Source organism: Lemur catta, chromosome 2 (genome assembly GCF_020740605.2).
Source record: "Lemur catta isolate mLemCat1 chromosome 2, mLemCat1.pri, whole genome shotgun sequence".
Taxonomy (NCBI): domain Eukaryota; kingdom Metazoa; phylum Chordata; class Mammalia; order Primates; family Lemuridae; genus Lemur; species Lemur catta.
Genome location: NC_059129.1, coordinates 140,556,302 through 140,698,931, shown reverse-complemented (window position 1 = coordinate 140,698,931; position 142,630 = coordinate 140,556,302). Strand labels below are relative to the sequence as shown.

Below are 142,630 nucleotides of genomic sequence, written 5' to 3'. Positions count from 1 at the left end.
GGGGTGGGAAGGGTTCACATGCATGTGTTCATACTTGGTAAATTTGTAGCATGGGACTTCATGACATTCACAGCATCAGCAGCTCAATATGAGAACAAATGGCTGATAAACACAGCCGTAGATGTTTTATGATATCTATGCTTTAGGAAGCAAGTAGATGTCTGAAGCCTTATAGCTTATTACAGGAGGATTCCAAGTTAAAGTATTATACTCTACCTGGATTTAAGACCCATTACAAAGCCACAGTAGTTAAGACAGCGTGGATTTGGCAAAAGAATAGACAAAGACATTAATGAAATAGAATAAGGAGAATAGTGACAGACCTACACATACGTGACCAAATCGTTCTCAAAAAGGATGACAAAGCAATTCAATGAGGAAAGCAAAGTCTTTCTATGTGAACATTCACACAGGAAAAAAAGAACTGCAGCTGCTACCTCACGCCATATGTAAAAGTTTGGCTGAGATGGCTCATAGCTCCAAATACAAAAGATAAAATTACAGAGCTTCTAGGGAGTGTATAAGAGAATATATTGCTGACCTTGAGATAAGCAAAGATTTCTTAGGACCACAGAAAGCACTAACTGTAAAAAAAAAAAAAACCCAATCAATAAAATAAACTTGATCAAAATTAAAACCTACTGCTCATTAAAGACACAATTAAAATTTCTAAGCAAGACACAGACTCAGAAAATTTTTGCAACACATATATCAGACAAAGGCTTGTATGCAGAATGTATAAAGACTTTCTATAACTTTAAAAAAAAACACAATCCAGTTTTTTAGAAATGAGCAAAGGTCTTGAACAAACATTTTATAAGAGAAGATATACAAAAGAAAAATAAGCTCAGGAAAAAAATCATTAATCATCAGAGCAATGTAATTAAAATTCTAATGGTGAGGCCAAGCGTGGTGGCTCACGCCTGTAATCCTAACACTCTGGGAGGCCGGGGCAGGAGGATCGCTTGAGGTCAGGAGTTCGAGACCAGCGTGAGCAAGAACGATCTCATCTCTACTAAAAATAGAAAAAAATAATAATAAAAATAAGACCCTAATGAGATACCATTTCAAACCTAGTAAAATGTGGGTACAAAAGATTGTGAACAAAAGATTGTTTACACCAAATGTTGGTGAGTATGTGGAATAATTAGAACTCTAGCATAGCTCTGGTAGGAGGGTAAACAGCACAGCCACTTTGGAAAACTGAGTGGAAGTTCCCAGGACATTAAACATACATCTACGTTATGACCCAGAAGTTTTACTTTAAGGTATTTATCCAACAGAAATTAAAACCTATATCCACAAAAAGGCTTGTGTAAGAATGTTCATAGCCATTTTATTTATAAAAACCAAAAGCTAGTTACAGCCCAGATGCCCATAAGTAGGAAACTGGATGAAAAAAACTAAAGTATATTCATACAATGAAATATTATTTGTCAATAAAAGGGAGAAAAACCTATGGATCCACATAACAACATGGATAAATCTCAAAAACATGATACTCAGTGGAAAAGGCCAGGCACGGAAGACTACACGCTGTGTGAATCTCTCTCTCTCTCTCTCTCTCTCTCTCTCTCTCTCTCTATATATATATATATATATATATATGTAAAGTTCTGGATGCAAATCTGATCATTTCTTCTTGGAATTTAAAAGATTCCAGTAAAATTTAAGATTTGTGCATTTCACTATATGTAAATTTTACCTCAATACTTCTCAGTTAAAAAAAAGTTTTATAGCTGAGCTTAGTCGTTGAAATCTTCACACATTTTTTCCTTACTGGCTAAGGAAAGTGATTTGTTAACTAAACTGCAAAATATGCATATACATACTCATGCAGAAGCACACACATATCAAATTGAAGTGCCTTCTTTACAAACTATGAGAAGAAATAAAATTCTAGGTTTATTTTCCCAGCAATTTCAAATTATGTGCTAAAATTTCATGCTGTTTCCTGGCCTCCAATTTTTTCCCTCCACACTGCCCCACACCCAAATTATGGCTAAAGTAGCTTGTGTTATCTGCTGCAAGTCTTTTTGGGGAATAAGATGGGTCAAAAAATTAATTCAAATAAGAGATTTGGTATCAGCCTAAAGCATCATAGCATTATGGTACTTTAAACCAACTAAACCCCACCACACTTTCCAAAACTGCTCCTGGATTTTGCTGGCCCATTTATATTTCCACTGGGGAGGGTCTCAAATAAATACGTTTAACTAATAGGAGAGCTCATGCAAATTGGTAAGAAAAAAACCAGTAAGACCTCAAATATAAATATAGATAAAGGAGGTGGAAAATATTGAACCTCATTCTTAGCCAAAGAAATGCACATTTTAAAAATATATTGACCTTTTACACCTACCAGCTTGGCAAACATTTAAAAATTAAAATAGTGCTTGAGAGGGTGCTATGAGGCAGGCATTCATATGTGTTGCTACCACAAATATTAATTAATAAAAATTCCTGGCAAGCAAGTTGGTCCTTCCTGGGCCATAGTGAGGTGGCCATCCATATAGACTCAGGTATTGGGGAGGTGTTGCCATTTTAATAATTGAAAGTTTCCTTCTCCTCTGAATCAGTACTTAACCTGCCACCCAGATACTTTGCCTTCTAGATTCCTACCTAGATTGTAATCATGTGCTCTTCCTTGTCCAAACATCATGAAAAAAAATCCAGTTTATGAGAAAGAATATTTTTGGAGTATTGCCTTGGGTCATGCAGTCTGTCCATTCCTCTAGCTGTTCTAAATGTTACCCGGGTTCAGCCCTGCATGCTTGGCCAGCATTGTTTTGGCCCTTTATAGAACTGTAACTTCTCAATTATCCTTGAGAGATTTACTAGTTCGGCTCAGAAAAAGACAGACACAAACGATCAAAACTGTGTTCACAGGGGTTGGCTAACACCCTTCCTGCTATACCGGCAAAGCTTCCTCTTTGCTTTGTCTGCATCTGGAGTAGCTGAGCTTCCCCGGGGCAGCAGCTTGTTTGTTTGTATTGACAGAACACTATAACCCTAATTGGGGTGTTTGTTTTTCTCTTTTCCTACTAGGAAGCCTGAAGATACATATTTGACCTGCCTTTGCAAATGTACCATATGGCTACTTACAAAAAAAAGTGTTTGAAATTACTAATTTAGTCAAAGATCAAATCTGGGCACCGTAAGTTTGTACTCATTGTCCTTTTTCTGCCAATAACCATGTTTTTTCACCTATAATGCCCGTAAGGATAGAGGGAAAAAATGTGACCTCCAAATGATAATAACTTGCATATTGGGAATACTACAAGTAGCTAACTTAAATAGCAGTGGCTCTGAATCTTTGCAGAACGGAGTCTTGTGGCTTCGCTCCTAGACACATCATGGACATACTGGTGCCCAGTGTCTTGAGGAAGTTCAATTACTTCTCTCCAGTTGAGGCTTCCAGTCAAGTGAGTGACTGGACAGTTCCGGATTTGTGCCCTCCCCAGCTCAGATGCATTCCATGTGCATTACCCCGGTGTGAAAGAGTTCTAGCAGGGAGCCACACGCTGCAATGTTGGAATTCGGGAGATTGACTGTGCCTTCTGGCCTGGGTGGGCTCCACTGTGCACTGTGGGTGGTCTGGCCAGTGAGTGCCAAGGTGCACACTCTCAAAGTCTAAGGACAAGCAGTCTAAGGATGTTAACCCCTGTGATTTGCTGTTTGAAGAGCTAAGTAGTCCCTGAGGTCAATCATCTTCCTCTGGATACAGCAGCCCCAAAGACCTCAAATAGAATTGCCATATTCTGCCACTGTGGACCAAAAATTGGCCCTCCCAGAAGTCCAAAATCATCATTTGATGCCTCTAGTACCAGTGAACATTTCTCAAGAGGAAAGACCTGTTATTTCCCACTACTCTGGAACGTGGCTCTGAAGTTCTCAGGACAGCACCTCATTTTATTCTAGCTCCACAGTAAAAGGCTGAGGCCCTCGGAAACAAAAGATCTGCTTTTCCTGTCTGTAACTCCCTGCCCCCAGACCACCCCACAGTGTCTTCCTCCGTGCACTCCCCAAGTGCCGTGGAGTTGGCTGCTCTAAGGAGCGGGACTCCCACCACGAAGCCTCAGCCAGGCCTCCTCCAGGGATATCTCCTGACCTCTGTGAGTCCAAACTTCCTCAAGCCCGTCCTCGGGGAGACTTTGAGTGGTCTGCGTCTGGGGCCTGCAGGAATGAACATCCACACCTCCGTCGCTGCAGCTCGATCCACAGTGAACCCCGAAATCATAGTTAAGGACACCCACCTGGGACCCCAGCATCTGTGCAGCCCCAGTGAGGTGTCACATGAGGACGATGTTGTCAGACCTCACCACCAAGGTGATCCATTCCAAACTCTGGAACCCAGTTTGTAAGGGCCAACCCAAGGACTAGGAAATCTAATTTGAAATAGGGCTCAAGTCTCACTCTCAGACAGACTTTGACACAGAAAAGCTTCTCTTTGGAGGATCTCTCTTCCTCTTGCATGTATTTGTTTTTACTGTGGCAAAATATACATAACATAAAATTTACCATCTTAACCATGTTAAGTGCACAGTTCAGTGCACTTAAGTATGTTCACATTGTTGTGCAACCACCATCACCATCCTTTTTACCTTCCCAAACAGAAACTCTGTACCCATTAAACAATATCTCCCTCCCCCAGCCCCAGGCAACCACCCTTCCACCTCCCTGCTTTCTGTCTCGATGACTCTGACTACGCTACGTACCTCATATACATGAAATCACACAGTATTTCTCCTTTTGTGTCTGGTTCATTTCACTTAGCATGATGTCTTCAAAGTTCATCCATGTTGTAGCATGTATCAGAATTTCCCTCCTTTTTAAGGTTGAACGATATTCCATAGTATGTATAAACCACATTCTGTTCATCCATTCATGTGTTGATGGGCACTTGGGTGATTGGAGGGCATCCCTTTACAGAGTGCTGCACTGGGGGACGTGCTTATAGATTGTTTCTCGAATTCCCTTCTTTCCATCTAGTTCTCAGGAGCCCTCCTGGAATCAATAGACTGGTAGACTTTGCTGCAAGTACACAAACAGTACTTTGCAGATACTTCCGCTGGCCCTAAACTGCACATGTGCCAAAGGCCTGTGTCACTCAGGGCTCTTAACCACAAGCAACAGAAACCAACTAAGTTAAGTGGAAAGAGGATTTATTAAAAGGATATCATCTAGCTCACAGAATCTCCAGGAGGACAAAAAAATCCAGGCTGTTAAGTTAGAATTCCAAAAACAACTGCATGAGCTAAAATTGTGCAGCATAATTAGCTCCTTCAAGATGCTGATGCTGCCTCTGCCAAGCTGCGATGACTCAGTTGCACCCCAACTACCACTGGCAGCCTGCACCAGTGTGCTGCTAACACAGTCCTGCTGCTTTGGGGCCCAGGCTTCCTGCCATCACAACCCAACCAGACAGAGCATTCTCTGTGTTCCCGCTGCTTCTTGGAAGCAGCAGCCGAGGCAAAGTCAGGACCTGACATGTCTGGTTGGCTGTGCCAAGGTCAGATGCCCATGGCACCAGGAAGGGCAGCTGGGAAAGTGGGACTCTCATATGGAAGGGAATTCCCTCAACATAGGAAGGCCTCAGACTCTGTTTGGCCAAAAGGAGAGATGAAGATCCACTCCAGGTTTTCATGACCTCTCCAGCCTCATCCCAGTCCTCATCACAGATAATAAGTGTCCCGAACTCACCAGTATTCCCTTAGCATGATGAAGTGGGGCCCCTGCCCTGAGCCCACACTCTAAAGGTCCCCAGTGGCCTCCTTCTCATGTCCTATCACCGGGTCAAAGTCCTGGGGCCCAGGTCATGTGCCTACATGCAGCCTATGGCCCTCCCCCTTTATGTCACACTCTGGGTTACATTCAGGACCCTGGTGTTTAGGGAGAAACAGCTCTGAGCCTGTTCCCAGGGCCTGTGCAGGCCCTGTCCCTGGGCCTGCCCTCCTGAGGGCAAATCAAGCTGCCCATGGGTACACCTCCAGGCTGAGGGATGGCCGAGTTGGGGCTGTTTGCAATGGTGTGCATGGGACTTGGGGGTGTTCCTAGGGGTATCCACACATGTGCAAGCGAGGCCCCCCACAGTGAGGGACAGAGCCAAAGCCAGGAAGAGAAGAGGGCTGGGCCATAGGCCAGGGGCCCGCTCCATGGCTAGATTCTGGCAGAGAACTCCAAGGAATCCAAGAATTCTAAACATGAACCTGGCTTTCCAATTGCTGCAAAAGCATATTTGTCAAAAAATAAAATACCTAACAACAAATTTAACTAAGGAGATGAAAGATCTCTACAAGGAAAACTACAATCACTGATGAAAAAAATTTAAGAGGACACAAACATATGGAAAGACATGGATTAGAAGAATTAATATTGTAAAAATGACCATACTACCAAAAATGATCTACAGATTCAATACAATCCCTGTTAGAATACCAATGACATTCTTCACAGAAATAGAAAAAACAATCCTAAAATCCTGTGGAATCACAAAAGACCTCAAATAGCCAAAGTAATCTTGAGCAAAAAGAACAAAGCTGGAGGCATCACACTACCAGACTTCAAAATATACTACAAAGCTATAGTAACCAAAACAGCATGGGAAATGTCTCCAAATAACGTCACATTAAAAAAGAAAACACTGGCTGGGCGCAGTGTAATCCTAGCACTCTGGGAGGCCAAGGCAGGTGGATTGTTTGAGGTCAGGAGTTCAAGACCAGCCTGAGCGAGAGCAAGACCCCGTCTTTACTAAAAACATAAAGAAATTAGCTGGACAACTAAAAATATATATATATAAAATTAGCCGGGCATGGTGGCGCATGCCTGTAGTCCCAGCTACTTGGGAGGCTGAGGCAGGAGGATCCCTTGAGCTTAGGAGTTTGAGGTTGCTGTGAGCTAGGCTGATGCCACGGCACTCTAGCCCAGGCAACAGAGTGAGACTCTGTCTCAAAAAAAAAAAAAGAAAAAAAGAAAACACCAAAAGTATGGTTCTGGCATAAAAGCAGACGAATGGAACAGAATAGAGAACCCAGAAATAAATTCATGTATTTACAGCCAACTGAATTTTTTAACCAAGGCACCAAGAACATTCATTGGGGAAAGAATATTCTCTTCAACAGTCTCTTCAATAAATAAATGCAGAAAAATAAAATTAGACTTCTATCTCTCACTATATATAAAACTCAACTCAAATAGATTAAAGACTTATATGTAAGACCCAAAACTATGAAGCTACTAGAAGAAAACATTGGGGGAATGCTTCAGGACATTGGCCTGAGCAAATGCTGTAAGCCCAGGCAACAAAAACAAAAATAGACAAATGGGATTATATCAAACGAAAGAGCTTCTGCAAAGGAAACAATCAACAGAGTGAAGAGACAACCTACAGAATGGAAGAAAATATTTGCAACTTATCCATCTGAAGAGCGAGTAATATCCAGAAAATACAAGGAACTCAAAACAACTGAACAGCAAAAAAACCTGAATAACCCAATTAGGAAATGGGCGAATAAGCTGAACAGACCTCTCTCAAAAGAAAACACACTAATGGCCAACTCGTATATGGAAAAATTCCTCAACATCATTAATCATTAGGGAAATGCAAATCAAAACCAAAATAAGATATTATCTGACCGCAGTTAGAATGACTACTATCAAAAAGTCAAAAGAATAAATGTTGTTAAGGATGGGGAGCAAGAGGAACTCTTATACACTGTTGGTGGGAATGTAAATTAGTGTAGCCTTTATGGAAAACAGTATGGAGGTTCCTCAAAACACTACAAGGAGAGCTACCATATGATCCAGCAACGCCGCTACTGGGTATGTATCCAAAGGAAAGGAAATCAGTATGTGGAAGAGATCTCTGCACTCCCATGTTTGCTGCAGCACCGTTCACAATGGCCAACATACGGAATCAACCTAAGTGTCCACCAGTGAACGAATGGATAAAGACACTGTGGTATATACGCAATATTATTTAGCCATAAAAAACAAAATTCTGTCATTCATGACAACATGAATGTGTTCAAAGGACATTATGTTAAGTGAAATAAGATAAATACCACGTCTTCTCACTCGTATGATATGTGGAAGTTAAAAAAGTTGATCTCCTAGAAGTGGAGACTAGAATAATGGTTATTAGAGGCTGGGAAGGGTCGGGGGAGGGAGGAATAAGTCCTGGAGCTCTATAGCACTATAGGGTTACTATAATTAACACTTTATTGTATATTTTCAAATATCTAAGAAGAGAAGGTTTTGAATGTTTGCCACACAAAGAAATGATAAACATTTGAAATGAAGTATACACTAATTATCCTAATTTGATCATTACACATTTATTCAGTATCAAAATATCACCCGGTACTCCATAAATATGTACAGTTATTATGTGTTAATTAAAAATAATAATAAAAACAAAGAAGTATATTTGTCAAGGTAAAAGATAGAACATATTTTATTAAACAGTTCAGAGGTTAGTTGTTTTTTAAATTGTTTTTCATTGTGATAAAATATACATAAAATGAAATTTACCATTTTAACCATTTTAAGAGTACAGTTCAGGGGCATTAAGTACAATTACAATGCTGTGCCACCATCACCACCATCCATTTCCAGCACTTTTTCATCATCCCAAACAGAAACTCCATAGCCGTTAAACACCAACTGCCCATCCCGCCTCCACACGGTCTGCTGCAGCCGCCGCCTCCTTTCTCTCTCCACGCCCCACTGGCAGCTTATATTGTGATATAAGAAATATGCATTTTGGTCCTGGCCGGAGCTCCTAAAATTACTCTTGTAATTTTCTAACTGATAAGAATAATAGGCGGCCAGGCTCAGGGGCTCACCCTGTAATCCCAGCACTTTGGGAGGCCGAGACTGGAGAATCACTTGAGGTCAGGTGTTCAAGACCAGCCTTGGCAACACAGCGAGACCCCATCTACAAAAAATAAGAAAAATTAGCCAGGCACAGTGGTATGTGCCTGTAGTCCCAGGTAGTAGGGAGGCTGAGGCAGGAGGATAGCTTGAGCCCAGGAGTTGGAGGTTGCAGTGAGTTATAATGATGCCACTGCACTCTAGTCTGGGGATAGAGGGAGACCCTGGCTCTTAAAAAAAAAAAAAAAAGGAGGAAGATGATAGGTGCATTATTTGGTTGGTGAAAGGAGGAGCATCTTTTGTAACTCAGAAGGAGCTCCTTGCAGCCACGCCTGAGTTTATGTTAATGAGGTGGCTTTTGGAAAGCCCTAAGGATGGGAGCTGTTTGCCTAAAAAGCCAACTGGGGCCAGGTGTGGTGGCTCATGCCTGTGATCCTAGCATGCTGGGAGGTCGAGGCAGGAGGATTGCTTGACCTCAGGAGTTCAAGAGCAGCCTGAGCAAGAGCGAGACCCTAACAGAAAAATTAGCCAGGTGTGGTGGTGTGCACCTGTAGTCCCAGCTCCTCGGGAGGCTGAGGCAGGAGGATTGCTTGAGCCCAGGAGATTGAGGCTGCTGTGAGCTAGGCTGACACCAGGGCACTCTAGTCCGGGCAACAGAGTGAGACTCTGTCTCAAAAAAAGAAAAGCCAACTGGGTGATTAGAGGGTTGGAACTTTCAGCCCCTTCCCAACCTCTGGGAGGAAAGAGGAGCTGGAGGTTGAGTTCCTCAGCAGCTGCCAATGACAGGATCAGTCATGCCTTCCTGACAAGATGGGATCAATCATGCCCTCCTAATGAGGCCTCCATAAAAAACCGAAAGAATGGAGCTCCCAGAGCTTCTGGGCTGGTGAACACACAGAGGCGCTGGAAGTTCATGCCCCTTCCCCCACGCCTGCCCCTGAGCGTTTCTTCTGTTCGCTGTTCCCGAGTAGCATCCTTCATAATAAATGGGTAAACACAAGCACAGTGCTTCCCGCGTTCTGTCAGCCATTCTAGCAAACCGTCACACCTGAGGAGCAGGGCGTGGGAACCCCCAGTCTACAGCCTGTCAGTCAGAAGTCGGCAGGGAGGCCCCGCCTTGCCGTTAGCATCTGAAGTGGGACCGCCTGGACGGTCTCACGGGACTGAGCCCTCACCTGGTGGGATCTGCCGCTAACTCCAGGTGGACAGTGTCAGAGCGGGAGTCCACTGCAGGACACCCAGCTGGTATCCACAGAGGAATGGAGAATTGGTTTGTGAAAGTTGTCAGAATCGAAACACAGGTCACTAATGCCAAAATAAATAAATAAACCTGACAAATAGAGCCAGGGAAGGCCAAGAAGACAGGGTTCCTATTCTCGTGTGCCTGGCAACAGAAACTACCACAAAAGCCTGCAAAACCACGACGCTGCACAAAGGCCATCACAACCTCACACAAGAAATACTTCTGCGAGGACATCGGCCCAGCAGTGCCTGTCCAACCTCAGACTGGCGTCACCTTGTCGTGGATCTTTGCAGCTGCCTCAGTCTGTTTAGGATTGCTGTAAGGGAACAACTGAGGCTGAGTATTCATAAGGAAGAGAGGTTAATTTGGCCCACGGTCCAGCAGGCTGTACGAGAAATGTGGCGCCAACATCTGCTTCTGGTGAGGGCTTCAGGCCGCGACCACTCGCAGTGGAAGGGGACGCAGAGCCAGCGTGTGCAGAGACCACGTGGCAAGAGCAGCAGCAGCAGAGGTGGGAGGCACCAGGCTCCTTTCAAGGAGCATCTCTGGCAGGAACTAACGGAGGATGAACCCTCTCATTACCAAGCCATTCATGAGGGATCTGCCCGCATGACCCAAACAGCTCCCGTAAGACCCACCTCCAACATGGGGGATCAAATGTCAACACGAGGTTTGGAGGGACAAACATCCAAACTATAGCAGTAGCCGAAGATAATTATTTCAAAACGATGTGTAAGCCTCCTCGTTTTTTCCTTTAAAAACCTTTGTCTTCCTTCACCTTCCTGAATATGCACCTAGTTTACTAGGGCGTGCGTATTCCCATAGCAACGCTTCATTCTTAAAGAAACATCTCTTCTTTTAAAGAGCCTCTCTCTGTTTGTTATTTATGTTGACAGGCTGGTGTCAGATGTGAAGTGTAGGGGGCAGAAGGGAGAACAGTGTTCCCATTCTGGGGCTCTCCCCCCCATCACCCCCAAATCTCTCGCTTGTCTTATAATAAACCAAACAGTCCCTGCGTGAATCCTTGAGGCTAGACCCCTTGCTACTGACAGCCCAGCCTTAGACTTGCCCGGACACCTGTCCTGCGACCGTGTCTGCAGTCAGCTGCCAAACCCCGTTACACCGCAGCCGGCAGCGACGTCCGTCCCCAGCACGGTGCCTGCAGCTCAGACACCGGAGCCTCAGCCTGGGCTGGAGAGCCGCGAAACAAGCTCTTCTGAGAACAAAAATATCAAAACACATTTCAAAAAATAGCATCCCTGCCTCACACTTGGGAAAATGGAGTTTTGCTTGACGCCACCAGCAGGCACCGAGAAGCCCCTTTGAGTTCCTTATTTTTTGCTGCCATCAAGTGGTGATTCGAGGTTTTTTCTCAGGTGGGTTTTGTATAAAAGCTGTTTCGAAGGCTGTTCAGCGACAAATCCTCAGACAAGTTTGTGGCGCTAAAACACTCTGCATTGCTAATTAAGAATAACTTCCAAAATTAACTGCTCTGGAACTCTGAGTTAAACATTGTAAACTGGCCACACACATTTATGCCCCCGCAAGACCCCACTAAGATGAAGTAAAAGAACAGGAATAATGGGAGAGGTACCATTAGCAGACAAAAATAGGAACAAAACGTGGTGACAGCTGACTCGCTCGGTGGAACAAGGGGCTGCAATCACAGGTGCGTGCAGAGGACAGGAGAGTGCCGCGGGCTGTGGGGGCAGAACTGTAAGCTGGTCCCGGATTCCTGCCCCCTGGTGTGCACACCTTGCAGAATTCCCTCCGCTGCAATGTGGTCCCTAATCAGATGACTTTGAGTTAGCAAATAGGGACCTTATCCTGGTGGGTCCAGAGGTGAGAGACAGAGCAGAGCAGACGCTCCCCTTCCCCTCCCTGCGGCCTTGGAGAAGCAAAGAACCCGTGCAGAGGCCACGTGCCAGGACGTGGAGGGCGGCCCTGGGAGCTGAGAACCGCAGCCCCCAACTGCAAGAACCCGAATTCTGCCAACAACCTGAATGAACTTGGAAAAGGACCTGGAGCCTCAGAGCAGACCCTACTCCCAGTCCCAGCCGACGCCTTGATGTCAGCTTGGTGAGCCCGGAGCCGAGGACCCAGCTGACCTGTAACTGGACTCCAGCCCCCAGAGACTGGGCGATAATAAATGTGTGCTGTTTTAAAATGCTAAATTTAGGAAGATTTGTTAGTCAACAGTACAAAACTAACACATAGGCCAATCCTGAGGACCCTCTGGGAAGAAAATAAGGAACTAGAGCCAAGAGGGACAGGACAGAGGTGATGTCATATGCAGAAAAGAACAAAGTGGCAGAAACGGGAAATAGAAAACAGAAGATTGCATCGTCAGAGGAGCAATCCCCCAGGCCCAACACCTAAACACGGTTCAAAAAAGAGAATAGAGAAGACAAAGGGCAGGAAATTGTCAAATAAATATAAATAACAGCACATTCCCTAGAACCAAAAGTCACAAGTCTCTGGACGGAATGTCCAGAACAATGAATGGAAAAGGACCACACCAAGGCACATCATCAGGAAATTTCAGGACGTCAGGGCTAAGAGGAAGATTCTGAAAGCTCCCACAGAGAAAAATCAGGTTACATAAAACATAAGAGGACTTGTAACGGCGTTGGCTTTTCAAGAACTATCCCAGGCATGGGAAACACTGCAGCCAATGCCACTTTGCTAGTGTGATATTGGACTGTTGTTATGTAGGGTGCAACCACCGGGGGAAACTGGGGAAGGTACCTGGGGCCTCTCTGCACTAATTTTGCAACTTCCTGTGAATCTGTAGGTATTTCAAAAGAAAAGTGTTATTTGTAAAGCAAACATTGAAGAAATGCTATCAGAATTCTAATGAAAAATTATTTTCAATCTAAAATTCTATACCCAGCTCTATTTATGATGATGTTTTAGCTGCAAATAATGAAAGCCACCATTTGAACTGGCTTTAAAAAATAACAGATATTTTCTTGCTATGTCAATAGGCCCAAAGACACAGCAGTCTGGGAGTGGCTGGACCAGGTTCTTTCCTTCTCTCTACTTGGGCATCTTCAGTGCCGGGCTGCTCCTGAGGGGGTCCTGGGAGAAAGAGGCAGTTCCAGGTGTCTCATCTAGACTGATAACACCCGAGAAGAGAAGCATCTCTGAGTGGCTCTCTTTTACGGTCAAGGACGTTTTCCCCAAACCCTTCTTCAGCAGACAGGCCTCAGGTTTTAGAGCCAGAGTAGAGTCATGTGATCACAGTTGAACCAACTTGTCCAGAGGGCTGGAATACACTTAGATTAATCACGCTCACTCCGGAGTTGGCCTCTCTCGAGGCACAGGCTGCAGAGGGAAGGGTGGATATCCAAATAAAATCACGATTCTGTCAGGAATGAGGCAACCACAGTGTCCGCTATACCAACAAAACTATGAGTCAAGTGTGAGGGTAGAATAAAAATACTTTCAGACTTACAAGGGCTTAGAAAGATTGCTTTCAGCTGGAAAATTCTTAAGACAGAACTACCAAATACAACATGTGGCCTCTTTTGAATCCTGATTTTGTAAAAGAAAACAAAAGGGGGAAAGTATGTAACTTAGATAATGAGGTAAATTTGAATATGGACTGGGTACTACATGATTCCAAGATTATTGTTAATTTTGTTAGGTGTGATAACAGCATTATGACTATGAAAGAAAATGTCCATTTTTTTGAGTATGTAGGGGAGAAATGACAATATGTGGGGTTTGTTTCTAAATTCTTCAACAATAACATAAAAGGGGCTGGGCCCAGTGGCTCACACCGGTAATCCTAGCACTCTGGGAGGCTGAGGCGGGAGGATCGCTTACACTCAAGAGTTGGAGACCAGCCTGAGAGTGAGACTCTGTCTCTACTGAAAAAATAGGAAAAGAAATAAGCAGTGTGTGGTGGCATGTGCCTGTAGTCCCAGCTACTCGGGAGGCTGAGGAAGGAGGATCGCTTGAGCCCAGGAGTTTGAGGATGCTGTGAGCTAAGCTGACCCTACTGCACTCTACCTGAGGTGACAGATGGAGACTCTGTCTCAAAAAAAAAAAAAAAAAGGTGGGGGGGAGGGCATAGATAAAGTAAATGTGTCAAAAATCCTGATAAATGTTGGAACTGTTCCAGCTAATAAGTGAAGGAGTGATAGAAGTAGAACGTCACCCCTTTGCAAGTCTAAGGAATTGACAGATCTTACCTAGAGTTTCCCAACCTCAGCACTATTGACAATTTGGAGCAGATAATTACATTCATGTACTACATAATGATATTTCAGCCAACGACAGACTGTGTATATGATGGTGTCCCATAAGAGTATAGTATTGTATTTCTACTGTACCTTTTCTGTGTTTAGATACACAAGTACTTACCATTGTGTCACAGTTACCTGCAGTGTTCAGTACAGTCACATGCTGTCCAGGTCTGCAGCCCAGGAGCAATAGGCTGTACCATATAGCTTGGGTGGGTAGCAAGCTGTACCATCTAGGTTTGTCTAAATACACTCTATGATGTTCACACAATGATGAAATCGCCTAATGACACATTTCTCAGAACATATCCTTGTTGTTAATTGACACATGACTGCATTTGTTGGGAGCTGGGGGGCTGTCCTGTATGTTGTAGGATATATAGCAGCATCCCGGCTTTTACCCACTGATGCCAGTAGCACACTTCCTCCCTAGTTGTGACAATCAAAAATTGTCTCCAGACATTGCCATATGCCCCCTGGGTGGGGTAGGGGTGGGGAAAAGCCACCCTTTGTTGATCTAGGTAGTAATCACCAATGGCCAACAGCATCACAGAAAGAGAGATGAGACAGTTCGATGGCTGGAAATACACATCCAAGAAATAACCTCGCCAAAATAAAATTGGACCTGAATTTATGGATTGAGGTTTGTGTTAGTCCCTTTTTCATTGTTATAAAGAAATACATGAGACTAGGTAATTTATAAAGAAAAGAGTTTTATTTGGCTCATGGGTGTGTGGACTGTACAAGGAGCATGGCTGCTTCTGGTGAGGGCTCCAGGGAGCTTCCAGGCAAGGCAGAAGGTGAAGGGTAGCAGGCGTGCCACATGGCGACAGGAGCAAGAGTGACGGAGGCTTGGGAGCTTCCACCAAGATTTCAGAGGCTGTTTGGGAATGTCTGGATGACCAGGCAGAAGCATGCCACAGGGGTGGAGCCCCTCCAGAGAGCCTCCACTAGGGCAGCTCTGGGAGAAACATGGGGTTGGAGCACCCACACGGGGTCCCCACTGTGACACTGCCTAGTGGAGCTGTGGGAAGGGGGCACAGCCCTTCAGACCCCAGAATGGTAGAGCCACTGGCAGCGTATACCCTCAGACTGGGAAAGCCACAGACGCCAGACACCAGCCCATGAGAGCAGCCAGCAAAGTCATGGAGGTGGAGCTGCCCAAGGCTTCAGGGGCCCGCCCCTCGCACCAGTGTGCCCAGGATGCAGGATGTTGAATCAAGGGAAATCGTTTTGGAGCTTTAAGATTTAATATCTCCTTTGCTGGGTTTCAGACTTGCATGGGGCCTGTTGCCCCTTTCTTGGCTAATTTTTCCCTTTTGGAACAAGAAAGTTTACTCCATGACTGTACCACCACTGTATCTTTAAGTAATAACTTGCTTTTGATCTTATAGGCTCATAAGTGGCAGGAACTTACCTTGAGTCTCAGATGAGACTTTGGACTTTTGCGTTAATGCTGGAAGGAGTTAAGAATTTGGGGGACTATTAGGGAGGGATTATCGTATTTCACAATGTGAGAAGGGCATGAGATTTGGGGGGCCAGGGGCAGAATGATATGGCTTGGATGTTTGGCCCCTCTAAATGTCATGTTGAAATTTAATCCCTAATGTTGCAGGTGGAGCTTGGCGGGAAGTGTTTGGGCCATGGGAGCAGACCCCTCATGAATGGCTTGGTGCCCTCCCTACGGTAAGGAGTGAGTTCTCACTGTGTTAGTTCACGCAAGAGCTGGTTGTTTAAAGGAGCCTGACACCTCCTCCTCCCTCTGTTGCTCCCTCTCTCGCCATGTGACATGTCTGCTCCTCCCTTCACCTCCCGCCTTGATTGAAAGAGCCCTGAAGCCCTCACCAGAAGCAGATGCCGGTGCAGTGCTTGTACAATCTGCAGAGCTGTCAGCCAAATAAACCTCTTTTTAAATAAATTACCCAGCCTCAGGTATTCCTTTATAGCAATGCAAAATGGACTAACACAAGACCGTAGAACACCAAGACAGGGGAACAGGTTAACTGCACTATGGAGACATAATCCAAAATGATCAAGTTACTTCAACAACAACAACAAAAAAAATGGCAAGAAAAAAAAAAAAGGAGGACAAAAATCAACAGATTAAAAGAGACTTAAGAGACATATCTAACCACAATTGAATTTTATTTGAATGCTGATTCAAACAAACAAGCTGTATTTTTTAAAAGCCAACATACTTATAACACCAAGTGGATATTTGATGACTTTAGAGAATACTGCTAATTTTTTCAGATGTGGCAATCATATTGTGGTTAGAGGTCTTCTTTATAAGTTTTACGTTTTAGAAATATATAACAAAATGTTTAAAGATGAAATTACGTGACATCTGGGATTTGCATTAAAATATCCACAGTTATGGGGAGTGGGCAGGAGTTTAGCTGAAACAACATTGGCCTTGTGCTGATGACTTGCAACTTGGTGCCGGCCACAGAAGAGATTATGACATCCTCTTCTCTACTTGGCATATGTTGGAAATCTCCCATAATAGAAAGTTTTTTAAAAGTCCCCTCCCTCATACCCTTTCTTTAGAAGTCCCTTGGGGGTTGGCTGTAGGAAAGAGGAAGCCACGGGATCCCTAGTGCAGCCAAGAAGGGCACGGGGAGCAGCAGGGACGCGGGTCCACAGCCAGCCGGAGCAAGGAGGTCCCGCCACCAAGGTGCTCCATGAGGAAGCGTTCCAGGAAAAAATGGGACAAATTACCTAATATATTTGAGTACTTAAAAAATATATACTGTTAGGCACATGACATACTGGATGGGAAAAAAATAAGGTTAGTGTATGGAAAAAATAAAGACAACGTATAAGAAAAAAATAAGGATAAACATGTAGAAAATGTGAAAGTGAAAAATACAAGCTAACATTTACCTCCAGTAAAAATAAGAATTTACTCAGCATAAAATAATCATAATACACCATTTTCCTTTCAGTGAAGAATATTTACATTACTATCATAAAAATGAACCTAAGTAACCACCGGCACCAGCACGTGCCACTCGGGGCCAAGTGGGCCAGCCCAGTACCATTACTGCAACCACCAGGTCCACAAGTGCCACCCAGGGGCCCAGTGGTCATCCCACCAAGGCCCCCTAACACCACTACTGGTGTCCACACATGCCACCTAAAGGACTGAGGACTTCTGGGGTCACCATCCCCAGCAAAGCGTTGCCACAGCCTCTGCTAACAACCACAGCCTACACCACTGAGGAACTTGTAGAACCCTCCGATACTGATCACAATTGAACAGATCACTGGAGACGACACTACTGTGCCCATCCAGAATCAAAGCCAAGGCACCCCACCCAACCCACACTGCGCAGCTGTTGGAAGTGGCCCACGATGGCTGAACTGGAAAAACAAAGACCCCTATTATTGGCCTTTAAGCAAAAAGTAAAACAGGAAAGATTTGCAAGCTTGGCCTATTCCACAGAACTGTTTTCCCTACTTCCCTCCTCCACCCCTGACTCTCAGATGAGGCAGATAGCTCATGAATTGAAGACAGAAAAAGGAGCGAGGGCAGGATTAGGATTTTATCTGTCGCTGGGTCCCTGGTGCTGGGCAGGGAAGGGGTGGGAGTGAGTGTGGGAACCGGTTCAGAGGAGGATGTGAGAAGCTGAAGTATGTACTGATAAGTGAACAACAGCAACAGAGAGAATGCTAGAGGAAGACTGCGAAGTTATAAAGTTATGTATGATTGCTAATGTCCTGTAGAACAATAAAACCATGGCCTTCGGGCTTGTCTTCTCCACTAGGTAAGAACTGCTTGCATTGTTATCGAGCAACAATTATTGGCCTCTTGTCAGCTCTCAAAACATGAACATCTAACTTTACAGATTGCAAAATTTGGCCTCTAATCTGTAAAAATTAATAAGCCAAATTAAATCACACAGGCTTAGAATAAAATGACCCCAGGTGAGATTGTCAGACAACATCCTGGTATGACAATGGAAGTCATACGGTTTCTTTTTACCTGACATTCACGTTTTGGATAATTTTTTCTTAACTGGTTCTGGTATGGAGTGAACCTGTGACCTGGCCGGACTTTCTGAAACTCGGGTAGTTGGCATGGCAGCCTCTCCAGGGTCCCAAGTGGGGTACAGGAGGCCAGCCAGCCCTCCACCTGCCACAGGAAATGGGGGGGAGGTGAGAGAGAGAGAATAGGAGTGAGCACCTGGGCTTGTGGGGGTCTTTCAGCCGGATAAGGGTGCCTGCAGCAGAGATCAGAGAGCCACGCCCCTGCTTCCCTTCAGGTGGGAGTGTGTGAGGACCACCCAGGTGAGTCACATCCCAAAGATGCTGGCTCAGGACCAGGACCAAGAGAAGTCCACACTGATGCCCCTCACACCAATGGTCTTTGCAACCCCCTCCCGGAGCTTAGCATCTGTCTGAGGGTTGGGGAGAAGGTGAGACCACAGAGAAATGGCCCTGAACGTGTGAGAGTTTAGCTGGTATTGCCTGGAGTATGTGTTCGGTACTGGGCGGCAAGGAGTTAAATCAAATTAAAGTAAAGGAAGTTACGGGTGCACACCTGAGCTTGTGGCCTGTGGATGCATCCTGACTGTATTTATACCCCTTGAAACAACTAGAATAAAGCTTTGCGGAGGTTCTTAGACTGAACCCGTAATGAGGTGAATTTCAGAATGTGGTTACCTGGGTCCCAACGTGGTGAGGTCCCTGGAAGCTTGGATTCCGACTCAGCGCTGCAGATTCGTAGCTCCAATTTTATAGAGCAGAACTTCGTAGGTCCCAGGGCCCTCTCTGATTAGGTCTTCAGGTAGAACTGATTAAAAGCTTAAATTAGAAACTAGTACCTCGAATGCTTTTTTTCATGCTGGGACTGTTCCAACTCCACCATCTGGCCGGTTGCGTTTCTCTCGCGCCGGCTCGCCCTGCCCATGACTCGGGGTCAGCTGAGCTGTAAGCCGCAGACGGTCTTGCTCCCTTCGCAGCCGGCCGGAGAAGAGGGACTCCACCCACGAAGTGTAAGTTCACTCACCTGCCCCACAGTTACGCTGCTTTTCTGCTCCACCCAAGAAACAGCCGCAGGGAAGAGGCCAGGATGGGGGGCCAGTGTCAGTGTCCATGGGGCCTTCAAGGTGTCCCGCCCGCGGGTCTGGCTGCGCCTAACCGTGGACCAGCCTCCCAGAGCTTTCTCTAAATCCCAGTCAAATTCCTCAACATGGACACTGAGAGCAGGGAAGTAACTAAAACAGCAGTCTCTGAACTGTTTCAATTTAAACCTTATTACTAAAAACAGGCTGAGCACTGCCTGTGCACATTTACTAATAAAAGTATGCAGGTGTGTTACATGCGCTAACACAGCATGTACATTATAAAACACGCAAGATGGGACACTCAAGTGACAAGGAAAGCAAACAAGCTTCTCCTGTTTCCTTTTCAAGCCCCACTGTAGGTCTTGGTTTTTAGCACAAGCTTCATCCACAGATCAGTAAATAGTCACCAATTTACTAAATTTTTAAGGAGCACTGAGAGGGCCTCACTTGTCCCCAACTTACCAGTCAAATGGCTGAAATTAGAAATAAATTCAGGGTGTGATTAAAGGGTGATATTACAATGGCATTTCACCAAGGCACCCAAGAATACTCAAACACATCCTTGCCCAGGGACCCGCCCCATAAGGTTGCCATGGAGACCCTCGCAGAGCAGGCCCCAAGGGCTTGGGAGAGCTCCATAGAGCCAGGCTATGCAGCGCAGAGGACCCCCCCTTGGTCAGGGCCTCCCCCAAACCAGACAGCCCCTTCGTGTGGATTAGGCAGCGGCTCCCTGCCCTCCAGAGGGATGCAGCCCACATCAGGGTGCACGGCTGGGGGAGGAGCGTGCTGGCTGGCTGGGTTTCGGGCCGAGCACCCTTCCTGCCAGGCACTGCTGAGCAGGGAACTACATGCACAGCCGTTCTCAGCAGGCCTGGCCTCGGGGACCTGGAACCAAAGCAGCCTGGGATGCTAGCTCTATTTCTGAGCCCAAAGTCCACATCGAAGTGACAGTGTGACCATGTGACCAAGGACCATTCCCATCGGTGCCAGCAGACGGACAGAGGCTCTATTAGCACAGGATGGACCCCGAGCTGTGTGTCTCTGCATGCTGTATGCTGCCCATACTCCTCGCAGAGGAAAGGAGGCCCAGGCCGCGAAGCAGAGTTTCCTAGAGACAGGCGGGGCACACAGGTTTTCTTCCCCAGAGGACAACTGCCCTTTGGTTTTCTCCCCCCGAGAGCCTCTCTTAAAACTAAACCATTCCTTGGACAATACATTAACCACGTAATAACCTGCAACGGAACCACAGCGGGACAGCAGGCGGGATGGGGATGGGTAGGGGACAAGAGAAAGGGGCCGGAAGCCACCAGGCCTGACTGTGCAGCCAACAGGGAGCGTTGACAGCAAGTCCAGCCAGCCTGGACCTCAGCCTGGGGCCTCGGGACAGTCGGTCATCTCCTCCTTGTGCCTTCCAGGGCCCCTTTCCCTAATCACAAACAAAGGAGACACGAGGGCATTGTGACAGGGAAAACAGCCCGTGTTTTCTCACACACCAAGATAGAACAATCTGGACACAATCATGGCAACCCATGCTTGGCGCAGGCCCAAAGCCTTGTCATTCTTGACCCTTTCTCTCAACTCCATATTCATTGTCAGGGCGGCACAGTGGCTCACCCAGACCAGAGCCTGTGCACCCCCTGCCATGCAGCAGCCTCCTCAGGCGGCAGCAGCCCTGGCCCGTGCCCACCCTGCGACCCGAGCCACGCTTCCAGCATCTACGTCAGGCCATGTCACTCCCCACTCCAAGCCCTCCAATGGCTCGCACCTCTGCTGGGCAGAGTCGTAATGATCATGAGCACCTTCTGCATCCTACCTGACCTGCATCTGCACGCTTGAGCCCCTGTGAGCAGGGGGCACACTCGCCCAGGCCGGCGCACCCCCAGCCCTGTGCACTCCCAGGACTGTACCACCCAGAGCTCTGCCCACACCGGGCAGGCGGCTCAGCTCCTAGTCTCCCCCAGGTCTCCGCTCAGGCCGCACCTCCTCTGGGCGCCCACCCTGAACACTCAAAGACTGGGACAGACGGCTCCTGCTCTAAGTTTCTCCATAACTAGCATTCAATCACCTAATAGGCTCTTCCGTCTTGTCTGTTGTCTGGTTTCACCACTCTACCGTGAACTTCTGCATCTGTGTGTTTTATGGCTGGAGCCCCAGCACCTGGAGCCGTGCCTGGTGCACAGCAGGTGCATTTACTGTGAAAGAGAAGACTACGCTCCAGGGGTCTTGCAGTGGTAAAACAAATGCATATTCTAGAGACAGGAACAAGTCCAAAATGACAAATTAATGGGAGAATGGATGTTTCCCTTCCTTTCCTGCTGTTTTCCACAAATATGATATTCCTTTTTTATCTTTTAAAAAAGTATAACCTCTGGCTTCCAAGAGTTCAAAGCACCCATTTGACCATGAGCACAGGTCTCAGCAGGGTCACAGGGACAGCAGCCGGGAGTGGGGGCTGGGCAGCTCCGTGGGATGGGAAAAGCAGCATCGTTACAAATTCACACACAAAACAAAACAGCCAGAGCTAAGTTGAGAACAACTTTCTTTGGGCTTGTGCTGTCCAGAGAATACTTATTTTTGGATCTCCACTTTCTCTGGTCTTTGGCAGAGCGGTGGCATTCATTGGGGCATGGAGACAAGTCTACACCATGGATGCCCTCCCACGGAGATCAAGGTCAGAGCAGCTAGTGGTGCAGGAGAGAGTCCCCTGCGACCCCACATCCACAGCAGCTAAGCCCCGGGGCTCCCCTCCGCAGTCCCTTTCCCAGAAGTGCTCTTGACGTAGGCAAACGTTACTATCCCATACTCCTCTGTAGGAAAACAGGATAAAGGCAAACGATAGCAAGAGTTGGGACACTGGGGAGAGAAGAATGAGGGACCTCTGTGTGTGTGTGTGTGTGTGTGTGTGTGTGTGTGTGTATGTGCGCGCACACGATTCCGAGTGCTGAAATCAAGCACCATGGCAGAGCTTTAGGAGCAGCGTCCCAGAAGACTGTCCACGGCCATGCTGGGCCACGGCAACGGCCCTGGTGTCATTGTCTGCAAGGTCTGCATGCAGCTCAGCCTGCCTCAGCCTCTGCTTCCTAGGCAAGGATAACAGCACTTACCTGAGAAGTATAAGGCAGGAACAATACTTGATAGGATTGCAAGGAGGACTAACCTCTGCAGGGGCTTTGTAAATGTGTTCCTGGAGAATGCAGTGGACAGAATAATGGTTCCCCAAAATGCCCACTTCCTAATCCCAGAACTCAATCTATGGTATTAATATCTTTGTTACAGCAGCCTGAGCTAAGAGAATACTTGAAGAATGATGTAAAGCGGAAGTTTAGCTAATTTTAAGATCATCTTAAGACTGCTATTTCTAGTCACAATCTTTCTCATACTAAAAATCTCACGGAAATAGTTTAAACTACAAAGAAACAAGAATCAAAATTCTAAGAGCAAGTCACATTACTTCTAAATGATCAGGACCCAAGGGCCAGCAGACCCTGGGCTGGGGCGATTTGGGGGCCACCATTCCTCCCTTCCTTCTGCAGAAGCGGAACCACGACTCCACGGCATCTTTCAGTTCTTTCACCTGAGCAGCAAAGCACTCAAACCCCTTTCTAAAAGTACAGCACTGAGGTTCCAGCCCCAGGAAACGCTGGCTTATGAGGACACTGAGAATCCCTGCCATTTCCAAGGCCAGAGCTCCAGTGCCCGCCTGTGCCACACGGCCCTAAGAGTTTTAGTAGGGGCAGGTGAGAGGCGGTCAGAGGCAGGATGAGCCCCTGACACCTGACAGGTGCAGCACGACGATGACAACCCAGACCCTAGAGATGTCAATTGAGCTGCATCTCCGTGTGAATGGAGTGAGGCAGGCAGAGGCAAGAGGAAGAAAAGCTGTGAGCCCAAAGGCAGGACCCCAGTCCGAGGTCAGGGACTTGGGATCTGGTACAGAATCCACAGAAGGGCTGTGGGCAGGAGAGAGACGGCTAGACCCGCCTCCCAGACCCGCTTACGTCTGTGAGGCCAGGGGGCCAGGGGGTGCGGGGGGGCTGGTGGGGGGACAGGCAGACAGGGCTCCCCCCGGCCCCGGCGGTGCTGGTGCTGTCCCAGACGGTGCTGGTGCTGTCCCCGGCGGTGCGGAGGAGGGGACGGGGAGGAGGGCTGGGTGGGGGCGGAAGTGCAGGTGGGTGCTGGCGACAGGCAGGGCAGAGTCTGGGGCTGGAGGCTCCCACTGCAGCGATGGTCACTGCCTTCGTCCAGCGAGGCGGTTGGGGAGGAAAGACATTCCGGCCGGCCGGGCGGAGTTTGGTGCGTGGGTGGGCTGGGACTCAGGAGAGGCCTTAGCTGGAGAACAAACTTGAGTCGCACCAGCCCAGAGCTGAGAGCGCCGAGACCTTGAACGTGACGGTGCAGGCCCACCCACGGGGGAGGCCGAGGGAAACCCAGGCGGCCGCTGGGCGCGCAGAGCAGGGCGGCGCCGAGGGGAGGGGAGGCGGAAGACTGGCTGGCTTCTCCACTTGCTTTGGTTTTATTCACTTAGAACTGTGGGAAGTACAGGGACACAAGAGCTGGGCGAGCTGGGGGCGGGATGTCTGGGGAGCGCGGCGGGGAGGCGCCGGGGGCAGGAGCAGGCCGAGCCCTTTGGCATTTGGGCGCGCACAGACCCACACGCCAAGGTGAACTTGACCGGAACCGGTTCTGTCCCGGAGCGCCTCAGACGGCGCAGCCCCACGTCACCGTCCCTGGGGCGGCCCCACAGCCCGGGTCACTGCACACGCAGGACCCGCCCGCAGCGCCGTGCGCCCGCTAGGACGTGCAGCAGGTGCCCGATAAAGACGTGCTGAGCGGAGAGGTCTTCGAACAAGGTCTCCGATTTGCCGGGCATCTGCCCCAGGGCAGCACCACGGGAAGCCCTCCCAGGGGCTGTTCCTCCCCCGGAGGCCAGGACTGTCCCTCACGCAGAACCGTGTTCACTTTGCAGCTGGCCTTACTTCCTGCGGGGCTTACCCAGACGGGATCAGGCCCAGAACCCACAAAAGAGAATTCTCAGCTTATTCAAAGCTACATTCAGCAAAATAAAACCAAACCAAACAGCCCCACGCTCGCCCACAATGCTGTGTGAGCAGATGAGTACAACACCCACTGCCGCCCGAGACCCCAGTGTGGTTCATGGGATCTGGAGCTGCCCTGGGTCTCGTGGGGGTCCCTGTGTCCCTCACCCCTCAGGACAGGCATGTGACATCTGGAAAAACAGCTCTGAAACTCTGTCTGGACAGCTGCCACCACGAATGCTTCTGTTTTTCCTAGAGAAAAGATGTCTCCCAAACTGAATTTAAGTAGGCTTTGCAGAAACCTCAGGGAAGCTCACGGTCGACTGAGCAAAGAGCCCAGTCAAGTTCAGACCCTTGCAGAGAAAAGCTACTGAGAAAGCTGAGTTCAGTGTAGACAGCTGCAGAAGAAACAGAATCCGATCATACCCTGGTGCTACGGGTAACTTTGTTTCTAAAATGAGCATTTTATGGCTTACAATATACTTATCAAAAACATCGCCAGTGCACATGACACTCCCTCTTCCCAGAGGCACTTCTTTCCTTTATTAAGCCAAAGGCCATTTCTCAAGCCTGAATCAATGATTTGTTCATGAGACACTCTGAAGCATTTACTTAAATCCCTGGAGGTGGTGACGGCTCACTAGCAGTTTATATTAATAGAAAGAAAAGTTCTGGCCACACACGCAGGTACCATAGCCCAGGATTTCTTTATCATTGATAGTGTTTACACAATTTCACATTCAAAACATAGAATTTCCAGTAAGGACCATAGAGATCCATCGGCAAACAGAATATGAGTTACAAACAGAACCCAGGACACTGTCCCAGGGGGGTGGACGAGGGGACGGCTGCAGGAGGCCTCGCTGCCCTCACGGGCCGGATCTTCCCAGGATGAAGGCGAGGAGGGCCCAGGTGGTAACTATGCCACAGACTCTGCAAGACAATGACAGTGGTCAGGCAGCCAGGGTCACCTGTGAACCCGGCAGGTGTAGAAGCAACTAACACAGGTTCGTGCTGCTTTTTTCCCCGACTTTGTTCACTCAAGTGTTATTTCTTTCGATCATTCTCCTGGTGCCAATACTGAACTTCTGCCTGTCGAGGCTAGACTGGCTCTGGGGTATAAATCAGAGGTTGACAGAAGAAAATAGGGTTGCCCAGGAATGAAACATTTTTCTTCAACAATGCCATTTTCTAATTGACATGGCACCTAACCAGCAAGCCAAATCCTCATAAAGCTAAACTGAGAACTCCATGTTTCCAGTTGCTCAGGCCAAGAACCCTGGACTCACACTTGACTCCACTCCAGTCTGTCGCTGATGCCACCCTCACTGCCACGGGGTGGGCCATGCTGTGCCCTGGCTGGTGTACCTGCCTCCCGACTGCTCTCCCTGCCCTGTCTCCTCTACAGTCCATCTCAACGCAGAAGAGAGCGATGCTTTGAAAACACTAGTCGGAGCATGTCCCTCCCCCCTGCTAAAACCTCCAGCAACCCAACTGCTCCTGAGAGTGAAACCCACAGTCCTCACCTGTGTGCCCGCCCACCTTAGGCAGGACCCGCTCCTTCTCTCGCCTCGTCCCCTCCTTGTTGGTTCTGCTCACAGTGGCCGTCTCACTGGCCCCTGACAGGCCAGGCACCTCCTGACTCCAGGGCTCAGCCCTGCTGCCCCCCTGCCTGAACACTGTCCCCCAGACGGCCTTTCCAGGCTCACAGAGTCGTTAATGGGCCCCCATCATCTCCTTTAAACTGTGACCTCCCCTGGCCCCAACCCCCCCTTCTCTTGTTTTTAGTGACCACTTGTCACCTGATATACTATATGGTCCACTTGTTTACTATGTGTTTGTCATTTGTTACCTCCCATTAGCACATGAGCTTCATAAGAGCAGGGATTTTTGTTTTATTCACTGATGAATCCCTAGAACCTACAAGGGCACCCAGCACAGCAGGTGCTCAGTAAATACGTGTTGAATGTCACTGAACAGCATCCGGTTCACCAGGCCCGATAGACACCAGCAGACCCCGCACGAGCAGAAGAGCCTTCAGCCTGGTCACTTACTGTAACAGGCAGTTGATGTTTGGGGAGTGTTTCCAGTACCGATACAGGGAGACCTGCAGGGTCGGGTGGCGCCTGTATTCCTTCAGGATATTCCGCGCGCTGCCAAGAGAAGTTTGCTCGGGTCAGCCACGCGACGTGGTCACACCCACTGCGCAGTGAGGCTCGATGCGGGTGGAGCGCAGAGATGAGGCAAACTCGGGGGGAGAGGGGCGGGAGCCAAGGCACCTACTCCTTGAACTTATTGGTCAAGAGCAGGAACTGGCTTCGCGTGAGGCGCCTGACGTCGAACTTGCAGAGATTCTGAAACTCACGGTAGACTTGCTGCTCGTTGACCCCAGGCCACTTTCTGACACTGAGGATGAGGATGGGAGGTCGGATACTGGGATAATCTGGACCAGAAAAATTCTAGAAGACATGAAGAACAAAAGAGACTTTCCACAATTCTTACTGACATCTTATCCAATTTGAAAATCCTAAAAGAAACTAGGAAAGCCTCTTTTTGGGGCTGGGAGGGAGGAGAACAGGAACAAGTCCGTGTTGGTTTTGGCAAAAACACACAAGAGGAAGTAAGAAACCTAGCGGGGTGTGAACACCCTCTTCGACTCTCATCTTGGTTGCTGTTGGAATCATTCTCACACATCCCAGAGAACACCAGGCTGCTTCCCACGTAAGCTTCCGAGTAGGGTAAAGGAGCAAAATGAAATCCACTCACGATTTTAGGGACCCCAGCTCGGATAAGATTCACTTGGTTCACGTAAGGGGCCAGCACGTCAAGGTACTGAGGAAAGGTGGACTCTGGTATGGGATCGATGCTACATGGACAGAGAAAACCCCAAAGCATTCAGGCACACGGAAGTTTATTCACATGTCCTTGGTCATAACTAAGGATCTGGTGACAGAACAGGGGAAGGACACGTCCTCACACAACTCTCCCACCCACCCCTCACAAGTCTCGGGGCTCGTGTTGGTGTGCTCCCCTCAGATGGCCAACTCTGAAGAGCTTTCTCTGTGGCCCAAGCAAAAGCAGAGCTTCCACACGGTCACCACCTGCTGGTGACAGTTTGGTGAAGATCCCTCTGCTGACAGATGTTAGCAATAGGCTCAGAGAACTAGTGAGATGCCACTGCACAGAGGAAGCTCCACTCCATCATCCCTTGATGGGGCACTGCCCTTCATTCCAAAAGGACGACCCCCATCCCGCAGCCTCGCCCTATACGAGCCCCACCCCTGTCCAGGGACTACACACACCTGACTGCAGGCCCTGGGAAGCTACGGAACTTCTCTAAACCAAAGAAGGTTTTTAGGTCATGAGAATTAAAGGTAACAGAGGATATGAGATTCAGGGGCCCAGGGCACCGAGGTGCTCCGCTGGGTTAGCACCTTCACTGTCCCGAACACGGGTACCTGCCAGTGGGCACTTAAATGCTGTCAAGCCACAGGAAAGAGACACGCTGGAAGATTTCTTAAGTTATATACTTATATTTATAATAGCTATTGCTAAGATGGGCAAATACAGCAATACCCAAGTTAACGGTGTTTAATGTTTCTAAACCATTCTCAGAGAGCACATTACAGTTTTGCTTCACTCTTTCACCTGGCCTGCTAAATCCTGTTTAACAAATGTACCCATCAAGGACGGTGCTATAGAATGCATACTTCAGGCATGTTTCTGGTGCCTGTGTGCCCAGTGCAGCAGGCATCAAGGAAGGTGTCATGAGGAAATGCATTTAAGATTCTATCTGGCGCCAGGCACGGGGGCTCACGCCTGTAATCCCAGCACTCTGGGAGGCCAAGGCAGGAGGATGGCTTGAGGTCAAGAGTTTGAGACCAGCCTGAGCAACAATAAGACCCCATCTCTACTAAAAATAGAAGAATTAGCCGGGCATGGTGGTGTGCACCTGTAGTCCCAGCTATAGGGAGGCTGAGGCAGGAGGATCGCTTGAGCCATTGACCTGGATGCTCTATCCTACTTCACTGTTGTTTATGTGGTTATGAGACTACGAGTAGAAAATAGACCAAACACACCAGGCTGGGAAGAACTGAGGAAGGTATCAGAACCTAAGCCTAACCCCACTGTCTTAGTCTCCTGACATATGTAAATTCACCCAATGCCAAGACAGGGGGCAAGAGGGCCAGGACTCCCACCCCCCAAGGCAAGAGGTGGGGGAGGTCAGAAAGGGCTGCTCCTACAGGGGAAGGCCATCTGTCTGCACCCACCATGGTGGCCACTGCCCAGTCAGGGATGAGACAGCTGCACCAGTGACATTCTATGTTCTCCCTTTGGTAGGGCCCTGGGACTGGGAGGTCTTGGCTTATAGCAAGGGCTCGATAAGTCCTGACCAGTGATCGACCAACAGGATGAAAGGAAAGAACACTTACCCATGCACCTTCTCTAGGAGCAAGTGTGCCACTTTCAAAAGAACTGGGGGGGAAAAAAAGCTAGAAATGTAATAGACCTTGCCGAAATATGCAAGCTTATGCTTTATTTCCGTTACGTGCAACCTATCTGGAAACACATGGAGAATCTCGGGAGGGCAGGGGCTTACCACCAACAAAAAAGAGTTTCCTTTAAGAAAACAGCAACTCTTACCTGATCCGCAAAGGAAGGCATCATATGCAGCCTCGTGGGGGTACTTTGTCTCGACTGAAGCGTTTTTCCCCAAGTGGAGAGTATCAAGCAGTCATTAGAAACGCAGCCTGGGAAAGGAAGCACCCCCGGTGCCAGCCCCACCCCCGTGGCAGCTCAGATGGCCTCCAACTGTCCCACTCACACACCATCTTCACCGTGGTTCTCCCCTCGGTGAGGAAACCGAGAGCTCAGAGCTGCCTGGCAGACCAACCAGCACAGCAAGGAGGAAAGGGACAGCCCCAGGGCCCGGGATGCACCCCAGACGCACTTGTCCTGGGCAGCAGTTATATGAGGGAAAAACCTGCACAAACCTCCCCTCCCCTGCCAAGTGGAGGCCAGGGCCAGGGACCAGCCCCAGCCGTGCACTCCGTGCTCTGCCACCTGTGCCAGGAGCCTGGGCTCACGGAAACGTACCATATTTTTCACAATCATGTGAGTGCATAATCTCTGGTCCAGAATTCTTGGTGGGATTCAAGTTACTATTAGAGAAGAAAAATGAGATAAAGAACAATTCACTGAAAATAATCCCTTCTTGCTCTACCCTCAGTCCCTTAAATTAACATAATTTAAAAATACACGGAATGAGGATATATGTGTAAGAGGCACAAATCTGGACACGGGCAGATGAGGTCCTGGTGGCTCCAGCGGGAACACGCTGGGCATTCAAAACCCCAAGATAAGCAAGATGTCACCTCTGCCCTCCAGAGCCCGCTGTCTAGTGGCCTGGGTGATAAATGCAGAGACTTAAGCTCGCATCCTGTAAACGCAACACCTGAGGCGTGAACAGCACACCCAGGTCCTGCAGGCAGGGGGAAGGCTGGCTTCCTGAAGCAGGGGAACCGCAGGAACCGACTCAGTTGAAGCGACGGGGTGACCTCAGGCATTTCGAGCAGAGACAGGGAGGGAAGCCAGGTCTTGTGAGAAGTGTGGCTGGAGCCCCATGTGGAGGGCAGGGCTGCCGGCCAGGAGCCCCTGCGGTAGTGGAGGCCTCAGGAGCCACGGGAAGACTTTGGCCAGAAAAACAGCCCAGTGGAATTCACATTTTAAGTCATCACTCAGGGGCAGTGTGGGGAAGGGAGAGAGACAGGCCACCACGACAGGACACCAGGAAGGGGCTGCTGCCACGCTGGAATGAACTATAAAGGCTGAACACAGGCAATAATCCCGAGAACTTGAAGAGAGGGAGAGATTTTAAAGAGTAAAATCAACAGGACTCAACTAGATAGACGCCATAAACTCAGCTCCGGGACCACCTCCCGGTCACGGTCCGGGACTCGGCTGAATGGTGGTGGCTCCTAACAAGGAAACCTTTATTTTACCCATTTTCCAACAGATCTTTTAGAGCCTCATGTGTTTAACCTCTCTAACCCCCGATTTTCTCACTTGTAAAGCAAGCAAGATAATTGTGCCCCTGCCACAGAACGACTGTTAGGATTGGGAGAGGGGTCAACGATGGCCACCGACATTTAACGGGGCACAGTCCCAAGTCCTGCCACACGGATGAATGTGTTTAATCCTCACAAAAACCTTGTGAGTTGCACATTATTATTGTCTCATTTCAAAGATGGTGAAACTGAGGCACAGACAGATTAATTCTCTTAAGGTTACTCACAAAGCCCGTGAGTAGCAAAGCTGGGACTTAAACCCAGGGAGCCTCGAATCAGAGCCTGTGCATTTAAAACAAAAGAAAGCCAGGCCCCGGTGTTATGCCTGGCCCCGCAAAGACGTTACAGACTTTCCAGGCACTAGAGTGGGTGTGAGGGACAAAGATGAACGTCAAGTTGAAAATGCCTGCGATCACGTAGGGTAGAAGACCGAAAAGACAGCTGGTAAACGCGGCGTCCTAGCGCTGCAGAGCTCTGGACTGGGCTGCACACAGCAGTGGCAGCTAAAGCCCAGGTGTGGATGAGGCCACCCGGGACATGGTGACGAGCAAGACGGGGGCTGAGGAGGGACCCTGCATAGAAAACTTGAAACGAGCAGAGGAACAAGAACCACAAGGGAGGGATTAAAAACCACACACACGAGAAATGAGAGAAATCCAGAAGGCCCGACACAGGACAAGGGAGGAGACAGAGGCCGAGGCTGTGAACGTGAGCAGGCCTGCGCCTACGCGCCACGCCCCATTCACACGCCTGTTCGGAGGCCACACAACTGGGTGGCGCTGGGAGGGCAACGCGTGAAGGGGACCAAGTCCAGACTGCAGCAGGCAGCAGAGGGAGGCCTCCAAGGAGACCTGCTGCAAAGAGAAGAACAAACTCAGCGGCAGAGGAGAGTTAAAGAGGGGTGTGGGCTTGTTAAGTGAGAGGAACAAAAGGGGACAGTAACTGCAAGACTGTTGGGGGCTGAGAGATTTCCTGCCTCTGGCTTCTTACTTTCTTCTTGGAAATGGGGGCCAAGAGCACCATCTGAGAAAGGAGGTGAAGCAGCCTGAGGAGCCGGAGGAGACCTCAGGGCCCAAATGAACGGGGAGGGCCCCTAGCGGGCCCCGCAGCCCTGGTGAACGCACGGGAGGCGGCTGCGGCTACAGACCACGCTCCAGAAGCGGCTCCAGGAAACACTTCCTTACCTGTTCAGGACTTCATACACTTCTGAAAGGTTGGAAACCCTTGGGAAATTCAGTTCCTACAATTATGGAAAACACGTCAGGGAGAGTAAAACATCTGTGCTTTCGTTTATTCCGTGCTTCAGGTGTTAGCAAATGGCCATTAAAATGACCTGAAAATGCTAACTCCAACCTCCTCTTTCTCTTCAGAGACAGTGTAACTATCCTTATTCCTTAACGACAATGTCAGGGCACTTCATACCCTTGGGGTTTCCTAGAGGGGCTCCCGATAACTCAGGCTAGGGAAAAAACACTGCACCCAAACCCACACACAGCGTCTCCCTTAGAGGACATGTGTTCGAGGGATGCTATGAACAGGAATCCAAGGCACTAGGACAGGAGCCAAGGACACACAAAGAAATAGGCGTTCTAAGGACGAGAGGGCCGTGGGGGCAACACCAGGTTACTAAATCCCAAGTGTTCCTAGAAGCTAGAAACTCGTGAGGTACAGACAATAAGAGCCTGTCTGGGCAGAGATGTGCCAAGTCACCCATACCCTCTTCTGGCTCCCTTCTTGAGTAATTGCTCTAAGTGACTGCCTGAGGCTCTACAGCATTGATCTATTCTCCTTTCTCCCTTCCTGAGTTTAATTTCTAAGCAGCACTTAGACCAGTTGGGTTCTTCCCTTCTCCATGTGGAGGGAATAGCCCAGACTATAAAACAGAACCTCCTGGGAAGCTCTAGAAATACATGTGCCCTGCTCTGGACCAGAGCAGATGCTGCCAGTGGGGCCCGGCTGTCAGTATTTGGCTTCCTGAGTGATTCTAGCATGCTGTCAGGGTTGGGAACCCACGACCTCAGTAAAGAGGTTTAAGATTTTTGAACAGGGGATCCTCCCTACCCTGGTGTTCTTTATGCACCTTGCAAATACTGATGAGGTATGTATTAAGCTCTGAAATAAGTTGTTCTTTTGTATGATCTAAATAAGCATATGAGCTATATACAAATGAAAACATGGGACTTGAATGAGAGAAAAAAAGATATATAAGCTAATACAATGACCCAAAATACAGAAGGAAACTGATACTGGTTTTTAAAAGAGAAAAGGGTTCAATAATTGGGGGGAAAAAAAAAAACACCACCACAAGAGAAAGCTAAGTGCTACTGGTATAGACAAAGCAGTCCTTAACCCAAAGCAACTCCATTCAATACCTTCCAGATATCCTTTGTCACGTTCTTGGTGTCAATGATAACAGGAAATAGGCTGTGGATGTTCTGCTTAAATTGATCGTAGCTTTCTGAGGGGAAAGACACAAATAGTCAAACGTTAGTTGATTCGTAGAAATGAAAAGGAACATTCTCTAACCAACACTGATCGGTAGAGCAAACTAAAACAAAATAGGAATTGAAAACAGATCCCAGCCATTAAGGAATCCTAAGCTCAAACCAACCTGCCATCACCACCTTTAATAGTAAAGGCCAAATGGTTTTCCATTAAATTCGGGATGCTTTCTGTTGCCAACATTAGTTAATCTAGTTTTTGAAGCTCTAGCCAAGGGGCTAAGAATGGAGGTAGCACTGGCAAGGCAGGCACGAAGTCATTTGTAAATGACTATGCAGAGAAAAATGCAAGAAAAAAAAATCAACTAAATTATTATAAGAGGAAAGTACCCTAACAAAACAAATTTTAAAAAGAACTATTAGTTGGTGAATTTACTAAAGTCATATCTGCATATAGTTTAAAGCGGTTTATTACAAAACACATACACTCTCTGGAAAAAAAAAAATCTGCAATCCTCTTCCCACTATCCTTCCATTTCCTACTCTCCAAAGGCAACTATTTTCCATTCTTTTCCTTTTGGTATCTATTCCCAGATCTAGCATGTGCATGCAGCGGTTTTAGGCACTTCACTGAGGACCTCCTGCCAGCTGGGTCCACCTCCACCATCACACACACTGCCAGCATCACAGCCATGCCCACGCCATCCACAAGAGGGCTCTGTGGCGTAACAAGGACTTTTCCTTTTGTTCTCCCATCAATTATTTTGTTTTGCTGTTGTTTTGGGGTTTTTTTGGTAAATATGATTAGTTTTAACCCAATGCTCTCCCTCAAACTCAGGTGTTCTATCATTTCATGGGGAAAATCGCTCTTAAAACTTTACCTCTTTTATTCTAGACTAGTGATCTCTGTACATTTATTAATTCATTTAGTCTCACCGCTCTGATACTGGTACTATTATCCCCATCTTATGGGTGAGGTGGGGTAATGTCACTTGCTGGAGACGGCACACACAGGGCGGGGAGACGAGCAAGCCACCTGGCTCGAGTGCTGGCTTTAACCACTATGCTGCACCTCTGTGTGTCCAACAGCTGAATCAGCCATGAAAAGCAGGGTGCAGCCATAACATGGTATCATACAACATTAAAACGGCATTTATTAGGTTATTAATGACATAAAATAATGCTTTGGGTAAGTAAAAAAAAGCCAAACATAAACATTAAAATATATAGTGTGATCAAATATGTAAAAACTTAAAAAAAAAAAAAAAGCAAAAACCATTACAAGTATAGCTCAAAGGTGATTTTCTCTTTCATACATTTCTGATTATGCCAAGTTTTATAAAATGAGCCTGAACAACTTCAATGGAGGGGGATGGGTGTCCATCCAAGTTTGTTCCTCTGCCTTGGCAAAGTGTCCTGGTCTTCTATTCCAGGAAGATGGAAGCAAACACAGATCTGAGTACCTGCCTCTGCCTGACCCCTCCAGAGATCTGCCGATGCTAGGGAGGAACGTGCATCTTAGGGGCTACCTCAGGGGCATGTTTCTGGACCAATCCTTTCACCACATGGCATATCAAGATGAGAGGAAGGAGGACAACAGGTGTGCCCCTACCTGGGAGAGGTCTGTAGAACTTCTCGTGGAGATGCAACAGATCCATCATCATATTATGTCCCACTAAGGGCTACTTGGAGTAAATCAACAGGTGAGGGAAGTGAAATTTTGAAAAATAAAGACAGACACCATACACTAGTAGTTTCTTGCAAAGGATGTAGCTTTAGAACCCACTACAATTCTGGTCAACTGGATAATTCCATCCTCACCCTCATTCTACCCCCATGAAAGGTAGCTCAACTGCTTAAATGCAAAATAAAAAAGAAAGAAGCAAGTAGGAGGAACTTAAGGCACAATCCACTTTGGGAATCTAAACTGAAGCAGACACATGCAGCTCCCCACCCCACCCCCAAGTAATTTTAGGTCAATTAGTATTGAAATTCCTTTGTTACTGAGGACGACAAAGAAACAGTACTATTTCCTATTGACAGTCGTTCGCAGATTAATCTATCATGATTTGGTGAAAGCAAGGTTAGATCCACCAAGCCAGTTATAAATGAGAAATCACTTATCTTAAGGAATCTAATTTTGTCATTGAAGGATCTATGACCAGAAATACAAAATACTGCCTTTAGGCCAAGAAAAGAAATATTTTTTCCTACCTTCTGGGCTTTCACCAGCATTTGGAAAAACACAGAAAAACCCTTCGCAGAGAGAAGAATCTTATCCCTCCAGCAGCTTGCTCTGTCACAAGAGGTGTTCTCAAGATACCAGCGATGCTGTTTGCTCACTTTCTTCACTATCACCTGGAATGAAAAGTATTGTAAGCTATAGTCTTGTTTAAAAAAAAAAAGAAAAAGAAAAAAAGAAAAGAGTAGAGGCAAGTTCCTTAAATCCTGGGTTACTGGGAACAAAGCTTAACGAACCAGCTCTTCATCTCAAAACAAAAGGGGGGAGAAAAGAGTGCAAGGGAGAAAGTCTTTCAAAGAGGCCAGATTTGGGAGAATGAGAGAAATAATAGAGCCACTGATGCCCCATTCTCAGGTGAGAACTCACCCCTTGCTCGTTCAGCACGGTCCAGATGTTGGGGAGGGCCTGCCTCAGCACCAGCTCGACCTCGAAGGCCTGGAACCCTGCAGCAAGGAAACACAAGGCACACGCAGACCTGGAAGGGCACTGCACTTCCCTCAACAGAAGCTAAGGGGTAGACAGGGCAATTGGAAAGACAGCTCTCAGGGGTGCGCAAGCCTGGGAGCCAGCAGCAGGGCACGGCCTGCTTTGACGTGACTTAAGGCAGAACTCCAGGTTTTTGATCTCAGAGCCATTCTTACATTGGGGATGCCAACGAGTTTGTTTATGTGAGTTACAGCTATTAATATTAACCCTATTGGAAATTAAAACTCAAAGCTTAAAAAACTTGAGTTTCTTTTAAACAAAAAACCCATTATACATTAACAGAAGTAACACTTATAAAAAAATAACTATTTTCCAGAACAAAAATAGTTAGTGAGAAGAGAGATATTGTTCCATATTTCTGCAAATCTCTTTAACATCTGGCTAGAACTTTATGTCTGCATCTGCATTCCATCTGTTGCGATATGTTGTAATCGCTGAAATATATGAACAAGGTCCAGCCTCAAACAGATGTGTAGGTGGAAAAGGGAACAGAATTACTAGCCCTATCAAGTGACTTTGGATATTCTTCTTTTATACTGCACCAAAATTCAACAAGCTGTAGTTTCTTAAAGATGAGCTGTAATGTGGAATTTGATACCATGTTAATGAACTATGTATTGTTACCTTAAAATTCACTGGCCTTTTACTTTGAATTTGTTTTATCCATGACTTTGTAACATCATGCATTGGTTATTTGGAAAACACTGGTTTGCAGTTATGCAGATTTTCCAAATGCTCACACATTTCATTACACAATGTGTCAACAAGGCATCTGAGAACATGAGCACTGATTTCAAACAGGTCTCGGTACTGGAAGCTGTCAAGCTTACGGTAGCAGATGCAAGTTCTCCAAAATTCCAGTTTTTGATTGAAAGCTTTATCACTAGCAAATACTGTGAGTTATTTTCCTTGAAGTGACAGGCTTACTTCTTTCATTTGAGAAAATGATTGCAAAATACCCAAGTCTAAATTAACCAGTCAGTTTTTTCCAGAAGAAATGACATTTCATAAATTAAAAAAAAGCAGCTAATTCAGCTCTCAACTCAAGAAACTGCACAAGTGCTTTTGCTCAACACAGCCACTGTATTTTGGTATGCAGCAGTGTTTTATGCGCACTTATTTTCTGCATACTTATTGACATAATATTAAAAAGATGAGCAACCAAAGGTTGAGATTTAATAAAACTAAGAATAATACTTCTTCACCAAGGAAGTTCTTAAGTCAAGCTGGCCTTTTTTGAACTGAGAGCGGGTGGTAGCAAATACAGTGACTACCACCAGCTCAGTTTGGTGCTCCTGCCTTAATTTGTGCCGAGGTGCCAGCAGGTTTGCCCACCATTGCTTTGGCACCAGTGCAGATGGCACAATGACAACAGCAGTGACAGCTGAGTGATACTCTGAAAATAATTTTGACCTTGTGGACCCCTTAGGAAGGGTCTCAGACTCCGAGGATCCACAGACCAGGCTCTGAGAACTGCTAAACTACGGCACGTTCATCATGGTTCTACACTGCACTGTCGGGGGAAAAAACTCAGATTAACAAAAGTCAATAAAATAGGAGTATATAGGGCACTTAAGCTCATGCCATCAAAAGGCTCATGAATGTAACTTGACCTCCTTGGCCTTGAAATTCAAAGTAGGTTGAAAAGTCCTCAACTTTTGGATTCAGGTCAGAGTTTTATTTAACCACAAGACCACGTATCTACTGCACAAATGCTGCATCAGATTCAGTCATGACGCATTTGGGACGAGGATCCATGGGAAAGAGAGGGTGGCACATGACAGTGACCTGTCCCAATGCTCCCCGGTTGGGAGGAGCAGCCTCCTGCCTACCAGCGATACCCGGAAGAGTCATCCATTCTCCTTCCTCAGCCAGGTCCAGCCACCGCGTCACTTCATCAATTACCACCTTGATTTGGTCTTTATCTAGAGAGCTAAAAGACGGGCACATAAAAGTGGAAATGTTGGAGGAAGCCACACCAGAACCCTAAGACAATGTTAACACGAGTGGTTTCTGAGGCTCCTGGTTTTACTACTGCGATCTCATGGAGAAGATGCACCAAAGACCCATTTATCCTCCTAGTCTTTTTATGCAATAGGATGCCAAACAGTTGGCCTACGTTCTTCGTAGGCTCATGGGAATACATTCTATCCCTTTCTTTGTCTCTGGGATACGTAGAGGAGGAGATACTGGTATCTAACCAATACTAAGCATTACTATCAGAACCTGCTTCTTTATTCAGTGCTCAGAGGTGACAGAGAACTACCTGGGGGAATAAGGAAAAGACAGGGACTTTGATAAACACATTCTCCTGTGTTAGAGATAAGAATATAATGTTATTTTGAGATAAGACCTTCTCCAACATTTGAAAATAACAGAAGGTTAAAAATCCAAATTTCATTTTTCCCTATCATAAGCTACATTTTTATATGAAAACCAGCACCAAGAATACAAAAAAAAAACCCCAACCCAAAAACCCCTCCAACATTACCTAAGATAATTATTTAGACCAGATAATCAATCACCACATTTTGGAGTTAAAAGCTGCCTAATTTAATCCCCTTCCTGATAAAGGCAAAGAATCTAAAGCCTGAAGAGCTTAAATGGATTGTTCAAACCAACAACTAGCTAATAGCACTGGGCTCCAGGCAACAGCACTGGCTCCCTGGCCACCAGCTCAGTCTACCCACAACGCTGTCGCTCGCACTCTGGTCACTCCTGATCCCAGCTCTACGGGAATGTGAGGTTGCAGGACCTAGGACTGGAACAAGAGCCCAAAGAAAAGAGGCAGAGATCCTGCCTTTGGGGAGCATAGGCAAGTCTCATGCATGCTGGGGCAGACACGGCCAAACCAAGGCTCAAGTCTAGAGTCAGTGCCCAGCACGACCAGCACAGTCAAGGCTACCTGGATACCCTTGAAAAATGCCTCAGGAACACACTGGGGACCAACATCTCACAGCAACTCCAACAAACTGATTTTTCCCCTCTAGCACTGGAATGGAATTCCTGTTTGGGTGCCAAATTAAGAGTTAGTTTCTGTTTTTTGTTTTTAAACATTAAGATCACACTTGATGCAGTGAGGTTCACATGGGAGCTGAAAGGGGTGGAGGAGACAGAAGGGCATGCTCAGCTCAGGCCAGACAGAGCAGCACCACGGGTTGTCCTGGCTGGCTGAGCACAGGCAGCTGAAGCCACCCCAGCTAAATGTGGATGGTGAGGTCACCACACTCTGGAAACAGAACACCCACCCATGGAAATGCAGAGAAAACAGCAAAGAAACTAAAAAGCTCTTGGAGAAAAGGTCATACCTGCGAACTTTCCAGTTCCCGCACAGAATGTTGTGCTTAATTTTCTTCTCCTGTTCTTCATTCATATATGGGATTCCATTTTTGAGAAACTAAGGACAGAAACAGAACAAGAGACTAGTCAGAGGTATCGTCTGTGCCAGGCAGCAGAAGGAGGGGAAACCTTCCTGTCTCATGTGGACAAGTGAGGAAGGGAAAGGAATGGGCTACACAGGCCAGTCAGACTGGATCATGTTTAAGACATTCCCATTTCCCTCTTTGATGCCATACCTTGTTGTAGTTGAAGCCATAGTGATTCAAAAACTGAACACTAGAAGCCTGGAAAGAGAATTCTGAATCCAAAATCCCAAATGTTGTAGGGAAGAGAAAGAAGTTACACGAATGGGCTACATACCTATGAAAAAAGAGAAATAAGGAGAAAAAGCCAAGACCATTTTAAAAACTCTGGCTCACAGAGCAGACTTCAGGGTGAGCTCTTTCACATAAGAGGTATCTGAACGTCTGCCGAGTTTCAGGTACTGGGACTGGCACTGGGCGCCAAAGGAAAAAGACAGAGATCCCGCTCCTGGGGAACAGGATCTACTGCAGAGACAGGCCCTCCCTCCACAGGCCCTCTGGGGCTGTTGCCAAGTCAAGACGTCTAGCTCGGCAGCCTCCACTGTTCACAGGTGGGGGCCACCCCATAGATCAGGCATCCTTTCTGACTGTGGGTGCCTGTGAGCTACCATGCAGTTTAAACCCCACTGTTGTCCACCACACTGTATTAACTGCTTTAACACAGGCACACACAGAGGCAATGGAAATGGGGAAAGGAGGACTTGAGGCACAGAGCAGCACCGGCGGGAGAGCCCCCCAGGAAGGATACTGCTACCAGAGAGTCGTGAAGGGTAAGCTGGAACCTGCAGAGGCCAGAGCAGTCGGAAAAGCAGACATAAGGGAGAGCTCGGAGCATCCAAGGCAACAGTGACTGAGATGCCCCAGGCAGAATTTGAAGTGGGCAGTTGTGGAAAACGGGTGAGAAAGAGCCATAGGTTTTGCAAAAGCTCTTTATACATACTTGTTTGACTCTCTTTCAACGCTAGAGAACACAGACAACCCTAGAAGAATGAGAGCAGATGGAATGAATACCAAAGAAAAGCTACCTGAAGTTAATTACAGAGACAAAACATTTTTTTTTTTTTTTTTGAGACAGAGTCTTGCTCTGTTGCCCGGGCTAGAGTGCCGTGGCATCAAGCTCACAGCAACCTCAAACTCCTGGGCTTAAGCAATCCTCCTGCCTCAGCCTCCTGAGTAGCTGGGACTACAGGCATGTGCTACCATGCCCGGCTAATTTTTTCTATATATATTTTTAGTTGGCCAGATAATTTATTTCTATTTTTAGTTGAGACGAGGTCTTGCTCTTGCTCAGGCTAGTCTCGAACTCCTGACCTCAAGTGATCCTCCCGTCTTGGCCTCCCAGAGTGCTAGGATTACAGGCATGAGCCACCTCACCTGGCCTGAGACAAAAGATTTTGAACAGTGCTTTGCATCCAGAGATACTGTGTGGGCTGAGGAATAGTAAACATCTTTATTGATAAACAAAAGAAAAAAAAAAAAAACCCAGACCAGAAGCACAAGAACTTTCAAACTGTAATCCACACTGAAATTACTATTATAAAATGTAATTGTGGCCTGTTCTTCAAACACAGAACATTAAATTGACATTTTCATAGTTTTAAAACCAGAGGCACCAAAAACCACAAAGTCTTACAAATTTAACTGCTTTAAAATGTGTTTTGCCAAAAAAAAAAAGAAGGAAAAAAAGAAATCATATGCAGAGTAAGACTTCAAATTGGGGTAGAACAATAGAAACATAACTATGAGCTGTTTCTCATACTTCTGAAAGAGGTCCTATAATTAAAAAAAAAAAAAAAAATCCCCCACCAAAAGTCAACCACAACAGAAAAATAGCAAAACAAACAAAAAAACAGGAGAGGAAACACACATAAACATACACACAAAACACACATACCCCATTCGTAGTAAAAGTGGGTCAGTGAAATCCTGCCCAGGGTCTATTTCTGTAAGTAACATTTCACTGGAATAGAGCCATGTTCATTTGTTTATGTATTAACTATGGCCGATTTCAAGCTTCAAAGGCAGGATTGAGTAGTTGTAACAGAAACCACATTGCCTGCAAAACCTAATATATTTATATCTAGCCCTTTATAGAAAAGGTTTGTTGACCCTCGTATTAAAAAAAGTTAATCAGGGTTGGGCATGGTGGCTCATGCCTGTAAACCTAGCACTCTGGGAGACCAAGGCAGGAGGATCACTTGAGCTCACAAGTTCAAGACCAGCCTGAGCAAGAGAGAGACCCTGTCTCTACCAAGGAAAAAAAAAAAAAAAACCAAAAAAAAAAAAAAAACCAGTAAATCAGAACAATTATATCACTTTTCTTTTGCTAAGCAGACAAACATTTAAAGACTGATAGTACCCACTATTAGCAAGGGAAACAAGCCCATTCACTGTAGTTGGTATAAATCACTTTAAACTTTGTGGATGGTTAGTAGGAAGAGGAGTAGTTTAGCAATATGCATCAACACTTTAATACACATGCTTTCTAACTCTGCAATTCCACTGCTATAAGCGTCCCTGATGGTTTCACTCAAAAAGGACAGTAATAATATATAAATTCCAGAATGGTCAATGCAAACTTGTTTGGACACAAACACTAACTGAAGTATGCATTGTTAGGAGACAAAGTTAATAGATCCGTATAGTTTGGAATACTATGCAGCTGTTAAAAATGAATTGATCTGTATGAGCTGCTAAAGAAAGATCTCTATAAACCCCATTAAGTGAAAAAAAAACCTCATAATTTTTGTGTAAGTTTTTTATTTTAAAAAAAATACACACACATTTTTACTTGAGAGACAGAACAGGTAACAGCAATTGTTCCTTAATGTTGATTTATTTAGGCACAGAAATACTGCTAAGTATTCTGCTTGTTCCAAAGTGTTGATCCCATAAGCATAATACAGTCAAAAACAAAACTAGCATACAAGATGATATCCAGTATCTTTGGAAAAACCTCAAAGCTGTCTCGACCAGTAGGAAACACACAGACAAAAATATCTTCTTGAATAATTCATAACAGTTGAATATTAAACTCACCAATCTGACAGATTGTAAATTGCTGAACACTCTGACGGGTCTTTAGATACCACTCCGATGGCAAATCAAAAAGACTGTGAAAAAACAGGCATCTCATTCCATGGCTGAGGAGATGGGACCCAGGCACTAGGATCAGCCACTCTCAATCAGAGGCAGCGTTTTCCTACTGTTGCGACAACTAGGGAAACACCACTGCATGCAGTGGACAAAAGCCAGGCCCCTCCACACGTGGAAGCAATCCACATAAACCTCATCCTACCCCCCAAATGCTAACAGGGTGCCTGCTGAGAAACAGTGCTGGCCTGGCCAGGACCTGGTACAGAGGGGACACAGGCAAGGTGACTGTCCCCTGGCTCTAAGACCACTTTGGCTTTACCTGATCTGCTGGGGCCCGGTCAGGTTGGAACGAAGGCCAGTGAACTCTATGTCCAGACCTGCGGGGAAGGCAAAAAAGACAAGAGTCCCCAGGCGCAGACCACAGCCACCACTCTTTAGACTGTAAATGCTGCAGGTGGCCAAGTTGTGCTCCAGAAACCAAGTGAGGTCTAGAAGGGGAAAATGGAGAAAGCCAACGCAACCAGCCAGGCCATCCCAGCTGTACCTGGGCCGCAGCGGGCTCTGGCCAACGTGGCACGCGGAGCTCAGGGTATAATTGCTGCTTAACGTCCCACCGCCCATGGGCCCAAGAAGGAATCCCCCAGTCCTTTCCGAGGGCCCCTCTCCGAGCCCCTGTGGCCTGGCGACCGTCTGCCGCCACCCCCCACCCAGGCTGGCTCGGGCAAGGCCGGAATCCCAGGCACCTCACCCACGAAGTCGGCGTCCAGAATGAGCTCCTGCAGCAGAGGGAGGCTCTCCTCGAACTCGTCGGCGCCCACGTCCATGGCAGCTCGGGCGACGGCGCCCAGTGCGGCCACGTGCTGCGCACGCGCTCCCGCCGCCCCGCCCCGGCCTTAAAGGGCTCGCGCGCCGGGAAACCGACCACCCGCCCCCGTCCCACGCGTCCCCGCCCCACGCACCCCCTCCTCCACTCGGGGCGGCTGGCAGCAGCCACACCTGCCCACGGGTGTTTTGATTGTTCACCTGGCTGCAAAGGTGAAGGCTGCTTGCAATCAAAGATCCTTTACCTTACTCTTCAGCAATTTGTTTGCAGTCCTTAGGATGAGTATGCCATTTACATGGACCTAGATTGGCATGGCAGGATAGCAGGAGCAAGTACAGCCTGGGAAAGGACGAGCAGGGCAGGAGCAGCACCTGGAGGAATTGCAGGTACTGTAGCTGCCGCTCATCCTTTTAAAAATCATCACCTCTTCCCAACTTCTCTGTCAATGCCAACACTGGTGTCTTCCTGCCTTCCCCTACCCCGCCCCCCACATCTTTTTCCTCACTCTTTGTTCACTTGACCACTGTCTTGACACCTTGTATCAAACTTCCCACACGAAGCCTCAAGAGTTGCCCCTTAAAGAAATCCTTGGTGCCAGAGATTATCTAGTGCACTCCTGCTCCTTGCAGAAATCCCTGTCTACAGCATCCCTTACAGGTGAACCCAATTTTTGTTACAGCTTCCAAAGCCACTAGTCCATGGTCTTTCTTACAATGTCCTCCCTTGAATTCCAGACTTCCATTTCAACAGCTTCCTAGAAACTTGGTCCTCAAAGTTAAGATGTTCCAATCAATCTTTAAGGTGAAGGAAAAAATATTAGAACTACACATTTAAATGGATATTTATTGATCAAAAGGGGGCAATTAAGCCACTGGATTCTGAAGCCCTCTCAGGACCAAATTTGATACTTTAAAAAAATGTTGGTGCATACAGATTTGTCTTTTTAAAATAACATATTGAATACCCAAATTGGCAGTGGTAACATATTACTTCTTAATAGATGTATAATTGGGGTATACATTTAAAAATTTGGAAGCTAATGCTCTTAACTGCTTACAGGTTCTTCTCACACTTATCAAGTAGCCAGAAAGTTAACATCTTTCTTTGATTTAATTAACTCCTGAGAATTGCCATGGTTCCCATCAACCCAGGCTCCAATTTTAGATTAACTTGCATGCACTTCGAGCTTCATCTCCTACCTAATAAATGTTCACATCATGGCAAGTTGAGCACACACTCACCCTGTTTCCACTTTTGATTTCAGTTACTCATGGCACACCTTTCGTCTTTCAAATGTTTCTGTTAGGAACCAAGAGCCCAAGTGAGGTTAGCATTTGCCTCTTTTATCTTCACATACTGTTTATAATAAGCTTAAACTGATATTGCCATTTCCTATTTAAAAAAAAAAATACCCCCACACCCTGAGCAGCAAACTATCATTTATTGGGATCACTAACCATGAGCCAAACATGCTAATAACTGCTTTACATAAACCTCATGTGTACTCTTACCACAGTGAGCTTGAAGGCAAAGAAAATTTCATATAACCAGAAAATAAGAGTCCATAATATGACTTTATTTTATAACTGATAAACAACTTTTAATTTATCTTTCAAAGTTAATTATAATTGGTGACTGCTTTTCTTAGACACTTCTCTCATGTCCAAGAGACGGAAATAATTTAGCCCTTGATTTAAAAAAATACACACAAGGGGAAGGGGTATGACCCTTTACAAATAATATTCCACCGTGACATTATTGCTATAAACTTCCAAGCTGGTTGTTCTTCCAGATGTTCTTTTAGTGGCTGTAGCAGCTGATAGTTTCATCACATTCAGAACAATTAATGCTTCTATCTTATTCATAGATTCTCCGAGGTTCCCGTAGAACCACACCACCTTCTGTCATGGCACTCTGTAGTCGTTTCATCTGGTTTTGAAGATCAGAAAAACGGAAAAGATTAAGTCAACCACCACAAGTAAGCTGAAAATAAAAAGTTCACTTTCCAAGAGACAGAGAAATAAGCTGATTCGTTCTCGCTAACTTCCCAGCCTACATCGTTTCTCAGATGGTGATCTTAATACTAGCATAGGAAAGAAAAAAGGACATGTAAAGGTGTCAAGGATCAGCATTTAAAAATATTATATGGACAAGATATCAACATATGAACATTAAGTACAGTGGCTGACATCACAGAATACAGAATCAGTCACCCTGGATTTGAAATCCACACAAATTGACTCTGGGCAAGTCAGCCTCCATTTATTTCTGTATAGAATGTGTATACCAGTCCCCACCCTAAGGATTGATGTGAGGATTAAATGAGGTAACGCTGTCAGTACTCACCAAAGGTTCTGACACACAGAAAACACTTGGTAAATGGATGCTGCTATTATTATATAAGTATCTAATGTCAAGAATTAACACAGTATCTTTAAAAGAAGTACATGAAGGGGGGTGGGGGGAGGGGATGGGTGTATGCCTACATGCTGAGTGCGTTGCGCACCGTCTGGGGAATGGTCATGCTTGAAGGTGCTGACTCGGGGAGGTGGGGGGGGAGGGGATGGAGGTATCACTACATGGTGTATGCCAGGCGCACTGTCTGGAGAATGGACACGCCTGAGGCTCTGACTCAGGGGGATGGGCGGGACACAGACAATGTATATAACCTGAGCTTTTGTACCCCCATGAAGAGCTGAAATAAATAAATAAATAAAGAAATAAAGAAGTACATGAAAACAAAAATACCGATTCTGAGGCTGCCTCCCAAGGGGTTGGTTGGTAGACCATGAAGTTAATTCCTGCCTGTAAGCATCTCTCTGCCAGCACTCGTCCTATACTCTCACAAGCCACCACATTTCTGGTACTGTAAAGGTGCTTTTTAATAGCCCATTCACGAGTGGATGCTGAAACCACAACCTGGCCATTTCGATGCTCAACGAGTGCTTCTATATGATGCTGAGTCCTTATAACTCGCAACCTAAATGGGGTGAGAAGAGGATAAAATCATAAAAGAATCTACCTATCCTAAAGTTAAGTTACTTCAGGTTAATACTTTCCACATTTGCCTAAATATTTCTCAAGAATTCAGTGTTTGGTTGGTTTACTTCAACATATTTAACCTAGGTTTTTCTTGGGAAAAATATTTTTCCTCTGCCTTTATGAGAATATCTTCTATAACAATCAGCCAAATATTTCCACTTAACCTCAAGTATCAAGGAGAAATTTATCATTTCTGAAGAGCTGAGTTTTATTTATTTACACATCTACTTTAAAAAGGGATTTAAAGAGATAGAGCTAAGTTGCTGACTGTACACTGGATCAGGATATACTATGCCTTTATTTTCTAGCTAACACCAAAATATGATATATGTATAATATATATATATGTATATGCAAAAATTTAAGTGTAAAAACCAAAATCATAAGACTACTAGAAGAAAACATGGGAGAATTTTGTTGTAATCTCAAAGTAAGGTAAGCCTATTTAAATATGATATCAAATCAGGTCGTATGGCTTTTATAAAAAATGGGCACAGTTTTCTGCATGGTTAAAAAAATAGTAAAATGAAGTCAAAAGACAGAAAAAATATTTTAAACTTATATTATTGAAAGGACGTATTAGGCTGGGCACAGTGCCTCATGCCTATAATCCTAGCACTCTGGTAGGCCAAGGCAGGAGGATCGCTTGAGCCCAGGAGTTTGAGACCAGCCTGGGCAACACAGTGGGACCCCATCTCTACAAAAAAGAAAAAAAATTACCCAGATGTGGCCAGGTATGGTCATGCACAGTAGTCCCAGCTACTCAGGAGGCTGAGGCAGGAAGATCGCTCGAGCCTAGGAGTGAGGCTGCAATGAGCTGTGACTGCACCACTGCACTCCAGCCTAGGTAACAGAGTGAGACCTTGTCTCAAAAAAAAAAAAAAAAAAAAAAGGCTGATTTATATAATATGTAAAAAGCCTCCTATAATCAATAAGAAATGACCAATAACTTAATGGCCAAAGTATCTGAACTGTTCACAGGAAACAAAAATATTTATTAATGGTTCTTAACCCATGAAAACATGGACAAGACAATTCATCACAACACTGTAATCATAAAAGATAATCATCAATAGGGAATCATATTCTATACAGCTACTAAAAAAGGATGAAATAGCATGCTATGATGATGATTAACAATAGCTAATATTTACTGAGCACTTATATGCCAGGCCTGTACTAATTGTTTATAGATACAGCTTGGGTCTCAAAATAATATTATTATCATTTCCATTTTTTTTTTTAAAGCTGCAGAAACTGACATAGCAAGGGTAGGTAACTTGAAAAAAATTACAACTAGTAAGTAATGGAGCCAGGGTTTAAGTTCCAGGGTCTGGCCCCAGAGCCAATGCTCCTAACAACCATGAAGGATCTCCAAGATATATTTTTAAGTGTGCGCTTGCTGGGGTTGAGGGGGATGGTGAAGCAAGATGCTGAAAAGTGTTTATGGTATGTTAAGACTTATAGTTTTAAAAAACAAAAGTTTATGCTCATGTACATAGACTATTTCTAGAAGGATACACAAGAAAATGTATTCCCTTTTGGATTTTATAACATATATATATATACATACACACACACACACACACACACTTCAAAAAGTTAAGCTCAAGAAAATTCAAATTAGAAGAGTCTGACTAGGACTGTGAATGTGAAATTCAAAAATCATTGGATTCGGAAATGTGGGTTCTACTCTTGGTTTTGCTGTGGCTCTGGTAAAAATCTCAATGTCTTAAACTAATGACTTTTTTAGTAAAGAGTCAGATACTAAGTATTTGAGGCTCTGTATGCCATACAGTCTGTTGAAACTGTGCAACTCAGCCTCTGTAGTGCTAGAACAGCAAGGTGATGCGTAAACAAATGAGAATAGGCATGGCTACATTCTAAGAAAACTTTGTGGACGATGAAGTTTGATTTTTACATAATTTTCACATATGACAAAATATTATTATTTTGATTTTTTTCAACTTTTTAAAAACATATAAATACAATTTTTAGCTTGCAAACGAACTTCAGCCAATGCCAACCCTTATCTTAAACCATGAGTTTAATGAAGGGGCAGGATTCATTATCGCTAAGGTAATTTCCTACGCTAATATTCCAAAATTCTCTACTGATAATATTGTCAATAGGACAGATGGGAAAAAAATGGGAAAACGGGTCTCTAATTCTCTAAATGATCTAACTATTATGTGAAAGTAATAGGTTTGGTGTTTCAAAAGATTTTTAGACTTAAGATACAGATTATTCAAAATTGAGCTGCCTACTCCCTTTGACTCTTCCTTATATACTCTAAGTAAAAATATATCACAGCAACTATAATACATTATTATCCCTATTCCACCTTGCACCATGAAACTGTTAAGACTTTTAGAACAGGAATGACACCTACTTTATCTTTGTATTTCCTACATCTAGCATAATGCCTAGCAAGTGATAGAGACCCAATGTTTGTTGAATAAATACATCACACAGTTATGATTTCCAACTTGCTTTTATAACTTGATATAGTCCTTAAGAAATCTTCTAACAAATCCTCACCAAACATAAGCAATAGATAAACACCTATATGCTGCAGCACAGTGGTAATTTAGTATCCTGCCTCTGAGATCAGATAAAACATGTTTGAATCTTAGCTCTGGCATTTACTAATCACGTCTCCCTAGGCCTCAATTTCCCTGCTCCTGCTAGAAATTATTGTACCTGGTTCATAAAATAGTTTTGAGGATTAAATGAGAAAATAAATATAAAGCAAATAGCATAATTCCTGGCAAAATAGAAAGTATCCAATAAACAACCATCTTTATAACAAATCATCTCATGTCTGTAATGACAGACTCCTAACTGGTCTTCCTTCTTCTACTCTTGCCACCTTAAAAATTCTCCCAAAAAGCAGCCAGTATGATCTTTAGAAACCAGATCATTCAATCTTAAACTTTAAATCCTCTTATAATTTCCCACTGCAGTGAAATAAAATCTAAACTGCTTATCTTGATTTACAAAGCTAATGATCTATCTCCTACTTGCCCCTCCACTTTCATCTTAGGCCATTCACCCCTCTGCTCATTGAGCTTCAGATACACAGGCCTTTGTGTTCCTCAAATGCACCAAGCTCATTCCCATCCTACCTGTTCCTCTGCTAGAAATGCTCTTTCTGGCAGGTGACCTGCCTTCTTCCTATCTTTCAGATCTCAACTTTTCCTAGGCACTCAGTCCCCTCTTCTAATATCATGTTTACATTTTTTCCATGATACCTATTGTTTGTTCCAGCCCCTCCCGCTAACCCCGCTTCTACCCACCGCACGTCAGCTTCCCGAAGAGGAGTCTCAGACAGTGACTGGCACGTTGGCTGAATGAGTTAACCAAAACCATCTGTAGGGTACCCTGCACTATTCTGTTGGTCAGTCACAGGCGGCCTTAATTACCTGTGCCAGAACTCACGGGAGGGCCACACAGTCCCCCAACCCCGCTCTTTCCTGGCTACAGATAAGAGCTCCAGATTCCGGGGGTTCCGGTTGGTGAACTCTGGGGCAACAGCTTCATTGTCCTGAGGGTCCACTTCAGGTTTCGCTGTCGGCTTGGAACTGGTTGAGAGGGCTGCGAACCTACATTCTAAGAAACGGAAACGACACGGATCTTTAAAAATGACTAAAACGGACAGCACAGGAACATGCTCTAATCTCTATCCCCGCGCACTCCCCCGACCTCTGGGCCCTGCAAGCAGGGTGAAACGTGTGCTTGTCCGCAGGGTGCGGTCCTCACTGACCCTGGTCCTTGATGCCCTATTATCACTGTGCTCTTAGCGCGTTTACTTTTCGGTAGGGTTCGTCGACTCTAAAATAGGACTTGCTCATCAATTTTTATCGTGCAGGCCCTGGGGAGTAAGCCGAGAGAAGTGGAGCAAGATTAGTTACCGGGGTTCCTGCAAACCGACAGCAACTCCCAGAACCGCGACCGAAGCGCCATCGCTGAGACGATCTCGGGCAAAGCCTTGCCTCCTGTTTCTCACGGGCGCCTCAGCGGCTGCCGGCCGCAGCCACGCTAACTGCGAGAAAAAGTTTTTGGCTCGCGGTCTCCAAACCCTCCGCGGGAGAGCCGCTCTCGACCCGGAACTAACAAGCCCCCGGCCCTGAATGGCAGAGCGAGCCATCTGTTCATCCCCCGCCAATCATCGCTTACGCCAAAGCGCCTCCTAGCAACGCCCGGGGGCACGGGGCGGGACCCCAGTGGTTGTGGGCAACACTTTGCGCGACCTATGGGCCGCACAAGTTTACGTCACCACGTTTGGGTCCTCAAGTCCTAGAGCCTGGTAACTGTCAGGGATACACGCCCCAGCTAAGCACCGGGATGAAAAGAGGTGGCCTCAAGAGGGCGTGGTTGTCTTCCGCGGACCCCAAATTTTCCCCTAAGGCCCACAGGAAAACTGCCCCATCCCACCCAGGTTTAGGCCCTCAGATTTATGCTCGCGAGCCCTGAAACAAAGCCGCTGACTTGCGTCATGCGCCCCGAACGAGCATTTAAGGAGGGCAGGGAAGAGAGAAGAAAGCTAAAACGTGAGGCTGGTTCGTAACTGCGGCTTGGGCCCGGCCCTTCCCACTACACCCCAACTCCAAGCTGCGCCCTTCGAACCACCTTTTCTAGAAGGCGCTAGAATGTCCGAACGCGCATGCGCAGCTTTGGCTGAGGCGGACGTTTAGCGGAGCACTTCCTCCTTCCCACAGGCCTCGGAATTCCTGACTTCCGTTCTCTGCGTTCGCGCTCTTCTCATCCGCTCTCTAATTGGACAAAAATACAGAGCCAGGCCTTTTCCGGTCTCCTCCGGTATATTTTCTTCCCCTCTTTCGCCCGCCTCTTCCTTTTTTCCCGCCATGCTTCGCGGGTGGGCTGGGGAAACGAACGGAGGAGTGTTACCCAGCAGCCCCCGCGGCGTCTCTCTGGTCCCCTCCACGCTGTCGCCAGCGTTGTAGTGGCAGCTGTTCGGCTGAGGCACCGAGATAGTGGCTACCTGCGGCGTGAGTAAAATTGGGCGTATACCCTGCCGCGAAGATGGAGGGGCCTTTGTCCGTGTTCGGGGATCGCAGCACTGGGGAGGCAATCCGCTCCCAGAACGGTAAGGGCGGGTGAGGCCTGTGCCGGGCCCGTGGGCGGTGCGCGCCGAGACCTCAGCCAGATCGGCCGGCCCGCGCTGCCCTCCTCGCACCTTTCCCTCTCATGCCCCGCGGAAAGGGCCCCGGGGCTCCCGCGGCCTGACTCGACCCACCCGCTGTTCCCGCGGGGCGGGGCTGTAGCGCCCTCTCCCTGTAGGGGAAGGGCGTGGGTGTCCGGGGCCGGCGGTTGGAAAAGCGCTCCTGCGCCTGGAAAGCGAGCCTCGCGCACTGACGCGTGCCAGCCACGCCTCGAATCCGCTTTTGTTCCGATTCCAACTAGGTGGAGCGTTTATCTCAACCTTTGGGTTTCGTTTTATGAGCATTAACGGAAAAAGATCTAGATTCAACTGCTGATTTTGCAGATGAACAAATGGCAACAGAATTTACGTGCTTTGCGAATTATACCCTGTTGGTTATAAACTATAGTCGATGTCGGGGGCCCAGATGTCCAGATCCAATCGTTAGTTACCACATCTGTCGTTGACAGTGTCTCATGATAAAATTACGTGATGAAATGTCAAGTGGGTGTATTTACCCTAGTATAGATTAATGCGGATAGGCAAAGCATTTATTGTCGTTGTTGAGCCTCTTTTGAGAGCTTTTACACTCTGTTCTTTTTTTTTTTCGTCTTTTCTGTAATCCAGCGTGGCTGGTAGAGCATTTACACTTTAAAGTCATGGATGCCTGTTGAGCTTACTGATTTTTGACAGATTGCTAAATTTTTTTTAATTGAACAAATTTTTTTTTTTTTTTTGGAAACAGTCTCGCTCTGTTGCCCGGTCTAGAGTGCCGTGGCGTCAGCGTAGCTCACAGCAACGTCAGACTCCTGGGCTTAAGCGATCCTTCTGCCTCAGCCTCCCAAGTAGCTGGGACTATAGGCATGCGCCACCATGCCCGGCTAATTTTTTCTGTTTTTAGTTGTTTGGCTAATTTCTTTACATTTTTAGTAGAGACTGCGTCTCGCTCTTGCTCAGGCTGGTCCCGAACTCCTGACCTTAGTAGAGACTGCGTCTCGCTCTTGCTCAGGCTGGACTCGAACTCCTGACCTCGAGAGATCCACCCGCCTCGGCCTCCCAGAGTGTTAGGATTACTTACAGGTGTGAGCCACCGCGCCCGGCCAGTTGAACAAATTTTAAGTTAAAGCACCTTCCCCCGTTCAACTACTGTTTTTTTAATGTCATGGATAAGAGATTATGTTGATTCAACGAAAAAAACCAAGGAAGTGAAGGAAAAGGTTGATAAATATACCTTCTCCCCCTCCCCCGCGCCCCCCTGTAAAAGCATGAAATTGTGGCAATTTTATTTAGCAGTGAACTCTATACTCAAGATGAATTTTACTAGTTCTCCCCAACTAGATTTTTAATAGGCGATTTTTTAAATAGGACAGATTTGTAGATTGGGAAAATTCAGGGGCTCTTGTAAGTCTTCATTTTCTTTAGGCTGAAATGATTGTCCTTTAGAGCTGTGGGTTTTTCTGATTTCATTTTTTGTTCATTGATTATTTACAGTTATGGCTGCAGCGTCTATTGCTAACATCGTGAAAAGTTCTCTTGGTCCAGTTGGCTTGGATAAAATGTTGGTGGATGATATCGGTGTAAGTACACCTGTTGTGTGGCCTTAAAAAAAAAGATTTTAAATACATTGCTGTGTTAATTATTTGTTTTGATCAGAATCCTAGAAGTTGCTATTAAAGGTGAATGTGTATCTTAACGGGCCTTTGTTAATTTCTGTAAGTGGTTTATTTTGTCATTTTTTTCCTGCGAATTTCTTAGGATGTAACCATTACTAATGATGGTGCAACCATCCTGAAATTACTGGAAGTGGAACATCCTGCAGCCAAAGTTCTTTGTGAGCTGGCTGATCTGCAAGACAAAGAAGTTGGAGATGGTACTACCTCAGTGGTAGGTAGTCTGGTATAGTGGCTAAAGAGTAGTCATTTTTCTTTTAAAAAAAAAAACAAAAACAAAACATTCAGAGAGTTGAAGCCATGAGCGAATCATTTGCTCTGAGTCAGGAAAAAGTCACATATGTAAAAAGGGCAAATTAAATTTTTCAGGTAGTGATTCAGAAACATTTGAAAATTGATGGTTATAACTAGTTTGTACAATTTAAGTAGGAAAGAAACTTGGGGTCATTTAACGTAAGCCCCATCATTTTAAATATTGGTGTTCACAAGTTTTGAGGGCTTTTTTTCTTCCTCAACTATGACTATTCGTGCATCACACAAGTTTTTTACGGTTTTTGTAAAGTTTTCTGTTTCTCTCCCTGACTCTCTCCCTGTATTTCTCTCACCACCTGAGACTTGGAAATTTCTGAAATTTTTATAATTATTTTCAGGAGAAAATTTTACCAGTTTGGGGAAAAAGTATTCTTATGTGTTAAATACTAACAGTAATCTCAGGAATTCAAAATGGAAGTGTGAGAGAGTAATTCAGTTTCCCCAAAAGAAGCTGATGGGGTTTTAAAAGGCTTTTTAATTAAAAATTAGGTTTTAGTGTTACCAGAACAATATTTGCAATAAACCAAGTAGCCTAATAAAAATCTTATGAAGGGTCAGGCTCTTGATTTAGCCTCTACTGAGCACTTCATTTTTAAAGGTAATACATGTATTATCTTCTATTGTTCTGCTGAACTAGTTTCTTAGCCAGAACATTTTTCTGGCTCCTGTCCTGTTTTGGCCATTTGCATTTAGAATGCAGTGAGTCCTCCCTGAAGTTGTTGATGGATTCTTGGAAACTGACTTTAGAGATATGACAAGTAACAAAACCAGTTTTTTTCCCATCATCGACATAACAGTATTCAAGGACCTGCTGTATGTTGTTTTGCTTGAAGTTGCAGTTTCCAAGAATGTATTGGTGAAGTTCAATGAGAACTTAATGTGCTTTGTAGAGTTATCTTTTTTGAAGTTTCTAATAACAACTTATTCATTTTATCACCATTCTGGTTAATAACATCTGACCATTATAGTGTTGTTTTTACATATGCATTGCATATATTGAATGTCAGGCGTGCTTAGAGCAATGAATGTTTTCTTGACAGGTTATTATTGCAGCAGAACTTCTAAAAAATGCAGATGAACTAGTCAAACAGAAAATTCATCCCACATCAGTTATTAGTGGCTATCGACTTGCTTGCAAGTAAGATTCTTTGCATTCAGAGAAAATTTTTTTACTTGATGTAATAGTTGTAAATAGTCTGCTCTGTTAATGTTTTCATTAATGACAAAATTTTAATTTGAAAAGGTTGTATTTTAGCATTTAAGTAGCAATATTTGAAGTAAGAATTAGGGCCAGTATCTTTTTCCCATTTGACTACCACATTTTCTCCTAATGGTAGATTTTAGTGGCTATGCTTATGGGATAGATTAAAATTGCCATGATCTGAAGAGGGATGATTTTTTGGTTTCCTCCTTCTATATGAAATGGCTGAACAGAAAGTTACTGCCTATGACATTTTGACACTACATGTTAAACATGATGAAAGCAAAAGGTTTGAGTAATGAATTTATAAGTGTGTTTCTCTCCTGTACTTTAAAAAGGGAAGCAGTGCGTTATATCAGTGAAAACCTAATTATTAACACAGACGAACTTGGAAGAGATTGCCTGATTAATGCTGCTAAGACGTCGATGTCTTCCAAAATCATTGGAATGTATCCTTGTGTTGGTCCAATAAAGTTTAGGCTTTTTAAAAATAAGACTTTGTGTTTTTATGCAGTAAGAGCTAAAATACCAATTTTATGCAAATTGATGTTGCATTAGAGATGTGATGCTATACTAGAACTGCCTGTTGGATTTCCTGGTTTTCTAGGGTGAAAAGGTAATATAAAGCATGTATAAGCATGACATAAATTACAGGTAGTGATAAATAATACTGTAGCATTTTGATGGCATAAATAATGGTGAGATTACTAAAGTAAGTTCCTTCAAATTATCTTTGATTTTCAGTTGTACCCTTTATCTCTTCCATGTCTTATTATCCTTAACTGTTGACTTAGAAATGGTGATTTCTTTGCTAACATGGTAGTAGATGCTGTACTTGCTGTTAAGTACACAGATATAAGAGGCCAGCCCCGATATCCAGTCAATTCTGTTAATATTCTGAAAGCCCACGGGAGAAGTCAGACAGAGAGTATGCTGATCAGTGGCTATGCACTCAACTGTGTGGTGGGATCCCAGGGTAAGGCTGGTTCAGGATTTGGTTATAGAATGAGATTACTGCAGGTTAAAACTAGCTTTTGGGGGGTTGCATACAGTACATCTTTTTGTAACTGAAAGCACATATAACCTGTTTGAATGCATGTAAATGAAATAATGCACAATTAATACCATTAAATTTTTCTAAGGTTAGATGTAATAAATTATTATTTAAGTTTGTATTATGTATGTAATTCGGTGTTTTTATGCTACTAGTTGTATTTTATGAAGCAGCCTTATTATACTTTAAAGGAAGTTAATATTATGTTCAATTACAGGCATGCCCAAGAGAATAGTTAATGCAAAAATTGCTTGCCTTGACTTCAGCCTACAAAAAACAAAAATGAAACTTGGTGTACAGGTGGTTATTACGGATCCTGAAAAATTGGACCAAATTAGACAGAGGTATGTTGAGAGATTGTTTTTGGCCTTTGAAAGGAGTGTTTGTAAATTACTCTTCTGTTGGACGAGGTAACAGTAAAAAGAATGCATGCTATATTTCTTAGATAACAGCAAGTTATCAGAGCTACTCAGTAGCAGAATATGGTGTTCATGGAACTGGAGTTTTAAGTGTGAGTGTCGTGGAGGACTTTAAAAATTAACAATTTTTAGCCATGTCAAACTATTTTACATAAACTTCCAGAAAAACTAGTGTGTGATGTTAAAAGAGGGATTTAAGGTGATAAAACTTAAATGAAAATTGGCCTTTTTGTGAAGTTTTGGTTTTATGAGTCTGTTGATTCTAAAGATATAAAAGCCAGAAATCTAATTTTCTCCAAGAAGCAGTACAGAACTCAGTAGTATAGTATTAACTGTGTGCCAGGCACTGGGGGGAGCTGCACATGTTGGTATTACTGATTGGCATGCTGGAAGAGCTAGTCCTGAAGATACTTTGACTATTGGTACAGGATTTTGACTGCTTAAGCCTGACTCATATCAAATATTTTTTTTAACAGTTGCTTGAAACAGTAAATAGTTTTAAACAGTAGTCCAACCAAACCTACAAGAAATCTTTGCCAAGAGTCAGGATCATCTTTTAAATCTATCTGCAGAGGTATTCTTTTCTCCTTCCTTTCTGGTAGCAAAGTCCTTTCTTGCATCAAAAGCCAGTTGCTAAGTGTCACAGAGTGTGTTGCCTTCTGCCTGAGAGCCTTGCTTCATTGATTTGTTTTTCTAATTTGCATCTTCAATTAATTCTACTCTTCCTTCTTTCCTGGATTCCACTTATAACTCTCCTGCCCTTAAATGAAAGCCTCTTCACACATCCTGCTCCACTCACTCCCTGTCCTTCCGTATCTCTATAGCCAGATGACGGCACAAGAGTAATTCACACAGAACTGTTTTCTGGGTGCTTTTCTTCTCATCACCTTTTCAGCCCTGTTCTCCATTGGAGGACTGCTTGTTAAGGTCACTAGTGACTACTAGTGTGAAATTCATTAGACAATTTAGCCTCCCTTTTACTTGACCTTCATAGCAAGCCTTTACTTCCTTCTTGAAGTGTGCTTAGGGAGGCATACATCTGTCTAACTGAATGTTGCTTAAGCATCTTATCAAAGTCAGTGTATCCAAAACTGAATCATGATGATACCCCAAATCTGCTCTTGGCCCTCTTAATGATAAACATCCCTTCATTCAGGCAGAAAAAACCTAGGTAATTTACTCTCTTGTCAAATACATTTCCCATTCTAATCTACCACCAAGACCATTTTTTTTCTGCCCCTCACCTACAAACTAAATTCACTTACTTTCTATTTTCTTGCCCAGGCTATGGCAGAAGCACCTGAGCTTATATACTTTGTTGGTGACTCCCTATATGTTGTCTTCATGGGGCTTACCAGTTTCTGCTATTATGTTTGTATAGCCAGGTTGTGAGCTTTAAAGGTAGAGACAATGATTTCCTTGGCTTTGTAGCCCCAATCTTTAGTACAGTTTGTGGCACTAACCTGTACTAAAGTGACTAACAGGGACTCTGCTAATCTCTAAGGGGTTTCTTTTGAGTATGATCTTTAATTCATTTTACTTTAAAAATCCGTTGAATGATCTTATCTGTTCACATGGCCTCGACTATATCTGTATAATCAAATCTATATTTCTTTCCCAGAGTTAGGGGTGTTCATACTGTAAATGACTACTTTCTGGCAGCTTCACCTGAATAGCAACAGAGGCTTCAAACTTAATCTTGTCCCAATTTTAACTCTGATTTCTCACCCTGCCCACAACATGTTGGTATTTATTTGATTGTAATAGTCACTGGCTGTATTTCCCAGGGACCCAAGCCATCTCCTTGCCTTTAGCCATTTATCTTTGCAGTGCAGTTTCCCTATTGATCTGAGGGGATCCTTTTGAAAACAGATTTGACAATATTGGTCTTGCTTAAAAATAATTAAGCTTCTTAGCCATCTAGACTCTTTGACATGGCCTATGAGGTTTTTCATTTTCTGGTCCTGGCTACTTTTGCACTTTCAACTCTGGACTGCTCTCTTGACTTCCTTGTCCCACCTCCAGTACTGGACTTCCGCTTTTCCTATGCTTCTGATTTCTGCATAACTTCTGTCACTTTGGTGACACTTAACCTGGAGTGTGATTGTAATGCCCCTCCCCACTATATTCTTGAAGGCAGGGCCCCTGTTAATCTCTAAACACATTTCTTGATTAGTAACTCAAACTGGGATTGAGAAGAGCTAAGTGATTTTCTGGGGTGGTGGTTGTGTTGTGTTTTTTGTTTTGTTTTTTTAACAGTCTCTGTCACCCGGGCTAGAGTGCTGTGGTGTCAGCCTAGCTCACAGCAACCTCAAACTCCTGGGCTCAAGCAATCCTCCTGCCTCAGCCTCCCAAGTAACTAGGACTATAGGTGCACGCCAGCACATCTGGCTATTTTTTCTATTTTAATAGAGATGGGGATTTCACTCTTGCTCAGGTTGGTCTTGAACTCTTGACTTCAAGTGATCCTCTTGGCTTGGCCTCTCAGAGTGTTAGGATTACAGGCATGAGCCACTGCACCTGGCCTTAAGTGGTTTTAATTCCTTGAACTTTTCCATAAATTGGACTAATTTAAATTCTGGTCATAGGAAAGAAGGATTAATATAATTTAATCTGTGGTTATCTTGTGATAAATATTTAAGAGAATTTATGGCTGTATATAAAAAATAGTAACTTTGGGTTACTAAAATCCTTTGTAGAGAATCAGATATCACCAAGGAAAGAATTCAGAAGATCCTGGCAACTGGTGCCAATGTTATTCTAACCACTGGTGGAATTGATGATATGTGTCTCAAGTATTTTGTGGAGGCTGGTGCTATGGCAGTTCGAAGAGTTTTAAAAAGGGACCTTAAACGCATTGCAAAAGCTTCTGGAGGTATGTCTTCTACCAGCACTCACATAAAATTCTTATATACGATACATGACCGTGCCAAAGGTCTTTTAACATTGTATTATTGACACCAAGCAGCTTTAAAAACATTCATACTCCCTTAATGCTTTGTGCTACAAATATAGAGCCATTGGAAATTCACGAACTGAATTTAACTCAAAAATGACATAGCTCCATCTTAAAGGGACAGTTGCTTGTCTGGTGCCTAACCAAACCTTAAACTTACAGTATATCATTTTTATCATAAAAGTTTCTGAATCTAAGGATATTAAAATCATCATGAAAGAACAATACTTACAGATCCCTTTTAACTCTCTTAATAGCAACTATTCTGTCAACCCTGGCCAATTTGGAAGGCGAAGAAACTTTTGAAGCTGCAATGTTGGGACAAGCAGAAGAGGTGGTACAGGAAAGAATTTGTGATGATGAACTGATCTTAATCAAAAAGTAAGCGTTACTTTGTAAAGCTATACAGATTTTTTTTTTTTTGTGGTAAAAATAGATTTTCTTCCCATTTATTTGCTGCCATAGTCTTACAGTGATATGAGCAGTTATACGCATGGGATAAAATAATACTGGGCCATTATAAATTGAGGTGAGGTAACCATGTTCATCTCTTGGGCATGGCCTAGACATTGTTTTTGGTATGGTATATAGTCTCAATGTCCTGTGTAAGCCAAATTTAATCAAGGGCACTTGCAATGAATTATTATGTACATTTGTTTTATAAAAATACCATTTAAAGCATTTTTTGTTTGTTTTTAATAGCACCAAAGCTCGTACATCTGCATCAATTATCTTACGTGGGGCAAATGATTTCATGTGTGATGAAATGGAGCGCTCTTTACACGATGCTCTTTGTGTAGTGAAGAGAGTTTTGGAGTCAAAATCCGTGGTTCCAGGTGGGGGTGCTGTAGAAGCTGCCCTTTCGATATACCTTGAAAACTATGCGACCAGCATGGTAAGAAGACTTATTTCAAGAAGGACAAAGGAGATAATCTTTGGCATTTTATTAATATGCCTTGTCTGAGACCTTAGCTGCTGCTGTGGGCTTCTAATTTTTTTCCATTTGTTTAGATATCTAATTGTCTGTCTTCTTAGGGATCTCGGGAACAGCTTGCTATTGCCGAGTTTGCAAGATCTCTTCTTGTTATTCCTAATACACTGGCAGTTAATGCTGCCCAGGACTCCACAGATCTGGTTGCAAAACTAAGAGCTTTTCATAATGAGGCTCAAGTTAACCCAGAACGTAAAAATCTAAAATGGTAAGCATACAATTTCCCTTTTTTGTTTTTTATATATTGTATATGGTAGTGTGGTTCTATTTTAAATGTGACAACTTTTTAGCCTTTAGTCTAAATGTTTGGAAAATGGTAACATTAAAAAGGATAATAGTCCACTACAGGGCTAGCAAACACAAATAACAGACTTGTCAAACACTTTGCATAACATTACAGCAAGTGGTCACTCTGATTCACGGGATGATGACTAATGATTTATTAGTATTGGTGAGTCTTCGTTAACAACTGATTCCTAACCTTTCCCTCCTTTCTCTGGATAGTCACCTTACCTACAGGAAGGTCCTATGGAGACATAGGCGAGATGACTTTAGGGAGATCAATATCCATTTTCAAGCAGTTTTCTCCTATATTAAAGTTTTGAAACAGGGTTTCTTTACTACCATCTAGGCTTTTGTGCAACTTGATGCTGCGTGCTTCATAATTACTTTTGTCTAAGTTACAAGGTCCAAACATTTCTCAAGGTTAACATTTATGTGGAATAACTGGAACTAACAGCTTACCTAATCCACTTGTAAATGGCCATTTAATATTTTTCTTAATTGCAGGATTGGTCTTGATTTGATCAATGGTAAACCTCGAGACAACAAACAAGCTGGTGTGTTTGAACCAACCATAGTTAAAGTTAAGAGTTTGAAATTTGCTACAGAAGCTGCAATTACCATTCTGCGAATTGATGATCTTATTAAGTTACATCCAGAAAGCAAAGATGATAAACATGGAGGTTATGAAGATGCTGTTCACTCTGGAGCCCTCGATGACTAATCTGATCTCTTTTATTTATAACAATGTTAGATGCAATTGTCTTGTACCTTGAGTATTACACATTAAAGTACAGCAAGCTGTCAACCTGGGTTCACATAGGAGATGGTTTCCTTCCTCACTTTGGTCCTCTGATTTCATATTTTATAACTTTGTACTTTATTGGTTTAAAGAGAAATGAAGTTTCAAGTTTAGTTTAAGCCATTCATCCTCTCTGAACACACATTGCTATTCCCATCCCACCCCCAATGCACAGGGCTGCGACACCACGAGTGCCGCCTGTTCTCTCCAGTGTGTGTAACAGGGTCACAAGAATTCGGCAGCCGGATGCTCCAAGAGGGTGGCCCAGTGCTATAGCCCCTCCTTGAATGTTGACCTAAGAGGAGAAAGATTTACCTTAGATTTTGTTTTTTCTTCTGTAGACACAGCTAAAATCCTAAACTTGTCTTTTTCCTCTTACTGTTAATATCAGCAAACCTACCCTTTTAAACTGAATTTTCATTTTCACTGCTTAGAAAAATGCACAGCTTTGTGAAACCCATTCCTGACCTTGTTCCTCAATTTAAAAATGGTTTTTAAAAATCTAAAATGCTCTTTTCATGTCTGAAGTAATATAGTCAGGGTTGGGTTTGTTTTTGTTTTTGTGGGGTTTTTTTGCCTGAGTGGTAACTTAACCAAATTATTTCTTCAACTATTACCAAATGCCCAGTACCTGGAAGATTACTATTTTTGATCTTAAGATTGCATTGTGAAATTGATTGGCAAGCTCTCCTCGGGAATACTTGCTCATTGTTTACCTTCTCTGGGTTTAGTCCAAGTTCTTTAGCTATTGCAACAGAGAGGGCTGCAAAGGCTTCATTGATTTCAAATACATCAACATCCTCCAATGACCATCCTGCTTTTGCAACCTAAAGGAAAGATTAAGAGGCCTCAGAAATCAGGCTAAAGTTAAGCCCTTTATTTCTTCATTGTAAACGTAGATGCTAAAAAGTGTGCAAGGTCTCTAAAAACAGCTGCTTTGGATTCCTAGTTTAACCCAGTGATATCTCAGGTTTCACCCAAAAGGTTAAGGATGTGCTCTAAAAGATCTCTTAGAAATTCTAAACTGTTGGCTGGGTGTGGTGGCTCACGCCATAATCCTAGCACTCTGGGAGGCCAAGGCAGGAAGATCACTTGAGCTCAAGAGTTCAAAACCGGCCTAAGAGTGAGATCCCCATCTACATAAAACTAGAAAAAATTTGCCTGGCATGGTGGTGCTTCACCTGTAGTCTCAGCTACTCGGGAGGCTGAGACAGGATCGCTTGAGCCCAGGACTTTGAGGTTGCTGTGAGCTAGGTTGACACCATGGCACTCTAGGCTGGGCAGCAGAGTGAGACTGTCTCAAAAAAAAAAAAAAAAAAATTCTAAACTCTTAAATTTTGAACCAATTGCATTTGTTACTTGGATATAATCAGTTCCCCTAAAAAGCATGATTTAAATGTTCTTGGCTATTCTTCCTGATAGAGAAAGACCAGAGATACAACTAAATGAATAAGCTCATTTAAGCCTTGGCAAATTTCATAAAAGGGGAACAGCAGATAAAACCTGATAGGAATAAATACAAGAAACAATCACAGTCCCAGTCCCAGTCCCAACGTTTTAGAGTGGAAAGGAAATCTGAGCAAAGGTTTAGGGAGGGGAGGACTTAATACAGAATTGCAGATTATTGCTGTGGTCCCAGAGAATTAACAAAACAAAGGATAAGACCTAACAGTTATACTCACAGCTTGCTTTATGGCTGGAATTGGTCCTGTTCCCATAATGGAAGGGTCCACACCTACTTGTGACCAGGAAACTATCTGTGCTAAAGATGTAAGCCCACGCTTATCAGCTTCTGATTTCTTCATAAGAACCACAGCTGCAGCTCCATCATTTATTCCTGTAAAATACCAGTGACTAATTTCTATGATGCTCATTCACCTCAAGAACATATCTGCGGCTACTTTATTTTCCACCTAAAGACATGAATTATATCTTGGCAAAGACATTTGTCATAATTCAATAGACTACTGTGTAGTTAGAAATAGTTAAGTTTGGCAATATGAAGATTGGCCAGAGAAAGTGTGGAGAGGTTATAGCAGTGCGGGAGGGGAGGTTTTCAAGAAAATGTAAGAAATAAGCCCAGGCTTCACAAGGGGAGGTATTGGGAGTTTCTAGTATTGGAAAAGTACAAAGATACATAAACGAGTTCCTTAATTTCCTTTTTCGTTTGTATGTCTAGTTGGGATGTCAAGAAACCTAAATCATTTCTTTCAGTATGGGTTTAAGTCAATGATCAAATATAGAAACTACATTTTCCTTAAACTGAGCTTTAAAAATAACTTTCTATATAAATATTTAAATAAAAGAAAAAAAGGTATTCACTTGGTAGACCTTGCAGCAGATGGAATTCCCCCAAATGCCCTTTAGAAAATCTAACCTGAAGCATTCGCTGCAGTTACTGTTCCTGTTCCATCTGTAAGAAAGTAAGGCTTTAGCTTGGACACGGCTTCTATGTTGCTCCCGTGGCGAGGAAACTCGTCTGTTTTAACTTCAATAAGACCTGAAAAATGGAAAACCAAGATTAGTATACATGAAAGAGGATTCATATTTGGTAGAAAAGTTAATTAATATATAACTAGTTTCATTCCAATAGGAGGAAAGTACACACTACCAAGAATTACTGTCTGTTAAAACATTTTATGAGAACTGATCTCATGAGACATTTGGAATGTTACCCAAATTCCTGCCCCTTCATGAAGAAAGTAGTTACAGGGAGCTGTTTGTGCAAAAGGTTGCTATGGTTTGGGTCATAGCACTTGGTGGATACAACTGAGTTGGATTAGGGAGACTCAAAGCCAATCTTGTACAGGCTAGACATAAGAACTGTCAGTTATTGATAACGGAACTTGGATGGAGCATTCTGTATTAGAAATTGACAAACGACCCAAAAAGATCCACCCTCTAGAAATGTGAATGTGAGATGCACACAGAAGGAACAGGGAGCAGTGGATGTTCACTTCTGAGAAGGTTTAGCCTATATTGGGAACAGGTCAACTGTTGCCTCCTAGAAACCATGAACCAATGCTCCAGTTTCTCATGAAACCTGCTGTATATACATAGCAGCCTCAGGCACCCTTGGACCAAGAATCTCTGAGTGCTAGCACAGTTCCCCATGTTATGGCATTCCATAAACAGCCCTCCACATTCACATATCCAGGACATATCTTTGCAACCTTAAAAACATAACTAAAATATAATTTATAAACATTCCTATAATTCTTTTGCATTTTACTCTTACCTACAAATAGGCTGATGTTTAAACCATTATAATTTATATACTCACCTTTTCTAGAAGACACAAAAACTGGCACAATCTCTTTATCAAAATGACCAGCTTTCTGTGCACTCTCTGTCCTATTCTGAGACAGAACTGCAATCTTGTCCTGATCTTCTCTACTCACTTGCCATTTTTTGGCTACATTTTCAGCTGGGAAGGGGAAAAAAGGCAAAAAACCAACATGTTAATGAACTGGCTTTTTTTTTTTTTTGAGACAGAGTCTCACTTTGTTGCCCAGGCTAGAGTGAGTGCCGTGGCGTCAGCCTAGCTCACAGCAACCTCAAACTCCTGGGCTTAAGCGATCCTACTGCCTCAGCCTCCTGAGTAGCTGGGACTACAGGCATGCGCCACCATGCCTGGCTAATTTTTTCTATATATACTTTTAGTTGTCCAGATAATTTTTATTTCTATTTTTAGTAGAGACGGGGTCTTGCTCAGGCTGGTCTCGAACTCCTGACCTCGAGCGATCCACCCGCCTCGGCCTCCCAGAGGGCTAGGATTACAGGCGTGAGCCACTGCACCTGGCCTGAACTGGCTTTTGGTAGCTCAAGTTGTCCACATCTAACCAAGCACTGACTACGCACACTAGTGGGCTCACAGGTGGGCTATGAGGCAATGCTGTGTGTGGAGTGGTCCTGCCTTCCACTAGCTATGGATTTAGAAATGTTGCAGTGACTCTCAGGAAGCCCTTTTCTTTCTTTCTTCCTTCTCTCTTTCCCTTTCTATATAACGGTGAACTTTCAGAAATTTCCTTTATCCAGATTCACTGTTTATATTTTTGCCCCTTTTGCTTTAACATTTTCTTTCTGAACCATTTGAGAGAAAGATGGAAATAACAATGCCCTTTTACCCTTAAATTTCAGTATACATTTCCAAATAACAAGGTCATTTTCTTACATAAGCAGTTACAAAAATCAGGAAATTTAACATGGATCTAACTATTATGTAATCCTTGGTCCACTTGAATTTCACCTATTGTCACAATAATGTCCTTGTAGCTCCTTTATTTTTCAATCCAAGACGCAATGCATTTAACCATCAACCTCTTTAATTTCCTTTTATCTATAACAGTTCTTCAGACTATGTTCGTATTTCTTAAGCTTAAAATTTTTGAAGAGCCTGGGCCAATTCTTTGGCATAAATGTCCCCAATCTGGGTTTGTCTGATATTTCCTCAAGATTAGATTAAGATTATTCAGAAAGAGGTACACCACCAAATGATGGTATGATCTCAGTGAATCTTTTTTTTTTTTTCTGAGAGGGTCTTACTCTATCACTCAGGTTGGAGTGCAGTGGTGTGATCATAGCTCACTGCTAACATTCTCTGAAGATCAAGGATTGACAAAGTAGAGAAAGAATATTCACTTCACTTCAGTTCATCAACAAGAAACAGTGCCTATCAGCAGGGATACTAACATGCTTAAGACAGGATCTCCACCCACAAGGAGGAAAGCACTTAAGAAGCAGATTATTATATAATCTTTTTCAACCTTTTTAAAGTTAATATATTTTCAGCTATGTTTGCCTTACCTGTAATACCCATATGACAGTTGTGAAATGCACAGGTAAGACCATCACAGAGTATACTGTCAGCTAGCGCCGTCTCACCGAGCTTTACTCCTGTTCTCAAGTGAACCAAGTGGGGAGCCTAGAAACAAGAAATAAAAATAGATTTAGGCTTGGTTGTAATTAGTCATCTCCTTAGAATCCTACTCAAAACTAGTTTTTCCTCAGTTTTCATCCAGTCCCCTTTGCAGCCCTTCTCCCCAGTTCTAACTCCTCAGCCAGGCCAGAACCTGAAGACCCCTGGAACTAGCAGACTACTCCATCCTGCCTGCTCTTGGGAGCCCATCACTCTCCTACCTACCCATTTCTCATTCTCGCTCAAACCTATTCATTCTGTGTCCTATTTCCTTAAGAATCCCATTTATTCTTTCCAAAGAGGCAACTAATTATCTGTTAAATGAAGAACTCATCTAAGTGCTTAAGTAATGCTAACAATGTGTTACTTATTTTAATAGAAGACACAATGCCTGTAATGAGAATAAATCAAGTTGCCAAATTAACTAATGAGGACAGGTTTCTGAGTAGGTGCTGCTCTTAACTCCTACCAACTCAATAGTAACTATAAAAGAATAGAAAGAGCATTGTACTTGGTGTCAGAAAAGCTGCATTTGAATGCTGACTCTAGGCTTGTTCCCTTACCTGTAAATTGGAAATATCACCTGCCCTATATGGGCTGTTGTGAGCACATGTACAAAAGAACCTGGTAAAGCACTACACTGATATTAGTATTGTTCCATTAAAATCACTGATTGTTTTGCTACCATGAGCTTATCTCCTCTTAAGCCTCAACAATGCCTGGGCTGAATCAGCCTCTAACCAGGGAATTCCTAGGTCACACCCTGAGCTGCCTCAGTAGGAAACAGATGTATTATATTTTTTCCTTTTCACTGCTGTGCTAATTTCAGGGATGGAACGTGGTGAAACAAATCCCACCTGGCAAAGCTACTGGAGAAGGGCACTACTCAGTGGTCCTCTTTTCCATGTTTATACCTTGCAAAGGTTAACAAAGTCTGGTCCCTGGGATCCTCCTTGTCATGTACAGGAAGGTAAGTGGCAACATCTGATTTTGCCTTTTACTCACAATGAGAAAGAAATTTAAAACCAACAATATTAACCAACTAACATTATGGGCTTAATTCAGAAAATATTTTATGCTTCATTAACAACAGTTTAGAAAAAAAATATTCTGTTCCAATCACACTGGCTGATAGGCTTTTTCATCAACCTGGATTTCCCATCCAGACTGAAGAATAATTAACGTTCAGGTAGGGCTCAAGGTTGAATCTACTTTTATTTCTTTCCTGTTTGGTTCCAGCTCTGATAGGCATCAGTTTACTCTGCTGTGGTAGACATGAGTTTGTCAGAGAGAGGTCAGTGAGAGCCATCTCTGCAGAGGCCTTACTTACCTTGCTCATACTTTCCATGCCTCCTGCAACCACAATGCTGGAGTCTCCTAACCCTATGGACTGGGCTGCAAGGCACACGGCTTTTAGGCCTGACCCACAGACCATCTGGCAGCTCCATGCTGGAACAGAGTAGGGAATTCCTGCACCCACACTGGCTTGTCTTACAGGATTCTGCCCGCAACCTGCAAGAAGGAACACAGAGCCCTGCTGGCAATCAAGGAGAAAGACAAAATGTCAGGGTGAAAGTGTGTGCAAAATTGCCAACTGGGTCACCTGCCACTTCTGAAAGCCTACAGGCCAGCTAAGTTCCCACCAGAGGCAAGAAGCCCTGTCTACATTCTCCACCTGTCACAATCTAGCCCTTTAATACACGTTGCCTCGTGGTGCTCTCTAGGTATTTCATAGATATTAAATATAAGCTTTGTCCTCCACAAAAAGGTTAATACCTTAAAACAGAACTGTCATCCTCATCTTTTGAGAGGGCTTGAATAAGCACTATCAAACCTATGTCATAAACACAGGGTGTAACTTAGGTATTATTATATATTTTTTTTTTTTTTTGAGACAGTCTTGCTTTGTTGCCCAGGCTAGAGTGAGTGCCGTGGCATCAGCCTAGCTCACAGCAACCTCAAACTCCTGGGCTTAAGTGATCCTACTGCCTCAGCCTCCCAAGTAGCTGGGACTACAGGCATGCGCCACCATGCCTGGCTAATTTTTTCTATATATATTTTAGTTGGCCAGATAATTTCTTTCTATTTTTTAGTAGAGACGGGGTCTCGCTCTTGCTCAGGCTGGTCTTGAACTCGAGCTCAGAAGATCCACCTGCCTCGGCCTCCCAGAGGGCTAGGATTACAGGCGTGCCCGGCCACTTAGGTATTATTAATGTTTCTAACTAGGGCCATTTGCTCCCATGGATTATGGCTTAAAACAATTGGGAAAAAAAGAGGAGTTACTTGAAGAGGAAAACCTCTGGTAATAAGCAGTTCTTTTCTTGCTTATTATTCATCACACTATGGATAACTGGTTATGTAATAAGATACGTACATAATCAGAACTGACAAATACCTTTTTATAAGTCAACTGTGGGGACTTCCTCAGTCGGGAAGAAATACATCACTTACTTGAAGCAGCACAGAAGGAGATGGAGTTAAAAGTTTCAAATATTCTCAGTCACCATTGTCTATTATCAAAGGGTCAAAAGTAAATGTTACAGGCACGGTGGCTCATGCCTGTAATCCTAGAACTCTGGGAGGCTGAGGCAGGAGGATTGCTTGAGCTCAGGAGTTTGAGACCAGCCAAAGCAAGAGCAAGACGTGGTCTCTACTAAAACTAGAAAAATTAGCCAGACATTATGGTGCACACATGTAATCCTAGCTACTTGGGAGCCTTAAGCAGGGGTATCACTTGAGCCCAGGAATTCAAGGCTATAGTGGGCTATGATCACACCTGTGAACAGACACTATACTCCAGCCTGGGCAACAGAGCAATACCCCATCTCTTAAAACAAAACAAAACAAAACATAACAAAAAAACACTAAAAACAAAATATGCCATGAACCAGCTAGCTGTTAGTGTGTACATTTAAAGAGAAACCAACAGTAGAGTACCCTATGACAACTGAACAAGTCTGAGTCAAGGGTGTGGGGAGGCAGAAAGGAGGGAGTGGCCAGCCTAAGGGTATTGCACATGTATTTTAAAGCCTTGGAGAATCATGAGAAAGTGGACTAGTTCATACAAAACCTTAAGACCCAGAAGGACAAGCTGAGAAGAGAGAATCAGGAAGAGGAACTACAAAGTAAATACACAGAAAAATGGGCCACGTCTCAGAAAAGACAGAAGTTGGTTCTGAGTGAGCATTACCAATTAGCACTACAAATAATTAGAATTTATGTTACTGAGTAAGCATGAAACTAGTTATTAATAACTAACACAGAGGAACTTCCGAAGCCACTGGAACTAATCAGGAATGGTCAAACCCCAAGAGAATCAGAAGATGGGAGCACGCTCATGACTCACCTGTCTTCCTCCAGGGAGTGATATGCCCTGTTTGTGAGAGGCATGAAGTACCTTCCCAGCTCAGAACTGAGCCCTGAGAGGGCAAGGACCTTACCTGTATTGAAGCCGTACCCCCAGCACCAAGCATTCAGGAGGAATTCAATACATTTTTACTGAATGCATGATATTTTAGGGGAATACAGAGGACCATGCATACACTCCTATGCATCACAAGCTGGCCCTGCTTCTAAAGAATGAAAATGTAGCGTATGTAAATCAGTGGTCTAGGTTCATTCAGGAAAAGCATATTAAAGAAGCTGAGTCTTGCTTGCAGGGGTTGGGTGTGCCTGTAGTCCCAGCTACTCAGGAGACTGAGACAGCAGGATTGCTTGTGCCCAGGAATTAGAGACCAGCCCAAGCAATACAGCCAGACCTCAAAAAAATTAATTGTTTTTTTTTTTTTTTTTATAAAGAGGTTGAGTCCTAAGCTGGATAGAAGCTATTGACAGGGCTGGGAGGAGGGGCTGTAGGGGGAATCCTAACAGCAGGAACTCTGAGCAAAAGGATGGAGGCAAGAACTTAAGTGAGCCTCAGTGTGCGCACCTGAGTTAATGGGCTGTTTCTGATAAACCTGACCTCTCCGGGGTCACTGAAGAGTTACCTGCTGCCAAAACATGTCCGAATATGACCTCAGACACGTCTTCTGGAGCCACAGTGGCCCTCTTCAGGACTTCTTTGATGACAGTCGAGCCTAGGTCCTGGACAGGAACAGTAGCTAAGGCACCATTGAAGGAGCCTACAATAGAATGGGAGACCGCGGACATCTGAAACCCGAGGGCAATGCGGAAACCCCCCACGCGCTGCCCAGCGCAGTCTGGAAAGACCCCCGCACGGCGGCGGCGCCCTCTCCCTCCACAGGTTCCCACACCGGCTAGTCTGGGCAACGGGCAGGGCATGCGACACAACTCGCAGCGGCCGAGGGCCGGACAGGCGACTCGCAGGGCGGCCTGTGGACGCCGCCGGACCCCAGCTAGTTCCCCGAATCCGAGGGAATGGATGCGGCCCCACGCTTCTAAAACAAAAGGAACCGCGGGTCAAGGGCTTTCAAAACTCTGCGGCACTGAGCGGACGGAGGCAATGACCATCAATCGCTGTTTGATCAGCCAGCCCCCTGCCCAGCGCCCGGCTCAGACCACCAAACAGCCCCGTCCCCGCGACCGCAGGGCTGACCGATGGCGCCTCCCGGAGCTGGCCAATCATGGGCCTCGCGAGAGGGCGCCTCCGCACGCCAGCCAATGGCGGAGCCGGGCGACACGGTGGCTCTACCGCGGGGAGCCAATCCGAGCACGATGGGCGGAGCGCGCCCAGCTGGCGAGGAGGGGCGGGGCTGCCGCGCCCGGCCCGGGGAGGCACGAGGCGCCGGGTACCGGGAGTCCCCGGGGTCCTCGCGGCCCGGCCAGGCCGGCCTCCTCCCCGCACGCCCCTCTCCCACGCCACACAGGTCTGGCCATCGGCACTCCCGCCGAAGTGGCGCGCGGCTCGGACCCTGCGCGGGGCCCGCCGGCCACTTACCTACGACGGTCCGCGCTGCCGAGACGATCACCACAGGGTCCGAGGCTGCACTCATCCTGCCCACAGCCGGCTCTCCCGCTTCTGTCCGCCCAGCGCTGCCTGCAAGTGAGGCAAAGCCCTTCCTCGCCGCCCACAAGCCGCGCCGGTGGGCGGAACCTGGGGCCGCCCCGCCCCCCGCGGCCCACAGTGCGCAGGCGCGAGGCCAGAGCTGGTGATGGCGCGGGACGGGCTTTCCCAGGGCAAAGGCGGCGCTGGGGTCCCGGGACAAAGGGCGGGACGGTCTTTGGCTGAGGGACGAGGGTCAGGGAGGATTCCGGAGGCGCAGGGCCAGGGGTGGGCGGCGCAGGCTCCGGGAGTGACGGGCGCGGGCGGGGGCGTCCTGCGGGGAGGAGGAGGGGTCCTGGGGCTGCGGACAGAACTGCGGCCCTCGGACCCCCGCCCGCCGTCTCCAGACCCTTTTTCTGGACACCCCAGTGTTGCAGTCTTCTGTCTTAACGTTTGGGGGCGGGGGTTGTTTGTTTTTAATCTTAGGGTTTTTCAAAACAATAGAGGGGGAGGTGACAAAAGAATATATCGCGTTCAGCCCAGGATTTGAATCCCACTGGCGAGAATCTTGCATGGGAATCCTGCCAACTGCAGGACTGAGGACAATTCTGATGTATTTTTTTTTTGCTCTTAGCGGCTTCGAAAGTTCCTCTACATTTTGTCTGGGTGTCAGTAAGCATTCCTTCACGTCACGTGTTACCTGGGTTCGCCTCTATGCGAGACCCCATGGGGTTGGCCACGCTTGCCTTTCTTCGGGAAGATCAGCTCTTGGCGTGAACGAGTGAGGAAGCTGGAGTATCTTAATGCCCTACTAGTCAAAAGTGCCTTTGGTTGAGAAGTTGACAGTTTGGACAGTGAAGGAAGGGGCGCTTGTAATAAGTTGGTCACTTCTGTTTAAACTATTAGGACTCTGTATCCCCTACTGGGCAAAGTTCAGAATCTTGCCGAGCTTTCTAGGAACCTAACACCTGGCGCCATTTACTTTTCCGGTCTCAGCTCTGGCTGTTCCCTCTGGACACTCCCCGAATTAGGCTACTACGGCTCCTGGAAAGAACACCAATCCTCTGTTTCCTGCAGCTTGGCCGCCTGGAGAGAACTCCGCCTACTCTCTGATGGAAGGTGGAAGCCTCCAGTCCAGCTACAATTCCTGTCCATTGTGAACACTTTCCCCTGCCTGCGGCATCAACCTCTTCCCTCCTCCGTGCTTGCCCTAGCATATAGTATACAACCCTGTGTGCTAACCACCCCTCCCCCAACCCACAGTACGCCCCCCCCCCTTCCAGAGAGAGGTCTTGCTTTCTCTTGTTCTCTTTAGCACCTAGAACTTACTGCATATCAGATAAATGTTAGTGAATTTTCATGATTATCACCCAAAAGCTTTCCTTAACCATTCCCAAGAGCTGCATGAGGCCCCTCTAGAAAGGATACAGATAAGGAGACTTGCAAATATTTGAATAATAATTAACATTGAACAGTCATCAACTGTCGGTATCAACTAGGTGTGTTTAAATAAGGGGTAAGGACTCAGGTAGGGTACTCAGTGATGGCTAGCATTTCATGTCTGTTTTCAATGGACTCAATATATTTCATCTCTTCCCTAATTAATCAGTCTTGGCCAGTGATTGGTTTAAGAATGGACATGTGACCCAATCTTGGCCACAAAAATGTGAGCAGAAGCTTGGGTGGCTCTGAGAAAGGTTTTCTCACTTCTAAGAAACAGATGGATCCTCTTCTCCTTTGGATGTCATGGTGTTTGGTGAGGCCTGGAGGGGGGCCAGTCCAACTGTAAGGCCAACACACTGAGGACAGCAGGGTGGAGATGGAAAGAACCAAGGCCTTTAAGGACATCTTTGAGAGCAACCCTAGAGTCCACCCAACCTCTGCTCTTCCAATTATGTGAGACAATTTTCCTTACTGCTTAAGCCAGCTTAAATTAGGTAGGCTGTTCTGTCACACGTAGCTGAAAGCATCCTATACATCTAGTCAGACTTTCTGGTAGGAAATTAAGAATTTTAGAAGGTATTTTGTAAATCAAAGAGAAACTACTATGCTAGGAATGAAAGGGTTTCTAGGCAAGCAATGCAACTTGTTGAAACACTGCATAGTGAAGCAAGAAAACTGTCACAAGGTTGCGGAGTGGAAACTGTTGACAAGCCCGGAGAAAAGCCTCCTGAAGAATTTTTAGGAAGATTGAAAAAATCATCAGGCCTGGGAAACTACATTAAGACTTTGCAGGCCGGACACGGTCTGTAATCTCCTCACACCTGTAATCCTAGCACTTTGGGAAGTCAAAGCAGGAAGATTGCTTGAGGCCAGGAGTTTGAGACCAGCCTGAGCAACACAGCAAGACCCCATCTCTACAAAAAAAATTTTTTAAAAAAATTAGCCAGGTGTGGTGGCATAATCCTGTAGTCTCAGCTACTCAGGAGACTGATGCAGCAGGATCGCTTGAGCCTGGGAGTTTGAGGTTGTAGTGAGCTATGATGACATCACTGCACTCTAGCTTGGGCAGCAGAAACCCTGCCTCAAAAAAACAAACAAAAAACCCAAAAAACTTTGCAGAGATATGTGGATGGGTCAAATAAACCAGAGAAGATGACTAGAGTGTAGGCTCCAGAGTTAGGGCAGTAGAAAAGGAAAACATTGGGTAACTGTTTCCTGCAGGGGAAATCCTTAGGGTCTAGGATAGTGATGAAGTCAGCAATCCTCCCTGCTAAGAACTCAGCAGCACGCTGTGAATCTCTTCTTTCCAATAATCTGGAATGTGTTTCCTATCCCCAAACATATCAGAGTCCAAGAAATTCAAGGAACTTTTCCCTTGGCTTATCTTTATTCTGTCTCATTTTCCCCTTACTCTTTGGCCATTCCTCAGTCTTCTTTGTGGGCTTACTCTTGCTGCCCCTTCATATATTCCCCAAGGTTCCTACTTTGCACTGGCTCCCTAGGTAATACCAGTCATTTACTACCTATATGCTGACAACTCTGAAATCCTCACATCTAAACTAATTGTCTCCTAAGCAGACTGGTCCTCTCTATTTCAATTTCGTATAAGCACATCAAATTTAACATATCCAGACAAAACTCTTCTAGCCTTTGTTTTTTCTTTATTTAAAATATCAGTGAGCAGTGTAACTATTGTGTTAACCAAGCCAGAAATCTCTCCAAATCCACTTAGATGTCACTTCCTCCAGGAAGCCTTCCTATCTCCTGCATTTGGTGCCTCTTCAGCATCTCTACTAGACTATATAAGCTTTGTTATATATACTGCTTTATGCACAGCTTCTAGCACATTATAGGCATTGTGTATGAATATGAATATCTTTATGGCCAATGCCTAGCACATTTGAATGAGCATAATATATTCTTCTAGAGACTAAGACTATATTAAATTGTTTCCTGCCCGGAGGATCTATCCAGAATAAGCTGAGTAAATCTCAAGAAGGGAATTGCTTTTGTTGAGAGGCCACACAGTATCTGTTCCCTGAGGAGTCATTTTAGCTACTCATTATCTACTCAAAGCTACGTATGGGCCAGATGGAGACTAAGAATAATGAATGGAAGAAAGAAGAGGAATATATATTTTAAAATAACATCTGGATCTAGAATCATATGCTACCTGGGCTGGTGAGCAGAGTGAGTGGGCAGGTAGACACCAAAATCTCCAAGTGCTTATGATGGGCCACCATTATAGCAGTGCTAGAGCCAATCTATCCTGAAGGAGACTTGCAGCCATTCTTGGTTAAGTTTCATAAACAGGTGCAAGAGTCCAGGCCCGGTTTTAGCCAGAAGGCAGAATTCACCAACCTACCATGTAGCAAATTCCTTCCTTGGTCTCTGTGAGGGGAGCAGTGAATCACCAAAGTGGATCTGCCATAAGATGGAAGCAAGCAGCAAACGCTATGATGGGTCCAGAGCAGAGGTAATGACATTAGCCAGGGCTGTTTGTGATAACCACAGGGATAAGTTAACTGCCAAGACAGTGTCATCAAAGAGCAGTAGGCAATGATTGTGTACAGGGGAAAACTATTCATGAGACAATGAACATCTTAGAGAAAATTGTCAGAAAGAATGGCTTTGCATTATGTTTTGCAAAAGTGTCTCAGGATCTAGAGTAGTCCATTGTATCAAATACAGCTGAGGGGGCCAAGGAAACTGACATCTACTGAGCTCTACGTATGACTCCCATCGGGGCACTGTGATCTCAGACTTCCCGGGCTCCAAACTAAGAGAGATGTGTTTAACTCACCAAGTCTGTGTTTTTTAACAGCAGCCCGAGCTAAGGTAGCACTGTTATAAGCACTTTACATGTATTACTAACTCATCAAATGCTCTTTTACAGGGAAAAACAAGCCACAGAGAGATTCAGTAGTTTGCGCAAGTCACGGATAAGTGTAATGCCAGAATTCAAAGCAATTAATTCCAGAAGCCACTCTCCCAACTTGAATATGACCCATCACCTCTCTTACCAGTCACAACAGCAAGTAAAGCATCCAATCCCAGAAATGGGAAATAATGACTAGGTACAATCATTAAGTGCTCCCTAAGTTATTCATCAAGGTGTATTCAACAGAAACATGAAAATTGGTAATTTTCAGCCCAGGTAGCATATGATTCTAGATCCAGATGTTATTTTAAAATATATATTCCTCTTCTTTCCTCCATTCATTATTCTTAGTCTCCATCTGGCCCATACGTAGCTTTGAGTAGATAATGAGTAGCTAAAATGACTCCTCAGGGAACAGATACTGTGTGGCCTCTCAACAAAACACATTAACAGGTCTATATTAAATTTAGTCATAAATTTATGTCATTGGTTGAAGTCTCCTATTGCACGCCAATGATTACATTAACACCAACAGGACAGAGAATTCCATTTTTGTTTGAATTGGGCAAACTGAAAGGACATAACAATCAAAAGCCAAACAATATTTAATAAATCAAGGGACTATTATTTTAGTTCATACCCAAATGTTTAATCATATGCAAATTTAAAATTGTATAGGATTTTTTACTCACTTGAGCACACTGTACAAAGGTTAATCAAAAAATGTATTTTTAACACACAACTGAAGACCAGATATACTTTGTATGTCACCTAAACAAGCAGAACAACAGTTATTTTCAAATAACTTGTACCTCAGTTTCAAGCATTATTATAACTTCAATTCTGAGGTCCTTGGTTATATTACAAGTTATGTCTAAAACAACTATTTTGCTTTTAGCAAAAATGGCATTTCATCTCAACCATACATGAAAAGCTATAGATTCAAAAGCCATTCAGTACCATAGACCTTGATACTTAATGTTTAATTAACAGAGAACATGGAACAAACTTTTAAAGTCTTCTACCTTAAAAACATTTCTCTGGCCAGGCACAGTGGCTCACACCATGATCCCAGCAGTGTGGGAGGACCCCTTGAGCCCAAGAGTTTGACAGCCTGGGTAACATAGCAAGACCCTGTCTTACAAAAAATTTAAAAATTGGCCAGGTGCAGTTGGTGTGCATCTGTAGTTCTACCTACTCAGGAGGCTAAGACAGGAGCATCACTTCAGCCCAGGAGTTCAAGGTATTGTAGTGAGCTAAGATCTCACTACACTGTACTATGGACTGGGTGACAGAGTGAGACCGAGACCCTGTCTCAAAAGAAAAAAAAAAATTCCTACTACATTCTAACACCCTACAGGCGTGCTGATATAATATTAGCAGCTATGTTAGTAAAAATCAGTAGTACTGGCCAATGTTTTACAACAAACATAACTGACTACATAGATACTCTACCTGAAACCAAGTCACAAAAAACAAACTGCTGTTCAATTAAAACCGAACAAATACTAAGGTGACCATTTTCTTTATACTTTTCTGCATTTCAAATATTTTATAACAATTAGTTTTATAAGTCAGGAAAAAAAATTTAAAGTGCAGTCCTAAACTCCAACTTCATTTTGCAAACCAAGGCATAAAATAAATTTAAAAATTAGGTGAATAATAAAAATCAGTGCATGCACTTAAGTTTCACTTTTGTGGTGTGTTGAAGGATAATGAGTAGAAATTCAGCAATTCAATGAAAATAAATGACAAATGCTAAGTAAGCACACACCATAAACAAACCAAAAAAACTAATGAAGGAGTTACAATAAAAATCTTTATTTAGGTTTGGTCAGTACAGGTAAGATATACTGGAGTCACAGAGCAATATGCATTAACAGGATACAACAGTTCATAAAAACTGAGTAACTATGCACACAAATTTCTTAAACATTCAGTCACCTAAAGAGAAAATGCACAGATGTGTGGTGGAAAAAACTGTATCTAACACTGAAACTACTATAGGACTCCATCAACAAGTCCAACTTTTAGTGATAAAAAAACTACTGTACTGGGCAAACTTGGCAGTCATAAACCCACATCTATTCTAACAAGTCTGAATGGTGCATAAGTATAGTAACAGCAGAGTAAGAATGCCCTTACACAGCACAGGTTCTAGATAGACACAGATTTATACAGACATCATTGTGTTATACTTTAAGGAAAGATTTCCATTTACAACTTCACATTAACTCATATAAAAATAACTTGATCCTACACAAAATGTCCTTTTAGCAACATTAAAATTAATTAACTGTTATAATTTCCAAAGTGGCAGAGGTATTGAAGCAAAAAAAAAAAAAAAAAAAACCAACCAAACAAACAAACAAAAAAAACCAAAAACACACACCAACAAAAAGGCAAATTGTGACAAAAGTATGCATTAATTTTCTAGACAGTATCCTCTCCCAAATTAAATGACACTGTATAAAAATTTGCTGGAAAAATATTACAAAACTGAACCCTGTACATTTACACTTGAGTCCAAGCCATTCTGAACGTGGCGGGAACCCACAGTTCGGTTACCTTTCCCACTCACTGCTTTCTCTTCTTGAGGGTCATGATTGGAGTCTGTGTCATTTGAGTGGTGTGTGAGAGAGTTTTCACTGCCCGTGGGAGAGTCTACACTTTCATACCCCGCACTGAGTTGGTTTACGTAACTACTACCTCCTCTGCCAGTTCTCTCCTCTGAGCTGTTGGAGGCCTTATTGCCATTCCCTGGAGAAGAAGGAAAGTCATCTTCAGTTGTGCTCCCCTCCCTGTGAAATCCAGACCCAGACGTCCTCTGACGGGAAGAGCTACCATTACTTGGTCCATTTGCCAGACGGCTGCAGTCTTTACTTGTGGCCTCTGCCTGTTCTACAGGTTCAGAAGATGTAGTCCTGCTGGTACTTGGGGCTGAGGCTTGAGACTGCTGCTGTTGATATTGAGCCAACTGCTGGCGTGTCTCCTTCAGTTGTTGCTGAAGAACTAGAATGGTACTCTGCATACCCTCTACTTCTTCGTCGAGTTGAATGATGAAGTCATTCAGTTCTGTGCAAAGGAGAGTCAAACCTACTTTAATATCTCTTATAACATTGAAAAATATTTAAGTGCCTGCCACAAAGCAAGGCATTCAATAAGGCTTGTTAAGTAAACAAACATAATTCTCAAATCACAATATACTTTTAAATTTTGCTTGGAATTTTAAAATGGCCATTCAAGAATGAGTTTGTTTTGGGGGAAGCTGGATGCTTAACATGATATGCATACCTGTGGGTCCTAGATCCATGAATTCAATCAACAGCAGATTGAAAATATTTGGGAAAAAACTGCATCTGTACTGAACATGTACAGACTTTTTTCTTGTCATCATTCCCTACACTATATAACAATGATTTACATAGCATTTACATTGTATTATGTATCATAAGTAACCTAGAGATGGTTTATACTTTAAGATGTGCAAATACTACACCATTTTGTATCAGGGACTTGAGTAATCTGTGGATTTTAGTATCTGTGGGAGGTCCTGGAACCAACCTCCAAGGGACGATTGTTACTAAAGCAACAAAGTTAAAATTGATTCGAACGATCTTGCTACACATAACTGATTACAGCCCTCCAAATCTGACTCATGTTTACCTGTGAGCCCATTATGGCCAAGCCCCTAATTCCTCATGCTCCTAACCAGTGTCTTAGCTCCACAGCAGGTCTGGACCATACAAACACAGCATGGTCCTCTAACACTCCAAAGAGTCCTATCCTCTAACCAAAGACTGTTCCACATGCAAGGACAAAGTCACATAACTAATACTTGAAGATGTTAAAATACATATGTCCACTAAGTTCTAAAAAAGTTAAAAAAAAAAAAAGGCTTTCACAGCTATATAAAATCTCCTATTTACATGTTTGTAAGTAATGTAACAACTAAGGATTACCACTTTGAAAAGGCAGTTTTAAAGAAATTACTTGGTTACTGATCTTTGCAATTAACTATCAGTCTTACTAATTTTCCATTTAAATTTTCAGAGTTTGGATATTTTCCTAACTATTAATGTTCCTCACAAAGAGGAGAAACAGCACAGATGCAGCCATACTTGCACAAAAATGGATGGAGGCTGGCAATTTTTGTTTTTCTTATCTTTTTTTTTTTTTTTGAGACAGTCTCACTCTGTCACCCAGACAAGAGTGCAGGGGCATCATCATAGCTCACTGCAATCTCAAACTCCTGGGCTCAAGTGATCCTCCAGCCTCTACCTCCCAAAGTGCTAGGATTACAGGTGTGAGCCACTGCACTGCACTCAATTTGTTTTAGCAAATTTAAATATTAAATCTCTCATTCACTAACTAGGACATTAACAGGCACAATTATATTATTTTCAAACCTTTGGAAATTGCCAAATGTTTCCAAGATTTACACTTACAAGAAATGGTTAAAGATAGTCCCTCGTTCAAACACTGAATATAAATTTGTACATCTTAGTAATATAACACCCTCTTTTTATATTTCACCAAACCCTAGCCCCCCACTACAAAAAAAAAAAAACAACCTTAAGACATTTGCACAATAAACAAGGAGAGTGGAAAAACACACTAAGATGGCTTTGTTTACTGACTCAACTAGAAATATTTCATTCATAATTCTATATAATCATAGGCAGAGATTAGCATGTACAGAATCTAACCTATAATTTCATGCCTGGCAGCTTTTTTAAGCCAGTGCAAAGTTGAGTAAACTTTTCAAAAAAACCCCTTACCATCCTGACTGCTTTTAAGCTCCTCACTATATTTCTTCTGTAAAGCCAACTCTGCTTCAAGTTGTGCAATACGTCCCTGGGACAGCTGCCTTCCAAGTTCTTGATTCTCCTGGATAAGCATTCGACACTTCGCCATTAACTTTTTCCCTGTTTGGCTGCAAAGGAAAGAGCCATCCATCATAAAACGAAGATAAAACTCTGTATAACCTTCTTTGCTTACAATTATTACAGTGATAGATGTAGCACATACAGAATAGAACTATGTCACAGCAGATGCCACCTATAATTACCATCTTCTCTTCTGGAACACGTCCATCTTCCGAATTTCAGTATTTTGCCAATATAGCAGCAAAAATAAACTCTAAAAGTGCCCAAGTGGACACTTTTGTTTCTATTACATCAATAATCAATTCTGAAATCTGTGTTAATCACAAATTATCACTTGAAACAAACATGCCAGTTAATTCACACACACCTTGGATATACCAATGTTATTACAACACTAAGGTACTTAGCGATTTATCAAACAGAAATGTTCTTAAAAAGTTACATGTAACATCAATCACAAATGTATGCTTCTCTAAAATATCTAAAACATGAAAATCAGTACCTAGAAATATAAATGAGTATATTTATTCTTGCTAAAAAACATTTAATAAAAATTCTTAATAGGCAGCTCTTTAGTGTATCCATCTTCCAAATCTTTTGAGAATGGATCTATTACATTAAGTGAGACATGTTTAATTTTTTTTGCAGCCTTAAGACTCTACTCATCAACCCCTTAACTTTTTAATGTTTTATATACATATATACCTTTGAGCTTTCAAACTGGGATGTGAGTTTTTTTTTAATATTGATACACAGTTAAGCTATTACTGACGTTACAAAAGATCATCCTTGTGATACAAAAATAAGAACAGGGGTTACTACCACAAGGAATTCAAACATGGAAATATCTGCCATATTAGGAGTGGCATACTTTCAACAAACTGGTTTCCAAATGCTAGGGCAACATATTATTGGACCTATGTGCACTACAAAGCAATGGCAAAAATTTAACCAAAAGGCCAAATACGTTTCTCAATAAAACTTGATTGCTTTTCTTTAGCCTCGGCAATAAAAGTAGAAACCACAGATTTAAAGGGATCTGATTTCAGTATATAATTGCTATATTACCTTTGAGGCTTGGATAGAAACAGTTTGAAATTCTTGTCATTGGGTTAAGTCCAGAATGACCTTGTTGGTTAAAAACTTTTATTCTGGTCTCTCCTTCTAGTGGGGCTTTCACTTGCCTGATCTATTACCTCAGTATGTGTTAGAACTTTAAAATGGAAGCATTTTGTAAATAATTCTCATTCTTTTTAAGCAGTGTTGCCAGGTTCTTTTACCTACAGCATGTGTTCTTACCTAATGTAATTCAAAATAAATTTGTAATTGAGTTTCCCCTTATAGAAATCTGTAGAACAGTAAAACCTGGGTTACTACTGTTCAAAGGTGCCCAAAGTGAAAGCCATGAGCTAACAGGAGGTTGGGGTTTTATCCTTTTATGTGGCAACTTTATTAGCTAGTGTTCTTGTTCATTGCTACCTTAGCTCCACATAGCTCCCCCCCTCAATGTCTCATTACCACTCTCAGGCTTTAACCTCCAGTGAACACACATGTAGACATCAAACAATGAGGAAATAGAGACAGGCATGATTGTCAAAAACAGGGGAATCCCTTCCACCTTACTATATTCCCACAACTTTGTTTTCTTGCAAAGTATGTAATACCAGTGTTTCCAACTACCTGAAAATTCTTTTATATGAATTAAATAAAAATTAGAAAAAAAACCAGACAACTATAAAATGCATTAATTTGTGACCTGACTTAACCCCATATAAAAATGCCACAAATTCTCAAGCAAAAAGGTTTCATTTTAACATGTCATACTTTTTAATAAATGTCCATGCTAAAATAATACTATCATATCTAAAACAAACAATTGCTAAACTAAATCTCGGCCAGACCCGGTGGCTCACACCCGTAATCCTAGCACTCTGGGAGGCCGAGGTGGGCGGATTGTTTGAGCTCAGGAGTTCAAGACCAGCCTGAGCAACAGCGAGACCCCGTCTCTACTAAAAATAGAAAGAAATTATATGTACAGCTAAAAACATATATACAAAAAATTAGCCAGGCATGGTGGCGCATGCCTGTAGTCCCAGGTACTTGGGGGGCTGAGGCAGGAGGATAGCTTGAGCTGGGAGTTTGAGGTTGCTGTGAGCTAAGCTGACGCCACGGCACTCTAGCCCGGGCAACAGAGCAAGGCTCTGTCTCTAAAAAAAAAAAAAAAAAGTAAATCTCAACAAAACCACCATTTTAAACATTCTGTAACTTTGTTATTTTATTAACTATGTAAAATTTGTGTTGTGCGCATCACATCACAAAAAAATAAAAATTCTAAGTACCTGGTTTTGGAATAATTTTTTAAAATTACAAACAAAAACTCTAACCCATTCCTAAAACCAAATAAACCATAAAGCAAACATAATAGGAAATACTTCAAGGAAAGATTTATAAAAAGGAATGATCATACAATGGTTTTGGAAATCAAGGGGAAGGGAGCCCAGGTGAGAGACGTACAATTACTCAAATGATGAAATGCAAACTGGAAACTGCCAGAATACTGAAAGATACCCCTCTAAACACTCTAAAATGTATGCACAGTCTCATGAATGAAATATTTTAACTGAAGTGAACATGATAATACAAGGAATCTTTCTTCCTCAAAATTAAAACAGAGAAAAAGAGGAAAGTGAAAACACCCACCCACACCCACACAGAACAAAACAAGATCCATTCTATTTGAAATATTCCAAACAGGGGATTGACTAAGAGCATTGCTTCAAATTAATGATGTTTATAGAACTTGACATATTCTGGCTTACAGCCTAATTTTACAGAACCAAAGTCCATTTATAGATGATTAAATTGTGATTCATAAACATAGTGGAAATACTATGTAACCATTAAAAATGTAGCCTACATGTACTAAAAAAATGGAAAAATGCCCAAGAGATAAGTGAAAAAAACAAACAAACCAAAAAAACAAGCTGCAAATCATCTATTTTTATGGCATGATCACATTTGTTTAAAACATTTTATATACATAAAATGACTGTATATGCGCATAGAAATTATCTTGATGATACCCAAGAAATTTAACAGTGGTTACTGCTCCTAGAGAATAGAATGGGGAAAGTCAAGGTCACATCCAGAAGTGACACTTTTCATCTCCAGTATTTCAATTTTATACACAAGCCTGTATTATCTTATTAATTAAAAGACAAAATTTTAACAATGACAAGAAAAATAATCAGAGACTTCAAAATGACTGTTACCTAAGTAGCAAAGAAAGATGCTGGCTAAATCTGAGTACATATTAATAATACATTTTATGAATTACTGCTTGACTTACTAAAAATATACTTACGCTATTTCTACTATGATTGTAAATGGCATAAAATATATACAAAAGCCTTAATTGCAGGCACAATAAGCTAATTTCAAACAGACTTGGTTACTTACCCTGCAACCCCCACAAAATAGTGAGAATTTTAGAAGCAGATTTCTTGCTGAAAAATCACATAAATCACTTCTTCAACCCACCCTCTGCCCCACAATCAGTTCCCTAAAGCACAAACATACAAGATACTTACAATTGATTTGCATGATTAAGAGAGAACTTAAGTCACCCTTGTTAAAACTGCACTTAAACGTTGGGACAAGCTGGAACATTTATCTTCCACTCATCTTAGACTCCATTATCACCAAGCGAAAATTTGAACTGGTGACTTATAGAATGATCTGACGAAAAAAATTCACCTCCAGGATTGGATGGAAGCATGAAGAAAATAATGCCTTTTATCTAAATGATCAAATGAATCTGCCAGAATTGATCACTATACCTTTTTTCAATTCACAAAATGTCTCACTTAGGCCAGCCCACAGTTCCAACACATTATCTTCTGGCAGGCACCCTGTGAAGCTGTCCCACATTAATTTCTACTGCATTATCCTGGGACAAAGTGTCAAAAAGTAACAAGTGTCAAGTCTCCTTGTCTTTTATGATACCAGCTGGAATAAAGTAGGTCTTTCAAAAATGAGACATAGCGCCTTTTCCTTCACTTTGAAGAGCACAGCAACAATATTTCCAAAATCAATCTGCTCTCCACAGCCCCCCCCAAATTAAAATGTTAAGAGTACAACAAAATCATCATATATTCCTTGAACTTAAAAAAAAAAAAAACAACTATTTCAAGGCACATTTAATTTAATATCAAGAGTGCAATACAAAAGGCCCAAATACAATGAAGGAACACATTCCCCCATTAACACCAACGACAATGCTCTTTTAACATGTGCCTGTTGAATGGAATGGGTATTTCATAAAGTTTGCTACTGAAAAAAATACGCAGTGAGTCTCATCACAGCCAATACCCTTATACAATCTAATTGTGAAATGAATGTTTATAATGCTTCAAACAGTTTAAACCTGAAGTTTGATACCACACCTTCATGTTTGTACAGTCCTCAGTAAGATTATCTACAGTTTTTGCAACCATTCAAAGAACAAACCATTGATTAAAACCACATTGACGTAAGGCTCAATCAAGTAATATAGAGCCCCAAACTAAATGGTTAAATATATGTACTACTTGTACTGACATCTACTATTTGATTCTCTCATACTATTAAAAGTTGGTTCTTAGTAAATAATCCCTTAAAAAGGCAAAATTCACCTCATTTGAGTTTTGACCCAGAAGTTCAACAACAATCATAAAGTCCACAGTCTTATTGGCAAAACTGATATACAGTGTCTCTAAGTCACTATGCTCAAGGTTAAGAGCGATGCATATTCCATTTTTACATTTTACTGGAATTTTACATGTTCAATTCATGATTTAAAATCTCTAGGTTTTCATTCCTCCAAATTGTCTGAAGACACACTGTGCCACAGACTTAAGACTTCTGTTTCTCCCTCTATTTTCTTCAAACAGAAACAATTTCTCAAGTGTCTACATGTTCTAGAAGGGGAATTTTTCGGACGTGGCCACTTCTTCGGAATAGTCCGACGGCATCAGGCCTCTGAAGCAAGGGGAAGGGGAAGAGAAAAAAGCTGAAACACAAGGTTCATCTGGTAAGTTTTACATTAACCATTACAAGCTGGACAGTATAAGAATGTGGCTTTTTTTTTTGGCTCAAAAAGTCTGAGTCTTGGTGTGGAAACGAGTACTTGGCTGTCCCACCACAGCTTTCTCGTAGTGGGACTGTCAGGGAAGTCTTGACTGGGGAGTATGATTTGTTTACCTATCAGGCGTAAACTTCCAGGCACTCAGTTCATTTTGGGCTTGTTCCAGTTTGTCTTTAGTCTGTTCCAGTTCACCTTTCATTTTTAGGAAAAACAAGTTGATCGCTGGGTCCACCATTGTTGATCTCAGTTGGGCAACGCTCGGCTGCTGGACTTGCTTGAGGTACTGAATTTGAGTCTGTGCAAAGCAAAGCAAATAATTACTAACAAATCAAAGAAAACATACATAAGGTGGGGTAAACTCCCTTTCATTCACTTGATTTACCAACTCATTTATTAAACACCTTCCCCCCTTTGATCTTAAAATTCTCTAGAGAAAGTACAAATTAAAACCATTTACTTAAGGCTATTCATGTAGGAATGAATTAAGGCCATTTGATTGTGTCTCCATTATTTGTGGCCTTTAAATAAAGAGACTGTATCTTACTCTGTAACTGAAACAGTACAAACAAAAGTCAATGTTCAAACTAAAAAATGAAAAAACAAAAAAACTAAATATGCTAATAACCCACAGGAAAAAGGCAAAGTTTAAGATATTAATTACATAAGAGTTACTGGAGTCTCTTATGGTTTACTTTTTCTAATTTTTTTTGCCTATAGAAATTATTCTATGTAAAAGTCCCCTAAAAATATGCCAGGTACAAGATTATAATTTAAAACACACATTTGTACTTCTAAACTAAAAAATGGACAGTATTTACACCTACATAAGTTGGCATTACAGCTTTATAAAAGCAAAACTCAATAGAACCTTAAGCCAAAATAAAGCAGATTCATTTTTTCCCCTTCTGAGCAGATTTGAATTGCAGAATCGTAAAGCTAGAAGTAACTGACCTAGTCTAAACTACTTAATTTTTTAGAGATAAAATAAGCCAATTGTTAAAGGATATAGTTAGTTCAGTGGCATAGCTGAACTAGAATTCTAGTTCTCAGGCCTCTTAACTCCCAGTCTAGAGCTTTTTCCACCATACCAGAACCCCTCTACTTACATATGAAACCTTCAATTTCGACTTCAGTTGTACTATTTACTAGCACACTAAAAATACATTTCTAAAATATGAAATACAGTTATTAGCATTAAAATCATCATTTTCTTCACACCCAAAACAGATCTGGTTCAAGATTTTATTCCATGTTCAGGCTTAAACAGGATCAAATTTAAAATTTCTTACTACAAATTTAGTAAAAGTCACAAATACACTAAGTGGACTGAGAATACTGAGCAGACAAATAATCTTTATTTAATTTACAAAATTTTTTAATAATCTTTTGTTTAATTCATTTTAAACAAAAAAGTACAACTGCTTATTCAATGTAAGGCCAGCTGCTCAGACAGTTTAACACAGAAAGAATAAAGTATGTCTTTATAGTGCACACCATGTGCTGGTATCACTAATTAAAACACAGTCTTACAACACTGACTGGGATTCAGTTACTATTTAGGTTTACAAAGTCATAACAGTCAATACTTTCAGTTAGGAAAAGAGAGACAAATTTGACTAGAATAAATTCCATGTGCTCGGGAAGAGAATACTGGGTACAGTGTTTGAAAAGTCAGTTTTATTCCAAAAGCTATTTTGAGTGGACTGGCAAAAGACTAAATGAAAAATGGGAATACCACTGAGAAGAGAAAAAAATGACAGATTTATAAACAAAATAGTTAATCAAGCATTATAAAAAGCTAACAATGGCTGGGCACAGTGGCTCACGCCTGTAATCCTAGCACTCTGGGAGGCCAAGGTGGGAGGATCACTTGAGGTCAGGAGTTCGAGACCAGCCTGAGCAAAAGACCTCATCTCTACTAAAAATAGAAAAATCTAGCCGGGCAACTAAAAATAGAAACAAAAAATTAGACCAGTGTGGTGGCGAACACCTGTAGTCCCAGCTACTCGGGAGGCAGGAGGAGGATAGCTTGAGCCAATGAGTTTGAGACTGCTGTGAGTTAGGCTGATGCCACGGGTCTCTAGCCTGGGCAACAGAGAAAGACTCTGTCTCAAAAAAATAAATAAATAAATAAAAAGCTAACAATAATAAATATTTCTTTGGCTAACTTATGTCTTATGCTCAAACTTAACTTAATAAATGGACTACTGATGAACTTAGCAAAGACCGCATGTTGACAAAGAAATAAAGAACTACACAATTAAAAAATCAAAGAGATGAGCTAGTATGCCGGGCAAACACAAAATGTATCAAGAAACACAGGCTGGGTACGGTGGCTCACACCTGTAATACTGGCATTTTGGGAGGCTGAGATGAGAGGGTTGCTTGACCCCAGGAGTCTGAGGTTGCAGCAAGCTATGATCACGCCACTGCACTCTAGCCCAGGCAACAAAGTGAGAGTGAGAGCAAGAGGGAAGGAAAGGGAGGAAGAAAGAAAGAGAAGAAAAGAAGGAAGAAAAAAGGACAGAAGGAAAAAGAAAAGAAAGAATATATATATTCCTGAGGATGCACTTTTTTTGTATGCTTAGCTTAATCTGAAACACTGAGGGTCAAAGCAGCTGTTTTAAAAGGCAAATATCCAATACAATCCTTACCACTTTTCTTCCATTTTCAAGAGCATAAGGAACCTCTTATCCTCAAAGTTAACCCCTCCAGCTATTTCTTTAATCTTTCCCCTCCTGCCTCCTCTGGTATCTTACTCCCATCCTTTCTACCCTTTAACTTCTATTAATGTATCTCTGAACTTCCATTTGACAGTTACTCTAGAGCCTATACATTTTCCAAACTGTCTTATCGTTTAAAAAAAAAGCTCTCCCAATCTTGCCTAATTATCACCCAATACCTCCCAGTTTCAACCTAACCTCATTAAAGAAATAATCTTACCCACATCTACATTTGATGCATCTCCTCCTACTCAAATTATTACAATCTTTCTTCTGCCTCCACCCACAACTGAAAGAGGTTTCACTAACATGGCCAACAGCCTTCCTAACTGCCAAATCCAATGAATAATTTAAAATTCCTATTTTACTGAACTCGATGCTTGTCTTTGACACTATTAATCACTTTATTTACCTTTTGAGGGGGTGGGGATGTTGCATCTCCTCAGTTTTCCTAAGACTACACTCTGTTCTTCTTTTTAAATTTGATCTATCCTAAAAGCATTATCACTCAACTAGTCACACAAAAGACAAACCTGAGAGCCATCTGTGATTCCTCCCTAAATTTCCTCATTACTTCCCCAACAATATCCAACTCATCAAGTCTATCGACTATGCCTCCAAAATACCCATTCCATCCTCCTGCTCCCTGCCACCACTGGCTTTATTATCTCATCTGGACTATTTTAGGAGCCTCCCAACTGGTTTTCTTGCTGCAAGTCCCATTCCTCTCAAATCCACCTTCCATAATCAAACCAGAGTGATCTACCTAAAATGCAAATCTGATCGACCTTATAAATCTCTTGCCTAAAAAAAAATTTTTTTTTTTTTCTTGAGACAGAGTCTCGCTGTGTTGCCCAGGCTAGAGTGAGTGTTGTGGAGTCAGCATAGCTCACAGCAACCTCAAACTCCTGGGCTCAAGCGATCTTACTGCCTCAGCCTCCCGGGTAGCTGGGGTTACAGGCATGTGCCACCATGCCTAGCTAATTTTATATATTTTAAATATATATATATTTTAGTCGACCAGATAATTTCTTTCTATTTTTAGCAGAGACAGGGTCTCGCTCTTGCTGAGGCTGGTCTTGAACTGCTGACCTCGAGCAATCCACCCGCCTCGGCCTCCCAGAGTGCTAGGATTACAGGCGTGAGCCACCGCGCCCGGCCTCTCTTGTTTTAAAAATTCTTCAGGGGTTCCCTCTCACTTAAAATAATATCCAAGATCCCTGGCCCTGACCTGATCTCTTCACTCACCTAAAACTTCATCCTCATGTACCACATAAAATCTTGCCCTTTCCTTGTGGTTTTGTTCCTGTTGCCCTGTCCACAAAACCTTACTCTGTATTATAACTGAAAGAACAGGAAGTTGTTCAGCTGGCCTGTGGAGAAGAAAGCTATAAAAAAAAATATGGCCAGAAAAGGTTAGGTTCTAGCTGACAGAACCTTAAAATCCAGGTTGAGAAGACAAAAAAGTGATGAGGCATCAAAGGCTTTGACCAGGCATGATAAGATCAAAACTGCCAGTATACATAGGACAGGTGGAGAATCAGAGGTACATCAATAGCATATACAGTCTAGGAAAGTGCTAAGTAGTACCTGAACTACAATGTCAAGAGGAAGAATTAGAAAGAGAGAAAGAATTTAACACACTCTGGTCTTATGAGACAATACCATCAGCACTATCTATTCACACTCTATCTCTCAGGTGTTAGCACTTTGTAGTAAGATTCATTCTTTGCATAAAAGTGAAAACTGAAACTGGCAGAAACAGAAGGAGAGAAAGTAGAGAAAAGATAAAAGTTACTCATTTCTTTAGCAAAATAACAAGTGAAGAAATCATTTTATAAAAAGTGAAGGAAGAGAGAACAGGGACTTTGGTGGGACTGCAAACAATCTCTGCAGAGGAAGTGTGACTGAGCCCTTGTATTTTTAGTATTTCCAGTGACCAGAATAATGGCTTATACATTAGAAGATTTTAATAAATATGTACCAAATGAATGGAGAGTATACAAAGAAGTTGAAGAAACATTCAGATTTTAAAATTAGAAACAAAGATAGAGCTGCCTCTAACTTTTTTGTATATTTACATATACATAAAAGGAATAACTAAGACTGTCAAAGACAGCATAAGATTCAGTCTAAATTATCAGAGCTAGATGATCAAATATGTCACTAGATTTCAGATCTATGTAGACGTGGTAAATGGTACAAATGAAAGTTTTAACAATTAAAAAAGACATACTACAGAAGCTGCTGTATATACTGTAGAAACAGTTCTACACACAGGATCAAGAGAGCAGATTGTAAACTAATCAGATGGTCTGCCTAGCCCGTGGATGTAAAGGTATAAGGAGCAAATGCCCTTTTATTGATTATACCCTCACACATCCAGATATCTGAAAAATATCTGGAATTGACATACTAATTCTCAGAAAGCATGGAAATTTCAGAGAATAACTTAAAACTTCTGCCTTCTTGGCCACAAAAAAGTTTATTTAGACGTGGTAAATGGTACAAATGAAAGTTTTAACAATTAAAAAAGACATACTACAGAAGCTGCTGTATATACTGTAGAAACAGTTCTACACACAGGATCAAGAGAGCAGATTGTAAACTAATCAGATGGTCTGCCTAGCCCGTGGATGTAAAGCTATAAGGAGCAAATGCCCTTTTATTGATTATACCCTCACACATCCAGATATCTGAAAAATATCTGGAATTGACATACTAATTCTCAGAAAGCATGGAAATTTCAGAGAATAACTTAAAACTTCTGCCTTCTTGGCCACAAAAAAGTTTATTATCTAAATGATGGATGCTATCTACCAAAATTTTATATCTAGTAAGTGTATCTGCAGCCCAAAGAATATACACCTTAACAAAATATACTCTTGCATTTAGCATCATTTAAAATTAACATGTAATAATGTGGATTAAAAACCAATTCTTCAATTAAAGACTTTTACAACTTGAAATACTTACAGTACACTCTTGCATCTCTTGTTCCTTGGTTGCTAGTCGCATTACAAGGATGTTTTCCCTGCGTGCAGACTCCTGCTGTTGTTGCTTTAGTTTTTCTTCAGACTCCCTTAAGCCAGTTACATCATTAGCTGATGTTTAAAAGAAAAAAAGTGCCAAAATATTACTATCCAATACCAGGCTGAATTGTATTTTTATAGTCTCATCTGTTCCCAACAGAACACAGGAAACTACATTATCTGAATTTGTTTATATTATATAGTATTCACAAAATCCCAATTAATATTTTTTTAACCTATTCAATATAAAAACACCAATAACTGCATGGACAATCAGTATTTTAAACATTCATAATGTTCATAACTTCTACAGATTATAACATAGTCATGTAATTATTAGAACCTCACGGCATTAAGCTTTGTGAACTTGGAAAACAATATATATGTGGTTTTTATACTCACAAATAGTATGTTATTCAAACTCCATAAAAAGTGATGGACTAAAATGATTTAAAATTATAAACTTTGTTGATATTATTTTGAACAGATTTGAAAAGATCTATAAATATATAGCTATGTCCTAATGTTATAATTTAAGCTCTGTATCTATTACTGGTTGCTGCTATGTATCTCCCTTCTAGACTAGTAACTCATGCTTCAATTCAAATTCCTATGTAGAAGGGGTTGGGAACAGATCAAGAAGAGTTTCAAGTTCTTGTAAGTTATTCTATCTATACTCTCTGAGAACCTTACACATAATTTTGCTAAAATGATGTGATTATTATATGTCTGTCTTCCTCACTGACTGGGAACTCCTCAAGAGATCATTCTCAATCATTCTTATATTTTCCAGCACCCAACACAGGGCCTAGACATAATTCTTATAAATAAAATGCTTCAGTTTAAGCATTTGCTTTGATAAAACCAATTATTCCATGTTTGTAACAACAATCTAAAAGGAGACTATTCATAGTCTTTAAGAAAGCTAAAATTCATACTTACAGTTAAGATCTGTGTACTTGCCCTCCAAAGCTTGTACATATGCATCATATTGTTTCCATCTAGTACAAAAATAAATGCATACATTAGTTACACTGAAATAGCTTTTATTAAACAGACTAGAAAATCATATCCATAAACTTACACATTTAATGAGAATTCTTCTGATTTTTAATTTTGAGATAATTAGAAACCTAGTTTAACCAACAATAAATTTGTCCCTTCATTATTCTTCCTCATTTTATAGGAAACAGGTAAAAGGAGATATAAAGAGAAAAGTATTCTCTGCTGAGAACATGCCAAGCATGCTCCTCTGGGTGAGATTCATTCTGGTATCACTGATGCCAGGACCAATGCCTGGATTACAGAAGTTGAATCAAAACCTTGCTACTACTTTCAAATATGCTGTCCACCCAAAACAAAAGGCATATAAAAATGTGCCTAATTATATGGGACTGAACATTCTTTATCTTGGTTCTTTTATAAAATATCATGTGACTCAAACATTAATTGTTGCCTATTAAAAAAAGGGAGGGGCCGGGCGCAGTGGCTCACGCCTGTAATCCTAGCACTCTGGGAGGCCGAGACAGGTGGATCGCTGGAGCTCAGGAGTTCAAGACCAGCCTGAGCAAGAGCGAGACCCTGTCTCTACTAAAAATAGAAAGAAATTATCTGGCCAACTAAAAATATATATAGAAAAAATTAGCCGGGCATGGTGGCGCATGCCTGTAGTCCCAGCTACTCAGGAGGCTGAGGCAGTAGGATTGCTTAAACCCAGGAGTTTGAGGTTGCTGTGAGCTAGGCTGATGCCACGGCACTCACTCTAGCCTGGGCAACAGAGCGAGACTGTCTCAAAAAAAAAAAAAGGGAGGGAGAGTTTAACATTTTTAACACTATTTTAAAAATAGAATCTAATTTGCAGAAACAACCTGCATAAATGCCATATTCTATGAGAATACAAGGGGACTTTTCTTCCTCGTTATACTCCTCTACTCTCAAGTATATATACTACTAGCTACTCTTGGCAATCGACAATAAAGATTTTCCCATTTTTTTTTTTTTAAGAGACGGTGTCTCATTCTGTCACCTAGGCTGGAGTGCAGTAGCGCAATCAGTTTACTGTAACCTTAAACTCCAACTCTCAAGGGATCCTCCCACCTCAGCCTCCCAAAATGCTGGTATTACAGACAGGAGCCACCATTCCTGGCTGATTTTCCCAGTCTTAGGTTTAAACAACCTGTAATGGAGAGTACCCTGCCCTGAATGTCTGCTATCCTGTTTACTTAAGAGTCATGTTTTCAAACTGCTCTTTAGTTGCAGCTAATTAAAATTTACTTTTACTAGACAACCATTTTATAGTCTTAAAAACAGGTTTGCTACGAGATTAATATTACAGCACAATGAACAAAAAAATATTTCCTAACACCAAGCTGATCTACCTTCACCAAGACCATGCTTGTTTTTATAGCCCCTACAACTTAGGATACATCAAATCTTTAGGGATGAATAAATAAAGGTTTTCTGAGGAGGCTATATAAGAACTATTTATTTTAGAAGAACAGAAAGTAAGTTAAACTGACTTTAAAACTGCACACAACTTAGAAACCTTAAAGGTAACTTGAGCTCAAGAGTTAAAGGCTTAAGAAAGAGCGAGACCCCTTCTCTACAAAAAACAGAAAAACTAGCTGGGCATGGTGGCGTGCACCTGTAGTCCCAGCTACTCAGGAGGCTGAAGCAGGAGAATTGTTTGAGCCTAGGAGTTTGAGGTTGCAAGTGACTTACAATGATGCCACTGCACTCCACATGGGGCAACAGAGCGAAACTCTGTCTCAAATCAATAATAAATAAATATATATATACATATATATATATATATATATATATTACTGACTGTTTTCCTCCTGCAGTTAAATAAAGAAAAAGACTGCAGAGGCCAGGAGCGGTGGCTCACGCCTGTAATCCTAGCACTCGGGGAGGCCGAGGCGGGTGGATTGCTCGAGGTCAGGAGTTCGAGACCAGCCTCAGCAAGAGCGAGACCCCGTCTCTACTAAAAATAGAAAGAAATTATCTGGCCAACTAAAATATATATATAGAAAAAAAAAATTAGCCGGGCATGGTGGCGCATGCTTGTAGTCCCAGCTACTGGGGAGGCTGAGGCAGTAGGATCGCTTAAGCCCAGGAGTTTGAGGTTGCTGTGAGCTAGGCTGACGCCACGGCACTCACTCTAGCCTGGGCAACACAGCGAGACTGTCTCAAAAAAAAAAAAAAAAAGACTGCAGAGACTAATAAGAATTATTTAAGGAGGGATAAAAGGCAAGGAGTGTACCGTATCAGAGATGTAAAACCAAAAAACAACAACATGTGAATGGTAGTATATCACAAGCAAGAGAGGATAAGAGTGTTATAAAATACTGAGGATTTAAATTTTATGTGCAGGGAGATAAAATATGTTAACAGAAAACTGTCCTATGCATGAGATTACGGCAAAGGAAGATAAAGAGCATGTCCACAATAGAACATCTAAGTACAAGTGAAGGTGGGAAATTATCACTCTAGGAAACAATGAAACATGTCATCTGTGCCTCATTACCTTATGAAACACCTATCTCCCATTTTCAGCCTATTAAATTTGCCTAATTCTTCAAATAAAAATTTCTCGAAATTTCTAGAGAAAGCAGAGTTCAATGACCTTCCAATGGCTGCCCTGAAAAATACTCTATTTTTATCTAAAAGTTATCATGTAAGAAATTTAATAACCGTACTAATAAAAAAACAGAAAAAGCATTATTTGAATTATAAAACACAACACATCCCATTTTCTGATTTCTTACACATTTTAAAAAAGAATCATTATGCTACACTTGACAATCTGCTTTTGTAAGACATTTACGAGATAATCACAGATATTAAGAATTGGAAGTAACCTTTAAAAATAATTTAACACAATTCCTTCAACTTACAGATGAGAAAATGAAGGACATTAAATTCAATGAGCTGGCCAAGGTCACTCTCACAAAGAGTAACTTCAGTTCATCGGTAAATAATGTTTTTTTTCCATAACTGGAAGTGCATCTTTTAGGATTAGAATTCTTTTCAAACGTTAAACACAAAAAGGAAAAACTACACAAAATAAGTCTGTATATTTGTTAAACTGAAAGCTTCCTGAGAGCAAGGTCTTTCCCTATAGCAAGTTATACATTAAGTACAAATGCTTCCCAAGTAGCAATTTTGAACATTTTGCCTCCATAAGAAAAAAAAATTCAGATTACTTGTTACTCTATAAGCTACCCAGGCTAGTGCTATAGCTCTTTAAGGTGCTGTTTTCCTCAGTGTTTACATAATAAAGAAATAGGCTATAAGTACGTTCAAAAAGTACATTAAGTGATTTGAGGATGTATTAACATTAAAAACAAAACAGTATTTGGCATAAAGACAAACATTACACTATAAAGTCACAATACAATGTTTTACAGACTTGTATTTCGGATAAAAGAACATTTTACCTTAGAAGTAACTCATCTCGTCCCATAACTTTGAAGTCTGCCTCACTCAGTCGAACCTATAAAGAGAATTATAATACGAACTACTGAGTACTTTTCTGAAAGACATACAAAGTTTCTCCCAAAAGGAGCTCTATACTGAGACCTATAAATATCTCTAGAGTTTGAGATCTAAATTGGCTCAGTATAAATTATCATTTTTTTAAAAAAATTTTATTGCAAAGAAGTTTTAAAAAGGTGAACTATCTGGTATCTTAACAATGGGCATCATCATTAGGGAAATGCAAATTAAAACCCCAATGAGGTATCATTATACACTGATTAGAATGGCTAAAATAGTAAGAATTAGTGGCAATACCAAATGCTAGTGAAGATTCATAGAAATTGAACTTTCATACACTACTTGGAAGAATATAAAAGGGTATTGCCACTCTGAGAGTTCCTTTTAAAATCAAAATCCGCTGTGCCATAGGACCCAGCAGTTACACTCAAGCATGTATTCCAAAGAAATGAAAATGAATGTCCAAGGAGCTTTATTTAGAATAGATGAATGGGTAAACTATACTACATCGACACCATGGAATATTGTGCAGCAATAAAAAGAAACAGACATGAAACAATATGGATAAACCTTAAGGAAATTATGCTGAGTGGAAAAAATTTTTTTCAAAAGGATAAATATTACATGCTTTCATTTATACAACACTCTGAAATAACAATTACAGAAATGGAGAACAGATCAGTGGTTGCCAGGGTTTAGGGATAGACAGAGAGTGGGCAAATGTGGCTACAAAAGAGTAACACAAGGAAACTTTGTAGTGGGGCTCAGATATGGATCTTGATTAGTGGTGGTTACACAAAGCTACACGTAATAAAACTGTATGGAGCTACATACACACATACACAGAGTGCATGTATAACTGACGAAATCTGAATAAGCTCTGTGGATTATACCAATGACAATTTCCCAGTTTTTATATTGTTATTCAAGATGTTTGAAAATTAATTATACAAGATGTTAACACTGAAAGAGGCTCAGTAAATGGTACACAGAACCTTCCAGTACATTTCTTTGCAACTTCCTGTGAATCTATATTTGCAAATAAGGAAGTTATAAAGAAATGGGACATAAGCTGAAATTGCTTTATAAATTGAGAAATATTAAGTGTATTCCCAATACCAAATGAAGACTGTAACAGTGAGGTTCCTCTCCTACTTTAGTATAAAATTAAGGCTTTATTTTTCCCTCAAGACTCCCTCGAGGAATTTTTTTTTCCTTAAAAAATGGTTCAAATTGTAATATTAACCTGTAAAATAGTATTACTATTATGTTAAAGATTATAACATTGAAGAGGGGGAACCACTATAGCAGAATATATTAAAAGACTAACAGGAAAAAAAAACAGAGAAAGCACACAGTAATTCTCAGATTACCAATGCACAGTACAATCCTTTATATTCATTTCATGAATAATTTGACCCCAAAACTAAGACAGAAATTTCTGTAACATATTATCTAGATTCTTCACTTAAATATTCAGTTTAGTAAGCACATATCCTGCTTTCACAACTGATTCACAAATTCCTCCTAGAAACCATGTTACTTCTTTTCTAACACACACTGTGTAAGAGTGACTAAACTCAATTAAGGAAGAAACTGTAGAACAGGGGGAAATTGACATAAAACTTCAGAGGAAAGGGTAGAATTTAAACACTAGCTGTAATCTTTTCATGAAAAATAAAAAATGGTTTTAAATTATAACCAAAGGTATTTAAATTACAAAAAAAAGAAATAATATACTTATAGGAATTTGTAATCTCCTGTTTTGACATTATTTGCAGTCAAATGCTCTACCACTGAGGTATATCCCCGACTTTTGATGTTATTTGTATATACGTAGCTGGAAATATTCATATAATAAAGGCTAAGAGGAAATCATGGAAATATCATTGTAACAAAAGTTTACCAAAAGCTGAAAATATTCTAGAAATACACTATATGTAAGATACAGTATCTAGTACATTGCACACTCCTAAAGCTATTATTGTCACAAAGGCAAGGGGGTGAAAAACAAGCAAATAATACAGATAATTCCAATAGTATTAAAAAAAAAAAGTGCTTAAAACTACTTAAGAAAAAAAAAACATACCTTTTTGGGAAGAGGTTCTTCGTTGGTCATCTTGAATCCTAAAGAAGGGGTTGGGGAAAAGAGGTTCAATTGATTTACTTTCAGTTAAGGTAAGAACAAAAACCACTGGCTCTTTCAAAGCAATTTATTAACAAACTGAATTACGGTTAAATCATTACTTTTTTTTTTTCCTTAAAGAAACTTTTAACATCATCCATTATTATAGTTCTTAGGTAATTTTTAAAAATTGCCTTGTAAAAAGTTGAACATTTGAATCTTTTTGATGTTGCCATAAAAAGTCAAGAGAAATATAATTTCTCATTACATTTTTACCATGTAAGAAGGGTAACATCAGTTTCTAAGTTTTTCCTTTTACATCGGTATGTTTTTATAGTAAGGTAGAATCTATCAGTGTCATAGTAACTGTCCAATGGTCTGTATGTATTATATATTTAAAAAATATATATATTTTTACACTTTAACAAAAACATTCCTACATTATTTAATTTTATTCCACAGAATAATCTGTACCTCAAAATTAGCTTCTTTATGTAATCTTATACAAAATTCACTTAACCCTGTTACAAAAGGTGGGTTGATGAACTCAAGTAGAGAACAGTTTTTTACACTGTCTTTTTGAATGAATGCTAATAGCAGCTATTTTTTATTACGCCACAACTTCACACACTACAAAAAAAAGCAAAAAGAGAAACCTGTAACAAACATACCTTAAACAATGCATTAAAACATGAAGTCGGGGAAAAAAAACCACATATATAATAGGAACAGCTAACCTGATAATCATAAAATCTTTGTATGAAAATTCCATGAAGACTAAAATAACTGAATTAGAGTTTTGGATACCAGTATTATTTTTTAAAAACATCTAAGTTGTATTTGGAATAATAATATAATCTACACAAATTAAGAAATGAGTTCTTATACTGAAAACATTTCCTAATATTCAAATTTAACAAAGACAAAGGCTAATTTAGTTATTCCTAGGTATTATTTCTAATACCATATTCACGAATGTTCCCTTACATTTTAAAATATTTCTTTACAGGCCAGACACGGTGGCTCATGCTGTAATCCTAGCACTTTGAGAGGAAGAGGCGTGAAGACTGCTTGAGACCAGAAGTTCAAGACCAGCCTGAGCAAGAGTGAGACACCCGTCCCTACAAAAAATAGAAAAATTAGCCAGGGGTGATGGTGCATGCCTGTAGTCCCCGATACTTGAGGGGATCCCCTGAGCCCAGGAGTTTGAGGTTGCAGTGAGCTGTGACGACACCACTGCACCACAGCCTGGGTGACAGAGCAAGACTTTGTTTCAAAAAAAAAAAAAAAGTTCTTTACAGTTTATTTACTCATAGTTATTACAAATTCTAAACTACCAGAAATTTGATCAAAACATCTGTTAAACTGAGTTTTTAAAAGCTACTTCATTTTTTAGTGAATACTTAAGATTACTTAAAAGGAGATCATCTTCCCATACGTTTTTTTTCCCCCCCCTATTTTTGGTAGATACGGGGTCTCACTCTTGCTCAGGCTGACTTAGAATTCCTGATCTCAAGCAATCCTCCCACCTTGGCCTCCCAGAGTGCTAGGATTACAGGCATGAGCTACTGTGCCCAGCCACTGGCTTAATTCTTACAATAATCTCATGAGATGAGGAAAACAGACAAAAATCTGAGTATATCATTTGTTTCTGAGCTGACTGTATATAATTTGTTTCATTAAGTCACTGAGTTCTATGAAGACATAAACATTTCTACAATATAAAATGTATATTTTTTTAAATTTAAATTGGTCCTTGCCTACTGTATGACCCTTGTTGCCCAGTTAGAATTTCTGCTGCAGTTATAGAAAGCTGCTTAGTGACCACCCTAATCTGGTAGCAGTCATTCCAATCACTTGGGAACCCCTCACCATGTTTACCTCCACAGGTTTAACTGCTTCTGTTTTAGCATGACTTTAATGTACATTCACTCCATTAGACTACAAAGTCTTAGAACCAAAAACATCAAGTCTAGCATTTCCTTGGAATTTCCCATTTATCCAGAGCTAAATATGAATAATCTTTTTAATTAACAACAACAAAAAGAAACCCTACAAGATAACTGTAGCTGTTTGAACCATATGTATTTAACCAGTAGGTAAGTGTGTGTATCTACATGCCGCTGTTCTGGTTAAAGGCTTCTCATCTCATTCAAAATAGCACATGCCCATCCCCTGCCATCCTCTCATGTCAGCCTTTATTTTTCTTCGTATCTCTTATCATAACCTGTCATTTTATATACTTACATATACTTATCTGTTTCCCACAATTACAAAGTAAGAATTGTTTCATTCACTTCTGATGCCCCAGTGCCTACTATGTAGTAGGCAAACATATTAAATCAAAGTATGAATAAATGAATTTGCTTCAGTTAAAGGTAAACTTATTGAAATAAGCCAATCTAATTCTTTTTGACAATATGATGATCATACCATTATCTAAAAATGTTGAGAATATAACATGGAATTTAATATAACAGATACTGTGATAAGAGTTCTATGAGTGACAGTTTGAAAACAGCTAAATTTACCACTAAGTCTAGGTAGTCTACCTGTTATCTAGTTACTGGACACCCTCCCCACCCATATGTAGAATTTTAGTTATAAAACTTAAGTATCATGGATGTTATTCAATATAGATTAAATTCCAGTTTATAAACTTTATTACAGCTGACCCTTGTACAACATGGTCTGAACTGAGCAGGTCCACTTATACACAGATTTTTTTCAACCAAATGTGGATTGAAAATACAGTATTCATGGGGTGTGAAACCTGCATATACAAAAGGCCAACTTTTTGTGTATGTGGGCAGGCTCCACAGGGCCAACTACGGGACTTGAGTATCCTGGAACCAGTCCCTCCACGTATACCAAAGAACAACAGTATATGCTTCTACAACCTGACACTTTCCCTAGGTTTACTTGTTTACTCTCTTAATAGATAGGTATTCAGATTCTTACTCCATTAAAATAAAATCAACCATAAGCTTAAATTAGCAATGAATGAATGAGATGCTGCTAATCTGTTTTTAAAGGGCATTTAAAGGACTAGGAAACACTTGAACAAAGTTCTGATAACCTAGGTTTCTACGACAGTTTCAAACTTTGAAAATAAAATCAAGTGGCAGAATTTCTGAATCTTGAAAAGGATTACAACCATGGCCCAAAATTGCTGCCCCGTTTTTGAGGACAAACATTCATCTTTAGCATGGTGACTGGCACAAAATGGGCACTTAACTATTAGTTTCCTTCTCTACATCAAAAACACAGACTTGGCTAGGCTCAGTGGCTCATGCCTGTAATCCCAGCACTTTGGGAAGCTGAGGCAGGAGTATCATTTGAGCCCAGGAGCTGGAGACCAACTTAGCCAAGACGCTGTTCTCTACAAAAAAATACAAAAATTAGCTGGCTGTGTACCTGTAGTCCCAGCTACATGGGAGGCTGAGGCAGGAGGATCACTTGAGCTCAGGAGTTTGAGGTTGCAGTGAGCTATGATGACGCCACTGCACTCTAGACCAGGCAACAGAGACTGTCTCAAAACAAAACACAGACTCTCCATCAGTGTTTCTTAAAAAACCTGAAGAGATAATTCACAGGTTGAGGATAACAATTATTTCATCTTCCTGTCTTTGTTTCTAAGCCTACTTGCAGAATTCTTGGTGATTTCCAATATTTAGAAATCTAAACAGCAGTTATTTAAATTTCTAACATTGACATATTCTTATCTTTTTAAAAAGTCTGATGTTGACTAGATCTTAAGTGGTGCTTAGAGCTGGGCATGGTAGCTCACATCTGTAATCTCAGCACTTTGGGAGGTCTAGACGGAAAGATTGCTTGAGCCAAGGAGTTTGAGACCAGCCTGGGCAACACAGCAAGACTTGCCGTTATAAAGAATAAAAAAATAAGCTGGGCGTGGTGACATGCCTGTAGTCCTAGCTACTTGGAAGGCAGAGGCAAAGGGATCACTTGAGCTCAAGAGTTGGAAGTTGTAGCAGAACTATGATAGAGGCACTGCACTCTAGCCTGGATGACAGAATGAGACCCTGTCTCAAACAAAACAAAACAACACACACAAAAAATGGTACTTAGAGAATATGCAAATTTCTAAATAAATTTCTAAATTTGTAATATAAGTCAGGGATAAATACAGGTTTTGTATAAATGTTTACACTTCACAAGCCAACTTTTGGAGTCACAAGGTGTATGGGGTATCCAACTTGGGAAATTCCCTTAACTTTACGTTGATGGGCTGGGCATAGTGGCTCATGCCTGTAATCCTAGCACTCTGGGAGGCCAAGGCAGGAGGATCACCTGAGGTCAGGAGTTTGAGGTTGGAGTAAGCTATGATGATGCCACTGAACTCTCCAAACAAACAAATAGACAAACCCAAAAAACAACAAACTTTAAGCCAATGGGAAGTCAATCTTTCCCTGAGAAGCTATGATATGCCACAGTTAAATGCACAGTCTAGCAAAAGGCATATAAGAACAAGTTTAAAACGTAAAAGCATCTACAATATTCAACTATTTAGTCAAAATAGAACCTAAATCTCAATTTTGACTTTCACATTGCATGAACATGCTCAAAAATTTACTATTCCTCAGGGCACGTTTAAGCCCAAATGATAAGCACAATAACCATCTATTCTAGATTCATAAAGACAATGGACATTCCAGGTTACGCCAAACAATCTATTCTCATATCAGAAAAGGAGGTTGACCAAAAAAATGTCATTTCGAGTCCATTAGTTGAATCCTGAATTTTGAAGGAAAAAAATGAAGAAAATACACTCAGTGCTGAAAAGTCACACTTACTTAACAATTGCAACTTTCAAAGTCAAAGTTAGTCCTCATTTTCCAGGATGAACATGAGTTATTAGATGATTAAAACAGCTATTAATTAATAAACTGGGCATTAGGGTCTCAAATTCAGTGTCTCTCAAAAGTTGGTATTCATGATGATTGGTTTTAAAATTATGTAAAGGTTTCAGTTATTTATGTAGATTAATACAGAGATAATGTATCTCAAATTTAGAATGTGAGGCCGGGCGAAGTGGCTCACGCCTGTAATCCTAGCACTCTGGGAGGCCGAGGCGGGAGGATCGCTCGAGGTCAGGAGTTCAAGACCAGCCTGAGCAAGAGCAAGACCCCGTCTCTACTAAAAAATTGAAAGAAATTAACTGGACAACTAAAAATATATAGAAAAAGTTAGCTGGGCGTGGTGGCGCATGCCTATAGTCCCAGCTACTCAGGAGGCTGAGGCAGTAGGATTGCTTGAGCCCAGGAGTTTGAGGTTGCTGTGAGCTAGGCTGACGCCACAGCACTCTAACCCGGGCAACAGAGTGAGACTGTCTCAAAAAAAAAAAAAAAAAGAATGTGAGAACCACTATCTACTTTTGATGCCTTAACACAGAGAAACAGCTAAGGATGTGGAGTTCAGTTTAGGTTGGCTAGGTTCCTAGCATCCCAGATCACCAGTTTCCCAGCTCAAACATTATGATCCTAAGTTAGGCAACTCAGTTCTCTGCGAAGAGGCAAGCACCAGCCAGCGCAACTTCAGTAAGAAAAGTTGTTGAGACAAATCATAACTGAATGTAAAAAAACCCAGTCATCTGACATTATAGCCTTGGCACTGTAGTAAAAATGTACTGGTTAGGAATTGAAAGTCCACCTTTTCTTCACTCTTCTATCTGTTCTGTGAGATCTTGAGCAAGTCACTTAACACTTTGGGCTGCATTTCTAAGTCAGCAAAAAGAGGATACCAATTTTGCCTGCCTCACAAAGTACAGCAAATCTCCATGTTTTCTGAATGGTAAAAATGCTATACAAATAAGAGGTTTTTTTCAAATAAAATATGTACACAGTATGAACGTAAAAGACAATTTCAATGTGCATTTAGGAAAGATTAAATTAAATTCCACTAATACCGTCAAAGGTGGAGAACATTTATTTATAGCACTGAATTCTAGTCTGATGCAACATCTTAATATTATATCCAGTGGGGTATACTATTGTGGAAATACTGAAACGCTTTTCTGTGCTAAGCTTAGTAATTACAAGAAACAAAATATTTAGAGGCAAACAAGTGGGAAATAACTTTAAAAATAAAAACAAGAATAAAACCAAAATACAATCTTAAGTCTTGTTTTGCTGAAGGACTATCATAAAATTTTGAAGGACAAGAAACAAATAATACCAATATATAATAATGATCAAGATTGCTAAGTAAACAATATTTTCATGGGAATTCTATACTACATACATACGAAACCATAGTAGACTTTCAAAGCTGTAACATACTATACAAATGCAATTGTGACAACTCTCACCTGCACATATATGGCCACTACAGATTTTCTATATCATGTATACCAGCTTAATTTCTGATGATACTCAAAAATATTTTCAGCAAACATGACTCAAGATTGATGTAAAAATCAGCAGTGCCTGGGATACACTATTATTATTACTTTCATCCTTTAGGACTTAGAAATTTTGGTAGTTTGTCAAAGTTCTGCCACTGAAAAGTATGTGATACTTATCGCTTAACTATGTATCTGATTAAGATACTGTAACACCTAAAAGCACTCTTAGAAACACACCTAACCAAACCCTTAAAATTTAACCTCAATCATACCACATGCCACCTAGTGGACTGTAATCTTTCACCAACTTGCTTAATCAGATGCTACTGGATGAACTGAATAAAATTTAGCTATCTTGAAAAAATTTTCGCACATAATATTTAATGGGGTTTTAAATGTTTACAAGATGTTTATCGGAAAAAACTTAATGGTCAAATTTTAAAATAAAAATCCGAGAACTATAACTTAAATTAGACACTTAAAAAAATGAGAACTTGCGATGACAGACCTATGACTTTCACTTATATTCTGAACCAATGGAATTAACTAAATTGAAAACTAGATAAAATAGGCACAAATACAACTCACGAATTGTACATGCTCATTTAAGTATTTTTCTACCGGGCAAAATAATTGTTTTTTTACTTTAAAGTGACAAGTTAGTTAAGATTTTAAAGTAGACCTTTCAGATTAAACAGCCAGTTAATTGACTTTCTTCATTAACAAAACTAGAATTTGTGCTTTTTCCACTATGTGTTCACTGACTTATGAAAAACGGTTTTAAAAATCATCTAGTAACAAGCCGGGCGCGGTGGCTCACGCCTGTAATCCTAGCACTCTGGGAGGCCGAGGCGGGTGGATCCCTCGAGGTCAGGAGTTGGAGACCAGCCTGAGCAAGAGTGAGACCCCGTCTCTACTAAAAATACAAAGAAATTAGCTGGACAACTAAAATTATATATATACATAAAAATTAGCCGGGCATGGTGGCGCATGCCTGTAGTCCCAGCTACTCGGGAGGCTGAGGCAGGAGGATCGCCTGAGCCCAGGAGTTTGAGGTTGCTGTGAGCTAGGCTGAAGCCACGGCACTCTAGCCCGGGCACCAGAGCGAGACTCTGTCTCGAAAAAAATCATCTTATAACAGTCTCTCACAAGGATCCAAAGTAAAACTTGGATTTCACGAAAAATTTCACCAAGATCTCGAAACCTTTCCACTCTTTTCCCTCAGAATGCACGCACTCATTTAAAAATGGAAGCCTTCGGGAGACCACAGCTGCATCGACCTACTGCGTGACGTGAAACCTGGCGAACGGACGCTATTTTCCCCGGCTGAACTCGTTTGTACCGTCAGGTCCTGGAGGGGCCGAGGGCGACGGGTGGGAGCGGCCCAGGCGGGGAAAGGACGGGCGGCCCCCGCGAGCGGCCGGTGTCAGCAGCCGCCAGAGCACCCGCCTCACTCCGGGCCCAGGGGATGGAGGACGAAGGTACAATGGCCTCGGGGCGGCGGAAGTGTCTCCACAGGCGAGAAAGCAGAGCCACTAACAAGAGGCCGGTGCGGCTCGGGGCCCAAGTCACCCTTCGGGCCCTGTCCGCTCCTTCCCCGGCCGGGGGCGGCCAAAGCTCAGTCCCGAGGCCCGGAGTCTCCCGCGCGGCCGCTCCCGCCGGCCGGCCCGCACCTACCTCTCCAGACCGAGGCCGCGGGGGCGCCGCCAGTCACACAGGCCGAGGCTGCGCCGCTCGCCCCGCCGCCGGCCTCGCCGCACTCCTTCTCTCGCTATAGCCTCAGCGGGCCCCTTTATTTGTGGATCGCGCTGCCACAAAATGGCGCTGAGGGAGGAAACCAGGCCCGGCCGCCCGGCCCCGCCCCGCTGCCCGACTCCGCCCCGCCCCGCCGCCAGGCCCGAAGGAGCCGCTGGCCGCCGCCGCTGCCGCCCGCCTCCTGCCCCCCGTCTGCCGCGCCGTTCGCGTTCCGGCCCACTTACCGGAGAGTCGCTCCCGGACGCGACCGCAGTCACTCGTCCGCAGCCCGGCCGGGAGAGGAAAGGCGAGGGGAGGGCGGCAGCCGGCCTAACCCGATCACGGCCTTGAGGCGTAATGGAACAGCTGCTCTCCCGTGGCACGATCCGGCCCTTCCCCGGCGTCTGGCGAGCGGCCCGCGGCCGCCGGGCTCAGCAAGCTCGGTGGGGGCGGGAAGGTAGCAGCCTAGAGGCGGGGCGGGCCGCCGACGTCGGAGGTCAGCCGCGGGGCATCACGGGAAGGCGGCGGCCCGACGGATGCGCTCGAGGGAGCCACCTGCGGCTGCGGTGCGGTCTCGGGCGGAGGGATCCAGGCGAAGGCGGCGCGCCATTGGCCGCTCTGTGATCTCAGCGCAGCCGTGATGCTTCCGCGCGCTGGCGGGCCAGGTGCAGTTTCAGCAGCAGGGCCCTGAGCGGGAGCTCCGTACGCTTACGCTTACAGTTAGCTGACCCTGCTGTGTCAATTTTGAGAACTTGCACACCGATGCTTTCTCTTACGTCGTGAAGTGCAGCCTGCTCGTCACTTAGTTCGTTCCCCCTTGACATCTCTGGAGGGGAAACCGAGGAGCTATTGTTCTCGAGCGGTTGGAAGTTGTGCCTGTGTCGGCAGCTCTAGGGGCACCTTGCAAACTCAGAAACGAGAGGGAAGGCGAACCCTGTGAAGTTTCAGTGAACCCAATAAAACAAGTTCTGTAAGTCGAATATACCCCCTTAAGCAAGACTTTGTGTTTTCTGGACCATTGAGTGAGAACTATGGTGTTACCTGGTAAATGAGAAACAATTTCTTAACCCTTAGTAGAGGGGTCAGGTAACTCTTTTGGTTGGTCTGCCCTGAACCTGACTTTACCAAAACTATCTCAAAGAAGTGCCCTGGAGTAAGGTGATTTATAAGGATAACATTAAAATATACTCCAGATTGTCAAAGGAGTTATGGTACAGTATATTCTCAGTAAAGCAGATCAGTCTAGAAAAAAAATTTGCAGCTTATATCACAGGAACTCTCAAAAACTGAAAGGAAAAAGACCAAAATCCAAAGGGGAAATGGGGAAGGACATGAACAGATGACTCTCAGGAAAACAAACAAACAAACAAAAAACAGCAGTGGTCCTTAAACATAAGAAGATGCTCAACCTCACTTATAATGGAAATACACATTGAAATTACGTTTCCTGATGGAAGTGGGAAAATGATTCAGCCCTGTGGAGTACCAAAGTTACATATACATTTATCTTTATACCTTGCAATTCCATTCTAGACCTAACTTTATTTTGAAGGTATACCTCCACAAATGGAAACAATGTGCAAGGTTATTTGTTGCAGTGCTATTTGTCATAGCAAAAGTTTGGAAATAACCGAAATATCTATTAATAGGGAATTGGTTAGAAATGGTATATCCATACAATGGAATACAATGTGCTCATTAAAAGGACAGAAAATAGTTAGATGTATTACTTTGGAACAAGTCCCAGTTTATATTAAGTGAATAAAGCAAGGTACAGAAACGTGTGTATGCTCATGTTTATGGGGGGAGGGGAAATGGAAGGATATCCTAGAAACTTAAAATAGTTGCCTATAGAGGGTAGTGGAAAAGGATGGAGAGGATAGAGATAGAAGCAAGATTTCTCTGACTTTGAACTTTTTAAAAGTTTTTCATAGCCAAAAGGTAACTAAAAAAAGGAAACAAAGTAAACCCCAAAGTTTCAATTGTGAAACAAATGAACTTAACTGTAAGTCAAATTTGTAACCTAACTAAGATACACAGAGGAAAGGATTATTTTCTGGGGCTTTTGCGCCACCATACCCAGCTAATTTTTTCTATATATATTTTTTAGTTGTCCATATAATTTCTTTCTATTTTTAGTAGAGATGGGGTCTCTCTCTTGCTCAGGCTGGTCTTGAACTCCTGAGCTCCAACGATCCTCCCGCCTCGGCCTCCCAGAGTGCTAGGATTACAGGCCTGAGCCACCGCACCTGGCCATACCGTTTTTTTTTTTAAGAAAAGAATTTTGGCTCATGCCTGTGAGGAATGTTGGTAAGGAAAAACTCTTCTTTACAATAGGGTGCCAGCTAATAAATATGGAATAAATGATAGAAAATAACCATTATGCAAACCCTAATTAAATAATTGACTCAGAAAAGGATTGTCAACAGACTTAAAACCTTTAGATGAGAGAGCCTCAGAAGTAGACTATTCCTCTTGCACCAAAGTATCACTCCAAAGGCTATTTATCTAATTGTAAAGAGAATACACTGGTGGTCACTATCTAAACCAAACCATCAAATTTAGTATCAATAATAGTGAGACAACCTTCAACTTTCAGAAAATACAGGAGAAAGGATTATAGTGCACATCTAACAATACTACCAAATTAATCCAAAAAATTTATGAAACTATAAGCAATAAATATTTATTGAGCAGCTGAGTTAGGCCTACTATACTCTCTCAGTATCAGTATCTAACCAGCTTCAAGCACCATTTCAAAGAAGATATCAAAGTATGTTGAAGGTTACATATTACTGTATTAAATAGCATATACTATTGAGTTATATTGATATTAAGTAAGGTGGCCACTTATTTTCCATCAGCCTAGTACTTAGTCTACTACTACTTTGATTTAGTATTCACCTAATAAAATATTAATTGGGAGGAGTCCTAGTCCATTCAGGCTACTATAACAAAGTACCATAGCCTGGGTGGCTTATAAGCAACAGAAATTTTTCTTATACTTCCAGGGGTTGGAAGTCTGAGATCAGTGTGCCAGCATGCTTGGGTTCTGGTAAGAGCCCTCTTCTGGGTTGGTAGACTGCTGACTTCTCATATCCTCACATGGTGGAAAAAAGATAAGAGAGCTCTATGGGGTACCTTTTATAAGGCCACTAGTCTTCTTCATGGGGTGTTCTACCCTCATGACCTAATCACTTTCAAAGGCCTTGTCTCCTAATACCATCACATTGGGGGGTAGGATTTTAACATACAAATTTTGGATGCACATAAACATTAAGGTTTTTGCAGGAGTACAGAGGAAAAAAATTTTTTTAGTTATAATACATCTAGCCGTAGTTATTGTCACTCAAGAAATCCAGGGAGTCTGGAGAGATAGTCCAGAATTGGTGGTTGAAGAAGTTAATAGGAATCCATCATGCTCTCCTGAGCTCAGAGCTGGTGTGACTATGACCATGACATGCTATTTCACTAATTAGTACTTTTGCTGGATCCATTTTTTTCTGTCTGGAATGCTTCTTCTCTTCTGTACCAGGTGATCTCTTATTCCTCATTAGCAATTAGCCTAAGAGATATTATTTATTTAGCTTAGTTTGTGTCAAGCATAGAGATTCATGGTTTTATAGATTTGAGAAGGAAACCAAACTTTCTAGCCTACTGTTCTCTTTCTACTCTAGTGGATTTTACACTTACAGTCTTATCAAGTATTTACTGTGAGTAACGATGCAACGTATCAACCCAATGTATCTAATCTTTCAGATTTAGTTAACATCTAGATTTTTAAACCATAATTAGAGCAAATAATGTTTAGTCTTCATTGTCTTTGCAGACCACAAAGACTTCTACTGGCATTCAAAATTTTTTTAAAATAATATAATTAGATTGCTATCATAATTTTTACTAATACTATTATTAAAATACTATTTCAGAAATCAGTATGTTGAAGAGATATCTCCACTTCTGTGTTTCTTGCAGCACTATTCACAATAGCCAAGATGTGGAATCAACCTAAGTGTCCATCAATGAATGAATGGATAAAGAAAATAAATATGGCTTTGGCCAGGTGTGATGGCTCATGCCTATAATCCTAGCACTCCGGGAGGCCAACTCGGGAGGATTCCCCGAGCTCAGGAGTATGAGACCAGCCTGTGCAAGAGCAAGACCCCGTCTCTACTAAAAATAGAAAAAATTAGCCTCTACTGAAAATAGAAAAATTAGCTGAGCATCATGGCCTGTGCATGTAGTCCCACTTACTTGGGAGGCTGAGGCAGGAGGATGGCTTGAGCCCAGGAGTTTGAGGTTGCTGTGATCTAGGCTGATGCTACAGCACTCTAGCCTGGGTGACAGAGTGAGACTCTGTCTCAAAAAAAAAAAAAAAAAAAAAGAAAGAAAGAAAGGAAATATGGCATATGTAAGCAACGGAACAGTAGTTAGCCATAAAAAAGAATAGAATTCTGTCATTCTCAGCAACCAGAATGAACTTGGAGGATATTATGTGAAGTGAAATAAGGCAGGCACAGAAAGATAAATACTGCATGTTCTCACTCATATGAAAGCTAAAAAAAGTTGATCTCATAGAAGTAGAGAGTAGAGAGTACAACAGTAGTTATTAGAACCTGGAAAAGGTAGCGGGGAGGGAGGAGATAGTCAGAGGTTGGTTAACAGATACAACTAGATAGGAGGAATAAGTTCTAGTGTTCTATAGCAATATAGAGTGACTATAATGAACAACAATTTATTGTATATTTTCAAATAGCTAGGAGAGTAGGTTTTGAATGTTCTCAACACAACGAAATGATAAATATTTATATTGATGGATATGCTAATTACCCTGATTTGATCATTACACATTCTGTGAAATTATCACACTGTACCCCAAAATATGTACAATTATTGTGTGTCAATTAAAAGTAATAGTAATTAAAAAATAAATAGCTCTTCATGAAGATTTTTAAAAATGCTGCTTCATTGTACCTGTTTCCTTGAACGTAATGCTGAATAATTTTCCAGGCTTCATTTGTATAGTTTTGAGTCAAAGTGTTCGTCATATACCCAAGAAACCTTTACAAAATCCCTGCCACATTATGCTAAGTAGAGGGTCTGCAAAAGACATTTTATTCCCCCAAATATTGGCTGTAGAGTTAGGTTTTAAACATTCTGAACTCCTTGGTGTGGTAGGGGGCAAGGAGAGTCTATTAAGTCAGCAGAGATTGTAACAGAGATGCGGGTAACTCAGAGTCAATTATTCTCGGAAACAGGCTTGTTCAGTCACTGGGAAATCCCTGCATTAGGAAAAATGAAGGCACCCTTTGCAAGTAATTTTCCTGTCCCAATCCCTGTATTTTTTTTTCCTTGCCACCATTCAGTACAAATAACAGCAGCTTTCTGGAAAAGATTTAGTGTGCCAGAATGACTAAGCATTGCTGTACTCCTTCCAACTTTCAGCCCATAGCACACACTGCTGGGAGCCATGTTCCTCTTCTTGCACAATCTAGGGACATACTATCTTCAGTCCAGGGATGAATGATGGCTGGTAGACACCAATTTTCTTTCTTTCTTTCTTTCTTTTTTTATCAGCTGACTTTAAGATCGATATGCCAATTTTCTTAACAAGCATACTAGTGCTATTTTGGACAGGACAAATTTTTTTTCCTGTGCATTTTAGAACATTTAACATTACTAGACCAACCCACTAAATACCAGTAGTGCCTTTCTATGCATGTGACAACTGAAAGTGCCCCCCCCAATATTTTCAATACCACCCATGATAAGAACCCCTGGTCTATGGCAAGTGTGCCACCATGATCTTCTTCACCAAATAGCCATGCTCAGTCTTCTCGCAGGCACAGCTGGCCAGTTGACAGTTGAGCATTTCTGGCTTCTGAGAAAGATTTTCTTCCCTGGTAAGAGAGAGGCATGTGAGGAGAAAGTGTTTCCTCCTCCCTTTCCTCTTGTCTCTTAAAAGACTAGAAGAGGTTGTGATGCTTGCACCTATGGAAATACCATCTCATAGACCGGGCACTGTGGCTCATGCCTGTAATCCTAGCACTCTGGGAGACCAAGGTGGGAGGATCGCTTGAGGTCAGGATCGAGACCAGCCTGAGCAAGAGCGAGACCCCGTCTCTACCAAAAATAGAAAAATTAGCCAGGTATGGTGGCATGTGTCTGTAGTCCGAGCTACTTGGGAGGCAGAGGCAGGAGGATCACTTGAGCTCAGGAGTTTGAGGTTGCTATAAGCTATGATGACACCACTGTACTCTAGCTGGGGAAACAGAGGGAGACTCAGCCTCAAAAAAAAAAAAAGAAAGACCATCTTGTGACTATGAGGCAACAAGTTAGAAAAACAAAAAACCAAAGTAGGCTGCAAGAATGCAAAGTCAAGAATGGAAAGTCCCTGGTTCTGGATGACGTTGTTAAGCTTCCAGCTTCACCCAGGACTGCTGGTTTTCGGGCTATTTATTAAGTAAAACAGAAATGTCCTTATATTTAAACCACTGTCCATCAGCATTCCTGTTACCCACAAACACTTTCTAACTTACATAGTTAGAGAGGAAGGACATTTACATGACAAACAAGTTAAAGAAAATGGAAAGGTGCCAACAAAGCTAGGTTTTTCTGTGACATTTTGCTTTATTGTTGTTGTTTTTACATTATATTATCATGTCCACAGCCCTCATTGTTTGGCAATATGATAAAGTAAAAATTTAAAAACCATTGTTCACTTCCAGAAAATCAAACTTTTGTAAAGCAAAGACCTAGTAACATTAAAAATATAAGAGTCTTAGAGAATCTTATAATATTTTCAGAACTTTTCAAAATACTACTCTGTTTACCTCTGATGCTTGCTAATTGTGTTCATTAACCTTATGTCTACAATAGGTAAGATACTGTCTGGTAGAACACTCAGAGAAATCTATTTTTTTTTTTTTTTTTTGTGATGCCCTCTCACTGTCACCCAGCTGGGGTGAGGGCCCCATAATAATAGCTCACACAGCATGGAACTCCTGAGTTCAAGCATCCCTCCCATCTCAGCCTCCCAGGTAGCTAAGACTACAGGCTCATACCACCACACCCAATTAATTTAAAATTTATTTTTTAGCGATGGAGTCTGGCTATATTACCCAGGCTGATCTCGAACTCCTGGGCTCAAGCGATCCTTCCACATCAGACTCTCAAAGTGCCAGGATTACAGGCATAAGCCACTGTGCCCAGCCTCTTCTAATTTTTAAAAAGGACGGTTCTCTATTCCCCACAGATTAAAAACCCACCAGTTCAGGAGACAGTACATTCAAAAAACTATGTGCCTATTTACAAGTTACAAATCTGTACTTCTGCTAGAGGACAGTACTGGGCATTAGGCAGTCATTCTACTATTGACTATGTTGACTGCCTGCTAGACTTATTTTTGTTGCTCTTTCCTCCCCTTATTTATTTTTGTTCATCCAGTTAATGTGCTTTCTCATTAGCCTTTATTAACCTCCTAAATATTTTCCTGTCTCCCACTCATCTGTGTCCCAGTGCTACTGGCCAGTCCAGGTCTTCTTCTCTCGTGGACTAATGCAATGGCCACGTAATTGGTCCTCTGCTACCCGTCTTTGCGTCCCATCAAAACCGTCTTCCACACAGCAAGCCCTTTCTAAATACAATTCTGCCAGACTCCCACTTCTGGGAAAATGGAGTAGACATACTTTTCCACATTCCTCTCATTAAGTACGATTAATAAACCTGGGCATTATTTATAAAACAAGCACAAGAAGACTGAAAGGTGGAGAGAAGGAGGCAGACTGGCCAAGGACCTCGGGACCTGAGGACTGACACAGGGTGAGCTTCCTGGGTTTTCTTTTTGCCTCTTATCTCCCAGAAGCCAGCCATCTGGAAACACCAACAAGCACAGATAAAGAAATGCCCCCCAACAAAAGCCTGCTCCCTGTAATCAAAGAACCAGCAAAGGTGGCAGCTTACCAAGACAAAAAACTTTTAGACAATAACAGCTCCGCTCCAGCCAGACACCAGAGAAAAATCTGTGACCCACTCCCATTCCACTCCATCAAAGGCTTCTGATGAAAACACCGGTGAGCTGTGATGTGGCCAACCAGGTGAGACACCGGGGTAGGATTATTTCACAATCTGGGCACAGGGACTCGCAGTTGTTTGGTACACACCTTTTCAACAAAGTGCAAAACGGGAATGACTTTCTTGTACTCTAGAAAAGAGCACCACCTGGTGTTGAAACAAAAGCAAAACATCTAAATGCTGTGCCTCTGAGCCTGCTGGTCAAAGTCAACTCCACGTGGGTTATTAGAAGGTCACTACAGAGACCCAGCCTGGGGAGGTGGAGGGAGTGTACAATCAGAACGGACTGAGGAAGCTGGGATGGAATGTGCTTGTCTGTTCCAGGTCAGAGCCAGGCTCATTGCTGTAGAACGGAAAAATCAGTATGAGATATGTCATCCAGTGCAGGACGCAGCAAAATCCGAGGTCACTGGGTTTCTGGAGAGGAAAAAGAATAGGGGATGAGGAAGAGGCAGAAAGAGAGATGGGAAATGATGCTGCTTTGGTCCTCACAACCAGACATCTAGGGAAGTGAAGGCTTTGATTAGTCTTGTTTGACAGATGGGAGAGCAGAGGCCCAGAGAGGTTAGATGACAGCACAGGTAAGAGTAAAACCTCAACTTGGATGAAGTTAAGCTGATTTCAGAGTCCACTCTCTGAAACATACACAACAGCCTTTCCACAGGGACATATGCAAAAGCAGAAGCCTTTAGCAACATAATGGTACAACTACTACAGAGAATGTGACTTAAAGTATGTTTAATCTCATCAGACTGATATGATAAAAGGAAGAATCTCCTACTTGGGGCATCCTTATTTTTGGCCTGTAGACCCTTGAACTGAATAACAAGTTTCCCTCTCAGTAGAAGAAACCTTAGACATAGGCGAAGGGGGTTTTGTTCTTGCTCTCTAGCAAATAAATGAGAGAGAAGAAAACATTAAATACAACCAAATGATCCAGTAGGCTTGAGTATGGCTGCTGTCCTTGAAGGAGGAAGAGCCAGATGGTAGTGAGGGCACATTTGGAGAGGAGGTGAGCCAGAGGAGGCTGCTGGAAGTGATCAGGGCCACAGTCTTATTTCCAAACACACCAAACTTAGGTATGTTTGAGGCAAACAAATGTTACCGGAGTTCCATTCTCCGTGCAGGGCTCAGCAGTGAGGGAGCACAGGAGGGGGAGCTGGGTGTGGCACCGGCTGGTTATATTCCAAGTAGGACCCAGGACACAGAGATAGAGACCTGGCCCCCAGAAGAGGGCAATGTAAGGACTAGGATGTGTTTGGGGGCCTCAAACACTGAGCAGAGCACACACGCAACATATACAGGATAAATGCCAGCAGATAGTATGTCTGTTCTGTACAGGAATCTTACTAGAAAGCATAGAAAAGATAATATATGTTCAATAAGAATTTTAAGGATAAACTGTGGCATGGCTTTGACCCAGGTATTTTGCCAAAATCCTCTAGGATTCAAGGCTTTAGCCTTGGCTTTTCGAAAGCTGGAGTCAAGTGCTCACTTTAATGTCATTTGGGCCATCCCTGACCTTGTGCTAGATGACTGATTATATAACAGGGCAGGTCACCATCATATTCGACTGGAGTAACAACCTGAGTCATATGAACAAGGCATGCCATTCAGATTATTTTCAATATCTAGATAGTTGATAGATGGAGTATGGGTTGAAGATCTTATGTTTTATATTCATTGAAATTCTATTAGTTAGTTGAAATGTAAATGTGTATTTATTATGCAAGAACTTTAAAAACTCTAAATACATCCCTCTTATTCTGTTTAATATCATTATTTAAATTCTTATAAACATTTGTTGACTCAAAAGAACATAATGGTCTTCCTAAATTTATCTAGCTAATGTACTCTCTCCTAATACTTTTATTAACTTTCAACTTATCTTCAAATGTATTTAGCTTTTAGAAGTGTTTTTTTTGGTGGGGGACAGGGTCTCACTCTGATGCCCAGACTAAAATGCAGTGATGTAATCATAGCTCATTTAGAATTTCAAACTTTTGAGCTCAAGGAAGCTTCCCATCTCAGCCTCCTGAGTAGTTAGGACTACAGGCACACACCACCATGCCCAGCTCCGTTTTTAAATTTTTGTAAAGTTGGGGTCTTGCTATGTTGCTTAGGCTGGTCTTGAACACCTGGGCTCACGTGATCCTCCCACCTTGGCCTCCCAAAGTACTAGGATTACAGACATGAACCACCTCACCCAGCCTAAAAGTTCTTAATAATTATCTTTGTACATAAAATTCATTATTAAAATCAACTTTCATAGTCACTATTAAATATTATGAGATTTGGCCATCACAATAATAAATATGCACATATACTTTATCTGATTGATAGGGCAGCAATGAGCACAGCAGTAATCTAGCAGCTGACACGCTGAGAAATCATTATAATGTCAAGTATTTAAACTTAATTGATTTACATTTAAAATTAAACTACTATTAAGTGTTTTAATAAGATAATTTTATTTATTTTGAATAAAACTTCAGATTTATTTTTGAATTTCAGAAGTCCATTCTATGATGGTAATATTTGGATTTGATCAGCTATTGATCATAGAAACCAGCCATTGGCATTCAGCTACAGCATTTCTTGCACATCTAAATTCTTTAGAAAGTAACTAACAGAATTGTGTCATAACATTTCTTGATATTCTGTGAGCGTTAATTTATATCTTAACATTTCCTACAATTGCCAGTTACGGAAACCTTCATGAACTTTTTGTTACAGAGACCTGTCAGATTACTCACCAAACTCATTTCCTCTTCTTCCTGGTTGCAGAGGGAGACCACATTGTGCAGCTTCTCTGGCAGTCAGACATGGCCAGGTGCTGAGTTCCAGATAACGTATGTGGGCAGAGGGGATGGAAGATGTTTCCAACTGGTAACAACCTTTCTCTCTCCCCTCTGCCAGCTGGATGGAGAGGAAGCCAAGGACCTAGAGGAGAATGGAGCCATGAAGGGGGAGCCAGGGAACCCTCCACGCTGGACGGTGAAGGGAATGCAACCCGTGCAGCAGCTGCTGCTGCTCTTAACTCTTACATCTGTTCTCCACAGGAATCTAGAAGGCAGAGAGAAGATAATATAGATTTAATAAGTAATTTAAGGATATATTATTTATATCTTCATACTCTTCGAAAGGAATTTCAAGAAATGTTTGAGGACAACTCAGGAAGCCATAAAAAGTCCCTAAGCTCCTAAGCTGTAGCTGTGCAGAGCACTTCCTAACTTTAAAGGTCACACTGGGCTGATGGGAGGTGGGTGCTCCTCAGGCAAGATGCGGGATTCTAGAATCCCCACCAAAATGACCCATGGGATACACTTATTGGGGGAGAAAATCCATATTAGAGTTGGAAATCTTGGAGCCCATTCAAATATCAAAATGTGGGAAAATTTGCAATTCTATCATAGCATTGCTGTGTGACTATTACAATGAATAACAATGATTCATGGGACATGATTATAAAGTGATATTCCTTTTATTGCCCATTAGGTTATTAAATTTGCCTGGTGGGCTTGTTTTTTCTTTGCCCCTGGATCAAATGCTGGTCTCGTGACTTTTCAAAAAACTATTCTTCAGGAATAAAAAGTCATATCATTAAGTCAGAACACAGGCTGAATTCACTATCTAAAATGCCCAGACCCCTGTGAGAATCAAAACCCTGATACAGATTTAAAGCCAAGACTTCTCCCTCAGCACAGGCCTCTGGCAGCCTAGCTGCCTACGGTGGAGAAGGGGTGGGAAGCTGGGTGTGTCTTCTCTTCTGCCCTGTCTTCTTTTGCTGCTCCTCCTCTTTGAGCATCTGACCATGATTTCTGACTTCACCAAGTTTGGGCCGGAGGAGAAGAAGTGTGGGGTTATATTGTTCATGGTGGTGGCCTGAGAGTGATACACAGGGAGATCTTACTTGACTACTGTCGCCTTGCCTGGCAGTTGTTTCCGGCAAACTCTTTCACTTGTCGTCTTGGAGGATTTCTCACCCAGAGTTCAGCCTGAAAACTGAGAACCTACATTGTGTTCCAGCGAAACTTAAGAAAAGAAAATTAAGTCTCTGTTTTGGACTTGAGCTTAGACTGAAACTAAAAGACTGAACCTAAAAGAAAACCAGGCCAATGAAAAGTCAAAGTTTAATAAAAAGAGACATTATGTCCCAAAGACCAGACGTTCCAATATAACTTTCACAGTGCACTCACAGATATTTGCTCTTCATGTTGTACTTAGAGACTGTCTTCTTATCCATGCCATTAAAAAAGTGGGAGTCAGAATAAAATGCCACATATACACCTTAAAAATGCATTTTAACTTACAACATATAAATGGATATTCATTCAACACTTTTTAGAACCAGAAGATTACTGGAGCTACCGATCACCACACTAATAATGCATTAACAATTTCTATTTTCAATTCTCTGAAGTGGAGTGGGACTTAAAGACACCTGCAAAGCAATCTGATCCTTTAATAGTTTAATGATTGTCCAAAGCTTATATATTTGTTTTGTTCACTTCACAGCGATCGTTTTTAGTGGCTCACCTCCACTGAGTCTTTACAAAGCATTCAATTTAGTTTTCATTAAAATAACTTCCTTATTTTCATACTCATATTTTATCAGTTTACAAAGTACTTAGTTAAATTACATAATTTCAATAACTAGCAAGCAGTAAAACTAGGCATAAATCTGCTTTGGGAACAAACATCCCTGACTCTTGGTAAGCATCCTGCTTAACAGTCAGGGGCGGTAGTGGGTGATCTAGCCCTGATCCTTCATGGGCTGTGAGCATCTGTCCGTTCTGTACAGAGGAACAGGAGGATAACTGTTAATCTGGCAAGTTGTTGAAGTGGAATGTGTATTAAAAAGCTTCTACTACATTTATTCTTCCTGAAACACCATGGTAAAGTGCCAAAAGCTGGGCCCTCGGGTCAAAACAACCTACGTTTATATCCTGTTTTACTTATCTAGCTCAGTAACATTGGGAGTAACATTATTTAATCTTTCTGAATCTCAGTTTCTTTATCTGTAAAACTTGGTGAGGACTGAAAAAAAATCAATTAGTAAGGATTCTGGCAGGTAAGTACTCAATAAATGATAACTTATTATTTTTGTGTGTGGTTGTTTTATGTTGGTTTTTTTCCCAATTGAAAATCTGATTCATTTGCACGATATCTCAATGTTTTGCAAGCACTATTCAAATAATGCCTGCTGAATTATATTAGTGATTTTTCCCAATTGTGTTTACCTTTTTGGTAGAGGAACTTGTGGGTAATAGTGTACCTATTATTTTTTCTTCTTTTTTTGCAGGTACACCAATTCTTTCCAAGATTGTTGTCATCATTCAGTATAACTTTGCTCTAATTTATTGGTTGTAACCAACTATTCTTTATAACAGATCCTAGGAACTTGTTTATTCTCCCCTAGAAGTTTTTTTTTTTATCTCCCTACTAATTGTAAGTTCACCAGACCAAGCTTCAAGCCATGACTGTTTTGAGACCGAGAAGACTTGAACACGGGGGAGCTGGAGCATCATCAGATTCAGTGAGCAAACTGTGCTGAGTGCATCAAAACCCAGCGCCTTAGGATGGAGCCTGAACTTGTCTGTTCTTTTTCTGAACCCTTGGTGGTCACTTATCCTACTCTTCAGCTTTGCCTTCCATAGTCTGGCATCCTTTGCTAACTAACTCACTTGGTTTGATGTTTTTGTAATAGTTTTATCTCTACAACAGTGGTACTCAGGAGTGATTTGCCCCCATTTGGTGACAACCAGAAATGTCTCCAAACATTGCCAAAGTTACACTGAACGATGACACACCGTTACCCTCAGTTCCTGTATGTATCCTGAACATTGGAGTGAACTTGGGCACTGCTGCCCACTTTCATCATTGCATCTCTGAAGGTGGAAGCACCAGCTGGCCTTAGGGAACAGGCATCAAGTGCCTAAGAAAGGAGGTTTGGAGACACATCCATTTCAGTTCCCTGTGGCTGCCAGTGTTGCAGAAGAGTACCCCACTGGTACCATGACTTCATGTGAGGAAGCATGAGCCAGGCTGCCCTGGTGGCTGCATAACTGATCAACGGAACACTCGCCCAGAAAAGCGGCAGGTGGGACCACACAGAGACATGGCTGCTGCATGGGCAGGGCTGCAGTGGGGGTCTCCATGACAGAGAGCCAGTTGGGGTGAACCCGGACACGGTGCAAGAAAATACCAGACATGTAACCTGTACAAAAAGTTCCACATTAGTGTAGGCCACTAAAATTAAAGTGAACCAGACCCTTCTCAAAGTCCCTGTCTGTGGCTGGAGCTGGTGTCACTAGTACCTTGGGCCAGATGACAGCAGAGCAGGAGCCAGCTGAGAAAGGCCATCCCTCCTGAATGCAGGCAGGTGCAGAAGCAGGGCAGGGAGGGGCAGGTGAGTGCAGTGGGGGAAGTCCCAGGAAGGAAGGAAGCCCAATGATTGTGATTATAACCTCAATAGCGGCTGAAACTTTGATAACCAGATCAGATTACGGAAATCACTGAACTGGTATATTAGTTTGCTCAGGCTGCCGTAACAAAATGCCATAGGCTGGGTGGCTTAAACAACAGACGTTTATTTTCTCACAGTTCTGGAGGTCAGTAGTCCAAGATCGAGGTGTTGGTCGTGTTGATTTCTCCTTATGCCTCTCTCCTCAGTTTGCAGATGGCCACCTTCTTTCTGTGTCTTCATGGTCACCTCTTGGTCTGTGTATGTTCTGTGTCCTAATCTCTTCCTATAGGGACACCAGTCATATTGGATTGGGGCCCACCTACATGACCTTATTTTAACTTAATTACCTCGTTAAAGGCCCTATCTCCAGATATAGTCACATTCTGGGTCATTGGGGTTAGGGCTTCAACATATGAATTTTGGGGGACACAATTTAGCCCATAACAACTGGATTAAGTTTTAAACTGGTCTGGGACAAAACTAAGATGCTTGCTCGAGAGGGATGGGAAGGTTCAGGGTCAGTTTTGAGATGAAAGAGAGTTCCATGTTTGTACAACACAGAGAGGACACTCCTCAGGCCCAGGACAAGAGAACTGATCAGCTTCTTCCATAACTAAGTGGACCGTCTCGTACCAACGTAAAGCTGATTAGCTCCTCAAACTAAATTTATACCTTAGCATGAAAACACAGCCTCATTTTACATGATTTTATCTGACTTCTCGTCAAAAGGTTACTGCAAGATGTAAGCTGGCACTAGGGTGATGCGGGCCAGGGTGGATGGACTCCTAGGGCACCCCTGAGATAGGACATAGACTCCCACAAATGCTCTGGTGTCTGACTGGTCTCAGTGGACTATGTTCTGGCATGACCTGGTTGGGATGTGAGGCCGTGCCCCCTGTGTTCCTGTTCCGGCTCCTCACAGGGGACCTGTGGTGTGAGATGCAGCCCCTGGGTTGTGCTGGACAGGGGATGCAGCCAGCTGAGAGCCTTATGTGTGGTCACTGCCCCAGCCTGGGCCATGCTTCTGTAGCTTGGGTAGCTCTTGAGAGTCATTCTTGGAACTTTGCCCATGAATGCAATCTTAATCCATGACAAATCTGGGATATGAACTAGCATTTGGCAGTTTAATGATTGGCAGATCTCATCCCTTACATAGAATGCAGTAACCACGTTTTTTTCTTTTTATCTGGAGTAGTAATGGGGAGGCGATTTTTCATTTCCCCAGAGGAGGCAGGATGTTGTACAGCCCTTCTGGAGGGATCTTATGGAGGGATCTGCTGGACTTTAAGTATGGGACAACTATTCTCTTCAACCTTCCTCCATTCTATGCTGGTTTCCCAGCCTCCCTGCAAGTCTGATTCTATCAATAGATGAGGGTAGGAAGAGTCAGTCAGGTGGGTCAGTGTCAAGGGAAACTCCAGGAATCTGGGTCTTCACTGAGGCTATGAAGCAAGTGTGATCTACAGGGAATAGCCCAAGGTCAGGACGGAGAAGTAACATCAAACTTGAGGTCCAAGAGTGATGACCTAAGTCATGTGCAAAAGAGGAGACAGCAGGGCAGTCAGGAGCTGAGGAGACAGGAATAAGTTGGGAAGTTACATAGGGAGAGGAGGAGGAGGAAGGTTTCAAAACCTGGGCTCCACACAAACAAGACAGGGTTGAGCTCAATTATTTGGGGTGGGAGGAATGTGGGAGAGGGTATGGCAGCTGCTAAAAGGCACAGAGTTATGTCACGATTAACAGAGAGAGCAATACAGTTGCCCCTTAAACATGGGTTTGAACTGCAAGATCCACTTACATGTGGATTTTCTTTTGCCTCTGCCACTCCTGAGACAGCAAGACCAACCCCTCCACATCCTCCCCGTCCTCAGCCTACTCAATGTGAAGACAAGGATGAAGATCTTTATAATAATCCACTTCCACTTAATGAGTAGCCAATGTATTTTCTCTTCCTCATGATTTTCTTAATAACATTTTCTTTTCTCTAGCTTATTCTATTGTAAGAATACAGTATATAATACATATTACATACAAAATATGTGTTAATTGACTTTCTGTGTTATCTGTAAGGTTTCCAGTCAACAGTAGGCTATTGGTATTTAAGTTCTTGGGGAGTCAGAAGTTATACTCAGATTTCTGACTGCAAGGGGGCCAGTGCCCCTAAACCACTCATTGTTCAAGGGTCAACTGTACATTCAAATCCTCCCTCGACTCCCTACTAGCTCTGAGTGTGACCTTGGTCAAGTCACTTACTATCTTTGTGCAAAATAGGAATAAAGTATTTGACTTAGTACCTAGCAACTTGAGATCTGCTCAAAAATGTTGGTTCCTTTTTCTCTTTATGGATACAATGGACTCATGATTACCCACCATGATTGCCTGTTTTATCTCTTTTGTTCAAAAAAAACACTTTTGTTCTGAGCCAAGCTCTTCTCTTCCTTGGTAATAGTTAATGTGTTCTTTGAGGATGCAATCTAATCATGATTTTGCCTGAAGTGGGGAAAAAAAGTAAAGCTCACTTTGAAAGCATTGTCAATATTATATATCTTTATCATCACTTTCTCCTTTAGCCTAGATCATTTAATTTTAGAAATTTAGGTATTACTCTTGGTCCTATTAACAATCACAGTCATGCAAAGTGCAGGTTGGTACAAGCAATTCTCACTTAGGTTCCTGCCTAGGTAAGATCTGTGACACAAAAGGAAAAAACAAACAAACCCCAACCTTGAGGGGAAAGGGGAAGAAAAACAAAAGAATGTAGCTAAGATCAGTCCATTAATGATCAGAGTTTATTTCCAAGTATGTGGAAATAATGCCTTATATAAGGATACGTAGCAAAGACTGCTATTTTCCAATCTATTACAGTTTCCCTTTTGTTACAGAATTCCAAGTTTTTCAGACTTAAAATATGCACAGTTAAATGAATACATTCCTCATCCTCCTTTGTGGGTAGGCTAGACTAAGTTGCCTTGTACATAAATTTTGATTAGTGAGCTCTGAGTGGAATTTGTTGGGTGAATCTAACACAAAGGATCCTTAAAGGGAGACAACTGGGGCCCAACTTTTGTCCTTCCTCTGTCCAGGAAAGGAGATGATATGGCTGGTGCTGTGGAAGCTATTATGGACCAAGAAGCAGCTTTGAACATAGAGGAGCCTGCATCCTTGATGACTCCTTCGGATTGTCATTTCATCCCTGGACTGCCTACCCCATGTTTAAGATGCTGTGCTTAAGACACTATTGCTAGATCTCTGTTGCTGAAATATGAATGCAATTAATAACCGGCTCAAAATGATTTCATCTTAACCCACATTTGTTGCTTTCTCTAACCAATATGTAGATATACATTGTGGGGTCTCAGGATGGCTATGAAGTAGACTTGGGAAGTTTATTCAAGGGAAATCTATATTATGGTGCCCTGATATTGCAGAGGACATCCTGAGCTGCCTGGAGCAATTTGGGACAGATCCTGCTCAAATGTAATCTAACTCCTTGGGCCATCGAGTTCTCCTTACAGTGACTGCCTAAAAAAGAAAAAGAAGCCTGTCCATCGGATATAGCAGAGAAGGAAGGTAATAAACTTCTCTTTACCTCCCAACCTGGGTCTCAATCCTGGACGCTCTTGCAGCCAGTCTTCTGTAAGGATGTAGCTGATGGCAGATGTGACGTTAGAGATACTTCTACTTGGCTGCTGCTGTCACTCCCCCACCCCCATATTTGTTGGTTGTTCTAAAGGGCATTTTCTAGGGGTCACTTTAAGTTTCAAAGGATCATTATCTGTATAAGCAAGAAGTGCACTGAAACAACCTGACTGGGCTCAATCTGATTTTAGGGATTTTGTTCTCACTTGATCAAGCCCTTTCATTACAGTGACTGAGTTGTAACTGCATCTTGTTGTTTCATCCTTCAAAATGCCCTTTTCTTCCAGTTCCCATAGCTAGTACCCTAAAACTGGCCCACAGCACCCCATACTGGGACCAATGCAAAGTTTCCTAACTAGCCTGCCCTCATGATATCAGTGCCAGACTACCTTGCCTGGAAAACCACCAGCTAAAATGTTACCAACCATAACAAACCCATGCTCTTGTCTGAGTTTTTGTTTTTTCTTTTGAGACAGGGTCTCCCTCTATAGCCTAGGCTGGAGTATACTGGCGCCATCATAGCTTACTGCAGCCTCGAACTCTTGGGCTTAAACAATCTTCCCTCCTCAGCCTCCCCAGTAGTTGGGACTACCACCATGCCCAGCTAATCAAAGAAATCTCTTTGTAGAGATGGGGTCTTGCTATGTTGCCCATGCTGGTCCTGGGCTGAAGTGATCCTCTCGCTTTGATCTCCCAAAGTGCTGGGATTACAGGTGTGAGCCACCATCTCCAGCCTTATCTGAGGTTTAAAGATGTCCTTAACCTGGTGCCAACCTGAATTTCCTCCTTCACCCCAATCCAACCCCTTAGTTACATTCTCCTGATGTCTGCAAACAAGCCTCAGTCCTTCCTGTTGTGAAGCCATGCTCAGGCAGTTTCTTTTGGCCTGAGTATGTTTTCCTATTCTGCTTACCCGAAGCCTAGTCATCCTTGGGAGGGCTGTACTGTACGAGGAGTGGAAGGAAACAACTGAAACTCCTTATTCAGTACCTGCTACCTGCTTCCTTCCATATGGTTCTATTCAGTAAAGTGACACCGCGAGGCTTTCCTAACTTCTACACAGCAAGGATTCACACAATTCAGAACTGTTGTTTTTAATAGTTAAGAAAGCATTTGATACTTACAGCTTATTTTTGGACTACAAGACAGCATAGGGGAGAATCTTTTTATTAATGTATTCTCCTCAGCAGTTGGCTCACAGAAGTTACTCTAAACACAAACCTGACTGGCAGGAAACTGTGAACTTTGAGTTCTAGTCCTGACTCTTTTTCTCATTAACTGTGCGACCAGGGCAAGCAGCTTAAGCTGTGAGACGATTTCATTAACTGTTGCTACCAAGAGTCAACCATACCAGCCCTAGTGGTAGAAAAAGATAAATGTATGGAAATCCTGCGGTGTAGTCTGGGACACATCACAGGTGTCCAATTAACTCTGTCATTAGGCAGCCAGTGGGGATAAAGTCTGTATGGCTCCTGTCCTGGCTCCCTCTGGCTTGGAGAAAGTCCCAAGGTCAGTTTACTTGCGAAGCAAAGTCACCGGGGCCTGGCGCACAAAGGCTAACTAAATACGGGTTAGACGGCGCTGGCCCCACGCCCTCCTCCAACACGCTCGCCGGGCGGCGTAGACCAGCGGCTCGGCCCTGTCTCCCCTAGAAACTGTCCCCCGGGCCCCAGGCGAGGCACGACAGCCTCCCCCGCGGGAGGTCCCCTGCCCAGGCCGCCCCCGCGCGTGGCCGCGGAGGGGAGGGAGCAGCCGCGGGCCCGGCGACCGCCGACCCGGCCGGGAGGGGGCGGAGGCCGGGCGGGGCCGCGGGCCGTACCAACTCCGCAGGGCTGGGGGCGGCCTTGCCCCGGCCGGCCGCCGCACGAGAGCGGCAAATAGGCAGCGAGGTTGCCGTGGCCGAGGGCAGGCTTGCAGCCCCCTTTCTGCCATCCCCGGGGCGAAGAGCGTGCGGCTAGGGTGGGCGGAACAGACCGCGGGGAGCCCCTTGTCCCCCCCACCGGGTTGGGCGCGTCCGGGGCGGGGCGTAGCGGGCCGCGAGGCGAGTGTCCTTGCGGCGCTGCCGGGGACGCCGCGCAGTTGCGACTGTGGGCTGGGGCGGACGGCTTGGGTTCAGAGGAGACTTGAGGGCGGCGCCGCAGCAGCACCGGCATCATGTTGTCCCGGGCGGCAAGCAGGTGAGAGGCGGGCGCCCGCGGCGGGGACGAAGGGGCGCGCGGCCGGCAGGGCCTCCGCGGCGACGGCGACAGTGGCCGAGCCGGGCCTGGCGGCTCCCGGCTACCCGCGGGGGCTTCTCCCTAGGATGCCGCGTGTGGCGGCCGGGTGGGGGACCTCCGGGAAGGGCTGCGGACGGCAGGTGTCCCTGCGGCGCGCGGCCTGGGGCTGCCGCAACCACGCGTGTGCCGGGGCGGGCGAGCCGGCGCGTCCGGGACGGGGCTGCGCGCACGGCCCGGCCCGCGGGGCCGACCGCTGTGTCTTCTGTGTCTTCCAGCGCGAGCAGGGGGCTGGCGCCGGCTCTGGCGTGTCTGGGCTCCAGGCAGAAGCACAGCCTGCCCGATCTGCCGTACGACTACGGCGCCCTGGAACCCCACATCAACGCCCAGATCATGCAGCTGCACCACAGCAAGCACCACGCAGCCTACGTGAACAACTTGAACATCACTGAGGAGAAGTACCGCGAGGCGCTGGCCAAGGGTAGGTGCGGGCCAAGGCAGATGTGACAGTGAGCAGCGTGTCCGTGCAGAAATGCCTCTGCCTGGGGAACACACTTCATGTTTGTACCAGTTCTGAGTTTTCCAGGCACGAAAAGCTCTCTTTTCTGAAATGTAGAATGAGTGTGTTGAGTGGTTTGTATAAAGTTCTTTTCTTATCTCAGAAAACTTAGGATCCCATAAAGGAACTTGTATGTGACTGTTATAACTGTAAGTCACATTTTTATTACCCGTCTCGCTAGCATTGGTGAATTGTAGAGCCTTTAAAGACAGCTGTGATATGTGACTTGATTTTGCAAATTAGCAATTAAAATTGTTATTGTTATATGATGTGCTCCTGGGAAAGGTTCGGTCTGGCAGGTCTGCCAGCCGTTTCACTCTGATTGAGACACCGTCAGGTACGCAGGTGTCCTTGAGGGTCAGGGTAACCTGATAAAAGGAGGAGTGGAAGCTGGGCTTGGTGCCTCACACCTGTAATCCTAGCATTTTGGGAGGCCGAGGCGGGAGAATTGCTTGAGGTCAGGAGTTTGAGACCAGCCTGAGCAAGAGCGAGACCCCGGCTCTACTAAAAATAAAAAATGTAACCAGGCTTGGTGGTGTGTGCCTGTTGTCCCAGCTACTCGGGAGGCTGAGGCAGGAGGATCGCTTGAGCCTAGGAGTTTGAGGTTGCTGTGAGCTGTGAAGACACCGCTGCACTCTTCATGGCAACAGAGTGAGACTCTATCTCCAAAAAGACAAAAAAAAAAAAAAAAAACAAAACACAAAAAAGTGGGAGTGGAGCTTTGCTGTCAGCAACCAGTGTGTGTGTGTGTGTGTGTGTGTGTGTGTGTGTCTTTACAGCAGGTGGAAGATGGACAGCCTCACCACCTCCTTTTTCAAGTGCACTATAGCTATTGAGGTGACAGCCTCAGGCCTTGGTCACACTGACAGGGGGAGACAGAAGAGAACTGCTTCCTGGTAGGAACTAGGGAAGGAGCAGGAGTTAGCATTATGATGTTCATTATCAAAAAGCAGTTTCCTAACTGTGGAACACTTCAGGCCCTTTAAATTTGATACTTTTCTTGAATTAACTTAGGGGTCAAAGTTCACAATGAAATCAGTCATTTTGTGAGAAATTGAAACAGGCTTGTATCTATTTACTTAAATTCCATTAAACTATAATATGGAGTTACCTATTTTTTTTTTTTAAAGAGCTTGGTTGACAAAACCACACTACATGTGGACTTTTAGTGTTTGTGCCTTTGGGGGTGTGCATAGGAATACTGTTTTAAAGTCTCTGTACAAAATAGTAGTGTCCTTTTAATCTACAAGGAAAATAATTGACAGTCATGTTCCCAGACTATCTGTATTGCATGATAAACTATACAGTATAAAAAAATTTACTTTCTTAAATGTATTTTTGTTGAATTTGAGGCCTGTGAAATTTGTTGAGTAATTTTTAGACAGTGATATCTTGTTGACTGGGGACATCTAGTGGAAAAACACAGTATTTCAGCCTGATTGTGTTTGAGGTAAATGACTAAACTCAAAGAGGAGGAAGTTACCACATTCTGGAAGATTATTTGCAACAGAGGAACCTTGAATGAATCTCGAATACGGGAAAAGGCCCCGTGATTTAGGAAATAACATGGTAATGGGAGAGGCTGGGGAATATCCCTGTTGTGAAAGTGCTTTGAAAAACACAATATTTCAGCCTATTTTGTTTGGGGTAAATGACTAAACTCAAAGAGGAGAAAGTTACCACATTCTGGAAGATTACTGGCAACAGAGGAACTTGAGTGAATCTCCAATACTGGAAAAGGCCCCGTGATTTAGAAAATAACAACATGTGGTAATGGGAAAGGCTGGGAAATATCCCTGTTGTGAAAGTGTTTTGGAAAACACAGTATTTCAGCCTATTTTGTTTGAGGTAAATGACTAAACTCAAAGAGGAGAGAGTTAGCACATTCTGGAAGATTACTTGCAACAGAGGAACCTTGAATGAATCTCCAATATGGGAAAAGGCCCCGTGATTTAGGAAATAACATGTGGAAATGGGAGAGGCTGGGGAATATCCCAGTTGTAAAAGCACCTCCTGAGGGCAGCATCTGACATCTGGGAACCTTAATTTCAGTCCTTTTCTTGTGGAATCAAAGCTTATTTAATAAAAGCCACTGAAAAAAGTTTTATATTGTACTATAGTGCCTATTGCCTATAAGTTAATGAAGATCTGCAGAGCTTTTTTTTTTTTTAACTTAAATTATATTTTTAAAATTATTAAGTTACATTTTCATGTTTGAAAACTTTGGGGAAAAAAGAGGATAAGTAGAAATAACATCATAAGCTTATCACATGTAACTCACTCACAAATACTTTTCAACCAAAAGTATTTAACTTTTATTGTATTTGAGGAAAAAAACTGAACTGAAATCCAAAGAAAATGTTGAACTTGTTCTTAAAAGTGTTCTTAAAAGCAGGTATTAAGCCCTCAAAATTTCTTTTAAAATTTTAAAATGATTAAGCAAACTTTTAAGATGTTGAGATTATTAAACTGTCTCTCAGTAAGCATGTTTTTTTCCCATTGGAAAGTGTAGTTACTACAGGTTTATTAAAAAAAATATAAAACGTACATTTATTTTTAGGGTGACTGTAAGAAAAATTAATAAGGGAAACACTGATCTGTAAGAAAATTATTTTGTAAACATAGCAGAGGAAAAAAAAGTTGGTATCTAAAAAAAGAAACCACTAGAAGATTAGCTGTGTATTCAGATATCATTTGGTTCTCTCCTCCTTTCTGAATTGCTAAAGAACTGGAGACTGGGCCTTGTTTTGGAAAACAACATTTCTTGCATATGTTCTTAGCATACACTTTCAAGAACAGCAGTCAAGCACTTTCCCCAAAATGTAAGGTCCTTGTGAGCAGAATTCTCAATGGTTCTGTGTCTTTCACGTTGCCTCTCTTTGTGTCTTGGGAATAATAAGCACTCAATATTTATTGAACAGAAGAATTTCCATTTTTTTCTAGTAGTTCAGTTAATCTGTAGCTTCTTGAAGGCATAGAAAAGAATATTTCATTTTGCCTACTTGTTTAGTAAGGTGGAAAATTTGTCTTTTTGGTTTCTATTTACTTTTCCCAGTGTTTAGAGAATATGTTCAGATGATTCAAATGTGACATTCTTTTTTTTAAAAAACTATGGATATTAGAGAATTGATTTTTTTTCTTAAAAACTACATTCAATATATTCAACCACTTTGGGACATAGCCGTGCAGGGAAGTCCTTGTCCTGACAGGCTAGTAGGGAGACAGATGGACAGGCACACATATAACGTGCTGGGAGTTACGGGGTGTGCCGAGAAAGGCACGGTAGGGTAAGGGGTCTGGGAGAGGTGGCTGGAATTGCTAGTTTATATATCGTGGCTAGAGAAAGCTTCACTGATGAGGTTGACCTTTCAGTGGAGACTTGAATGAGAAATGAGGGACTGAGGTGTGAGGCTCTTGGGGAAGAGCGTTCCAGCAGAGGCAGCCAAAGTGCCTCAGCCCTGAGCTGAGCAAGCTGAGTTGGTCATGTGAGTTGGTCATGTGTGAAGGCCGGTGTGGGTGCAGCTGGGTGAGCAAGGGCTCGGGGGTGGGGGTAAGAGGAGCCAAGTGTGAGGACTCAAGGGGTTCACTGCCAGTGAGAAGGGAAGCCTTTGGAGGGGGTGAAGCCCCCCACCAGTGAGAGGCCGGTGGCACTCATGCAGGTGGGAGATGCTGGTGCTCTGCATCAGTGGCTGGCAGCCGAGTCAGCAGAGGGGGCTGGATTGTGGCTGTGTTTTAAAGGTCGAGCCGGCTCTGTTGATGCATGTGCTGGTGGACTGGATGTGGAGTTGAGGGGAGAGGAGTCAATATTCGACCTCAGATTACCAAGGATGTCCCAAGGAACAAAGCTGCCTTTACTGAGATGGGGAAGGCCATAGGAAGAGTAAGATTGGGGTTGAAAATCACAAGTTCAATTTTGAATATGTTGAGTGTCTTGTTAATGTGACTTTAAATATTGCCCAATGAATGGTTGTCTATCTTGAACATGGGAATTGAAAGTTTTCCCTATAGTCTGAATATTGAGCCATACATTTTAGCATTCTATTATTTTCTTTGATTACTTTTTGGCATTTTATTTCCTGAAATCTTTTCCATCCAAGAGAACCCTGAGCTTCTTGGCAGTCAGGAGTAAATTTTCTAGCTTTACCTCCCCTGCTGGGCCCCTCACCAGTTGTTTAGCGTGTTGTTAATTGAACTGAAAGTCCTCTGAGACAGATAATTTTGGGAGGATCCTTTTTTTGGTAGACTCTGAAATTGCTGAATTTTACAACCAACAATGATTTTAAAGATAAGCTGGTGTTTTTGTCTGGTGCCTTACAATGAAAAAAAAATAGTGTGTAGACTGGTTGAAAAAGTAAGAGTTTTAAAAAAATATATTCGCATTTTCACTTTTCAGGAGATGTTACAACTCAGATAGCTCTTCAGCCTGCGCTAAAGTTCAACGGTGGCGGTCATATCAATCATACCATTTTTTGGACAAACCTGAGTCCTAATGGTGGTGGAGAACCCAAAGGTTTGTATATATTGGTGTACCCTTCTCTACATTTTGTGTACAGTAGATTATTGATTTTAAGTCTTTAATTTTCACTGAGGTATCACAGTGGCATATTTTTCACAGCAAGGAGATAACAAAGTTGTAGCTTTCAAAGAGACATAAGTAGGAATGGAGAATGCAATTAGGCAGTTATGCCATCAGATTTTATATACACACTCACATATAATATCATAAACAGCTCCAGTGTTTGGTTTCATTGGGCTGTACTTCATATTAGGGAAAGACTAAGAAACTTAGTTTTTAGAAAAGATGAACTTTCCACTTAATTAGCTCAAGGGCCTAGGTTAGATACTTACCTATCTGTACCTTACTTTCTTCATCTGTGTGTTACAGGGATAATAATGGGGCTGTTTTGAGAATTAAAAATTTTTTTTGGTTTTTTTTGAGACAGGATCTCACTTTGTCACCCAGGCTAGAGTGCTGTGACACCATCATAACTCACTGCAACTTCAAACTCCTGGCCTTGAGCAATCCTCCCCCCTCAGCATCCTCAGTAGCTGGGACTATGGGCGCGTGCCACCATGCCTGGCTAATTTTTCTATTTTTTGTAGAAATGGGGGTCTTGCTATGTTGCTCAGGCTGGTCTTGAACTCCTGGGCTCAAGTGATTACTCTTACCTTGGGTTCCCAAAGTGCTAGGCTACAGGCATGAGCCACCATGCCCAGCTGAGAATATAAGTTATAGTGACTTTTGTTATCATTTTGTTATTCTTCCTAACTGATAAAAAGTCATTTGTCCCAGAAAATTAGGTTTTCCAGGTGTTTTTTAAAAAACTATAGGAAATGAGGAGAGTATAGAGCTAGACAGTTTTGTTTACCATCTTTGTTTCCTTGACTTCCTTTGTGGCTTGTGGAGGCTCAGGTGACTTTAATTATCCTCCCTACCCCAGGAAAGGTGTGGAGCATAAATATAGCTCTCCTCCCTTGTTCCTGGGCTCCTTGCATGTACCCCAAGTTTCCGTGGTTGGTTTTTAATCGTTGTTGAAGGCAACATATCTTTTACACTTGAAATATGCAGTTTCATTTTGAGGTAACAGTGAATGAGGGAGTAAGTACGGGAAATGGGACAATTTATTATTTCTGAGTTAGGTCTTCAGATCATGACTCAATACTTTTGAGGTCTTGTCAGTTACCAGACTATCAGATATACCCATGTGTAACCAGTGGCTTTGGTACTCTCTGCCATTTTTATCATCTGTACCACTTGATTCCATCATCTGTGTTTATACAAGGTGATTACTTTTAAACTGGTAGAATAAGAGAAGTAAGATTTTTGACCCACTTGATTTAGCTAATATGTTTAATCTAGAATTATATACTATATTGCTACAGAATAAAAGGGCTATAGCTCTTAAAGTGTACCCTTAGTTCATTCATAGAAGAGAAAAATCACCCTTTTTAAAACAATTTAATGAAGATGGGAAGATCTAGGCTGCCTTGGAGAAGAACCAAATAACAGTCATAACTTTACTCCCAAATGGGGACATAGAGTAGGGTGAGGTAGAAGTCAAGGTAACTTTTCTATTCAGGGAAAAAAAAGAAAGCTAATAGAAAGTAGTATTTCTTTCTTGAGGAAAAAAGCACAGTGAGTGAAGAAATCCCTTTAACAACCTTCATTAAGAAACGTGAATTAAAGTTGTGAAACCTTAGATACTGGTGTCAGGGTAGGAGTAACAGTTGTGTTATATAGGTTCACTGGGTTTTATTATATCTTCTGTATGATGTCCACTTGTTTCTTGGGCTATATGACAAGAATATTTTAATATGTGTAATGTAACATTTTATTGTAATTGTTGAAATCTGTTTATTTGTGGGTTTTTTTTTTTTTTTGTATTTTTTTTTTAACAGGGGAGTTGCTAGAAGCCATCAAACGTGACTTTGGTTCCTTTGACAAGTTTAAGGAGAAGCTGACAGCTGTATCTGCTGGTGTCCAAGGCTCGGGCTGGGGTTGGCTTGGTTTCAATAAGGAGCAAGGACGCTTGCAGATTGCTGCTTGTCCTAACCAGGATCCATTGCAGGGAACAACAGGTTAGAGTTAATAATTGTTACACATTTCATTTATGAGAGATGGTTTACTGTACAGCATTCAACTAGAAGTAAGGAAAACTTGCAATGTTTAAACTTATCATGAACATGTAATAATCTGAGCAAATCTTAACAGATAATACCCAGAGTCTTATGTAAGTTAAAATGCTTTAAACGTCCTTGATATTTTGTAAAATAAGCACATGTGATTTTATGGATACATTAACAAAAATGTTTTAATCATAAACCCTGCCTCATTCTACAGAGAGTTAGTATCAGCTTAAATAATTATATACACTAGAATAAAAAACTAAAATTAGCTAAAGAACAAGGGTGAGGAAAAGAAATATAAGCTGAGTCTGATTTCAGAACTTGTACTCTCACCTTCTCTGCTGAGCACTTGCAGTTAAACTGGCACTAGAACTCAGGTTTCCAGACTTCTGCCTTTCTAGGTAGGGGTCTTTGGTATGGTACATGAAAATACTTGACTTGGAAGCTCCAGGCTGGGCTTACCAAATCCTTTTTTTTTTTCTGTTGAGCCTAATTGAATTAGAAACCCTTTATAAAATGTCACTGAAGAGTATGGGAAATAGAGTCCTGTGAATCATCCCACAGTTAGTTGGGACTTTAACTTAAAGTGGCACCGTAACATCAAACAATAATAGTCCTTTGCCACTTTTTCTACCACACATCAGAATACTCCTGCTCACGTGGCTCACTTTTCTGGATATACTCAGATTTTGCCAGAATCTAAACAGCAATTTTGGGAAAGTGAGATGTCACAAGCATTTGTAAAAGCCACAAAGATTTGTGAGCACTGAATGCTGTAGAGTCAGGTATATCTTGGCTAGAGGGTCTGCCATCTGAGCTACAGGCCTTTCTCTCCCCCTTGAAATGAAGAAAGCCTATTGGAATGACAATAAATGGAAGTCATGGCTTTTTATTTATGGCAAAAATCATTCATAAATTTTGCTATTTTATTAATAATAAATTGCTAGTGACCTACCTCACAACTGACCAAGACATACGAGTTAAGTATTGTTTTTATAGAGGAGAGTTATCATTTAGTTTGAGAATTTTTTTAAGTGAATGTTTTATAGATAGAACTAAGCTCTTGATTTACACAATTTAATTTCTGAAAACGCTATGTCTTTTTCTTTAGTCCTATTCAGTTTTCCTTGTTGACTTATTCTATTAGTGTCTCATAACTGCTGCATATTCCCTCAGACTAAAATTAGCCTTGGGGAGCACAGCAGGTTTTTCTTAAACCCCCGTTAGTGTCAGGCCCTTTGAAAGAGAAGCTGGCGGGCCTCAAGCACCCCTCAGACATAACACACCCTTACTGTGGCTCCTAAGACCACTGGCTGGGAATTCTCTCTTGGATGAATCTATTGGTATTTTAAGAACAGCTATTAAAATACTGTAGTTAATTGATTTTCCCAAGTCTGTCTTAATTATTTTTACTATTTGTCGTATTTTCTTACTAAAAAGTAAAGTTTGAAATCTTTGTATTTATTCTTATACAAATTTCTTATTTACATAGAAACAAATGAGATTGTTGTAAAAGGTAATTTTGTGTGCAAAGAATAATAAAAGTTTAAATTGAGCAGATGTAATGTTTTAGATTGAAATGTATAGTTTTTGATTTTTTTCTTCTGCCTTCTGGTAGGTCTTATTCCACTGCTGGGCATTGACGTGTGGGAGCATGCTTACTACCTTCAGTACAAGAATGTCAGGCCTGATTACCTGAAGGCTATTTGGAATGTGATCAACTGGGAGAACGTAACTGAACGATATGTGGCTTGCAAAAAGTAAAACAGGATCATTATACTGAGTATGTTAAGATCTTTATGACTATTTTTGTAATAGTGTAGAGTATTGCAATATGCTAATAAGCTGCTCTATTATAGCATTTCTTGATGTTACTTATTCACATATTTGATAAACATGTAATGAATAATTTCTTATTTGAGAATTTTATTATTGGGCAACTGATCGAAAATAGTAAATGCTTTGGGTGATTGAATCTTTTGATTGAACATTTTCTTCAGAGAGCTAAAATAGCTAAGAGGTTATGATTGTCATCATAAAGCCATCAAAAATATTCCATTCCTATATTTTGGGCCCTGTAGGAAAGGCTTTTTCTTTTTTTTTTGTTTGAGACAGGGTCTTGCTCTGTCTCCCAGGCTGGAGTGCTATGGTACCATAGCTCACTGTAATCTCAAACTCCTGGGCCTAAGCAATCTTCCTGCCTCAGCCTCCTAAGTAGCTGGGACTACAGGTGCCTACCACCATGCCCGGCTAATTTTTTAATTTTTTGTAGAGATGAGGTCTCACTGTGTTGCTCAGGCTGGTCTTGAACTCTTGGCCTTAAGTGATCCTCCTGCCTTGGCCTCCCAAAATGCTGGGATTACAGGCATGAGGCACTGTGCCCAGCCCAGGAAAGCCTTTCTGATCCTGTTCTATTACAGTTATAGAAAATCTAGTATTTTACCCTACTTGTTTAACAATAAAATATTAAATATTTGCTAAGGGAAAATATTCAGCTTTCTATCAAAAATGCTTTTTTGGGCAAGTAATACTCTGTGGTGGTACTTCTGGTAGATATCACGCAGTAGTCTTTAATTGTTTGTGGTCACATGTTACAGAGGGTTAACACCATTTTGTCATTTAAATACATGTGATTTGATTGCTAATTGAGAACTGCTTTATTATGAGGAGATAATTATGCATCTGAATTTTTCTGACTTTAATATGATGTTTTATCCTCAAACATAGAACTATATATTGTGTAATAGTGCTGAAAATGGACAAATTAGGGTGTAGTTGGTAAAATCAATGCTAGAGTTTAGGCCACGGATCACCCTGACTGGGCACTTGCGTCCCCCTCACGAGAACTGGGTCCTACGCCAGGTACTGCCCTTCCACATAGAGGCAAATTGATTTCTCAATGAAGTCAGCAGCGGGCTTCCCCGAGGAACATTTATTTTCTACGATGTGATTTTGATTTATTCTGTCCTTTTTCATATTTTCTTTTAAAGAACATATAGCCACTCTAGAAGCTTTATATTTTTAACTAAAGAGAAAACTATATCCATAATACATTGACACAGCACGTCAAATTGTGTTCCTGTGTAGTTTTTGCAAATAGAGCTGGATACTGTCTAAATGAAGCCGGGATCCTTTTTGTATTTGGCTTAATAAAATCATCATGCATTTCCCATGTTGTTTCATCTTCATAATTATCTTTAGTGGCTATAAAATATTTTATCAATTGGACGTTTCCTAGTTTATTTTACAGCTTTGTTACTGAATATTTCATTTGTTTCTAATTGTTTATTATAAACAATGCTGCAGTGAGCAACCCTGTGCACATAGGTTTTACCTTCTATTGGAATATTCTGTTTATATAGATTTTTTTTCTTAAGCCTATTTAGTAATGTTTTCCCAAGTTTATTTTCTTTTTATTTTTTCCCAACTTAATTTTTCTCATGGAAAAATGGGGTAACTTAGCAGTTTCAATATTGAAGACTGAAGTTTTAAAAAAATTTAAATTTAAGGCACTTTTCTTTTAAAATTCAATTAGAGAAGCGTTTAGGCTTTCTGAATTGTCAACGATGTTGACATGAGACTATTGAAAACCGTGTGTGTTTGTGTGTTTTCGCTAGTGGATTGAAAAAACTTTGGAGACTGCACTCGCCATTCTTTAAATACCACAGTGAAATGACTTCCATGGTGTTCACATAGCAGTCATGTGATTACCACTTGACTCTATAAACAAGGTAGTGAACTCTGAACAGACTGGACAAGTGGAATGTTTTGAAAGATGAGCTTTTAAGTAGAAGTCGTCTGCTAGATCATGGTTTATACTGAACTAACAAAGATTTGCCGAGACTACTGACTTATATAAAGCTTTTTGATTCCTACTAAGCTTTAAGACTTAAAAAAAAAATTCAATGTTGAAATTTCTATGGGGCTCTATTTTTGCTCTGGCTTTCTATTGAGAGAATGGGGAGGCATACTGTCTATCCTTCACTAAATTTGCTTTTCCTCCTCGCTGGGTAGATTTTAAGAGGCTAAGAGAATTTACAAGCTAAAGATTTTAATCATCCGGTGGAAAATGAGACTTTAAGATTGTTTAGCCCTGTTTTTTATAACAGAAAAGAAACAGAAAAAGTAAAATTGCCATTTTTTCCAAACAGAATAAGTATTGTTCATCCGAAAAGGATTTTTGTGACTGAATCAGCAGTGCCTGCTCTAGCCAATATAATTGTGCATCAAAAACCTTAGCATCATTAGTGCCGGAGCAAAACAAGGAAGCATAACAAATACCGTCTTTCAAATATTATCCGTTGCTTGAACTGTAGTATAATAATTAAACTTAGCTGTTGAGAAATTACAAGTTTATTGAGCACCTCAGATTTATGGTCTTAAAGTAAGATTTGATTTTCTTTTGAGCACCTTTAAAAAGTCATACCAAAACCATAAGATTGAGATTGATGTGTATTGTGAGTCATATCTAAAACTAGGTATAAGTATAAATTTTATTTTCTATTTTAATTTCAGAGGAACTACTGTTGCAAAAACTATTAGGAAAATGTTTTATAAATTTTTTACTTTTTCTCGTTTTCAGTCATACCCTAATGATGTCAGCAAGCTAATAGCCTTTTCTAAGATGTGCATCAAACCTAGTACGCGCTGAAAATCCTATAAGGTCCTGGATAGTTTTCATTTAATTAGCCATTGAAGAAACATTTATTTTCCTATTGTAAGTGTGAAGTTTTTTGACTGTTAATAAAAGAATCTATTAACCATCAAAGAAGTCAGCATTATTATGCATGCTCGTCAAAACACTGATAATCCTATAATGCTGTATTATTTTTACTGCTTTTCTGTGAGAAAAGAATAATAAATAAGTAGTTGAAATTTTACTCTTAAAACCCAGAAGGCATATGAACTATATCTCTATTCATATCTGTAGGAGCATTATCTGATAATATAAAAACATAGTATTAGAGATATACACATACCACTCAACACTTAAAATTTTTTTATTACAGTAAAATACACATGTATAATTTATCATCTTTACCATAAATATATTTATATTTCTTTTTCCCCCTTCATCTCTCTTTTCTCCCTTTTCTTCTCCAGCCTCTAGTAAACACCAATCTAGTCTCTGTTTTTATGAGATCCACTTTTTTAGCTCCTGCATATGAGTGAGAACGTGCAGATACTTGTCTCTTTGTGCTTGGCTTAGTTTATTTAACATAAGGGCCTCCAGTTCCATTCATGTTGCTGTAAATGACAGGATTTCATTCTTTTTTTGTGGCTGAAGAACATTCCATTGGGTATACATACCACATTTTCTTTTTCCATTCGTCTGTTGATGGGCACTTAGGTTGATTCCACATTTGGCTTTTGTGAATAGTGCTGCAGTAAACATGGGAGTGCAGATATCTTTTTGATATATTGATTTCCTTTCTTTTGGATATATACCTAGTAGTGGAATTGCTGGATCATATGGTAGTTGTATTTGTAGTTTTTTGTGGGATCTCCATACTGTTTTCCATAGTAGCTGTACTAAATTACATTCCCATCAACAGTGTTGGAAGCTTCCCCTTTCTTTACATCCTCACCAGCATCTCTTATTGCCTGTCTTTGATACAAGCTATTTTAACTGGAGTGAGATGATATCGAATGGTGGCTGTCATTTGGATTTCTCTGATGATTAGTAATGTTGAGCAGTTTTTCATATATCTGTTGGCCATTTGTATATCTTTTGAGAAATGTCTGTTCAGATTTTTGCCCATGTATTAATTGGATTATTTATTTTTTTGCTATTGAGTTGTATGAGTTCCTTGTATATTCTGGTTATTAATCCCTTGTGAGATAGCTTGCAAATATTTTCTCCCATTTTGTGGGTTATCTCTTCACTTTGTAGATTATTTCCTTTGCCATGTAGGAAAGCTTTTAAGCTTGATATAATCCCAGTTGTCTATTTTTGCTTTGGTTGCCTGTGCTTTTGAGGACTTGCACAAGCAATCTCCAATGTCCTGGAGTGTTTCTCCAGTGTTTTACTCTAGTAGTTTCATAGTTTCAGGTCTTAGACTCAAGTTTTTAATCTATTTTGATTCAATTTTTATGTCTGGCGAGAGATGGGGTCTAGTTTCACTCTTCTGCATATAGTTATCCAGTTTCCCCAGCACCATTTATTGAAAAGACTATTCTTTCCCCATTGTAAGTTCTTGGCAGCTTTGTCGAAGACGAGTTGATTGTAAATGCTTGGATGTATATCTGGGTTCTCTATTCTGTTCCATCGGTCCATGTGTCTTGTTTTTAGGCCAGTACCATGCTGTTTTAGTTGCTATAGTTTTGTAATAAATTTTGAAGTCAGTGTGATGCATCCACCTTTGTTCTTTTTGCTCAGGATTGCTTTGTTCGGCATCTTTTAGGGTTCCATATAAATTTTAGGATTTTTTTTCTATTTCTGTGAAGAATGTCATTGATAATTTGATAGAGATTACATTGGATCTATAAATTGCTTTGGTTAGTATTGTCATTTTAACAATACTCTTCCAATTCATGGCATATATTTGTATTTTTTTGTATCTTCTATTTCTTTCATAATAGTTTTATAGTTTTCCTCATATAGGTCTTTTACTTCTTTGGTTAGAATGATTCCTAGGTATTTTATATTTTTTTGTAGCTGTTGCAAATGGGATTCTTTTCTTGATTTCTTTTTCAGATCATTTGCTGTTGGCATATATAAATGCTACTGATTTTTTTGTATGTTGCCAGGCTCAGTTCAGTGTGCCTTTCTGGACACCAAATCTATGTTTCCTTTCTCCTCATCTTTAGAATGCTTATCCCTTCTCCAGAGGAGACAACCCACAGTCCCATTCAGTCTCAGCATCCAGATCCAAGCCCTGACTCCAAATAATTTATAGTCCTCCCAATCAGGTTGGGTTGTGGCCCTTCATGGTCTGGTGACCTATGAACCCAAACATCAATGTGTCTCTCTGACCTTCCCACCTCAACCCAGTTTAAATGTAGGCTCATGGATAGAAAACTGCAGTAAAAAGTCATTTATGGAAAAGGTGAAGAAATACCCAGCACTGAGGAGTGATGTCAGCCAGATGGCTGACTAGAAGGCCTTAGCATTCATCGCCCTCACAAAGACAGCCAGAATAATGAATAAAAAACTGCATATAATGCAAATCTAAACAGGAGAGTGCCAGAGTGCATCATAGGAGTAATGTAAACTCTGGGAGCACAGAAAATCAGGATGGTCACATAGAGAATGGAAGGAAGCACTGGGCCTCTGCCACCTCATGTCCCAATTGAGATCAGCCGGGAACCAAGAGGAACTTCTCCCTATGGAGTGGAATAAGCAGAGGATCCCAGCAACCCTCTTCAACACCTTGGACACCTACAGACCTCACCATTGGGGTCTCTTGCAATCCTCACAGGCACTAATCCAGCTGAGGGAGCTGCCTGGAGTCCACATAGCTGTGTTCCCCCCAGAGAAGCTGACACTGTGTCTCACTCTCTGTGGTCCACACAGCTAATGCGCTATTCCTTATTGGAATTAGAGCTATGACTGACGTGTGTTGCTCTGGGGCATGAGAAACCACAGTGCCCCTTCATCCCTGAGGCTGAGCAGCAACCAAACCACCCCAGCATAGTAGCCCAACATCCCCAGCTGAGCTGCAAGCAACTGTTACACCCTTTCCCATGGGACCAAGTAGAGGTGGAGCTGGTCCACCTACCCTTCCTCCTTCCTCCTTGAGCTGGAGCTGAAGCAGTACCCTGCCTCCCGGGAAAATAGTACCTTGGCTGCTCAAAGTATTCGCACTTCCCCGGTGCCTAAGGTGAAGCAATGCCCTGCATCCCAGGAAATGCCCCAGTACCTAAGCTGAAGTGGCACCCTGCATCCCAATAAAACGGTGTCTATGCCACCCAAAGCAGTCATGCCCCCAGGCCTGAGCTGAAGTAGCATATCAACCCCTGAGGAACTGGTGCCCTGGCTGAGCTGGGCAGCTACACATCCCAGGGCTGAGTGGATGTATCCCAGGGAAACAGAGCAGTGCTGAGCAGATACACTTTGCCCAACAGGCCAAACAATTCTAGTACCCTGCTTGCTTGGAGCTGGACTAATCCCCTAGAGTCTGAGCTGCTGAGACACCCCTTTCCCTGAGGAGCGGAGTCATCACTGTGTTGTGTTGAACCCAACAGGCTCAAATGACAGCTGTGCTCTGCCATTCTGGGGTACTCGCCACCACTGCACTTGGCCTCAAAGATGCTGGGATATTGCCGAGCTCCACTATCCCAGTGTCTAGAGTCAATACTATATTGTGACTCATTCCCTGGGATCTGAGTTGCCACTAAGCCCTATTGGCTCAGATTCTTGACTTGTAGCTATGCTCTGCTCCCTGGACCCAAACCTCCAGAGTACCTCTTCTTCCCTGGAGTTGGGCCACTGCTGTGCCGTGCCCTCCAGGGACAGAATCACAGCTACAACACAGTCCCCTGGGCCCAAGCTCTTAAGGGGTTCCTCAGAGTCACAGATCTTGGGTCTGTGATCAACCTATATCCAACACTGCCACAGAAAGCAAACCTGTACCCCAAAGACCCTGGTGCCACATAGGCTTGCAAGACCTTAGACCCACACCCACTCTAAAGGCCTGCAGCTGGGACCCAGCACTACTGCAGCTGCTTTTAGACTGTGTCATATCTGACACCAAGAAATTTCCCTTTAACTAAGTCTCTGATTGTGGGGAAAATGAGAATATCAGAACCCAAAAAGCCCTTGACATTGAGAACATTAACAACCTACTCCACCACCACTGCTGCCACAAACTTCTATAGCCTGGGCCACGGAGGCCCCCACAGTTATTGCTGATGTTGAACACAGCTGAAGAAGCTGCATGGAGAATATACCACCACACCTATCTGGAAACAAAGTCATCACGCCTTTTATAACTGGCACACTAAAACCCAACTACAGGTTAAAGTCTTTCTCTACAAAAGCTACTTTAGAAAGTTTGGAAGAGGACAAAAGAAATATAAAAAAGAAAAGAAATAAGATATCAACAAAGGGACATAACTCATAACAAACCCAGATGGAAAGGAAGTCAATATATTGCCAGAAAGGGAATTCAAAATAATGACGGCTGGGTGCGGTGGCTCACGCCTGTAATCCTAGCACTCTGGGAGGCCGAGGTGGGCAGATTGTTTGAGCTCAGGAGTTCGAGACCAGCCTGAGCAAGAGTGAGACCCCGTCTCTAATAAAAATAGAAAGAAATTATATGGACAGCTAAAAATATATACAGAAAACATTAGCTGGGCATGGTGGCACATGCCTATAGTCCCAGCTACTTGGGAGGCTGAGGCAGAAGGATTGCTTGAGCCCAGGATCTTGAGGTTGCTGTGAGCTAGGCTGATGCCAAGGCACTATAGCCTGGGCAACAGAGTGA

General features: G+C 42.4%; 6 protein-coding genes and 2 non-coding genes across 14 annotated transcripts; 4 read left to right on the top strand and 4 right to left on the bottom strand.

Moving 5' to 3' along the window:
• Window positions 1-25,194: 25,194 nt before the first annotated feature.
• On the bottom strand, window positions 25,195-43,088 carry PNLDC1 (PARN like ribonuclease domain containing exonuclease 1). Its single transcript, XM_045544683.1, has 19 exons — window positions 42,979-43,088; window positions 42,550-42,607; window positions 42,174-42,247; window positions 40,075-40,114; window positions 39,288-39,411; window positions 39,021-39,109; window positions 37,545-37,645; window positions 35,593-35,669; window positions 35,199-35,342; window positions 34,597-34,666; window positions 32,916-33,001; window positions 31,728-31,783; window positions 29,573-29,637; window positions 29,120-29,173; window positions 28,909-28,951; window positions 27,242-27,341; window positions 26,759-26,934; window positions 26,530-26,628; window positions 25,195-25,408 (listed from the first exon to the last, which is right to left on the bottom strand). The coding sequence occupies exons 1-19, from the start codon at window positions 43,052-43,054 to the stop codon at window positions 25,345-25,347; spliced, it is 1,596 nt and encodes a 531-aa protein (XP_045400639.1). The 5' UTR covers window positions 43,055-43,088; the 3' UTR covers window positions 25,195-25,344.
• A 1,520-nt stretch (window positions 43,089-44,608) lies between these two features.
• On the bottom strand, window positions 44,609-50,801 carry MRPL18 (mitochondrial ribosomal protein L18). 4 transcript variants are annotated; one of them, XM_045544679.1, is made up of 5 exons: window positions 50,728-50,801; window positions 50,010-50,140; window positions 49,521-49,707; window positions 45,802-46,033; window positions 44,609-44,982 (listed from the first exon to the last, which is right to left on the bottom strand). In XM_045544679.1, the coding sequence occupies exons 2-5, from the start codon at window positions 50,059-50,061 to the stop codon at window positions 44,911-44,913; spliced, it is 543 nt and encodes a 180-aa protein (XP_045400635.1). In that variant the 5' UTR covers window positions 50,062-50,140; window positions 50,728-50,801; the 3' UTR covers window positions 44,609-44,910. The 4 variants fall into 4 exon arrangements, with proteins under 4 accessions (XP_045400635.1, XP_045400634.1, XP_045400636.1 ...); XM_045544678.1 differs by lacking the exon at window positions 50,728-50,801 and having other exon boundaries at window positions 50,010-50,258; XM_045544682.1 differs by lacking the exon at window positions 50,728-50,801 and having other exon boundaries at window positions 44,915-44,982; window positions 45,951-46,033; window positions 50,010-50,262.
• A 152-nt stretch (window positions 50,802-50,953) lies between these two features.
• On the top strand, window positions 50,954-60,952 carry TCP1 (t-complex 1). Its single transcript, XM_045544672.1, has 12 exons — window positions 50,954-51,205; window positions 52,751-52,836; window positions 53,015-53,143; window positions 54,282-54,379; window positions 54,781-54,891; window positions 55,237-55,418; window positions 55,714-55,840; window positions 58,615-58,790; window positions 59,129-59,252; window positions 59,574-59,766; window positions 59,907-60,070; window positions 60,652-60,952. The coding sequence occupies exons 1-12, from the start codon at window positions 51,142-51,144 to the stop codon at window positions 60,866-60,868; spliced, it is 1,671 nt and encodes a 556-aa protein (XP_045400628.1). The 5' UTR covers window positions 50,954-51,141; the 3' UTR covers window positions 60,869-60,952.
• On the top strand, window positions 54,542-54,681 carry LOC123633777. Its single transcript, XR_006733782.1, has one exon. It is a non-coding gene; the product is annotated as a small nucleolar RNA SNORA29 (small nucleolar RNA).
• Window positions 59,313-59,443, top strand: LOC123633763. The gene has a single exon (XR_006733769.1). It is a non-coding gene; the product is annotated as a small nucleolar RNA SNORA20 (small nucleolar RNA).
• A 55-nt stretch (window positions 60,953-61,007) lies between the features above and the next one.
• Window positions 61,008-70,933, bottom strand: ACAT2 (acetyl-CoA acetyltransferase 2). The gene is made up of 9 exons (XM_045544673.1): window positions 70,762-70,933; window positions 69,851-69,985; window positions 67,195-67,376; window positions 65,753-65,870; window positions 64,230-64,373; window positions 63,324-63,446; window positions 62,629-62,783; window positions 61,663-61,773; window positions 61,008-61,241 (listed from the first exon to the last, which is right to left on the bottom strand). Exons 1-9 carry the CDS (start codon window positions 70,814-70,816, stop codon window positions 61,071-61,073), a joined length of 1,194 nt encoding a protein of 397 aa, XP_045400629.1. The 5' UTR covers window positions 70,817-70,933; the 3' UTR covers window positions 61,008-61,070.
• Window positions 70,934-76,927: 5,994 nt separating this feature from the next.
• Window positions 76,928-106,115, bottom strand: LOC123633427 (WT1 associated protein). Of its 4 annotated transcripts, none has more exons than XM_045544675.1 (8): window positions 105,868-106,106; window positions 97,489-97,526; window positions 95,342-95,397; window positions 91,842-91,900; window positions 90,844-90,971; window positions 85,261-85,439; window positions 79,912-80,066; window positions 76,928-78,205 (listed from the first exon to the last, which is right to left on the bottom strand). In XM_045544675.1, the coding sequence occupies exons 2-8, from the start codon at window positions 97,516-97,518 to the stop codon at window positions 77,622-77,624; spliced, it is 1,191 nt and encodes a 396-aa protein (XP_045400631.1). In that variant the 5' UTR covers window positions 97,519-97,526; window positions 105,868-106,106; the 3' UTR covers window positions 76,928-77,621. The 4 variants fall into 4 exon arrangements, with proteins under 4 accessions (XP_045400631.1, XP_045400630.1, XP_045400633.1 ...); XM_045544674.1 differs by lacking the exon at window positions 105,868-106,106 and adding an exon at window positions 105,566-105,751; XM_045544677.1 differs by lacking the exons at window positions 76,928-78,205; window positions 79,912-80,066 and adding an exon at window positions 84,206-85,038 and having other exon boundaries at window positions 105,868-106,115.
• Window positions 106,116-125,870: 19,755 nt separating this feature from the next.
• On the top strand, window positions 125,871-137,970 carry SOD2 (superoxide dismutase 2). Its single transcript, XM_045544671.1, has 6 exons — window positions 125,871-125,980; window positions 126,295-126,497; window positions 130,969-131,085; window positions 132,975-133,154; window positions 134,821-134,985; window positions 137,785-137,970. Exons 1-5 carry the CDS (start codon window positions 125,958-125,960, stop codon window positions 134,964-134,966), a joined length of 669 nt encoding a protein of 222 aa, XP_045400627.1. The 5' UTR covers window positions 125,871-125,957; the 3' UTR covers window positions 134,967-134,985; window positions 137,785-137,970.
• Window positions 137,971-142,630: the final 4,660 nt, after the last annotated feature.

Coding starts and splice junctions, on each gene's coding strand:
- PNLDC1 (XM_045544683.1), bottom strand. CDS start 43,054: ATGGACGTGGGCGCCGACGAGTTCGAGGAGAGCCTCCCTCTGCTGCAG. Junction 31,784..32,915: donor TGACAAAGGATATCTGGAAG/GTATTGAATGGA, acceptor CCATAATTGTAG/GAACTGAATTTCCCAAGGGT. Junction 29,638..31,727: donor GTGTATGAAGTCCTGAACAG/GTAAGGAAGTGT, acceptor CTTCTCTAATAG/TAACTTGAATCCCACCAAGA.
- MRPL18 (XM_045544679.1), bottom strand. CDS start 50,061: ATGGCGCTTCGGTCGCGGTTCTGGGAGTTGCTGTCGGTTTGCAGGAAC. Junction 49,708..50,009: donor GTCGGTTTGCAGGAACCCCG/GTAACTAATCTT, acceptor TCCGTTTCTTAG/AATGTAGGTTCGCAGCCCTC. Junction 46,034..49,520: donor TCCCGTGAGTTCTGGCACAG/GTAATTAAGGCC, acceptor CACCCCATTTAG/GTTGCGAGTTATAAGGACTC.
- TCP1 (XM_045544672.1), top strand. CDS start 51,142: ATGGAGGGGCCTTTGTCCGTGTTCGGGGATCGCAGCACTGGGGAGGCA. Junction 59,253..59,573: donor GAACTGATCTTAATCAAAAA/GTAAGCGTTACT, acceptor TGTTTTTAATAG/CACCAAAGCTCGTACATCTG. Junction 60,071..60,651: donor GAACGTAAAAATCTAAAATG/GTAAGCATACAA, acceptor TCTTAATTGCAG/GATTGGTCTTGATTTGATCA.
- ACAT2 (XM_045544673.1), bottom strand. CDS start 70,816: ATGAGTGCAGCCTCGGACCCTGTGGTGATCGTCTCGGCAGCGCGGACC. Junction 67,377..69,850: donor CGGACATGTTTTGGCAGCAG/GTAACTCTTCAG, acceptor TCCTTCTTGCAG/GTTGCGGGCAGAATCCTGTA. Junction 65,871..67,194: donor GCATGGAAAGTATGAGCAAG/GTAAGTAAGGCC, acceptor TCTTGTTTCTAG/GCTCCCCACTTGGTTCACTT.
- LOC123633427 (XM_045544675.1), bottom strand. CDS start 97,518: ATGACCAACGAAGAACCTCTTCCCAAAAAG. Junction 90,972..91,841: donor CAAGTACACAGATCTTAACT/GTAAGTATGAAT, acceptor TTTAAACATCAG/CTAATGATGTAACTGGCTTA. Junction 85,440..90,843: donor AAGAGATGCAAGAGTGTACT/GTAAGTATTTCA, acceptor TGCTTTGCACAG/ACTCAAATTCAGTACCTCAA.
- SOD2 (XM_045544671.1), top strand. CDS start 125,958: ATGTTGTCCCGGGCGGCAAGCAG. Junction 125,981..126,294: donor TTGTCCCGGGCGGCAAGCAG/GTGAGAGGCGGG, acceptor TGTGTCTTCCAG/CGCGAGCAGGGGGCTGGCGC. Junction 131,086..132,974: donor TGGTGGTGGAGAACCCAAAG/GTTTGTATATAT, acceptor TTTTTTTAACAG/GGGAGTTGCTAGAAGCCATC.